This window comes from Vanessa tameamea, chromosome 24 (genome assembly GCF_037043105.1).
Source record: "Vanessa tameamea isolate UH-Manoa-2023 chromosome 24, ilVanTame1 primary haplotype, whole genome shotgun sequence".
NCBI classification, from domain to species: domain Eukaryota; kingdom Metazoa; phylum Arthropoda; class Insecta; order Lepidoptera; family Nymphalidae; genus Vanessa; species Vanessa tameamea.
In genome coordinates, this window is record NC_087332.1 from 4447178 (window position 1) to 4591356 (window position 144179).

Genomic DNA, 144179 nt, shown 5'->3' on the forward strand with positions numbered 1-144179 from the left:
TCCCTATCATTGTAATTCAACTGAAATTAACTTACTTACGTATATAAATAACTAATTTGCCGGTATTCCTCAGTAGAATCTACATTCCGAATCGATCTTAACATAAGGTCAGTAATGATAGATTCAAATTAAGACTATTATAAAAATGTCAATTTCCAGTATAGCACAGCATGTAGATTTCCTGCCTAGGTTTTCCATAATATAAAAATATCACATGTATCGTAATTATTACCCTGAAGTTTTGGTATTCGGTTTACGTCCAACGATTTTAAATAAACATGACGATTACAATAACTTGAAAGTGAAATAGCATCAAGTTTTTACACTAGTTAACACTTTATTTTACGTAATAAATTTAACTCTATAATCAAATATGTGATGATCAATTCAATCTAACTACATTAAAAATTCGAGATAGTCCAGTGTTAAGAAGAACCGTTTTTACCGAAGGTTGCAAGTCAGTCATTTCCGGTGGTGAAGAAAAAAGTCGTGGCGAAGCCTGCATGTGTTTCCACAAACCACAATGAACGCGTCGTGCCATAAACTCTAAACCATCTCCTCAAAAGGAAAAGAGACTTTAGCCGTGGATAATTTACAGCATGTTACTTTTTTTACTATACTTTACTACATCCCTGGATTAGAATTAAGCCGAATGTATGGTACACTCGGCTTAATTCCATTTCATCATCTCGACTTCTTAAATCATGTCTTAATTAAAATTAAATCTAATAACTATTTTTTGAACAAATGCAAAAACCATCAGCAAATTTCACGACAATACGATCAAACCGAGCGTGAGAAAGCAACAATAAAGTTCATCGCATTGGGACACCGTTCACCCCTTCTAATTTATATCTCTTTTGAACAAGATGTTATCCATTCATTGAGCGGACAGTCAAGTGCAGAATTCACTACTGCACCAACGCTTTGCAGATTATGGGAATCACGCCCGGTTGTCAATTTTAAAAGAACATATGTAGTAACAACAATTTCATATAAAATTAAACTTTATTTCACACAACACTAGGTTTAATTTTGTTCGTAGTTCGTATGGATTATTGCCATTTTTGAATTTATTTGCGCAATAGCGTAAGTGTTTGGTGAAAGGTGTCCTATTTTAAACTGTATTGCTTGGACGATATGGTTCAATTTAGGACGTTCTAAAGAATCAATATCAAGTCGGTTAACGCGCGTAATCTCTCGGGGTTACCGTGGCCCCAAGCTTTGTAGGGTTGGATTGTTAGTTTATGAAGGCGCACTTGTTTCTGGGGAATTACAAAAACAGTTATTGTATGGGAGGGGACTTTATGAGTTAATAAAACGTGAAAATTGGCAGTGTGTAATGTGGCACGCTTGAGATTCAATTGTCTAATGATATTTTTATTAATGGGATTGGCTTATGTTTGAAAAATTATCTATTGTGTCGCTTGTACTCCAAATTTAAATTTTAAAATGATTCGAAATATTATATAATATAACAAATTATTCCAATTGAGTAATAAGAAATAAATTGGAATAATTCGTTGATAAGTCGAGAGTTAAAAAAAGATCTAAAGTACCAGAAAACTTGTGAAAATTTACCATTTATTGTATTGGAAAACACTATACGTATAGCATCCTATTTCAGTGCATGGATTTATCCTTACTGTTTGCATTAGCTGAAATACCTGCCGTCATTTCCATTGTCACAATGAAACCATTTTAAGGCTATATTTTGATACCTTAATAAAGTTCAATAATAAGGAACATCAATTAAGGAACATTCTAGAAAGAAGCGACTTATTAATTTGGATTCTATGTATGGTAATTGAAAGTAAATTTTGTCTTGTGTCCACTGTGCATATTGTTTTTGCAATTATAATTCCGAAAACTACAGTGATAAAATCATAATCACCTTTCAAAATCGATTTAGTATAATCATGGGAGTATTCCTCACTCATAGTTCCGTGTGACGATTTTCAAATTATTATTTGTCTCTCGGGACTAAAGTTATGATGGGGCATATCATCAAACCAGAGATGCTGATCTCTCACTCTTCGCTTCCTATTTATTTTTACAATACAAACCGTCGTAGTACGAACATCCAAGGCTCATAATATAACGGTCTGTCTGTGTATATTCTCACGAATATTATATGTTATTTGAGACACAAGGATTATCTAGCGATTGGTGAGTTGGTAGTTATGGGGTCAAAAGCAAATGTTTTAAAAATATTGTATTACTGATTTTGTAAGATTACTTTAGATTATATGAAATTACTTGGTAGTAGGTATGGTAATGGTAGTGTTTAATTTGACAATCAATTCGTATGTGTAATACTTCTGTATTGAATAAAGGAATTTAAGTTCAAGTTTGAGTTTGGTTGTGTTTCAGTTCGAAGAGTAACCGAACCAATTTAATTTAAGGCACAAGGGACATAGCATGTTATACCCAAGGTTGGTGGCGCATTGGTGATGTCAGGGATGGTTCATATCATATATCAGTGTCAATGTCTTTGGAAGCAAACACTTCCATCAAATTACCACTCGTCAACCTATTTAAATAAAACATCAATTGTATACTTATAATAATTTACCATAAGAATTTTCTATGTAATATTTCTGAATATCAAAGTTTATTCAGACATGTTAGTAAGTCGCTTGACATAATACTCATTGTATATTAATAATAGAGCTTGAAACTAATAATTTAAAAATCAGTTAAACTCCAATACCGAGCGAAATCTGAATATAATAAAAAAATTCTCCTCAGTATCAAAATTATTTAAAACTCTTATAATTCACTAAAAACTGTGATCTCTCTATAACGCATAAGTATTGTAACTGACGGAAGAACATTAGATTGTATGTACAATATGTAAGTATATAATATTTGTTAGGTTTAAACAGGAATGTAAACGACATGAGCGGACCCGTCTCCCGCAGGTGTTGACGTCCTGAATATTTGAGCACAAGACGGTCAAGGGTCAGATCTAGCTGTCATCTGTCAAAGTCAATTTTAACTTAAAATTTACTCTTTATTTTTAGTTTTTTTTTTTTTTTATTCAAGTGGGGAACATAAAAGCATTATCGAGTAGGGGCGAAAATAATAGGGAGAGAGAATTTTTAACATTGAAAAGTTGACTCATTAAATATTAACGCTTTAGTTTTTTTTTTTATAGAGACGGGTAAAGGCAGTTAGAGTGACATTTTAATTATTATTGTCTGTTAATAAAATTAAAATTGGGTTTAACTTTTATTTATAGATTTTGTAATTGTTATCGTGGTATTAAAATAAAACACTATTTATTTCTCTTTTTTAAACATATTGTCTTTGGTACTTTGTCCTCCTGGCTTTTTCTATTCATATGCAATATATGTATTTAATTAGATTGACAAAAAAAAGACCCGCTTAGTTTCTGGTCATAAAATTATAACACAATTAATTATCCAGTTTTTTACGTAACCATAACGAGAAGGTACATATGCTATAGAAAGGTATATACAATTGATCCATATCCTTTAAGGCTGTTACTAATAAAATAATACATTGATGTTTGCCCGTAGAATAACTCGAATAAATCAGAGTGAATTTTGTGATCGCCGGAATGTAATTACAACTTTGATAATATGATCTCCATCTGACACATTTAAGAAAGAACAGCCACTTGCAAAGAAGAGTGCGCGAACGCAATTATACTTTTCATTTTCTTACACACTGTATAAACTCATATTGCGTTGCGATAGATATAAGATATTACTGGGAAGAATTCAATCGAGACCACCGGCTTTATGTGTCATCCAAAGCACAGAATTGTGTACTCAGCCCACTTCTAAAGTTCGAACTGAATACTGAGATATCTCGACAAATAAACTTGACAATTTTTCATTAGCCCCCCTGGGGTTTGAACTAAATGCCTCGGGTTCTCCATTCTTATAAAACTAGCCACTACACTTACGAACCTTTGCTATTATAAACGTTTGAATATTAATATTATTATTATTGAGATTTTCAAGAAATATACATTTAAGCATGCTGTAAATATAACTCAGATGCAGTGTTAGATGTTATTATATGTTCGCAATTCCTATTTGATACGACTGCGGTCCCGTAATGAGTCGCATGAACGCCGAGCTTCGTTTCAGATACCATAGACTTAGATATTTTTAGAAATGGGCATATTTTAACGGTATTGTTTTCGTATTATTTGTAAAACTGAAAAGTATTTTAAGTATCCTTTACACTTTTTATCAGCCAAAATATCAATCCAGTATCTAGGAATCTTCAGCCTAACGCTGGCCACTACAATAATGAGGCAGTTTAATAGCTAAATGTTATACAAACCACCTAGTAAAATTAAAGCCGTAGGATCGATACTGTTTCTTTGGGCTATGACAATAGCCCACTTCTATCACAAGTTTAATGCGAAACTTGGAACAGAAACAGGATAGAAATAAGATCATTTTACTAATCTTTCTATTTTGCTCTGAAATTTAATGGTTCTCTATATATTAAGAGGTCTATGTGAACCTCAAATTGCTCGCCAGCCGGGATTATATTTGATGCGGCGCTAATCAGTCTCACTTACTCGCTAATTGCTTTCCGCACCCTCTAATAAATAATACTTAAGTGTTTACTACGTAATATTACGCATTGTTGATTCTGTTTTTACAACTTATATAATGTCATTGGACTTATATAGAGCAAGAAGAGAGAATCAATCATTTTTCATTTACATATTTTCCAATAATTATTATTATTCATTTTCAACATCTAAAAGTCGTAACTACATAAAAGAACATTGTTACAAAGTTCTTTTAATTCTGTTATTTGTCTAATAAAAGTAGAAAACACGATTGGAGAAATAAGTTCATTTGGTCCACATCCACCAGGACCGCGTCATTTCCACCATCTGTACCACTAGGTATAACCTAATAGCCTTTATTCTATTTTTCTTTTATTTGTACCGATAAGGTATATTTATTTTTATTTAATTTAAAATATATACGCACATACAAACATAATCCATCTCTTTTTATCAACAATGCTTTCGTACTTTGACAAGAAATTCTGTCTCACTTTCTTAATTTGACAAATACTATTTAGTGACAAAAACATAAATGTCATTCATTGATTAAAATTTATTGGATTTCGTTTCGATTGAAAGTCGATTAACGAGTTCATTTTTAGAGAAGACTAAATTTTATGGAGATGACAGGAAAATGAAAGGGATTATTATCTTTGGATAATTTGTTGGTTTAAGATTTATAAACAATCGTTTAATTCAATATAATGCTATACTTTTTAATCTAATTAAATTAAGTAAATATTTTGGTACATGTATGACTGATATTTATTTATGAAAATCAAAATCAATATATTCTTTATTCAATTAGGCTTTTACAAGCACTTTTAAATCGTCATGCAACAAACTATTTAAAGTAAAGCTACCACCGGTTCCAAATGTAGATTCTACCGAGAAGAACCGGCAAGAAACTCAGTAGTTACTCTTTTTCAACATCCAAAAAATACAGTCAAGTTAGTTAAATTCAATTATATATAAACTTGACCATTGAAACATTAACCGTAGGATATTTTTACTGCCGGCTCTTGGACTATTTATTCTCATAAATATTGTTGTGCCATATTATTTTCTAACGTAAGGATTAATAAGGACTTAATCCTGGCCAAAAAGATAACTGATGATATAAGTTTTGTAACTAATACATTTAAATAAAGCGTTACCATACATGTATGTTTATCTATACATATATATAAATATTATAAATGCGAAAGTGACTCTTTCTTACGCTTTACGGCCATGCCACTGAATCTAATCTGATGAAATTATGTATGAAGCAAATTGAACCCCAAGGACATTGACTACTTTTGTGTGCCTAACACCAGACAATATAGCCGAGAGCGACTACTAGTACACCATATAACATAACGTAAGTCTTCCTCATAATTATAATTTAATGTTTTTGACTTTTTTTTTGGATAAATAAAAAAATGTATCATAGCGTGAGAGCCAACGCATTAATTTTGCTATGATCTAGTTGCTCTGACTGCCACCATGGCGTGACGGATAAATTGTTCACGAAAACGTTTCTGTCAACTTAGCCTCCTATTATAGTGAGATCATTGTGAACTGGTCGTATTGTATTTCAGGATTTTTATTATGAGGAAATATTAAATTGTATTTAACAATATTTCTCGCCCCGGTTTTTGCTAGTCTCAACCCCATTACTGATACAAGCTTTAATTGTTAGGGTTTAACTTGAGGACAATTATATTAAAAAAAAACGACCGTCACGGGATCCGCAGTAATGTGCAATATCGAAATCGATGAATATTAAAAGAATATACAATTGAGGAACTCCAATAAATGGAAACATAGAGTTTCGTTAGTAAAATAATTATATTTTTCTTATAATATATCTAATATATATAAGGAACATATATTACGTTATATGCACTGCGTACATAGAAAAGATTAGAGAGCGGTAGTGGGGAGGTGACATGACAAAATATATATATTTTTATAATTCAATCCAAGAAACCAATACACGGAATTCATACTATAATCCACTCACGCTACAGCGATTATTACAGAACGTCAGTCTTGGGTTCGATTCTCGTGCCCCTTAGACTCATTTGAGAACTAATTTGAAACAAATGTCACGCGATCGGTGACAGCAAAAAATATTTAAAAATATGTTTTGGTTTTTATTAATTTAATTATACGTCATAAAAAACGATTGCTCGATGTTACGTGTATAAGTGCACGTAATGTTATTAAAATAAACGGTTTTCCAGAACTTTCTTACTTAATCTATGAGAATATTAAGCTTGTAACATTTCAAATGTTTTATTTTCTGTAACTACATTTATTAAGTTAAGTTTTTTATAGACAACACTGTTTCTAATGAAATATATATTTCGCAAATATATCTTAAATAATAAGTAATTTAACCGTGTATCATTATCTGAAACTAATAAAAAATTTAACATTCTTAATTCAAAATCCAATTTAAAATGTACAAACTATTTTGAGTTTAAAAATAGAGCATTAATTTTAAAGTTGTATTCGAAAAACAAAAGATCCTAATGACAGCGCGGGAGTCACGTATTTTATAATCTATGCCATTACAGACCTCCTTGCACCGCAAGGATATTAAAATTATATTACAATGTAATTGAGATACTAAATTGTCGCTAAATCGACCGTTTTTGGACGGAAATAGGCTTTTTTTATCCCAAATCGATTTCGTTTAATGTAGTTTTGGGACAATTGTTTTCCTTGATTGCTCCGTTTTTGTATAATTTGAGGTTATAAGATAGGAAGTCAAAGCTATTGTATTTGACGACGTTGTAATTTTGAGATAATATTTGTTATGATCATAATTTGGAATGTAATAATGTAGCGCTCACAAGTATTATTAATATAGATTCAAATTCAAAGTAAAAGTAAAAAATATTAAAAATATATTAAAAATAAGAAATATAGATATTCTTAAATTCAAAGTAAAAGTAAAAACGTACATTTTTCAAGGATCAATACTGTTGATCGTTGGAGGAACTCCTCCTTCGTCTGGAATCAATACTAGTGTACAAACAGGTAACAAACAACTTAACATTTAATATTTCAACTCCATATAATACGAGGAAACAGTTATTATCTAGAAACGTTGCAAATTGCAAATAATATAAAAGCTTGTAACAGTTAAATCAGTATTACAATAACAATTTTAATTTAAAGTAAAATTGAAAATATTATAATATTAATCAGTGCACTCTCTTTTCCCTCATTCAAAGTTCAATGAAACTTCATGAGACGGCTTAAAGTGCTTCTCAATGAATACAATCGTTCTACTTTCGTTAATAATAGAATATCAGAAGTAGAAATTACTTTTATTTCGGTTGAAGAAGTAAGGAATTCTTACAATTACTATTGGTATAAAAATAATTCCAAAATACTTATCGTAGATATTGGAAGTCTTGTGCATGTCTATCTAGGTGTACCGTCTTCTGATTAACATTACATCGTGTAAGGAATGGCATAAATTTCTTATATATTTATATTGACATTTTAACGATTGCTTACGTCGACAATGCGCCACCAACCTTGTAAACTGAGATGTTATGTTGATGACTGAGCCAGTGTATTACACCTGTTGTTACAGTGGCTCAATCATCAACATCATTCATCCTTTAAAGCGATACACACCCTAAATTGCTGCTTGGTGGTACAATGTATGATGAGTGAGTACTTACCCAAACGGGTCTGCACACAGCCCTACCACCAATTTTATTTATATGTATATACCAAGTTTTCATTACTAAACCACTATTATCAAAAAAATAATGACAAATATTAATAGCGTAACGCTAATAAATTATTTAATGAATGATGTTATAAACAATTAAGGATCTACGGAAATTTACGTCCTTGTTTTGCAATTGAAAATTTCCAAATAAATTTACTTTGAGACATTATGTACCAATTATATTCAGTATTTGACCACTACCATTGACTTGACTACTACGATTTACTATTAAACGAAATTTTTACAAAATCGGGTGTAAATAATACGTAACTGTATAGAATACCTATAAAAAGCATACTTTTTTGCATAAAATATATCATTCTATGGTTTGGTCCTTCGAGCCGGATTTTAACCGGCGTCGTTTCTTTTTTTGAGTTTGAGCCATTTACACTTTGCTAAGTAGTTAATATTTTAGTAGTATCCTTTAGTATACCATTGAAGACCTAGTGGTCTACATAATAAGTAGCATGGTGGATAACGTAACGTGTACACTTTGGTTAATTCAACTATTATTTGAGTTACATGACTGTTTTCCATTTTAGTTTTAATTTTATAAAAAGTATATTCACTTAATTACTTTAATATGTAATGTAAATTTTTATAAAATCACTCTACCTCAATTCTCTTGGTCTTGTTCGTGGCGTTGGTGAATATTTCTATCATTTTAAGTTTCGAATTTATGTACTTTTTATTTACATTTTTATTTTCAGGCAGCATCAGTATTCCAAGCTACTCGTAAATGCGCAATAAAACAATATTATGGTATATATTTCGTTTATTTTATTAAAACATCTAGCAATCGGCCAGATCGATGAAAACTTGTCGATACAATTATTTACAATACATCTCGTAACAAGTTTTCTTACTACATTCTACTATATTAATACATCATTCACTATTTACATTTACTTACATAAAGTTACTAAATATAAAAGCGAGGAATTTATTCTTATATCTTTAATTATTTTATCATAATATGAATGTGTCATATTAAGCATTTTAAATACAAATTTCTTTTAACGCTAGTAATAACTGAGAACATGTACGGATACTTTTTCAATAGGTTTTCTTTTGTAAATTTAGTCTACTTAGATTCCAATGGAATAAAATAATCCGTATTAGTAAATATAACAAATCTGTGAAAGGGTTTAGCTTGATTTGTTTTTGTCCTTCTTTGTCGCAGCAACAGATCATCTCGATTTTTCGGAAGAGATAGTCTATAGACTGAAGAGCGACTTAGGTTATAACATTTATCTCGAAAAAATCATCATAATCTTTCAACAACACAGAAAAAATTACATTTAATTAATTTATTTATTAATTATATTTATTAAAAGAGTACCAAAAGTAACTTATTGTTAATTTAGAAAGATTTAATCAACAACATATATTATTTTATTCTTTTAAATTATATATAATATTGGTTTGAAATTTATTGCATCCGACATTTGCAGGCTACCAACGAAACGGAAACGTATCGAATGAACTTTTCTAATTGCCGGAAGTGTTCTGATAGTTTTGATAATGAAAGCCAATGGCGATGTCTTCTGGTTTCGTTGAAATAGCATGTGATATTTTGACAGTGACAATTTGATAGTTCAAATATTGTTCCAAAATTAAAATACTTTATTTTTATTTAAAATTCAACGCCTTGAGCATGCTGGCCAATATGCAAACTTATTCTGTTGATAAAACAATGGATGACTAAAAAAGAGTTGTTATCAATATAAAGATGTGTAGTTTACTAAAAGTATAAATATATTTTTGTATTTTTTATAACTTAGCTTAGTAAGTAACTTCACCAATTAGATAGGTTTTAAGTACTTTAAATATTAATTGATCATACAAATGAAAAATGTCTTCTACTTAAAGAAGTGGGAACTCCAAAATGTCTTGAATAATTCAATAAAAAAAAATTCTAAGCTTTTTAATATAAGTAATAAGGATTTTAAGTAGGTAAGAAATATTTAAAGAAAGCGATATCCTTAGAGTTGACTTAATTTAATTTTTATGAGTCGAAAATCAATTGAATATAAAAAAAGCATTTCGATTGTATTAAGTATATATCGATATTGAATCGATTTTAAGTATTTTCCATAAATGTTTTTCGAATTTACTTGAATGAAGTTTTAATTAAAAAATATATATATATAAAAATATTATATATAATGTAGGTATATTAGCAAGTTACTTTCATTTAACAAATTTTCTTTTAAAATATGGAATGTTCTGAGAGTAATTTTAAAGTAAATCTTAGTAGATTTTATGTGATCTATAAGACTAGATTTTACTATTAAATTGACGACCTGCTTTACATAAATTTATATGTATATATTTAAATAAGTCAAAGTTAATTCTTATTAATATAATATTTACATTTACATAACAGAATAACATAGTGCTTATTTATATGTAGGTAGCCTTAGTTTTTACGACAAATATACATATTTTATTTGTTACAAATGTTATGCTTCATTTTTTCTTTTTACTTTAAGTGCCATTTTTTAAATACGAAAGAAGAATTTCCGATTGTTATCTTCACATTTGAAAATAATTAACTTTAAAATTAATTTTGATGTCCTGTATTTCTTTTTTTAATTTACTATACTTTTTGAAGTAAAGTAATAAATCTTAATTTTTAACGTTTGTTTTATAACCTTAGTTTGATAAGTGTTTTTGTTTTATATGTTTGAAATGAACATAAAAATTGCTATAGCCGCGATATCGGGACGACTTCACAAAATGCTTACGACATCTTTCTTATTGTTAAGTCCAAATCTTCTTGTTTCAATAACTTACATACATAAAAAGCTGTTTTTTTTAATACATTGAGTTATATGCCACAGAATAAAAAGAACTAATGATTGTCATCTAAAACTCAATATCTTAATACTGAATTTTAATTGCAATAATTCTATACTATGTGCATTTTTTCTAGATGGTTTGAAAATGATTAAAGATGCGACACAAGCGCTTAATCTTGAACGTTTACAAAAATAAGCACTAGAAATGCTTCACTAAGTGTAGTAGGTACTTAGCTTAAGTATTATTTTAATTTACTTAAGTTTATTTATACTAAAAACTCAACAAATAGGAGAAGCCACAGGTGGAGGATGAGGAGGTGGAGCTGAACCCGGTGCATTCATAAACGATCCCTGGTTCCCTGCCCAAGGTTGAAGATTTTGTAAAGCGCTCAAAGCGGTGTTGGATTGCTGCTGTTGTGCTGCGTTAGCGGATGTTTGATAATGAAGCGCTGACAGCTGAGGAGCTCCGGGAGGCGGTTCTGGTATGTAGCCTTTGCTCAGCGCTTCCGCTTGAAGTGATAACATTAAGCGGTTTGCTGCTTGACGTTCAGCCTCTCGTTCTTCAGCTGTTTGTCGTCTGAAACAATTAATGTGAGTTGTTGAAATTCATCAAAATTTTGTTCTTAATAGGAGAGAAGACCAGCAGTTAGATATTCTGCAAAATTTTATTATTAAGTTTAATATTTTTTTTATAGTAATAATTAGTTTTAGAAACCTCGTTTATGTGCGTTTGAAACAAATCCTTACACTATCTAAAATAACAACATTTATTAATATGGGTAGTTTCTGAGATCACCGCGTTTAAACATACAAACTGTCTAGCTCTATATATGTATAGCATGTATGTATAAATAACTAAATAATAATCACACATATTAACAGAACAACAGAATCTATATTCGAACGCGTCAAAAACACGAACGAAATTGACATACGTTTGTAGAACGTATATAATTACTTGAATAATTCATTTTGACCAATCATCGTGAATAATTGAATCGGCCATTAGTGAACAAACCAATGGCGACTAATTACTTCTCATTGCGAAAACATAGACACAAGTATGTAATTGGACATAATTGAGTACATTAACATGACGGTATTTTTGACCAATGCACATACTCAGATATTGGATTAATGTACGAAATATGAGATTTTAATAATTTTACGTTTATTTAGAATAAGTTAAATCTTCTTTTTAAGAGAGGAGGCTTTTACCCAGCAGTGGGATGGACTGTTACTTTAAGTTTACGTATACATAGAGTAAATTTGTGAATAATATTTTACGTGACAATTAATAATGAGGGTAATAAATCAATGAATTCCCTTAAACATAAGTTAAAATGAAACGTTAAATTAAGTCCAAATTTCAAAAAAATAAATATAATAAAAAAATCTTATAACATAAATAATAATATTATTTAAAATACATTAGGAGCCTATAAATTTCCCACTGCTGGGCTAAGGCCTCCTCTCCTTTTTGAGGTGAAGGTTTGGAGCATATTCCACCACGCTGCTCCAATGCGGTTTGGTGGAATACACATGTGAGAGAATTTCATTTAAATTAGACACATGCAGGTTTCGTCACGATGTTTTCCTTCACCGCCGAGCATGAAATGAATTATAAACACAAATTAAGCACATGAAAATTGAATGGTGCCTGCCTACGCTTGAACCCGAAATCATCGGTTAAGATGCACGCGTTCTAACCACTGGGCCATCGCAGCCATTTAAAATACATAGAAAATATTTTGGATAAAAAAATGGACTGTGCGTAGCAATAATTCGTATAGGAATATGCTTTTTACTTATTAAATACGAATTAATACTTGCAGTCATTGTGCTAAAAAGTCTAGTTAAGTCTTATTTAAGTTGTTAGCATTTAATATGACAATTTATTGAGCTCTAACATGTTAATTAGGTTAATAAGAGGAAAGTATGATAAATGTAAAAGTATAAATTATATGACTCAATTAGAAACACAACAACGTTTATTTTGTGTATTTTAATCTTCAATGCACCTGGTAATCTCTTGGTAATCACTTGATTACCTCTGCAATAAAGACTCATAGCGTATTAACCGTTTATATCATCTGCGTTGCGAAGACATTGGCTCGTTTACTTTTCAAACAGGAACACAACAATAGGTGGTACCTACATGTGGTTTATGTAAAAGTGTAAAATAAAATTTTGCATCATGATGTTAACGTATTAAATTTAATGTAAAGCTACCACCGGTTCAGAAAGTAGATTCTACCGAGAAGAACCAGAAAGAAACTCAGTAGTTACTATTTTAATTACAACCATTACTTTAATTACAGAGTTTATATCAATAAAGTACAATTAAATTTATATAAAGCCTGGAAATCAAAAGATACCTATACACCACGCTCTTTTTTCATGAATATAATCTTGTATTGAGTAATATGCGTTATTTTTCTTTTTTTTTTGAATGATTGAAAGATTACATTTGAAACTATCCAAAATCTAAAAGAAAATGTCATTGATTCAATTTTTAGGAAGACCGGTAAGTTGACTACCTGATGGTTAGCGGTCACCACTGTCCATAGACATTGACGCTGTAAGAAAATATAACCATTCCTTACATCACACCAATTCGCCACCAACCGTGAAAGCTTGAAAGACGTTATGTACCTTGTGTTTGTAGTTACTCTGGCTCACTCACTCTTCTTTTTTTTTAAAAGAAAATAATACTAGCAAGGCCCCAAATTAATTAAGGAATTACTAATATTCTTATTTACCCCTCCTTTTAAGATTATCACTTGTGTTAGGAGTGGGACGACAATCATGGGGTACATGTCAGTCACCTCCTCGTGGTGTACCCTGGGCAACGGGGCCGGCTTGAGCTTGCTCGTCGGCCACGGCTAAGACTGGCGGGAGGGATGCCGCGGAGCCGCTCCTGGTACGTCCCTGATCGGCGTCAGGGCGGACCATGTGAGTGGCCTCGTTGGCTAGGAGGGAGTGGGAGGGCTCGCTACTCGAGCCTCCCAGGTGTTTTGCACCGGCGGTCAGCGGCGGAGCCTACCATCTTATCCGCAGCAGGGCGTCGGCTTCGTTGACGCCCAGCCTCCGGTGGCGGACTCGGGGGAGTTCGTCACATTCCCACGTGGAGAATGAGGGGGAAGGCGCGCACTAGGCGCGCTTTCCATGAATATTCAGCCGCCTTACGGCGGCTGCCGCTGGTGGGGTCGCGGTTGCATGCCCTTGGCGATCCCGTGGCCTCACCACTCGGCGGCATGGTGGAAACCCGAGGATGGTTTTAGTGGGTAGGACAGGGTATTAGCGTGCCCTGGCACGGGGTATTAGGCCCCGGTTGAGTCCCACATACCCGTCCCGGTCCCCCGACCGGGCGGCATGCGTAAATGCATTTCCTCCTCGTTAAACAAAAAAAAAACAAAAAAAAAAGGAGTGGGACGACAATAGCCCACGAGGTCAGGATCGAACCTGCGATTTTTTCCATTCCAAGTAATGTATCTCTAAAGTAATGTCTACGACAAATGTCATATCGACAAAAACTAATTTAATTAATTATCAACACTTAACTTAATTAATTTAGTAGACTAAATGCAAGCGATTAAACTTTGAGAGCCTTTAAAGCTCTACTCAGTAATAAATAATACATGAGTTTTAGAAGCGGTGCTACTCAATCCGATTAGCGTCAATTAGTCCGCTAAAGACAGGCTAGTGATAGCTGACGTGGTTTTCATTTAAACATGTCTGAAAATTTGTACTTCAAACATGTTATTACTAAGTGCTGAGAGAAAATTTAAAAGCGAATGCGAGCCGAGATGGCGCATTGTTAGCACGCGTGCTTCTTAACCGATGATTGCGGATTCAAATACAGGCAAGCACCACTGAATTTTCATGTGCTTAATTTGTGTTTATTATTCATCTCGTGCTCGGCGGTGCAGGAAAACATCGTAAGGAAACCTGCATGTGTCTAATTTCAAGGATATTCTGCCACATGTGTATCCACCAACCCGCATTGGAGCAGCGTTGGAATATGCTCTAAACCTTCCCATGAAAAAGGAGAGGAGGCCTTAGCCCAGCAGTGGGAAATTAATGTCTTTCTTATAAGTCGTTCATTTACGATAAGTGGTAACCACCCATATAATTATTAGAACTAAATTAATTATTATTATTATAACACCTAAGACGTTAAATTTTCATACCTATGGCGGTATATTTTGCTTACTTCTATACCTACTAACATTATCAAGCGTCACTGCAATAAATGAATTCAGTTCAATTGTCAATGGTACATGCAAACTGCAAATGGTATTACACAGTATTTAATTTATAGTTGTAACATTTTGGTCCCAAGACAAAAGCCTCTGGTATTAACTGTAAACTTATGGTCGTTTTCAACAAAGACATTTTGTCTGAATTATTAATTCGAAGGAGTTTTTATTGGTCGAGCCGGGATCTATATTGGATAGATTATAAATGCAAAGGTATTGGAATTGTAAATACATCGTAAAGTATTAATATATTATATCTAGTATTTGTCTACGTTGATATTAATAATTGAGAAGAATTTTCGAACCAATAAACATAAAACTTATACATTGAATATTTTATATGGAAGATTTAGGTAATCAATACATGATCAAGTAGAGCAACGTAAACTGATGGTTTTGCTTGTATATAATAAAATTGATACCATTTTTACGGATATAGATATTCTCTAATTGATAAATCAATATATAACAACTTAATACTCAATTTAACTTCAAATATAGTACATAACATCTCTAAATAGTACAAAAAAGGCGCTTCCCGCCGTCTGTACGCATAGATCTTTTAAAATACGCAACAGACTTTAATGCGATTTTCATCAATAAATGGAGTGATTCAAGAGGAAGGTTTATATATAAAATACAAGCCGGGAATTACAATTTTCCTAGCCGGAAAAAAATCAAGAAAAAATATTTTTCATTGTTCTTTAACTTAACAATTGTATTGTAAACCTTATATGAAGCACCGGCTTCATACGGGTACACCGTATTAAGCCGATCTTCTGCTCTAAAAGATACTTTACAAATATATGTTATATAAAATACAGTAAATATATTTTTTCTATCTATGTTGAGTTATTTATCGATGGTAAAGCTTTGTTAGTAATTTTACTGCCAAACATCATTAGTTACTTACTGGGTTCCCGTTTGCTTAAACGACGCTAACATTGGCTTATCCAGTATAATTACGGGATAAAACATCTTAAGTTTCATGTTTGATTCAATGACGTTGTATCGAAAATAAGTTGTATTTTATACTTATTTTTGTGCGAGTCTCGAAGTGTAAGATATCATTTACTATCAGACACTATTTGTAACATTTTAAGTACTGGCAAATGACTGTTCTACTTATGACAATGTTTGGAGCTTCAGAACACGATGCACTAATACGAGTTTTAGTGTCATGTGGTTTATTTTCACCCGAAACGTGCAGGTTTCCTTACGTTTCCCTTCACGGCTAACGAGATAAATTGTAAACACAAAAAGCACATGAATATGCAATGGGTTTCAATCCGCAATCTTCGGTTAATATTCATGTATTCTAATCACTGGGCCATTTCATTAAATTTGTGCATAACAATATACTTTTATAAAATTAAATTGATTCTTGGATAATAAATAATAACTAAAATTTTACTAAACAATAATTAAATAAACTGTCTGTTTGGCTAAAAGTAATCAAATTCGCCTACTTTATAATTTTATGTTCATCCAAATAAAGACATCATTTTAATGACTTTTAATGAAGTAATATTCACACAGCCTTGAATAGCCGTAATAGTCGACACCGCAAAACCTAAATTGCAGCCCAAACATGGATCGGTTGGGCAACTAATCGCTCAACAGTAATTTGTCTGTCGTCCTAAATGATATAAATTATTTTAGCTGGAAGAGACCTTGCTTTGACGACACGGTGTTACAAGTAACTAGCTGCTCCGTGCGTCTTCAATCGCGTTATATAGTAATGATGTATACTTAATAAGTTGTTCCACACAAGGGCTTTGGCAATTGAATTGGTAGTCGGATTTTTAAAAATAATCTCTTCAGCGTTCAACCCCGGATGCGCACGCGTACAATTTATTAAAAAAGAAAATGTTATGACATAAATATAATATACTCTATAACACTCAGGATTGATGTAGGTTTCTATCAGTGAAAACATTCTTAGAATTGGATAATTAGTTCGGGATATTGTCGCCTACAAAATACAAACAACAAAAAAATTATCCCTTTAAAATATTAATATAAAAAAATGACAAGTACAGAATACTTAACACATCTGATACTATTCATCTTATTACATATTTATACTGAAATGTTTGAAAAAATATATAAATCTGTTAAAAAAATAATTAAAAAGAAAAAAGATTGACCGTGTAGTCGTTGTCGCTTCTTTAAAAATCATTATCTTTGATATTTAAAGAGTGACTTATCTTGTGGCCTTTTCTTAAAAGGGGTGAATATGCTTTAGTCTAAGCGAGTCCTCGCTTAAAATATTAAAGCACAAATTGCAGTTTGAATTCAACCTACTATTATCTGAATATTAATAATGTAGTAAAATACTTAACTTACGTAAAACATTAAAACAATTTAATGCTAAAAACGATTTGAACTTTATTTTTGACAACTTCAATTTATAATGGGATAAGTATTCCTAGTGTTCGGCAATACATTCTCAATCCAAACATCATTCAAATCTTCATTCTAATGGCATCGCAATATACTACAATGCAATTATAACGTATATTCATATCAACATTTTTAATAAAATATTATATAGATGATAAAGCGTGGGGTTGGGTTTCGTTGATTTCCACGCAGAATAAATAATTATATCATTGTATTTAATTCACATACCGATGAAGAATATAATTATTGAATCAACGTAACTACTGCCGTGCCGGTTCTTCTCGATGGAACCGATGTTAACTTTTCTAATGTAATATTATTAAATGATTCACAAGTCACAAGATATTGATTGAGTTATTTTCATTTTGATTATAATGAATTTAAATTTCTTATTGTATTGAATGTTGGGTACTTTAATTATTACACTAGAGAACTAGTAATACGTTCTAAGTCATATCGAGAGATACCCTTATCTTTGTTAAGCGCCTACATTAGTAATTTGAAAAGGTCCATACATATAATACCTTGTATCTTACTAATTAAGATAGTACGTCTTACTGAGTGGTCCCCGCAATTCATTTGCATGATTACATACACTTATTTCACGACCTTATTTATAATGAAATAGAGTTTAAAATAAAATGAAATTTTGTTTCTAATTTCGTATTCATATTATGATACAAAGTAAAAGGTGTTTTATTTAAACGGTTTAAGGTTGATAATTCCTCGGTTGCTGGAGTATGTATTATAAATAAAGCTTTTAGGCTTGCAAAGATATCGCACGTTTTGACCTAAAGAGACTCAATTAAATCGGAACCCTTTTATCGTAATCGGAGTTATAAGGCCTCTGTCGGTTAACTTCTTGGAGTCAGATTAAGGTGTTCAATTTTAATGATCATTAAACGTATATTTAAAGTATTTTAAAATGCATCTTAACAAAATATCAAAAATTATTCGCGATTTACGTAATTAAATTTTAAAGCTTCAATTAAAAGCTAAAACGGTACCGTGATTATAATGTCAATTTATTGAATTTTATTTTTAAATATCTGAAATGTTTTAATTAATGACGATAAAATGTTTAGTATTGTAAAAAAATTTTTATGATTCTATTTTTAATATATAAACATGATTATAAAACGTTCATTTAAATTTATTTAAAGATATTTCTAATTGTAGACAGGCAGACGTTGACACTTTTCTTGATTAGCTTCAATTATAAATTAATTATAATATTTATATTCTATCATATAGGTAACTAATTATTTTTCTTCTTTTTATATTAATTTGTTAAATATAGGTAAGTAGTACCAACCCAGTAACCGATAAGTAAAAAACTAGTAAGTAAAATTATTTACAACTTAGAAACTTGTTAAACAAATTTACTTATCATTTTGTTGGCAGTTCTTTTTTATATATGTATATATATATAATTGTATTTAACTAACATAATGTATCCCAAATGTTGGAAAAGAGTAATCTTTAAGTTTCTTGGCGATTCTTCTCGGTAGAATCTACATTCCAAGCCGGTTGTAGCATTACTTAATATAGTTTTGTACAATGACGTTTCAAAATTACTTGTAAAAATCTACTAAAATAAAGTATATTTTGATTTATAAAGATTGTAGTCCGACTAGCAGAGTGGACACCAATGTCTATAGATGTTGGTACCGTAAGAAATTTTACCGTAAGAATTATGTTAAGTCCCTTATGCCTGTAGTTGCACTGGCTCACTCATCCAAACCGGCAATAACAATACTCTAAGCATTGTTCTGTTAGAATAAAATAAATATATTCTTGTCGTATTATCTTCATAGGTATATTATTATTAAGATAATATTCCAATGCTGATTGACCTTTTGAAGTTTATTCCACCTGCTGAAAATCGTCTGTCCTGCATTGAGGTCAGACGATTTTTGTTAATGTCAAGATTTAATTTAACTATTTAATTTCCAGAATAATAAATATAATGAAACAATATGTATAATTATATCGGTAAGTATCATAGATAATTTCGATATACGAAATATAGTATATATAAATATAAATTAGTAGCCTAGACTATTTCGAAGTATACAGTATATATTTTCAGGCGTCGGATGGAGGGAGTCGCTTTAACAAGTTGAGACGTGGCTAATTAAAATGGGCGGCGTTTGTGTAATGAATTATTGAGCTAAGCCTATTATCGAAGGAACTTTATTACGGTGGTTAATGGAGTAGGGATGGGCTGGCTTTGTTAAATTTAAGATATTACATTTTTGACGTATATTTGAACGAGCGACAGACTTCAACTGTATACAGTATAATAATAGTGATATGAATTGTGGCTTCATTTGTTTTTCTTTGTATTATCTAGTTTGTAATTTGAATTAGACTTTTATTATTATTTTATATTCAATCCGTTTCGTTTCATTTTATTTTTTGTGTTTATTATTTTTCATGTTTAATCATTTTTTTTCTATATTTTCATTAGTAGGTACATTATGTATAATTTTTGTAAAAAATATTTTTTTGGCAAAAAATATGTAATTTTTTTTTTATGTTACCGGGGGCGAACAATCGAGCAGGAGGCTCACCTGATGGAAAGTGATTACCACCGCCCAGGGACATCTGCAACACCAGGGGGGTTTCAGGTGCGTTGCCGGCCTTTAAAGAATAAGTACGCTCTTTTCTTGAAGGTTCCCAAGTCGTATCGGTTCGGAAAAACCGCCGGCGAAAGCTGGTTCCAGAGAGTGTTTGTGCGAGGCAGAAAATGCCCAAAAAATCGCGCTGTTGTGGATTTTCGGACATCTAGGTGGTGCGGGTCGAATTTAGAATTTTGACGAGATGTCCGAAGGTGAAATTCAGCTGCGGGGATTAATCCAAACAATTCCTCGGAACATTCCCGTGGAAAAATTCGGTAGAAGATCCAACATCTCTACGAAGAGCCAAAGGATCGAGCAGATCAGAAAGGGCTTAATTGTCGATAATTCGAGCCGCTCTACGTTGGATACGGTCAAATGGAAGGAGCTGGTACTGGGGAGCACCCGCCCAGAGGTGAGAGCAGTACTCCATGTGAAGCCGAATTTGCTCCTTGTATAGTCTTAGGCGATGGGCCGACGTGAAATACTGTCTTGCCTTGCTAAGCACACCGAGCTTTTTTGATGCCAATTTGGCTTTGCCTTCCAATTGACCGCGGAACTGAACGAGGCTCGAAATATCAACGCCAAGTATCCCGATACTAGCTGTTGCGGCTAACGGAATGTTCTCAAATCGTGAAGATACGACGAATGGTGTTTTTTAGCAGTTAACGTGCAAACTTGCGTCTTTTTGGGGTTGAAGTGGTAGGCCGGCTAAACCTAGTGGTTTAGCCGGCCCCAGTTCGAGACTTTGTTTAACGAAGACTCGATTTCAGACACAAGTTTGTTCCGGTTTTCTTGGACGTTTTCCCGAGAAATACTAGCACGGCCGGTGTATGAGGTATCTACGGTACTGTCGTCTGCATAGCAGTGAATGTTCCTGATTTGGAACAAGTCATTGATATGCAGAAGAACCTATAATACCTAGGTTTTATCTATACTTCTAAACTAATATTACAAGAGGTACAGTTCACTGATAGAAAGAACATTATTCCTGAGTGCTATAAGGTATAGGTAAATATATTTATATGATATCATTTTATTTATTAATTATTTGCACCGTGTGAAGCCGGGTTGGGTCGCTAGTTTGTTATATTTAAATACCTATTTCGTTACGTGCCTACTAACGTGTTAACTATATAATTAACAAAAAATATTTTACAATAAACAAGTCTGCTCATTTAAACTCATTTTGTTTAAGTTTACTCGTGCAAATCCGATATGATATACATCAATAGACAATTTAAATACAATTGGTTAATGTTACAAAAGTTTGTTGTTTCCAAAATATTAATTATGACCAAAAACGTAAACTTTATCGATATTTCATCCCCACTCAGAGTTTCCGCATCCCTGTAATTAGATAAGAGGCAGAATGAAACTTCGTTTAAATAAGCCAAACGCGCCCCGAGCCGGCTGGCAATTAGTAATATCTGTCTAATTATTTTATTACATGTCAAGGATTTTTCGAGGTTTCTAGAACGGTTATCAATTAGACCACAATTTGTTTGTGAATAGTGTTTACACATCAATAAATTGTGTGAAAGACGATATGGTTAGAAATAATGTTACTTGTGAGATGACGTCCGACAGAGAAGTATGGAAGAAGAAGACATGCTGCGACGACACCAAGTAAAATTCTGCTAAGGGCAAGAGTATCTTGATGATGATGATGGTATGTCAGTGTAATTATTGATAACTAAAACCAGTACATATACCTATACATTTATTTTTATATTTTTAAGATAAAAATACTTTACAAAAGTACTAGGCAACCTAAATACCATTTCTAGTTAATCTATATCAAGGATCGTTTTATTTCGACGGTGCGGTACGGTTAATTCAAACAAAATTATGTTAGCTAATTAAGAACTGCTTTATTAATTACTTCGCTCTCTCCCGACGATTTTATCTATTTTTTTATTTCTTTAATTTCGTTAGAGTCGACTGATTTGCCTGATATTTTTCATAATTATTTTTTTACATTTAAGAAAATTATTTTATTATATTGTTAGAATGCTTCACGCTTACTTGTGCAACGCTTACTTGTGCAAATCTGACAAGTTTTGCACAGTTATAAACGCATTAATTTTAACGCGATTGAAATAAAATGGTAATAGTTGATTTGCGTACACAACTCGACAATTGTTTAAGTGCAAGCTCTATGTAGATTTGAGCTAGATTGTTCTAGATCAGCTTTCTTTTATTTACAGCGTAATACATAACAACTATGCTGTTATATAAGACCACAAACTGTTCTAATAAATCGTACGTGTACACAAATGTATAAACATTTAAATCTATCTTCTAATATACATTTATTATTTTTCATAAGTCATAAGATTTTCAACTGTTTTTATTAATAAAATAAAGCAATAAAGACCTTTTTGATGTCAATTATTATTACTGGTATATATTTTGAACGAATGCGGATTGGTGGATGTATTTTTTAGAAGTAGAATCTAATAAACAGTAAAAATGAATCAGAGAAACGTTTTAAAACTGACTGCTATCGTAAAAAGTTCATACATATTAAATGAATCATGAACATGAATTTATTATTACGGCCAAACTTGGACGTTCTTCTATAGGTCTCTAAAATTCACGGTGGAAATTAACCTTATACATTCAATGATTTCGTTTATTATACATATAATGCTACTTATATTCAAAATGTGAGGGTTTATGTTTGTTTTTAATTACGTAAAAACGGCTCGAACGACTTGGATGAAATTTGAATAACGTATAACAATAGATAGCCAGTGAACCATTTTTTTTTCTCACCGGAAAAACGCATTACACGTTTCCACGTGAAGCGCACGGACACCTAGTGCGCCCTAGTAGGTACACCTGAAGACCCACTAAGAAAACAGGTACTCACTCCGTCACCCTTTACCCTTTACCCTTCGGCTGGTGTTACCGTGACGTAGCCAGTGAACCAATCAGGAACCCAAATATGCGAGTGAAACCATGGACGGAAGCTAGTCAGTATAATATAAAAATATTAGTATATCTGTTTGAAGTTAATGGACTTTTAACACTATTTAACCGTAATATCTGCACATGTTTATTCAACGTTGCTATAATTCGCCACTAGGTGACGCTACGTCAACATATTTACCATTCAACCAATCGCCATCATTCTCAAAACAGGACAACGTGCCGGGTTATAAATAAAACTGACATTATATTTGATCGTGTAACATTTGTTTAAATACACAGTAATCTTATTCGTTTCTAATAACTTTAATGTTAAATATATTTTTTTAATTGTACCAATTATATCCGAGTTTATTTATTACAGTTTTTACATACAGATAATATACCTACAACAATTACGACCCTCATGTGTTACCTTCACACGAACGATACAAACGACGTGCAATAAAAATTAACGTGAACGCAACTTACATCCCTCCCTGCATCAACGTCAATCACTAAAAGGATTTGTTTCGTAATTCAGAAGGAGACAGCCTACAAGTAACAATTATCCAAAAGACATCTGAAAGAACAGACTAACCAAACGTCTGAACTCTCATTTTACTACAAACAATATTGCATCTTATTTTAAACGAAATACGATGTATGTTTACTCGAATATATAACCAGTATTGCCGAAATAAGCTACAATATATTCTCGATAGGAACATGGACCAAGGTGTATTGTTAATAGAGGTTATTTTGGTATAATCGTGTGACCCCTAATTCGAGTTTAATATTCACTTACGAAGGCAAAGAATTACAAGAAGAAATGAAGCAGGGATAGTGAGTAAATAAATAAAGACCCTCCTTACATTACGTGTTAGATGGTGGTTCCTCGCAATTCGATTTGTTAGTGTTTCCGTGTAATATGGATTGGCTTTAAGATGTGTAAATTGATCGTGTATGCTCTAACACAAAAAAAAAAAAAATAGTTGAATTCGATAATTAAATATAGAATACATAGTTCTACCTCGGTTACTTAGAAATATATTTATGTTTTGTCGAAATATCTTGATTTTAATAACTATTAAAAATATATATAATATTAGAAGTTTTAAATAGAGCAAAATGTGTATAGTGGTTTTAATTTCCGATCTGGTAGTAGATTTAAAGCGATCCATAAGTAAGTAGATAAATAAAGATTTTTGATCTGACTGTATTTGTAGAAAGATCAATGATTGAATTGCGCATCTATTATTGATATAAGTTATTCTGTGTTAAAAAAGTATGATTAATTATTAAGAAAAGTACATTAAAAAACATTTACTTAACCACCTAGAAGACACATACTCCGACCGCAATAATTACCTTTACTTTGCTTTTAACAATGCAGTATAAAATACCATCGCCCATGTAGTCACGGATACACAATACAAGAATTACTATGATACTAAAAGTCGTACTTGAGTATGACTTTTTATTATTCCTAAAAACCTTTGTAAATAATATATGACATATTTATGACGAATGACGGTTAAACTTCTCCTTGGATATAAATAAAATCGCAGCCAATATAAAAAAAAAAAAAATTGAAAGCTGTTTCTGTAAAAATATAAATAATAAGAAAATCATAGTATGCAGTCAACATACTCGTTTTATATTTACATATAAAAACATACACATTTATGTAGACCGAAAACATGAAAATTAATTAAAAAATGACTTTTACAGATTAAAAATGAAAAGCTTGGAGTTTAAATAGATAATGTTCACTATAATAAGCAGGATTGTTTAAAAAAAAACCGTAGATCATTTTGCATATTTACCGAGAAATAAACTTCACGATAATAAAAGTATATATAAATATTGTGTACAATATAATAGAGATGATAAATAAGCTTAGAGTTAGTTTTCCTTGAGATTCATACGTTACGTACTTAAACTTAATCGTATACAATTATTTGATGTATGTTTTTTAAGGTATGTTTGTTAAAAAAGAGTAACTACTAAATTTTCAGCCGGAATTTCTAAAATATACATTCCGATCACTAGCAGTTTGAAATAAAATATATTATATAACACTACAAAATTCCTTGTTAGCGCACATTCGTATAAAGTACGTATCTGATTTAATTTCGTTCATATATAAATACGTATGAATTAAATAACTAAAAATATACTATATTAAAACGCATACAAATAACTAAACCAAGTATCACGTACACACATAAAATAACCTCAAGTGTCTACAATAAAAATGGGTACAATGTAAAAACGTGCATTCTTTTCCGCTTTTAAATAATTGATCATCCAAACTGCCGAGTTGTGTTCCTCATGAAATATTAAAGCCCCAACATCGTCGTGTTACCGCCGGCTCGATGCGATAGGTATAAATATGGGCAAACGTTTGCGTAACAAGGATTTTACTTTTTGTTTCTATATACTATCGGCGACCCTTTTAAAATGGCGGACTACTAAATACGTAATGTCAAAAACCGAATACAAACATCGATTGTTTTCACTGGTTTAATATAAATGTGAGGTAGCATAGCTGGACGAAGATGGCATAGCCTCATGGGATATTTATAACCGAATCCATAACGATGTGGATTGGTTTTATCCGACAATATGCAAGACACCTAACGATTTCTCCGCCGTCGAGCACGAGATAAATAATTATAAAAATAAATTAACCACATGAATAATATGAACTATAATATTATCTTTTATATAAATATTTTACAGACACACGTTTACGGCAAATGCTTTTAAACTATTATTAGATACTAGCACTTCTTGCATTTCTATGCAACATTCAATTAACTCATAGACACTAAAAGAAAAATAACAATCAAACAATGGCTCAAACACGTCCGTGTCGTAACTATAGTTATATTTTAAAATGATTTCGTTTTTACTACGTAGCAGTATTTGACAGAAATAAATCGTAACTAATGTTTGATATTCGATATTGATATTAAAATGTTTATCAATTTGTATTACAAATTCATATTAAGGTTCTTATTTTAAATGTATTCTCATATTTTTTAACAAACCTGCCGCTTTACATTATTATTATAAATATCATATCATAAATATCAAAACATGAATATGGGCTTAACGTATAGCTACGTACTTATTTTTTTTGTTATAAAACATAATTAATATAATTGTAGATAATTGTAGATAGAGAGATATTGTCAAACCTGATTTTCAGTAAGAACGTTGGTTATCTCGATAAATAAATCAATCCTTATTTTAAAATCTAAAGATATTCTAACCGACCATATTTGCATTAACAAAATGATTATGGATTCAAGTAATACTTATGTACCGGTTTCTTATCTGTATATTAGATATGTCATAAATCTTCTTTACTTCTGAGATGAAATCCATGTAAATCTGTACGTTTCTTTATCGATATCACATTAATAAAAAATCATGAACAATGAGTTTTATTAAGCAAAAAAAAAATGTATTCTCAAAGGCTCCTCAGTTACAAGTAAGTTTTGAATTGGTATTTAAATTTGGAATATAACTTTTCGCTTAAAAGAGCCAGTAAGCTTCTATATATTTCGTTAAACGATCAAAAACAATTCCATTTTTAAATATATAATCTTCACTGAAAACTTATCAGATATTCAACACTTTATCACATATAATATATATACGTATTGATCTATAAACAATTAATTATCTGTTATTAATATTGAAATATGACTAGATATAAATGTAAATATCTATAAATGCGTTTTTAAATAATCAAATAGATATCCTTAATCACAAAACATAAAACTGTAAAGATGAATAGTTGGCTGAAAGGCTTGGTCAAATAAATATATATAATTCCTAGGATATACTTCTTCTATGTGTTTTCATACATTACAAGAGAAATATTATAATTATCGTCTATGTTTATGTTTTTAATTTTAATTTCTTATTAATATGAAAAATACGATTTCTCAAGAACGTATTCGTGACATCCATCATCCATCTTATTAAGATTATAAGGTTTAAAAAAGCAGTAAAAATAAATGCAAAAACATAGAATATTCCAGAAACAAAAGAACAAAGTATAATTATAATTAACTATTTTAATAATATATTATAACATAATTCTGTCTAACTTAAACCAACCAAATAATAAGATTTTGCCTCAATCACCACATCATGAATACAAATTCCAAACTTCAATCGTCAAAGCACCATAGATAAAATAAACTCGTTTGTCATAGATTAACTAGCATTTCATTTGCGTTATGCTTATCTATATACGATGACGTTTAGAATAAATAATGTCTAAATAAGACAATGATCGAATATTGTCCCGAGTTATAAAACACTTCACTTTAAAACAGGTAGCTGTCATAACGATATTGATTAATCGATTTCAGCTTCCCTTTTCTCGGGCTCGGAATCGAGTTAAAAAAAATACAGATTTCGATTCTGAGGATATTCGAGTTAAAATGTCATTGTGATATTGTTCTGTTTAATTTGAGTACAGCTCTCGTTTCATTTTAATAAATATACATTATAATGTTTTTTTTAGTTGATTTACTCCTATTATTGGAATCTAAACATTAGAAAGTCACATCAAATAAAAAAAATATTTCATATGTTATGAAAACCTTACTTGATATATATAATATGTATTATATAATCATTATTTTATGTGTTATAAAATTTTATTTAGTCTCATTTTAATATGCGAGCCGAGGTCTTCTGTATTAAAGGTACACGCTTTGCTATAATTTAACGTAATTTGCACTAAACAATTAAGTATGTTTATATTATTGATGATCATGAAACAAATAAGTACATTATGTCTTATTTTTTCATTACGTGCAAAAATAAGAAGTTATGTACTTCTTTTAATTAAAATCTAGTCTATACTATACTAGAAGTATATTAATATTTTTATATCTATTATTATACAATGCTTAATAAACAAAAAAAATAATTTACCTCTAAAGCAATATTAAAATATTTTTTTTTGGAAAAAATTAAAAACACTTTTGCAGCAACAGTTAGTTTAACTCAAAAAAAAATTAAATGCATTCCATTTTTGATAGTTAAAAATCCAAACAAAAAAATCCACTCAACTTTAACGACACAACAAAACAACAGGTACTTAATAAATAACAACAAAACAACAACAGATAAGCAACCATTAACACCGCTGCTTAATACGAAGAGACGTCTGATAAACCGACCGAATATAATAGATATTTTTTAGTGAGTAACACATCTCGAGTCCCGACGTTGCTTTTATTCGATATCTAGAAAGAGATAGCAGAACTTTATTCGGTGCGAAATATTATAAGACTCGTAATTAAACTTAAACTTAATAGTATTATAAATACAAATAATAAGAAGGGATTATAAAAAAACTTGCAGTTTAGATTGTGCTGTGTAATAAGTAGGTACGTAGTATTTATATGTACTTAGGGTAGGTTTAGGTAGGTACAGTCATCACTTAATTTTTATGTGCATTTTGTGTTTAAAATGCATCCTATGAAGGAACACATCGTGAGGAAACCTGCATGTGTCTTATTTAAATGAAATTCTGCCAATATCTATCCATTGCATTGGTAGCGGGGGTTGAATTCGTTACAAATCTTCAATTCAAAAGGAGAGAAAGCTTTAATCCATCAGTGGAATATTTACAGACTGTTACTGTTCATACTTATATAATAAATTGCCTTAATAATTATATTTGTATAATAATCTCAAGAAATATCTATCGTATCGATTTAAATTCCATTTGCAATATACAGAAACTTGAAAGAGTAAGGTTATATATCGTATAACTTAACGCAAGGACACTAAGCAGTTCAGTAAACTTAAACGTCCACCAATCCGGCAAACTATATGAAACCAAATTAAAAGCGAATGAACTGCCGGTCATCGCTCACATAATAATATAACTAGCAACCCGACCCGGCTTCGCACGTGTATGTAATCATGAAACATTTTAAATATCACAAAATCATATGTAATGTATATGTCTTTTGTTTTTTTTTATAGGTAGACCGCTACCTAGGCATTTTCGTTGTAAGAAATATTAACAATTTCTCACATCACCAATGCGCCAACCTACAGCCAACCTTGGGAACTAACATGTTATGTCGCTTTTGCCTGTAGTTACACTGGCACATTCACCTTTTAAACCAGAACTGAACAGTACTAAATATTACTGTTTGGCGACAACATTTTTGGATTAATGGATTACACCTAAACCTTCCTTACTCACTCTCTCCATCGGTGGAAACGTATGAAAACTGTTTGGTAGTTTATAAAGTTTATCGGGTTCAGAAAGGCAGACAGATAGACTTTGTGTTATAATATGAAGACATGATTATAATTAGATATACTACAATTGTATTGTAGTAATTACTTATTATACTGAAATAAATTTTTCACACTTTATATGTTGGTAGCTGGTTAAAAACTCTTAAGGATAAAACAGTTTTATTAAAGTTTAAGATTTTGTAATAAGTTAAAATCAAGGTCTGTCAAAGTGATTACAATGATAGTTGACTGGTGTTAAACACATTAGACTATTTAGGACTTTATAAGAAATTACTTCGAACAGTACAAGTAATAATACTGTATATAATCCCTAGCGCAAAACAATTTTTATCGTATTCATATAAACAAATAGCATTACAAAAATCTTCCTAATTATTCAACCAATAAATATAACTATTTAAAAATAATCAATGAAATACATTCTATACAATAACCCTTCCCTGCAGAGGCGGGTAAGAATAAAACGAAAGTTCCTATCGTGGGTTATATGAGTTTTTTCTCGACGGTGGCATGGCGCCGTATTATCGGTTTCTTATCAGCTCCGTACACAAACACCGCTTGTCCATTAGACGATTATCAGAACGCCACCACGATTCGAACCAGACCAGCATTGTCTCACAGTGATTCGGAATTTTGTATATTTGGTTATTTGAATATTATTACTGTGTTAAGTAGCTATCAGTTTTGGCTTCGCACGAACGATGAATTTATTTGGTTTATGTTTTCAATTAATTTTATTAATAATATACAAATGTATATATTATTACATAATTAAACGTAGATATTTTAATAATGTATGAGTTAATAATAATTTGAATACGTTTTATTTTTGTAACGTGCAGCACGCAAAGTTGGATTTAGAGATCTGTGCCTGGGACAATGAAATAGTAGAGACCCCAGCCCCCTTATTACTATTATACAAATTAATTTGAACAATTTCTGACGGTCGGCTTTTCATTTTTTTTTTCGTTTCCATGGTAACTTTCGAAATTGTATTTAATGAACATCAAATATATCGCATACTATTTTTGTTATTATTTTTATCAACACGTATATTACATCAAAATTATCAATTTTCGCCGCCGATTTATTTTAGAATCTGTCGTTTAGGCCACTCTTATAGAGGCCCTAGGACTGCAGCCCCAGATTCCCAAAATCCGGCCCTGGTCGTTCGTCACATAGTAAAGATTATGTTGTTAGTAATTTTTATATTATTATTTATTTTGCTAATATGACGAAGTTGATTAACGTCTTATTGTAAGCTTGACAGTTTCATGATGACGGTACACGCACACATACGCTCATACATAAACTAATTGCGCCCACGCCCCGTTCGCGTTGACATTTGACTGAGAGATTTGATGATGTTAACCTACACCACCGAAATCTAAATAGGCTTATGTAGTTAGGTTTGACTGTATATATAAAAGAAGTATCTTGTTATCGTAATTTAATTTATTTAATAATTTAAGTAATGATTATTTTAGTGAAGTTGTAAGTGTCAAGTAAAGATTATAATTTTAATTACTTTCACACGATGCTATGTGCAAAAGATATATATATATATATATTTATATATATATAAATATATATATATATATATATATATATATATATATATATATATATGGTGTCAGGCTTATAGGATTACCTATCAGGATAGACTCAATGTATATAAATGTTGTACATTTCGTTGTCTTCACAATAATAACAGAAAAAAATAACATAATTTTAATGTTAACATGATGTAAACAACTTGTTATAAACACGATCTATATTAATATAACTGTAATTATTTTAATTTAAAATCACAATGTTATTCGTGTCAGTATATTATGTAATTTATTATAAGTGTAATTAATTTGCAAATAGATAGGTGTGTTTATAATTTAGTTTAACTATGTAACTTAACTAAAATATAACGGTATTAAATAATGCTAGACATATTTACGACACAAAATATTGTGTAAAAATATATTTCGTCATCGTAGGGCGTCAACGTAAAATTAAGTAATATTTATAATCTGTTATCTATAAAATATGATTGCATTTTATATAGCATACAAAATGATAGAGTTGCGGAGCTTTTTACCTTTGATGCGAAAATGCAAGTTTCTTACCTTTGATAAGAAAATGAAAAAAATTAAAATGAAAAAAAAAAAGAAACTCTTCGCATTACTTTTTAATTGTTATTATTTAATTAATCTCATAATTTTGTTGTCGTTTCGGCTATGTTTTTTTACCGACAGTTACGCTGCTATGTCAAAATACGTCAAACAATGTCTTTCAACAGTATTATTATCCAAAGAACATCAACCAATAAACTGCGAATATACTTAATATTTTCGATATTAATATTTTAATGTATAAAAATGACATTTTTTACTTGAAACATTTGGATTTGTACGTGGAATAATATTCGTATTTCGAATATAATCTAATATATAGAATAAATATATATTTTTTATGTAATTATTAAACGGACGGGCATACGGGCCATCTCAAAGTAAGTAGTCAGTACCTCAAAGTGACATCAGCGTTGTGAGAAATATTAACCATTCCTAACATCATCGATGTGCTTCTAATCTAGGGAGGTGCACTTATACCGACTTCAAACCGAAAACAACAATATGCATTGTTGTTTCCGGTTTGGGTTGAAGTTGAAGGGTGAAAATACAAGCAAGTAAAATTGCAACAAAAAAAAACACACAATATTTTTTTGTTTTATATACAGTAAATGTCCTATCAACAAACTTTTATATTTCCATTCCCAAGTATATTTGTTATTTACATATCTGCTTACTCTCAATAAGTAAAATCACCACGGCCATGATATCGTGTTTCAATTGTTTTTCCTCTTAACGAAATTGAATAGGAATTGTTTCCATTGCACGATAAGAATAAATCGTTCTTTTATATTTTTATAACTTCACTTATTTTATCCGTATGGGTTTTCATGTTTTTATTTCTCAATTAATATTTAATTATATAAATCTAAGAAATTTATGAAATGAAATACCTTTCCCTACATGAATAATATCATAAATTTCTCATGCAGTGCCAATGTCTATGGTTTATGGCTTACTACAAAGTGGTCTTCTAATATAAATAATTTAAAAAAAAATTATCGACAATGTTCACTTACTCTGAATATCAAATAAAAATATTATGTGCATATGTGCAAATTATAATAAAAACATATGAACGCAAGCACTTTGCACTCAATATTATTACTTATTTATTTATTGTTATTGTTATGAAAGACAAATAGTTATCGTAAAATAAAGAATAAAAATATTAAAAAGACACAATAAACCATAAAAACAAAACGTTTTTATCGTGGAAATGAGTAATAGTACAATGGAAACAGTGAAGTGAGTGCAGTCACAAGGGACGACATAGCTTCTTGTTTTTGCATTGATCTGTCGAATTAACTTTACATTGTCTCTGAATTTGTCAAATATAGGATCAAGGACTATCAAGTTCAGCCTGATCTTTCAAACTGACTTTCCTATGTCACGCTGTTTCTGAATCTAGAATTTTACTATTTCCACTTTTAAGTATAAGACGATTTCACTTTATAGAACGTCGGGATTATATAATTTTTTTTTCGTATGAAAATATGAAAAATTAATGAAAATTAAAGAGATAAAATACATCTTTGCACTTTATTTCATATTATATTGTATTCGAATATTATTTCTTTTTTTTTCAGAAGGAAAGTGTTAAAATGTGCTAGAATTTAGAATTTGCTACGACAATAAGGCTTTAGAGATTAGGGTCTACACTAAAACGTAGGCAGCGTTAGGCCGTATATAGTCGAGCGTTAGTATTAAAAAAAAAACTATCTATAATAAAAAAAACTTTGAACGTACCTCCATTTCGTTCTTCTATTCTGAAACCATGTTTTGACTTGCGCGTCCGTCATTTTTAAAGTTTTAGCGAGTGACGCTCGTTCGGCGGACGCTAAGTACTTTTGTTTGTGGAAACGTTTTTCTAGTTCTGCTATCTGCATTCTTGTAAAGGACGTCCTCGGCTTCTTGCGTTTAGGCGGCGTTCGGTTTTGGTAGGGATGTCCGATCCGCCTCGTGATTGGGAATGAAGCTGGAAATAAAATGTTGCTATTTACTATCTATATTTCCCGTTTTTTAAACATATAAAAACACCATATTTGTAACATTGATTAACAGAATAGGTAAAAAACAGAATTTCCATCAGCTTGATTGAGACGTTAGAATTATAATTGATTGTCAATTAACAATTATTCAAAATTGCGAATTTGATTTTCATAATTTAACATTTATCTCCCAACTAAAATCCAATTCAACATTTATGAATGTCTAAATGTCAAAATGAAGTTCACTTATAAGTAGGATTATTAAGTAATTTGAAGATAACATTACTTAGACGTTTTATAATTTTAAAAACAAATTATAGTGTTACCCGAAAAAAAATTGTCAAAATACATTTTTTATTCGGTACTTAAGATAAATTCGAACAATAAAAAAAAAATAATGCAAAAACCTGAAACGCTTGTCATTACAACATTTAAAGACTTTTCGATGAACGTTATTTAATTATTTATTTGTACATAAAAAACACACTATCATATGTTTTTTCGATATTCAATTCATATTTCGATAAGCAAATTTGATGACTGACATTTAAGGAAATTAGTAAGAATAAATATTATTCAAATCCGGTGTAGCGATTTATCAGAAAATAGCATCTGAAATATACCAGAAATTACTCAGTCTTACTCGTACATTTAAATCTTATCTTTGTAATTGAAATCACGACTTAATCGAGTTGAATAATGTTCGACGATTACAGAGTGCCATGAATAAATAAAAAACTCATTAAAGTCCGCATCAAGTATGAATCGCTACGATTGGTATTGTAATACGTACACTGTAATCAACATTTTTCATCCTTAATAAATGTTAAATTACATAGGCGTTCGTGGAAACTTAACTTGGAGATCAAACCGCAAGAAATCTCGTAATAGCCAAAAAGGTTCTTTAAAAAAGAAGTCGTAATTGTTAGCAATCGTTTTAAACTGCCAGTTACAATTCTCTTTTCGAAATTACTCCCAAGATGGCGGGAGGTGATTACGTTTTTAAAATTCGAAACTCAATAAATTACATTCGTTCAAGCAGCGCGCTCTGATTGGTCCAGCGGTCGGTAATGATCGGTGTTTTCCGTAATAGATCGATTTGCATTAAATGGCCCGTATGATGAGATCATGTCGATACTAACTAGTATTGCATTCAATGCCAATGGTGCTTTATAATATGATCCTCCACAATCAAACCTCATCGGCAATGCGGTCGTTAAAATTCATTTAATTTTTAACCTTTGTTGAACAACAAAGGCCTTAGTTGTTTATTTGCAATTATTTTATAGTAAGCGAAAATAGATTCAAATAGTTTTTATATTTTTTGTTTTTATAAAGGGGCTCGGTTTTTTAAACGGCCAAATTATATTGTATCTTTTGATATTTATATTTATAAGCTATACTTATTTGTGCTAAATATATATTTTTTTAATTAATTTCGAATAAAGAAATAAAAAAATATACATACAAAATTAATATTGTTATCATAAAGATCTAATTTATAGATCATAAAAAAACAATAATATAAAAGTATTTCATCAAATACCAATTAACAAACAACTATTTGAATTTCGTGCCCGTATTTCATTTTAATCTTTTAAACAGAAAGAAGTTAAACGACTTGTTTTAATTGGTCGAGCCAGTGTAATGGCGGCCTTACGTGACCAGGAATTATGTTTCAAATAATTGTGTGTATAACTTTACATTCGATATTTTTTTTTTTTTTGTAAAACATGCTTCATTTGTACCGAAACGACCGTGAATTAAAAGTTTTTAAATAATAATATGAATCATGTTATTATATTATGTATAATTACGTACGTAGTAATAATGTATTTAAAATTCACAAATTTATAGACACTTCAATGTATGTTTAAAAATGTATTGTCTATAGAAATTTATTTAGAAACAGATCAAACAAACACCTTAGTAAATAGTTGTAGTTAGCATTAAAATTATAGACCCATACATATTTTTAAATATTATAAGTTAGGTATGTAGCAACCTCATTTCAACCTTTTGGAAGTCGAACGAAGAGTCAATTTACAGTATCAGCATTTCGTATTCAAAGATACGTCATTAACTGTGGAAGTAGTCCACATTAAAGTTGCTTTGACGTGTATTGAAGTGAACTATGCTGGAAGTATCTTTGCAGGATAATGAGTTTATTGGCTCAGAAATCGTCAGAATGCAGAATTAGCAAACTGAAGTGACAATGAGGTGCTTCGGACCGATGACCGTTGTACAAGACGAGACCAACAACCGACCAACGCAGCGAGGGTGATCTTCAGCCATGTGAAACGATGCCGGGAAACGACTTTATGCAGATATTGCGGAGATTCAAGTACTTTGCCGTATTTTAAGAGGTCTGTGTCTAGTGTAGTCGTACCTACTAAATGTTTATAAAACAAAAATAAGTCAATAAGTACTAGAGCATGTTTAACAATTAATAATGATATGCTGTTAAATTACTTTTTGAGGTATATAAATATCTATAATATATATTTTATTAATAAAAAATTGCACCAAAATTTTTAAATATCTATTATCGTTTACAATCCCACAGATTATATAAAACCATATAATGTATACGTAACAAATACCTACGTCACGGCATCAGTGAGGAGGGTGGTATAACAAGATTTGGTGGGTCTAATCTGGTTAGGGTATGATTCATGCGTGCCCACATAGTATGGCTTGCGTTACTTGTGTACGGGATGTTATATATTCTTTTTTTAAACAATTCTATAAAAATAAAACGCATTCGTCTCTGACGGCTGCGTTCGCAATTAACTCTATCTTGTACATCTAAAATTATATAATTAATGCATTGTTTGTTATACGTCATAGGCAAGACGATGTTGAAAATATTTTTTTGTACGTTATCTTATACTGTTCATGAAATTGCGTAGGTACTGGATTGTGTAAATCGGTGAATGTTATGGCAACATCTACTATTTTTTTTAAATAATAAATTCCGTTCTTTTCTAAGAAAAAATAATATCGAAATGATTAGATCCATCAAAATTTATAATACAAGATAAGCATTGATTCATTAATAATAGTATACTATGGATTATAATATATAAAAATAATTTTTCATCATTTATATCAAAATTTAATCAATTCCTAAAGGATTTTTTTACGCAGTTTCTCATTCGTACGCCTTATCTTTTTTATATTTCAAAGCCAATTAACATGAAAATGAAAACAAAAATATGAAGAGGGTTACTTTAAATGTAATAACACTAAGTTAAACGTGAAGAAAAATTAACAAACAAATTAACATTGAAGGGTTTAACCGTTTCGGGGTAACCCTTTATGATATTATCCCTTTGGGCTGAATCCCTTTCACCCTTGCTTTAAGTTGAAGCCTGAACGAATTCGAAATATCATATTTATAAAAAAATTGTCTTTTCGGTGTTTTTTTTATAATTTAATTTAATTTATACTTTACATTTATATACTAGATAAATAGTTCAAGATTAAATATTTTTATTAATATTATGTTTTAAAAAACAATAATAAAGATACTATAAAAACAAAGCACAGATAATATAATTACAACGCACTTCAATGTATCTGTTTAATTTTTCAGTAGCTCATCTCGGGCGCGATTTAAAAAATTATTCATCGTAAAGCGTCGACTCAAATTTCGCGGCACTAGCATTCCATATTTCAAATTTAAAAGCGGGAAATTCTCACTCATATTTATTCGCCACCCTACGGGGAGGCGTAGGAAGACGAATGCTTGACGTCTAATTGGACTTAGACGTCGCTGGGGATTAGAGGTAGTCGTTCCATCACTCCAATAGTCTTATTTGTCCACGCCTGCTCACTTGAGCCCACTGTGCCGTATGATTTAACACCTCGTCGTTACTCATAAGTTTGAATTATAAATTATTTACGGTGTAATATATTTTTCTTGTTGTATTTTTCGAAAAGGTTTAATGGTTTAGAATCGTTTTCGATGTCGATTTGACGCTAATTACTACAATATAACAATCAATCGTTTCACACAACATTAAAACGCGTTTAGTATTAACGTATTTGTAGTCGATAAAAATATTTTATCATACCTTTTATACGTTACATCTGAATTGCCTTTATTGCTCGTAAATACTGAATCACCGATTCGAAATCAAAAATACGGTAGCGCGACGCAACATTTTTCAATTACGTCGGACAGTGGTCCGGAGTGAAAAAATGAACGGACAAAAAACTCATACATATTGCACACAACAACCGATACCAATCCCCGCTAGTTACGTTACCAAACGTATCCGAATCGAGTGTACAGTGAAACTCATGGAAAATTCAGTGGTTGAAAGCGGGTTGCAATCGGAATACAAGTTCGGTTGCATTTAGGAACAATGTTGCATTCATTCGTTTGAACAAAGGCAATCTTTATGATGTTTTCCTTTTAGTGCTACATTTCTCTTGTACATTTAGTGCACTTCTTTCATATGTACTTTTAACTATTTCGACTTCTCCGTATACGGTTTTAAAACGTAGTGCAGTTTACGGTGCACTTAAAGATAGCGAGTTCTTTTAAAATTATGCTCTTTCTGTATTCTGTGACTTATTGTGTAGCATTGTGGGCAATAAATAAGGAAAACATAAAACGAAAAAAAACACATACATTTCGAGGAAATTATATTTTATTGGTACGAGGCAGTGCTAGGCATGCTTAGATTAAAATTGCAACTTAGAAATAAACAAGTTAAGCAATGGTTATTTGTAATAAAATTTGAAATTCATGTAGTTTCTTATTACGTTTAAATTTACGTATATTTCCATGAGACTAATTTAAGTAAATAACTCTGTTTTTTATAACGTCCATACATAAACGCATGTGTTGTTATTTTTTATTAACACACATTTGTGCATTTATGTTTATCTGAAATGGTATTAAGTTTTTATTAGTTCTTTACGTTTGATTTGTTAAGTGTGCAATAAAGAAAATACACGTAGAAGGTATTTGCATAAAATATTTTACAGCTTAAAACCTTTTTGATGTGAAACCTTTATTGGTGTGCCTTGGAGTTAAGACCTACTCGTATGCCGCGACGGCAAACGGTACGACGCTCACTATTCTTCTTGTGTAAGTTGCGCGTATACTATATAATATCGTATAATTATAATTAAAAAATATATTTTTCTTTTATTTCTTTTAATATAATTTATTTTAATAACAAATTTCAAATGCATCGTAGTTTCGTACGACGTTTACCTTCCACCGGGCGTTCCGTGATAGCTACTTTTTTAAATTAACGTTTCAAATATAACTCTGTCGTTTCCTTGTAAAATAACAGGTTTTAGTTTTGTTAAGATATTTCATAGCAACTTGCGGCTAATTATAGCCATCGTGTATTCACATGCATTAGCCGCTATTACCCGCACGCTTGTTTTGGTCATTAAAATTTTGTCCAAGCGTTGTCATCGCGACCACTGGGATTATGTCATAACCTAATTGACCATAATAAGTCGGATTCTCTTTTATGTAAATTAAACTTAAATACATGTAATAAACCTTTGTTAAGATTTAAATGGTATTTTTGTGGAATTGTTTTTTAAATTACACTGGCGTTGAAATTATAATTTAGGCCTTTGGTATTTCTGTGGTCATATTTAGTTTGGTATTTTATGGTGTATTCATAGTAACAAGGAGTTCTATATCTAAAATATGTTTTGTAATTTTATAATGTCACGTTTTCTAATCATTTAATCATAAGTTGTTTAATAACATCGATGGTGTTATTAAGTGATCGTTTTTCATGACCTTTGTTTTACTTCAAAGTTGATAACAATATTAAAATAAAAATAAATTCACCTTTATTCAAATAGACATTTGTACTTTAAACTAGTGATATAAATAAAAATTATATCACAAAAAACATGCTTTTATGATTTCTGTTCTTTTGTTCAACTCTTAATTTTTTCAAGAGAGTATTATAAAATATAATATTACGTGACATTTCTACATATTTGACGTGATATATGATGATGATATGTTACAAGTAACACGCCTTAAATCTTAACTTAATTATAAACTATCCCTCACACCATTAACCTTCTGCCTGTAATCTCACCCTTCAAACCTCTACACAACTATGTTGACACACATGAATATTGTTGGCAGAATATTATATTCCATGTGCGCTAATTATTATTTTCCTTTTTTTATTATATAGGTTAGCGACCAGCGCCCAAAGACATTGGCGTTGTAAGAAATTTTACCGATTCCTTACATCGCCAATGCGCCACCAATCTTGGAAGCTAAGCTCTCTAGTACCTGTTATTACTAAGTTTTTTTAATTAACGGAAGAATATCTGATGAGCGGCTCATACCTATCCAGATGGGCCTGTATAAAGTCGCCAAATAATTTCATATCTAATTGATTATATATTTTTTATCCTACATTAGTTAAGCTAAGCTCATGTATTATATACATAGATTACATCTCATCCCATCACGTTTTTCACATAATAGAATAAATTTAAAACGGACGTAATTGCGAAGCGCCTTATTCTTCTCCGAAGCACGCTGGACCTTCTCGAATAAGTTTTGATATACAATATATTACTTTATTATTTTCTTCTTAAATATTACAAAAGAGATATCTCCTCATTGCTTATAAAGCACAGATGTGTCTCGTATAATATTATAAATGCGAAAGTAACTCTGTCTGATACCTCTTCATGCTTAAACCGCTGAACCAATTTAGATGAAACTTGGTTAGGAGATAGTTTGTGTCGGGAAAGGATATTTTGAATTAACCCCCCTAAATTGGGCGTGTCGTTTTGTATGCTATAGTTAAAGTTTTATGAATCTCGTGCAGGTAAAGCCGCAGGTTCAGCTTGTTGTGTATTAAAGCGTTTAATAAACAAATATAGTAAATACATGTATTTATATCTCTTTATTCATAATAATATTCCGATCTTTTACGTGTCACACGTTCCCCTGAATGATCTAATCTCTCTGTATGCTATAAATAGCAATATAATATTTTATGTATGTCCGCGTCTTCCGTCGGTAGCTTTCTCGTATATTAACACATTTGAAATATGGCGGTTTTTATGACCTATCACGTTATGGATTGCCGATAAAATACATCAAAATTCAGGTGATATCTTACTAGATAAATATTACACATGGTTCGGATCGATAATGCAGACATTTTATCTATTCGTATAAACTAGACGTCTTTCTAAGACTTGTATACAAAGCAGTTGCAGCAGTTTTGTCTCCTTCTTTCGAATGTCAAATTACTGATGATAGAAAGAGTAAGGAATAGAATGACAATAATTATCTTAATATTATAATGTTTAAAATATAAAAATAAAGTGTTAGAGAGAAAGTCTTGATATTATTGCAGCGTTCGATAATCAAATTAATTTATTATAGTTGTAATGTGTTTATATCATTATATATTTGTGTTTTGTAAATAATTAACGCCATATGAATATTCATTTCATATACGTAATAGAATTTGGCAATAATTGTCAGAGATTAGTTATCAAAAACGAGCTTGTACAAGTTCTACCACCAATTAAATTAAAGTATTGGGATATAGTTTACCTTAAAATCCTCACAATGTATATATTATATGCCTCTACATACATACAATATGTAGAGTTGACTACAAATTACGATTCCAGACGAGTAAAGTCACAGTCTAATTTTAAGTTAAAATAAGTTTTAAAAAAGGAACGTACGTCGTTACTTATATAAGTTATTAGTTTTCAGTTGATGTAAGTTTATTCTTATTTTAGAGTTTAGCCTGCTATCTAAAGTATGTAATAAATTGTTGATTTCAATGAAACCTCCTTAGCGTTCATCAATTTCCTTTTGAATGATTCGTATGTATATATAACATTAGATATTCCTAAATTAAAAATGTAAAACAACTAGCGACTCGTCCCGGCTTCGCACGGGTGCAATTAATTAATAAAAAAATGTTTTGATATAAATATAATTTATACTTTAAAGCACTCAGAAATAGTGTAGCTTCGTAACAATTTTTTTTTTTTTAATTAGATCATTAGTTCCGGAGATTAACTCCTACATACAAACTAATTTTATCTCTTTACAATATTAGTAGGTAAGTATTACTAAATTATATCAATTAAAAAATACAATACCTATGTTTTTCTTCGTGCATTTTATTCAAAATATACATACATCTCAATAATATTCTATGACATAAGCATGTTCTTATAGTAAACTAAGCTTCCATGAAAAAATATTTATAATACATGAGGGTTTTATACAGAGTCGGTGTGGATATCATCACATATCGGGGCGCGTCAAATTTTCATAACACCCCTCGGGAAATTCCGAGAAGGGTGTGCCAATGTTTTAGTGTATCGATGATTTTGCGGCATACGTTAAAAGGAACCAAAGAGGTTATGGTGTTTTAAGATATCATAAATAAAACCTTATCGCTAGAATTATTTCATTTAATAAGGCGGTAATGTCCACAAAGAAGGTACCAACATTAATGAAAACTAAAAGTGATTTTGGTTTATTATTTTATATTAAGGTAGATAGGATTATAATTTAAATTTTGAATGGTAATTTTTGTGTCAGAAAAATTGCCTTCTTTGTCTTTAACACAACGATAGTAAAAAAAAGAATTGAGAATGTGATTCAAGGGATTCCGTCAGACGGTTTTCGATATGTCACGAGTGATATAGGTTCTACTGCTGTAATGCGATTCTGAAAGAATTCACTTAGTATCTCACTCGTGAAATATTGACAACCGACAGTGATACGCCATTTTGATACGTGTATCATTTAAATTTTATAATTATTATAGTCAGTGTTGCATATCAAAATCTGACATTTCAAGCTCGTGTTATGCGGTGAGTTTCGAATTTCTTGTTACAGAATATCCCTACTGATCTAGATTCAATTCGCGACTGATAAAGGCCCACGAACTAACACTAACCCACGACCCATCTGGCTGCTGGACGTTCGATAATCCGGCGATACTACTTATTAAATAAAATATTGAGCTGTCTTCTGGCTCACAATACACGTGATATTTAAATTGTCATTTGTTTTGTGTTATATCGTTTTTCCCTTGCCTATATTAGCATTTTGTCACCAGCAGTGTAACTACAGACACAAATGTCATTTCAGTTCCCAAGATAAGTGGCCGAGTGACTTTTTTTTAAGTAACAGTTAGGCGGTCATAGTATGTGGTCACCATTGGCTTGGCACTGTAAGAAATAATAACGCTTCCTTACATTACACCAATATTCCACCATCCTTGGGAGCTAAGATGTTATATCCCTTGTCTCCGCAGTTACACTGGCGCACTCACACTTCAATCGGGAACATAACACTACAAAGTATTACTGTTTGGCGGTAAAATATCTGATGAATGTGTGGTACATACCCAGTCTTGCATGAAGCCCTACCACCAAGTAGCGAAGATTGCGAGAGTCTATCAGCGGAGGCACTTATCATCAGGTGGCCCATTTCTTAGTCTGCTTTTTAAATAAATAAAAGAGTAGAACGCTAATCGCCGCAAATATATGTAATAACAAAGCCATCTTCACGTCAATTAGGTTTATTTATAAATGACTTTACTGAAATAACAATATAATAAATACGAGCCCTAAGTTCCCACAAATGATATTAGCAACATCATTTAAAATGGCGCATTTATTGGTTCAAATAGCGGTAAGTAATAAAGCTGTGTGTTTTAAAAGGTCAATTATACGTCAAAATTCATCACGTCATTAAGTGATTGGTCGGCGGACTTCACAAGTAGTGAATACAAATCGGTTCGACTGTTTATTTATTAATTTATATTATAGAGCCGAGATGGCCCAGTGGTTAGAACGCGTGCATCTTCACCGATGATTTCGGGTTCAAACCCAGCCAAGCACCACTGAATTTTCATGTGCTTAATTTGTGCTTATTATTCATCTCAAGCTCGGCGGTGAAGGAAAACATCGTGAGGAAAACTGCATGTGTGTAATTTCAACGAAATTCTGCCACATGTGTATTCCATCAACCGGCATTGGAGCAGCGTGGTGGAATATGCTGCAAACCTTCTCCTCAAAGGGAGAGGAGGCCTTAGCCCAGCAGTGGGAAATTAACAGGCTGTTAATGAAAAATAAAAAATTATAAAGGCTAAATAGACGTTGACTTTTGTTATTAAACGAACACAAATAAAAGTAATACCTAGATATGTGTTTATGATTTTAAAAAAAATGTTACCATTTTTTAATGACATTAATATCTGAAAAATATAAAACAACTACTGATTTTTAAAGAAACGGCTTAAACCATGAGTTACAACAAACAGCATAAAAATATTTTATCTAATAAAAAATATACAAGCGTTTATACTTATATGCAATGAATTCAAGTGACTTATTGAACAGTATATACAACGTGTATTATATGCAAATATATATGAACATTTAAAAACCAACACAAATCAAACTAAGATCAAGCGCGAATTCGAAATTTAAAAAGACAACACAGAATGAGGTTGTATAATGTCGTTGCCACAGATTACATACTCGTATTTGTTATCTGTTGCCAAGACTTTAAATCTGTTATTCGTTGTATTACAAGTCTATAAAATGATCTTGTAATTATTTACATACGTCCTACATGATTGTTTGTTAGGGTTGCCAAAAGTCCGCTTTTATTAATTCTAATATAATCAACACATCCTAAACCAAAAAAGAGATTTTTACGATTTTGAAAGATTTTCAATGGCTGTTTTTCAAACCGTGCATCCGTTTTAATTATTTTTCAAATAAAGGCCCTGCCTCTGTAAAGGTCTGAGTGTACAAGATTAATAAAAAAATCTAACTTTCGATAAAATTATTGTATATATTATAGTATATGTAATATATTAATTAGTATAAAGTAGCTGTTACATATAAACTTTTCAATATACTATTTATTTATTAGCAAATAATATATTTTCCAATATGGCGTCTATCGTCCACCAATTTCCGTCGTAATATAACACTAACACAAAATGTAATCAAAATGTCAGTATCATTAATTCTAGCAAAGATGGTAAAATTTACTAGACGAAATTAAATTAAATATATTATAAATAATTTATTTTTTTGATTTTGATAAATTAATAGTAAAGCTGAAATTATTGTGCTGATAAATAAGTAAAGGTTTTATTAATACTACTCAAGACCTTGAGCTTGCATTTCGGACAGTTGCGAATTGTCACTCAACGCGGAAACAATATCAGCTTTCGCCTTCCGTGTAAATTCATCTGCCGTCGGTGGCTGATTCTTCAAAATATTTATATTAATAGAAAAGATAAATGATACTTAACGCTCGTATATAAATATCAAGACATGCACTTATACATTTATATCACGAAACGTTTTTAAATTTACTCGGTTTAATGAATATCTTATAGAATTTTTAGTTTAATTAAACCGCAGCTGCATGTATGAGTATCACGTGACCAAAACTCTCCTGTCAAAGCAAATTATACGGAACTTATTCTACTTAAATTTAAATAAATGTTAACATAATTTAGAATATTTAACATAGTGTTATACAATTTCTTCCAAATATGCAATAGAATACGCAATCTCATGGAAGTGTTATAATATATATCCATTTATTTTTATATGTTGGAATGACATTAAATAATGTTGTTTTTAGCAAAATGAGTTTCTTTGTGTTTTCTTTGTGTTTTGAATCTGAATTAAGTGGACTAAATCGAAGCTGATCTCCAAACCCTTAAAATATTTATAGGCATGTTCCCTTTAAAGCACAAATATAATATGTCACATTGTAAAGAAAAACATGAAAAATTCACTAGTGATCGTCTAAACTCGCGATCATTTATTAAAGATCCACGTATTTTATATATTTTATAAAGGAGTGTCACACGAAACCGGTGTGAAACTCTTCACCAGTACGACTCGTAATGAACGCTTTTACCATCCATAATCCAGTCCCGGATATTCCATCGACAAACATCAACACTTCCACTTCCACTTTTTTATGACTTCCGGTTTGAACGGTCAGTCAGTAGGTGTAATTATAGGCATAAGAACATAGCATAAGATAATGGGATCTATGGTTTGATTTTGACAGAGTAAAAAGTATTTTATGCAAAAGTGACTCTATTTGTCGCTTGGTCAATACCCTCGAACCTAAACGATTTAAAAAAAAACGAACGTTTGTCATATTTGCCTCCAAAAATGTCTTTCTAGTTAAGGAATATTCCATATTCAAAGGTCGACATTATGAATAATATAATCTCAACACAACAGGTCAACATAGTAACAATCTTTTACGATTGATTTAATTTAGATAACATCTTGATCGTAGCGATACTAATGTAAATTTGACTCCGATAATATGTTTACAAGGCGATGGTGAAATTGATAACGGTGACAGTAATTTGAGTCTCAACTGTAAAGATATTTAATTTAATAAATTAATTTAAACAATAATGTCTAGTTTATTAGTTAAATCCTTATAATCTTTTTATAGATAAAAAATATAAAAATCTTATATAATAATAGCGTAAGCCGATTTTGTTCCAGTGGTTATGGGGATTTAGCCGCATATAAAAAATCGGTTATGGTCTCATTTTGAAGAGTTCCAGTTGTAGATGTGCAGAAAATTAAATTGTTATGATTTAACAAATAAGAAAAAAATGAGTTCACAATTAAATGAAATTAAAATAAAAGGTTTTATATTTTCCTAAAAAAAACATTTAAATAAAGGCGAAGTTTCGCGGGAGACCACAGACAGTCACGCGAGAGAGAGGAGAAATTAAAATATTCTTTATAATGATGATGGAATAGTTCCTTCATTAGTGTTTATTTTAAGAGATTATTTAGAAGTAAAGCCGGTTTGTCATTTCGAGTCTACGGAAATAAGCGGTACAACGTTATAATTAATCTTTTATGGATGTTATAATATATTACTTCTTTACGGTAGAGTTTATTTATTAATCTTTGTCCTCTAAAAGTGATAATCTATATTCTTAGAAATTATTTTTATAACTTTATCAAACATATGTAGTCAACATACTAATATTAGTATGTGTTATATTAAGAAAGAGAATTAACGAAATTTTCAATTTTTTTTTCAAATAGATTTTTATCTGTCTGATTTTCACTGTACAGTACAATTGTTTTTTTTTTTTTAATGATAATTGTACGTATCTACTTTTTATTATCTATCCCAATTGTGTTTCTTGGTTACGATGGTTTTGTAACTATTTCAATTCTGGTACAGTTCTAAATAACTAAATTTTAAATATACTACTATATATAAAAATAATATAATACAAATTCTTTAATTTTCTCAATCGTGTGCAATGATATTTATCTCGGACTGTCTGGTAACGTAAGCATTAAGTAAAACTGTGGTTCCTAATGGCCGTTAGGGCGGAAATGACCGCTCATTACGAGAAACATGGCCGATTACACTCTCTATTGATCGCGAAACGATCACGACCGACTTGAGAAAAATTGGTATCGATAGGGAAATAAGATTAAACAAGAAAATACTTGCTCAATAACATGGATCGAGCTACTGACGATTTAAAAAGACGAGTTGTTTACAAGATATCAGACGTCTTAATATTAAATCAATTAAAACAGTATTTGTGTATTTTAGGAATAATTACGGAACATTAACGATTAATTAATAAAAGTTTTATATTTAAATAAAAATTGAAATTTTAATAAGCTTATTTCAAACCGCTTTAGCGTAAGATTAAGTACGGTCATACTCGTACTAACGCATGTGGTCGCAGGATATATCATCATATTGATGAAAGTGTTCCTACTTGTGTTGGAGCACACACTTGTGCACTATCATATAATGTATTGCACAGTTCGATTCAAAAATCGATTGGGATGTCATCAGTTTAACTTAAGAATGATATAATCGGACAAAGCTTGAATGTGCAATATTTTTTTAATTTTATCTCAGCACATAGATTTGGGCGTCGTAAGAATTTTCTAACCAATCTTTAGATTGCCAATAGACAATCCATGAGGAATAAGATGTTATGTCCCTTGTGCCTGTAGTTACACTTGCGGATGATATTTGTATTGTAACATAATTTGTAGCTGGCGTACGTATATATATTTTAAATCAAAATTAATGATTTCCAACATTGAAACGTTATCTATCTATAATAATATTATTAATGAGAAAGTAACTCTGTATGAATTATATGAAAGTGAGTTCTCATCTCATGTATTGATGTAGTAGATGTAGTTTCGATTCGAAGAGTAAGTGACCCAGTGTAATTACATGCACAAGGGATATTATATCTTATATCTCACGCATAGTGAGTCTTCCTGTAGTGCCAGTATCTAAACGAAGCAGACCACTTATCATAAGAGGCCGAATTGGTAGAATTAAAAAAAAAATAGACCACATTAGTCAACGCTCAATTAGTTGATTGCTAAATATTTAATTATTAATTAAATTAATTGCAGATATATACCTAATTTTGACAAATTATAATATGACCGATTTTATTACCGGTTAAATATTTTTCTATATTGATTGATTGAATTGATGATGCTTTAGAAACTTTATGACTGTGACGTTGGTCTCGTGCTAGGCTTATGATAAGGCTGCCCATGGTCTGGGGTACATGATAATGGATGATGGGTAAAAAAGATATTTTCAGTAGAACTTCGAGGTTATAAAATTGGCAGTGTTCCACTCTCCTGCCTCATAAAGCAAGTTAAGCTGTTGGTCCTACACATGATCTCTCTACAGTCGGATCGTTTTTCCTTGTTTTTTCACGCTCACGCTGTGCAATTTTTTCTGTCCAAATAGCTAATCTTTCAGACCAGTCATCGTAGCTGCAATTATTAGGAGATTATTATGCTCTAAATCGGAATCGGAAAAAGTTACTTATTGATTTTTCTTACAAATTTTCGGAAATTGATTTTTTTTTCAAAAGATAAATTACAAACAAATTATTGACTTTCAGCTTAACGACAGTAAGTGACAACGCTGACCGCTAACTAGCGAACTGTCCCACTCAGATACGCTCCAAATGATTTGGCTTATCTCATGATTTAGCGTTGCTTTCTACTTTAAATAAAAAATAAGTTTAGTAACGACAACTCCTGACCTCACCTTGTTACATATTTTAAACATTATCTTCAGAATGCAATTCGATTTTCAAATTAGACTCTAACTACATATACATTCCATAAATTATCAATAAATTAAAAAATAATAATGATTCACGCGTTAAACTATAGTCACAGAACAAACAAAAAACAAACAAAGTACTTCTATTACTCAGTACAAAAATCAGTATATGAGTGTACAAAAATGTCATCTCAGCAGTTTATTAATAGATGTAACTATTCTGATAAATTTAAGCAAATTAAGGTAGGTGGACCATGGAAAGCCAACTAACGAATAAGTACTTTTTATTCGTTTATTAACTGGATAAATGAAGGAACTAAATTATTAAGTAATACTTTGTTTTATTGTGTACCATATCAATCACTTTTTTTTAACCTAGCTTTAATCACTTTTTATTAAAATTAAATTTTATTAAGCTCTCCCAAATGGCCTTGCAAGGAACACGGATCCAAACAAGGCCAATATTATACATCAGTCGTTTAACTTAAAAATAGAATTTTAAAAATTGATATATCTGCTTTTACTAAAATTACATCATAAGCTCTTTCATTTAAGCGAAACATTAAATGCTCAATATGTTTTTATCATCTATAAAAAACTCAACAAACTTGAACACCATCCTATAACTAAGAATATATTAATGGAAATTATTTAAAAATAGTATTAATGAGTATTATTTTGACATCAAATAACTTGCTAACGCGTTTTATAATAAAATTTAAAACTTTTTTTTTTACCTAAAATGGCCTTCTTATGGGTCCGTTCTTTATAAGGCCAAAATGTTCCTAAGAAGGCCAAACTAACAATTATTAACAATTTCTTATTTTAAGAAGTGAGGTTCTTCAAAATGGTGTTTGACCATGGGCATATTCATTTTTTGAGCTCTAGCTGGATTCATTAGCTGGGGTTTTCTTTTTGAAATAGATGGGTTTCGAGCCAAAAACATATCGAGCAATTTGCGTCCACCCATTCTTGTTAACATCTTGAAAGAGTTCTTGATTTTAAACCTCTCACAAAATAAAAAGGCATGTTTCCTGATTTTAGGCGTAAGCGGTACACCCAGTTTTGCAAAATGGTTGATTCGCTGTGATAAATCCTCTTCTAACTGTTTCATCAAAATAATTTTGAAAAAAAGTCTATTCAAAATGACTTAAAAAGATTAATAAACCTGATAAATAAAAATATTATAAATATAAAACATTGTTTTAACTGTAACGGTACGTATTTATAACTAAAACATAACTGTTCATATGTTATACGGTTTGTAGAAGTTCCTTGTAGGGCCCAAGTACCCTAGCAAGACCAACCGTCAAATTTTTGATTGGCCTTATAAGGAACCAACGGCTTTCCAAGACACTACCAATACTTTAACTTAAATCAATGCAAAACTATTTATTTTTTCTGAAATACCATATATATATCCTCATATGATAATTTACAGTAACAAATATGAGATAATAATACGTCATTAAACTAAAAACCTTTGTTTTTCTGTGCGCGCGATTAACAATTGTAACGTCGACGTCAAAGTCTACGAAGCATGAGGTCGCACAGCCACAATAGCGGCGCATGCGACTTGCCGCTGCATCTGTGGCCTTGATTTTGATGCATCTTAGTGTATAGCAGAAGTAATCTTTCTTTACATGTCAATAACTACGAATATTCAATAGTTGGCCTTCAAAGGAGCGTGGCCTTCCATGGTCCACCCACCTTACAGTAAACGATAATAATTTAAAGATTTATCTATTTTATATATCCTCTATTTAATTATTTCTGCATTTCCTAATTTAATACTATTCAAAATTTTATTGGCATTTTATATACAATCAAAAAATGTTACGACTTTTTAAGTAAAATTAATTATAGATCAATTTATACAGTGTATAAATTTAAACAAAGTCATAATAGTTTGAATTATAGACATATATATGTCATCCGTTCCATTAAGTTCTAATGGACTATTTCCATTTGATAGACATCTATAAATATCCAAATTTAAAGTCAACTGCTCTTATTTTTATATATTGAGGTTTTTTTTTATAACTTTTGATGCAGGTACCAGCAGTTTTGCTAACATGCAACTATAATTAAACAGAAAAAATATTGTAATACAATATTTTTATTTCTGTTTAATTGTAGTTGCATAAGTAGGTACTTATCAAACGTGACACAATTAAAAGAAATATTTAAATCAAGTTTACATAGAAACTTCGCACTCAAATTTGATTCTTTCGCGTAAATTATTACATTTAAAAATTAAAATAAGTGCCGTCATAATGACATTTAAGATGGCGTCAAAGTAATACTTTGATATCACGTAATATGTATGCGCATATAAAATTTTCCTTTCCAGAATTCAATTTTATTTACGAGACTTTTCTAAAAAAAAGAAATATAGACATTATAATAAAAAAACAAGTTTTGAATTTACTCCTAAAAATTCAAAATAAATTGGAATTTGATATCTCTTTGTCTTATCTTAATGTAATCTGTATTAATTTAAATAAGGAAATATGATGTATCAATATATTTTTAGTGATAATTCTTAATATAACTTATAATGTATTAGTATTTTATTGCCTTTAAATAATCCACGTAATTTAATGTTTTATCAAATGAATACTACTTAAAATAATAAAAGTTCAATATAAATATTCTTATACTAATTCTGTCTGGTCAAATAAAAAAATAAAATCCTTATAAGTCGCTTCCAATACAAAGAAACGGGCAATTTAAAAAAAAAAACGAGCTGTCAAATTATTGGCGCTAAAATGACAAAGGTGTTTTTTTGTCACGACATCAATATTTCCGACGCACGCACGCTACCTATTGTCTCAATTATAGAGTGGACGTCCGCACTTCCTCAGAACCGGGGTGGTCGCAAAAAATACCCAATTCCGCTTTACACGCGTTCCGATTTGATCGGTTTTAATCTTTTTTCGCAGAAAAGTTTCGATAGTTGTTTTGTTTTTATCTTCTTAAACTTCAAGGTAATCATATAAGGAACGATCAGGCATTTGTAGAATAATGCCAAAGATGAATGTTATATAGAAAATTGTCATTATTTACAGGGTGCATATAATTGCACTAAATTATATTTCAAATCCGGTAAACTATGACATAAAAATGTATAAAGGCATAGACACATTTATGTTAAAGTATTTTTACATCAGTAATTAAAAGAATTCAAATTTATCTCAACGCAGTTAATCACCCCATTTTAGTCAGTGGGTTATTCGAAGTTGAAAAGGTTTTTTTTAGACACAAATCCGAAATCGGCGCGACAAATTACAGTAGACGAGGCGCCGTGACCGGAAAAAGCACCCAAAAAAAGTAGCCCTAGATGTGTCACTACACCATAATTGCTGGATATCGCTTTTATGTGGACGACACAGATTGCATAAAATGCGGACAGATAAGGATGTTTGTTTTTTATCCGCTGAGTAAAGATACGATTTACATACTACTTAAAAATATTTATGGCTTCGAGATAAATTTTTGATACGTTAGAAGTTTTTCATTCGTTACCAATACCTAAGTCAACTCGTCTGTAAAATTCCTTTTAAAAATGTCTTAAACGTGACAATTGAGATCGATAGTTACATTAGTATTCGAAATTAATAACTAGATTTTTCGAGTGTCTTGTTAGCATAAAAACATTTGTATCTTTTAAAAAGAAAGACATTAACATCAATTAACCCCAGAGAAGATGGCGAATATTAATGTTCTAAGATAATATCACGCATTAGGTCTGATTTAAATGCGTGTTCTGTGAATGTGTGCGTCATAAAAAGTTGCATACAAATAAAGTATAAATTTTGTCGAAAAAAAATCATAAAAAATATAGCACAGAATCGCAAAATGTACTAAATAAAATAGACTTATAATATTATTAAGAATATTATACTTTGTATAAATTGTATATATTTTTAGAGATATCACTCACCATTTAATCTGTCTTTTACAACTTGATGTGCAAATGCAGCAGCAGCAGCTTGCCTCATTGGGTCTAGGGCTACGCCCCATGCACCCAACGCACCCAGAGCCCTATGTGCCGGCACTCTTACAACCCCCGGATTACTCGGAAAGCCATAACCTCCTCCTAAGCCTAGCCCCGGTCTTAGCAATAGACTACCGTTTGGGTAAAGACCTGGGTTATGAGAAAAACTTAAAGGCAACCCAGTTTCTTTAGCATCGTCTTTAGCACTTTCTGACTCTGTGTCCTGATCACTTCTATCGTCACTCTCCCCGGAATTCCGACGTTTGTCTATATCTTCAAATTGTTTACCTAATAACCGAGATATACTGAAAGGTAAGTTCACTCTCTGCTGAGTATCTGTCATATGGTCATTAGGAGAATCCCTATATCGTTCATTAAAACTATGTTCGGAATCACGGTCTTCAGAAGCAATGCTTCTGTCATATTGACCTGATAGTCTACTATCAGAGTCCACATTGATCTCTTCCTGATCGTCATCCGAATGCACAGACGACATTTTGTTATAAAGTCCTCAAAACACTGACACTCTAAGTTCACCGTAAATAAACCGACATTTTAAAATTCGAACACTTTATAAATTTTGTTTCAGTAAAATTCTATGTTCAAAAAGTTCCCGCGTTAACCGACCGCGCGCGACCGAATCAAAACACGATATCAGCAAAAACGAGCCAATCAGCTGCCCCACCTCTTCAAACGTGATAGTTTGACCGCACAAACGCCTCAACTATGCCCGTTGAGTGGAACAGTTTCCGACAAAAGCTTAATACGATTTCCAAACATAAAAACTCGTTTGGACTCACTAACTTTAACAGAATGGCTCGCCCCGTCTCTTTCCTTAACCGTCCCGCTTCAACGCTTCCCCCATCACGTACACATTTGCTTAAAATTGGCCTTTCTGTCTATTGTTAAAAGGTTCAAAGTGAAACAATAAATGCATATAGTTACAACATTTTCTTCTAATTCAAAACGACGTAAGCACATGAAGGATCTTTCGCGAAAGTGAGATGACTGCACGCGCTAGGTTACTTTGACCTAAGTTAAAAAAAGACAACTATATTTATATCAAGAGGCGTGTCCTGTGATATTGTAACGCGCTGTTTAAATCCAGTTATGGCCTGAGAAATGGTGTACATATTAAGGAGGGCAATGTTAGGAACTATTTTTGAATCTTTTAAGACAGTTAAATTATTTACGTTCGGCCGACCGAGCTCCTCCATAGACAATGCACTTTATAATAAAATAGATCCCTGGTTTCGTGTTATGGTCATAGATAAGTAGAAATAATGTATTGCTGAAGATAGCTTGTTTATGGTATTGGTTTGGACAGCTGGAGTGGTAAAGGGTGTATTATTGATTGAATGATAAACTAAGAACGGTATTCTTATTTATAGCTTTTAGTATAATTGTTGAGCGAATTCGAATTTATAATGTCATATTTTGTCGATGAATGTATCGACATTTACGTCAAAATAAAGCCGTTGTTATTAAAAAAAATTTAAATATATTAAATTTGTTTAAGTGGAATACACCTTAATTGATAGAACATTTGAAGTTGTCTTTTTGTCTATTTTATTGATAACGATAAGGCTCCGTTTACATGTACTTAATTATACTTTTTCGATATCTCTAAATCGAGTTACTAGTTTTTTCCTTGTTACGTAAATTACATTTCAATATTGGGTATTAATAATTTAGTAAAGAACTACAACAGAAGAAGATATTATTTATTGTAATTAAAACCAAAACAACCTAAACTAAAATAATGACATGATATTTAATAATAATCATAACAATGGCGCAAAATAATTATTACAATAGCTGATTAATAATTTTATGCGAAAAAGTGACATTATTAAATACTCAGTTGCAATTTATATAAGGAAGAATAAAAAAAAAAAAAAAACAATGAAAGTTAAATTGATTAATTAGTATGTCGACGATTACTTTTTTCTTTAAAAAAAATAGGTACTACATAATTTAGCATCATTATATCAGTCGGAAGACGTCTATTGTTAGACAGAGGCCTTCCCCAAGGATTTCCACGATGACCGGTCTTGCGCTAACAGCAAAAATAATTTGAGAAAAACGGTAAATAATTAATATATTTAATTGATTTTTGTTATTATATTTTAAATATATTTAAATTATTATTGTTAAATATCTACTTAACGCGGTACTCTATAGGTATTGTATATACATATATTGTTTTTCGAATGAAAACTGAATTCTAAGTAATTGTGGTTTTCAGTTGAATGGGTAGCTTATTTTTTTAATTTATCTGTCTTTTTTTCTGATTATATTTGTAGTAGAAAATTAATTGCGAAACGACTTGTTTCGCGTATTCACATAATTCAGCAGAGTGAAGTAAGAAGCTTTAAACGTTCTCTACATTAAATATTATTTTCATTCAATATTATTTTAAATGAGTACAATGCTTAAATTACATATTCCATGCCATTTTATAATAAATTTTAAATATTATGTACTAAAAACAGCTCTTCATTTATAATACAACATTACGTAGTTCCTATAACAACATCGCCGGCATACAAAACGACATTCTGTCACATAAACCATAACAATACTGATTATTTCAAATCTCGACCAATGATTTATCATGTTATTTCAAGGTCAAAAAGATAAATATTTTTACTCCTCCTGCCATTGAAATCGACTATGCATAAAACGGTCGCAGCACAAAACTAAACAAACGATTATAAATATAAAGTAAATACATTTATAAACCAGATTGAGCAAGAAAATTTGGTCTTCGTCGAGATCTAAATCTTCTTAACTTCCTTACGAACGTATGACCAAAAAGCATGTTGAACTCATTACATACGTACACTCGATGAGGCTGAAATAATTGCATTAATGCAAGAATATATGTATGCATATGTACTTATGTATAACTTAAGTACATAATTTACAACGTATTATATAACAATATAGATTAAATTGTTAAAAGATACCTATTAAGACAGTAGGTACTCATAAATGTATATGAAATACTTTCAAAATTCTTAACTTACAATCGTTATTATAAGTATTTGATATACATATTATACATTCAACAGTTCCCGTTTCTGGCAGAATTGGTAGTGTTGTGGCATTTTCCACAAAACATGCGGACTTGCTGAGTCGGAGACTTTTAACGAACATGGCATGCTTCGTGTTTACTGTTTGTATTTATATAAATTATGTTGCATATTTGTTTATTGCGATTGAATAATTTTATCTATCTCTATCGTAATTTACAAAAATGCCCAAAGCGTGCAATTAACTTTGCAGGAAAAACATATGTGTTTTGTTTCTTTCGTTGAAAGTTAAACACAAGTACGTGTTACGTAGAAGATACGTGTCAAAAATTAATCGATGTAAGTCCTTTTTTTATTGATATCTCAAAAGCTTCCATATTTACTAACTGAACTTAAAATCTTCAACCCCAAAACAGCAGTATTTAGTATTGTTGTGTTAGTTACAAGAGTTAGTTAGTGTAGGCGTTGAAGCGTCTTAGTTCCCAAGGTTGGTGACGCATTGGTGCAAGGGTTGGTTAATACATCTTACAGAGCCAATGTTTATCATAAGGCCCATGACAAACATTTTTCAGTTTTTAATTATGTTTCTAATATCTATATAGAAAAACACGCACACATTCTTATATAACGTGTAACCAAAGATTAGTTCTATTTAAAGTACACCTGGGTGCGTTTAGTCAATCAATTTCTGATTGAATGCACTTGGAGACAATATTTAAATGTAGTTTTTGAAAGTGAAACTATTGTTTGGGCAGACATGTTTTGAACTTCGAGATCAAGTTCAAGTGTTACGTTCTAATTTGCAACATTTGAGTAAAAAGTTTTCAACACCTAAGTAATTTATTTGGGTCACGTGTGCTGAGAATCACAAATTATTTAAATTATTTTTCGCCTCTTTTATTACAGACAAGAAAGATGAATTGAAATTTAGTTAAAAGATTGTGTATAAAAAAAAGAGATGGCCATTATTTATGATAATCTAGGATTTCAATTGAAATTTTAAGGACAGGATTTTCACAGGACAACATTACAAATTCTAGTATTAAAACGTTAAAAACACTATAAACGAATGTGTTAATATCAAAATGTTTTTTTAATAGGACTTCCGACTTATAAATGACATTGTGATAAATGGTGAACAAAAGTCCAAAGTATTGGCACTGCCAGACGTTTAAGCCACTCCTTACATTGACAATGCGCCGTCAACCGTGAGACCTAAGGTTCTATAACCCTTGTAGGTATAAAATTACTCTTACTGATTGCATTATTCAGAGTATTTTATGTATTTATCAATGGATTACGTTATCTACATATCTATGAACAAAGAAACAGAGCATAGCTGGAAGACATTTTATAATATACCAAAGCCATCAATCATTCATGAAAGCTATAATATAGTATACTAGCTATTGGCCGCGACTTCGTTCGCGTATACAATCTGAACCCCATAGGAGACCCATCACTAATCACACTTCTATAGTTAATTCCACCTCCGCTTTACCTTTCGTCTGAATCGATTCAGCGGTTAAGAGGTCCAATTCGGTGGCGTGCACTCAATAAAGAATAAAATACACAGCCTACCCAGGCGATATGCTAATATTGTTTATGTCAATATCAAAATTTACACAATGTCTTGATATTATAGCCTATGCTATTCTGATATATAAGCTACATTATTGTAAAGTTTCAGTGAAATCCATTCAGGAGCTTTTACATGAAAAATTAAATTCGCTTTATCATAAACTATCTTATATGGTTCTTTGAATTGTTATTGACTTAATTCATGTAAGTACTGAAATGTTAATATCGTAACTGGATAGGAGGAGAAGCTTAAGCACCATAATGATACTTTCGGAAAATGAGTTTTAACGTAAAAATATAAAACCTTATTTAGCAAAAATACCACAATGGCGCTTTAGCCTTTTTATATTGACGATGTAGAATACAAAATTAAATAGTAAAATAAATAATATAATCTCATAGTAAATACACTTTTCGTATCTGCTTTTACGATATCCGTAAAACCTCGAGAAATCGCATATGTGAGATTATTGGAACATACACTAACTGTGTATAGATGAAAATATAATACAAAATATTCTATGAAAAGACCCCTGACACACAAATATGCTGTAAAAACGGAGCGGTTACCGAATCGAATAAATATTTTTACACGTATGACCTTCAGAAAATAAGCCCAGCCGCAGTCACCGAGTAGGTATTTTAGCGCTTACGAGAAATCACTTTATAATTTTATGTAATCTAAAATGTTTTGTGCAGGTGTAAATATATCTTTTATCAATAAATTAAATGTATCTTAAGCCATTTTGCAATTTCGTTCGTCGTGATTATTTACATTTTATGATCATTTTCGCTGTTGTTTTCATCTTTTAAGACGTATGATTTTGATTACCTATATTAGTTATTATTTTAAGTGTTTAGTGACAACTTAATGGTGTAAATATCTAAATGAGTAAATCTATTACTTAAAAATCTTTCTAGTATTCATTTTATAATATTTGACTTTTTAATTAAACTTTTTTATGTTATACTTACATTGATTAAATTTAATATTTTATATTAGTGTCTTTGTTGGAAAGTCATACAATATGTTATATGAATAATACTACTAAGTCTGATATACGTACTTCAATGTTAAAAATCATACAAAACAACTGGAATTATTGATATCTCAGTTCGCAGCGGTAATACATATTTAGATTAATTATTATAATTATTTATTCTGTACTAATATTACAAATGCGAAAATAACTCTGTCTGGTAATTTTTCACGGTAAAACTACTGAACTGAATTTGATGAAATTTGTATGAATCAAGCTTGAACCCCAAGGAAGGACATAGGCTATTATTAATAATGACAGGCTAGAAGCCGCCAACTAATTACATCTTATATATAAAAATAAGTGTCATTTTTCGTTGTCACTTTATAACTCAAGAATGGGCTCATCTATCCAAACCAAATTTTCAGGGTTTGTTCGGACTATTTTGTAGATGGTTTATGTGAAGTTTGCACAAAATCGGTCGAGTGGTTCTTCATTTATCACATTTTTTGTAACAAATGATTTCAATAAATGGCGGGTCATTTTAGAGGTGGCAAACGAGCAAGAGGCTCACCTGATGGAAAGTGACTACTACCGCACATGGACATCTGCAACACCGGGGGGCTTGCAGGTGCGTTGCCGGCCTTTCAGGAAGGAGTACGCTCTTCTCTTGAAGGTTCCCAAGTCGTGTCGGTTCGGAAAAACCGCCGGCGAAAGCTGGTTCCACAGAGTGGTTGTGCGAGGCAGAAAATGTCTTAAAAATGAGTTCACCAGTTTCAATAGGTAATACATCTTAATTCAATTTATTATTTCCAAATAACCCATGGCATAGCATTAAATACTGGCATGTAACATAATTTCTTATTTTAAAAATGATTGAGCTGTCATTAGAAATAATACAAAAATCAGTTAGAACATCGATTCATTTCTTAAAAAAATATATTACTTAATTGCTAGCTATTTAAAAACTAAAATCATATAAATATTTATTTACGTTTGTCGATTTAAAAGTAGCGTGTACTTTCAATTTTTAAATTTTACTCAGATTTTTAGTGCGCTGTCGGTGTTTCATGCAGTGAGCAGGCTTCATTTGAATTAAATTGTCAAACGCATTTACACAAATGGTAAGTTTTGAACTGTTGAAGTGATTACATGTATGTGTGTTTCTTAATTTGAAAAAAACATATTGCTGTGTATTTTATTATTTTGTAATGGATTATTTTATTGACATTTTTTTATACATTGACAACGAATGCAGTTATATAGGTACAGGGTGAAATTTTGTTGGTTGTTTTCCCGCAAAGAATTGATTTAGTAGTCAATACCTACTTTTACCTTTTGTATTTTTATTTTTACGCGAAACAGAATCGATATCTTGCGGGAAAATAACCACCAATATTTCATCCCGTATATTTCCAGACACACGTGTATAAATACTGATACACCACTATTAATGTAGCAATTTGTTTTCACTTTCATTTTTTCTTTTGTATATGAAGGATGAAGGATCAATGCCACGAGCCAGACGAGCAAATATAGGTCGGCGAACGCGTAATACAAATTATGTGACATCACAAAGACGATCACAGATTGCTGATGAACGCACACAAGCTAGCAATTAAGTAAATATATTTTTTTAAGAAATTAATCGATGTTCTAACTCATTTTTGTATTATATCACTTTATACGTAGCGAAGCACGTACCGGGCCGCTAGTACTTAATATATTTAGATTAATTATTAATGTAAAACATTAAGTCATTATTATATACTTAGAATAATATAGAATACTGGCTTGATAAAATGGTGGAAAAGACTAACTAGTTTCTTGCCGGTTCGTCTCGGTAGAATTTACTTCGATACTTTTCGAAGCGGTGGTAGCTTTCAATTTAATTCAACATTGTAACATGGCGATTCAAAAGTGATTTTATGAGCCTACTTGAATAAAAAATATTTTGTTTTTTGTGTTATATGCTTTAGGTATAAAGAATCAAGTGAGTACGGTCTTTATTTTTTTTAACATTTCTTCCAGAATCTTCGAATATTTCATTAGATATTTTTGATTCGAATAACGATATTCTCGTGTGACGTAACACAAAATATGTACTTTAAATATATTATTGTTATTGCTTTAAGCGTTATGAAAACTTTAAATTGATATTGTATCTGTCTAATTGTAATTAAAACATTGTTTTTATTTTCAAATGCCAATGTAAACGAACGAAACGAAAATTTTCATTTTAATTAAGATTTGTATAGCGACATCTAGTAGCTAGTAGTAAAAAGTAATTACTAGCGCCATCTAGTTATGAAAGCTAGTACTGCGTATTGCGAACTGAATCGCTGTGACTTCGGTATTTCTCAGATATTTTATATATTATAATAAAGAAACATACTTTGTATTATGATGGGAAGAGTCTTTGAATAAATAAGTAGAAAAACCTAGATTCCTTGATTTGTAACACATTTTTGATGTCAGATGTTTAAAAAATATTTTTTTTTGTATTGTATTTTTTCCTGGCTTCTCACGATTATATACTTCTAATAAAGGTTTTGACATTGCTATATGTGTGTAATTCCTTAAATTAAAAAAGTCGTATAATAAGAGAGACTAATAATAAATAAATAAATCATAAATATTTTTTATTATGCTGACGCTATTTACAACATAAAAAAACAATAAAGTAATATTATTAGAATGAAGTAAAAGTAGGTAAACTGAATCTAATATAGGTACTTTATAATTCAATACACTAATTAAAGGGGGAAAGATCAGAATTAAAAAAAAATCATAGCCTAAAAACAGTCTCCGGACGATGCCGCTTCGATTGGTCGTAGTCTCGTGCCGTTAATACAAAGTTCAATAGTTTTCACGTGATTGACTCACAAATAAATACATATATATTCTATTCCATCGGGAAAGACTATCGTAACCTATAGACGCGAAAATATGTCAAACAGATCGTAATATTGTAATTGTAAGAGTAGGATAAGCATAAACCACCCATTCGTCCCCGATGTACAAGTCCCCATCCTTGTTTGGCTGATCTCTAAACCCTCACCATAATAAATACTGATAGTATCTCTTACTATATAACACGTTATGTTAAATGTTATGTTTTTGTGGTATTAAGTATTATGGTTGAGTACGATAAATATATATATTTCCTATATTATTAAATTGATAAAATATATGCAAATTTACCGCTTATATAATTATTATATGCAACAGCTGACATGGTTTCGAACACGAGCAATGAAATGTATCCAAGTATGAAATTGATTGCATTCGACTTTTCTTCGTTACTAAACTACAGCAACTTTATATTTTTCCATAAATCTAAGATATAATGAAACTTTTCATTATTATTGTAATTTGTTTTTTATTTAAAAAAGGTAAAGTAACACGTAATTTTCGTATTTATTTGATGTTTATGGAACCGATTTTGTCGTGGAACAAAATGGTCTGATCCATATCGGCCAATTTGTAAGCTATTCTTAACGGAGAACTAAAAATGCACTTGCTATAGTGCACAAACCGGTGCAAATACACAACTTCTTTCTCTTGTGGTCCCGTAGGATCGCAGCGGCCGTAAAAACTCAGGTGCAAGATCGTTCGTTTTATCCTACGGGAAGAAAGAAGAAGTTTTTCCAATCAGGGGGACATCTACGACCTGTTACTGTAAATATTGTTTTCTATTTGCAGTGTATTTAAAAAACGTTGAAAAAACTACGTTTTTGCTAAATCAGACGCGAAGAATATTACGCGGACAAGAAGTGACAGATACGCGGCCGTACATGGTATGAGTTCCTAATTGAATTACTGGACAGAGTCTTAAGTGTTATAGTGTTTAAGTGCAAGTACTTATATCAACAACGCTTAGAGTAAGATACGATCGATTTTGATTTCCACGTTTCTATATAAAACATTTAAGTAAAACGTAACGAGTCTCTTCTAAAGATCATGTGTATATCTTTTAATTTTTACAGACTTGATAAGGTAACTTGATAAGTCACCTCTGCTTACAGATTTTGGCATTTCACTTAATTGTTATTATTAGCCTCCCATCATTATCATTTAAATATATATATTTAAAAATACGTGTGCGTCTCGGGACGCCCGAGAAGTGATAACTTAAACTGTCCGAAATACGAATAGCGCTGTGGGTTAGAGTGAGAGAGGAAGGGAAGCCAGACAGACTGGCGCCGTAACGCGTTACGTAACGAAGCGGTTTACCCTCCCATAAGAAGCTATCTCTTCAAAAGGCAGGCATACAGATGAACCACATAGACAATGGTATGTAGTCAACAACGTCAATAGATATAGTCGCTGTTACATCTTTTACATACTGTGAGAATGCACCACCCTAATAAGATTAATATGTTTCTTGTGCCATAGTTAAACTAGCTTACACACCCACCAAACGGATCATAAGAATACTGAGTAATTTTATATGATAGTAGCATATGTGATGTATGGGTGGTATCTAGAAGGGTTTGCACCCACCACCAAGTGAATTATGAAACCTTTTTTAATATTATGATTAATTGAAACTTAACCTCGAAATAAAAAAGTCATAGTACTATTAAATATATGTTTCAAACATTTCTACTACTACGAGTTGTTTGAATGTAAATATATAATTAAAATGTATAATGAAGTGGACGAATGGTTATAATTTTATCAAGTGTATATCTATTATAAGTCCAAAAATATTAATTCTATATATTTTTCCCCAAGGTCTATCTTCGCCCTGCGTCCGGCGCTGACCCGAAGCTGAAGGACTCGAACTGGCTGTGCGGCGGTGTGATCATCCACTCGCAGTTCATTCTAACATCCGCGGCTTGTATTGAAGACGCTCAACACTTCGTCGTCGTTTCAGGAACGCATAGGTATTGATCAATTATGCTGAAGAGTTCGTTTTTATGAGCGATCTCATACCATAAAACAGAGATCCGATTTAAAAAAAAAAAATTGCGTAAGATAGCCCATTAATTCAAAAACCTTGTGCTATAACGTGAGTGAAGCTACGAAGCAGTTAGTCATAACTAATATAATAAATGAAAAAATGAGTTTGCTTATAAGCGTGTTTGTCATGAAATTTTGTCAGGGATACAAGAAAAGACGTAGGATGTCTAAAATTTTGTCTCCTTCACACGCTACTGAAGCCGTTGGCGAACCAGTTATATAAAACTGTGAATTTTTTTTTTTCATATACTCAAACTGCAATTCTAATTGGTAATCAATGGTATTCCTATTATAATAACTTAACTGAATAAATGAAGCTGTTATGTAACGACACACAGGTGGCTCCCGCCGGGAGATGAGGATGAATGCATTGTAAATGGAGCAAAGAAAGCAGTTTGGAAATGTGTGCCAAAAAGTGAGTGGTAGCAGAACAATAATTTTATAGATTTCATACTTAAATAAAAACAGTGAAGATGTAATTTTTCGGTGAATTGTTATGCGTACGCCCGCATACAAAACATTTTTCCTTCAAAACGTTTTATGTAGACCCTTATTCTACCCGTACAAAGCCGAGACGGATAGCTGGTACCTTATGAGAATGGTACATTCTCAATTCAATTTTGACTTGTGTTACCTATTAGGCTAAATTAAAAAAAGATTAACATTCAAAAGTCGCTCGTTGAATCGAAGCATAAATAAATTCTACTTATTGCCTAATCTCCAAGTTAAATGAAATATTCATAAAATTAAAATCAAAATGTTTATTATTCAAGTAGGCTAATAAAAGCACTTTTGAATCATGTTACAATGTCGAAGCTAAAAGGTTCGGAAAGTTTTGTAGATACAATACAATACAAGTATTTTGGTTTTTCATGACTTAATTATATTTAAACAATAAGATAGCCATTCGCAATAGGGTAATGACAATTATTGAAAGGAATTTGTTACGTTTACGTCTTGACTACTCAAACGATCACCGTGAAATTTTGCATACACACTGTCGCGATACAAAAAAAGACACAGGCGTATCATGCCTTCGACGAGCAAATGCACCACCCCCCATAGACGTGGCGTTGTAATAAATATTAACCATTCCTTACATTACCAATGCGCCACCAACCTTGGGAACTAAGATGTTACGTCCCTTGTGCCTGTAGTTACACTGGCTCACTCACCCTTCATACCGGAACACAACAATACCGAGTACTGCTGTTTGGCGGTAGAATATCTGATGAGTGGGTGGTACCTACCCAGACGGGCTTGCACAAAGCCCTACCACCAAGTGAAAGTCGAAGCGGGTTAAAATATAATAACTATAATTACAGATTACGTATTCGACGGTAATGAATTTGATAATATACGTTGGATGGTAAACGACATTGCCGTGGTTAAAGTTGAAGATGATTTTAACTTTGAAAGACGTATTCGCGGCTGTGACTTTACACCTAAACAAATCGCTTATAACAATAAGTCTGCAGAATTGGAATCGCCTGGAACTGTTGCTTCTATCGCTGGATGGGGATCAGTCGATAGCTTTAGCTATGTAAGTTTTAAAATAGTATCTTCAGAAGACGGTTCGTTTCTTGTCTTCACCTACTAACCTTACATAGGCAATGCGCTTCTTTGAAACTTTGAGAACTAAGAGCTCGTATCACCACGTTCCAAGTACCACGTACCACTGCTGGTAGGATGATGGATGATGATGATGATGATGAGGATGTAAGAGCCGAGATGGCCTAGTGGTTAGAACGCGTGCATCTTAATCGATGATTTCGGGTTCAAACCCAGGTAGGCTGAATTTTCATGTGCTTAATTTGTGTTTATAATTCATCTCTTGCTCGGCGGTGCAGGAAAACATCGTGAGGAAACCTGCATGTGTGTAATTTCGACGATATTCTGACACATGTGTATTCCACCAACCCGCGTTGGAGCAGCGTGGTGGAATATGCTCCAAACCTTCTCCTCAAAGGGAGAGGAGGACTTAGCCCAGCAGTGGGAAATTTACAGGCTGCTAATGTAATGGACGATACTGACCCAGGCGAGCCCCGAATTTAATTCAGGATAAACATTCTTAAATTATTATTACTATGAGACATTCGTTCATTCAATCATATATACTTCGCATAACATTCAAAATTTATCGTTTTATAAGCTTTTTTTAACATCACTTCACCTAGTATGAGTAGTCTAAATTTATAATCATACCAAGACTAGGTACAATAATAGAATATTTTTATTTCAGATGTTCGATAATTCGAACAAGAATTCTCCCAATCTGATTGAAACGGATGTTTTATTAATATCAAAGGCGAAATGTAAGAAACGCTGGGCGGAACGATACCATTACATTATCGACGAGAACATGGTGTGTGCTAAAGATGGTGTGGACATTGAAGCGATGAGTGACTTATGTAAGGTTAGGAAAATATTTGTTCCTAAAAATATACAAAATATACAATCATACATACGCACTATGAATAATAAAAACTATATGTGCTCGGGACTTAAACTAATCTAATTTGAACTATTCGATATTGTAATTGTTTAACTTAAGAAAAGCTTAAGTTGTTACTTAAATTTTATGTATATTAATGATAATTTAAGGAAAGGTTATTAGTAATAAAATATTTCATTGATTATACAATATATTTCCTGCCTACCGCAGCCGTATGCGTAAGAGAATGGGAACTAGACAGACAGGCGCCGTAACGCGTTACGTAACGAAGCGGTAACCCAGCCAAAAGAAGCTTTCACTTCAAAAAGTTAATAGAAATTAAAAATGTATAGATACACATTGTTTATGTATAAACACAGGTACACTTTCAAATGTGACGGTTATCGGCACATACACGGTAGTCCAGATACAGGACTAACAGTTTTAAGCTAAATTGAAAGATTTATTAGTGTAAATATATAACTCTTAATTGTAGCGCCAAGCCACCTTTCAGAAGTATTGCTTACCACTTGCTAATGTTATCGCACGTCTCAATTCTTTTGCATTCTTATTTTAGTACGGATAAAAATTTCCAATCATTCCAATATATTTTAATTTTAGTTTGCTATAGGTTGCCCAAAAAGTGACTGAACCAGTAATTTTCTTTCTCATATAAAAAACAACTACAACATTACCAGTTAACTATCCAATTTATGAGAGAATATTCGTTTTGCTTTCAGCTATAAGCCCATCTTCTTAAAATCATATCAAAAAAATTTCAGATATCCCGTATTAGCGAAAAATTAAAAATTGTTAAAAATTATTAATATATTTTTTTAAACAAAATATCTAAGGTATAATATATTTTATTACAAAGGAACAAGAAATCAGTTGCAAAGAACTGACGTACTCCGATGAAACTGAAGATCAATTTGCAGGGAGACGATTTATTTTGGAACCAGAATCATTACAAGTTCACGGCGCTAGTCATTTCAACCATTTGAGACGATCGAAACTAGCTTCTGGAGGGTTTTGTGAGGTCATCATCATTTTCATAATACTAGCATTGGCTTTCTATTGTATAAGTTTCGACTATCATTATAAATTAGAAAATCTCGTTGGATAACACACGATACTTTAGTCTTCCGAGAGGACCAGCTAAATTCTTGAGATCATATTCAATTTATGAAGTGGACTTCATTTTTCTATTATACCTTCGTTCTATGCATAGAACGTGATAAAACATTTGTGTTAACCATATGCCAGGACGGGACGTGAAGGAAAAGAACACACTATTTATAAAGGTAACAAAATATAAAGTGAAAAAGTCCACAGATCCAGTCATCTTAGCGACTTCATTATAGTAAATCAATTCCTTTAGGACGTAATGTCAATAGAATTCTATCACGTAAAAGGAAGGGTCGTGATCACAGTTCAGATTTAATCAAACTTTCCTTATCTCAATTTTAGAACGACCACGGTGGACCTCTTGTGGTCGGTGTTGGAAGAAGTGCCACTGTTATTGGTGTGATATCGGCTTGTATGACCGCTAATTTCACACAAAAATGCTATGGACCTTTTCTTTACACTAGTGTCTGGAGTAACCGACATGTTATTGCTTGTGCTATTGATAAATCTCTTGGGTAAAGTTACATTTTGTTTATATATAAAATATAAAAAAAATATAAATTGTGACGAATATTTTTAAAATAATTGGTGTTCCACAAGGTTTTGACTTCGGTCACAATGCTTTTAGTTAATTAGGAAAACTTATAACACATAAGACCAATTTTAGGACTATAAATTAATGCATCAATTATTAAAAATTAAATTTAATTACAGAGCAACTTGCAGAAGATTATTAAAAACAACGAAAACGCGTTTGGTTGAAACGAAATTGGATTGGACGAATCATCATGATAGGTTTATTCTATTTTATTTTCATATATGATTGTTAGGCGGACGGGAGAATGGACCACTTAAAGGTAAGTGGTCAGTACGGCCGATAGACATTGGCGCTGAAATAATTTTAAACATCGCCATTGCACCAACCTTGGGAACTAAGATATTATGTCCCTTATTCCTGTTACAAGGGTGACCCCCTTTAAACCATAACAAAATAATACTAAGCAATATTTAGTTTAGTTTTGGCAATGAGATTTATTATTAATATAATTATAAATAAAAATATAGAATACATATAATATATTATCAAATAATCTTCAAAAAAAGGAGGTTCGTTAGGAATTACTTTTAGTTTTTCTTCTAAATGAGATGAGATGTGCCAAGAGGGACAGATAACTCTAATATCACGTAGTAATATATGTACATTTTTAAACATTTCTAGATCAAATATTGGAAAATCGCCTTCGGACAGTAGTAAACATATATCAAGAGCAAAACCTGGAGCGGAAAAGAAGCGAACGAGACAAATGAAACATAAATAATGTTAATAAATACACATATTTGCTTCAATATAATCAGTTTTATTTGATTGCTTTATAGCTTCTAAAGCTTATATTTAAACTTAATATGAATAAATAAATATCAACTCCTTAATTTTTTTAAAAGATAGGTACCACAGTTTTTATAGTTTTTTTTAAAAATATTTTTCTATTGCTTTTTCTATTTCTCTGACATTCTAAGTATTGTAGATATTAACAGCAACGTTGAATGATGAAAATAATGATTGATATATGTGTCCAACCATCAAAAAATTTAGTTAGGATTTATTTATTTTTTATCGTACGTGCAACGTCAGTATGACGTGACCAGCATGTTTAATATCGAAAATATGTTCCTAACGTAAACGACTAGACTTACATTTTGAATATAATTATGTCTGATAGCGAGTTGACGCCTAACCCCTCGTTATATATATAATATGATAAGCTGTAAATAACTCGCAGTATATAAATTAAATTCACTGCCTTTTTCAATTGCACTGTACACTAAGAACATATTTGCTGTAGTTGCCTCGTACGTGATAAGCTTAAGTTTACTGTCAAATTATCTGTCTATCTACTTCTTATAAAACAGTATCGTGATTGATAGTGTGTGTATTTTTAGTAGAATATTATAGATATTTGCACTGACGAAGGCACGCCTACACTCTTATTTTATAATATCGTTTGGTGGACAGACTGCCCATAGACATTAGCGCTGTAAAATAATAACTATTCCTTACATCGCCAATGCGCCTATGCGCCTTGAGCCTGAAGTTACACTGGCTCGCTCGCACTCGCACAACAGCTCTGTGCACACAAACAACGCACGCAAGCCCCCCGGTGTTGCAGATGTCCATGGGCGGTGGTAGTCACTTTCCATCAGGCCTCCAGCTCGTTTGCTACCTATGACATAAAAAAAACACATTCTATTGATTGACATATGACTACAGACAAAATAATATAACAAGAGTGAATGATGATAGAATCAATAGATACAAGAATATTAGTGGTTCATCGTTTATGTGACTTTTGTGTTGTCGAGTAATTTGATTCTTATCAGAACATGACGTCGAAATAAAAAATATGCTTTAAATTATTTTTCTTCAAGTCGATTGCTATATAGTAAAATATTTGAAATTTATAAAAGCAATTAAATCTTCAATGTACCATGAAGTCGTAAAGTAGATGTTTTCTATTGCACAGTATTTGTTAAGGAAACATGAAGTTATATAATCGCTATGGACTCACCTTTTGTACATTTTTATTCGGACAATCTTTCTTTGTTCTAGGTACGTTCTCAATATATATATTTTTTAATTAACTTGAAACAAATATTTTATTGTAGATATCTACTAACATTTTTTCTTAATATTAAGAAGAATTCAAGTTCGTCTAACTTAGAATTAATCATTTTAATTAAGTACTAAATGATTTAATATAAATAGGCAATCGGACCAGCTCATGTAATGAGTGAGCCAGTGTAACTACAGGCACAAGGGACGTAACATCTTAATTCCCAAGGTTGGTGGCGCATTGATGATGTAAGGAATGGTTAATATTTCTTACAACGCCATTGGCTATGGGCGGTGGTGATCACTTACCATCAGGTGGCCCATTTGCTCGTCCACCTACCGATATCATGAAAAAAATAAAAAATGTAGGTGTTTAAAATTACTCTTAGGTTCATTTCGTCATGGGACAGATTCCTTGCCCCGATACGCCACTAAACATAGAACCTATAATTACACTGGCTTACGCACTTTTTAACTTGGCACACATCAATAAAAAGTTTTCCTTTTTGGCAGTAAAAACGATAACACACAAAAAAACTCAACAATATAACAGTAATACTTTTGCAATATAACCTGGCAAATCTAGTTGCTAGCTTGTACAACTGTCGCTTGCTTCATATTTTCCTGGGTTCAAATCCAGTGTCTGTGTCAATTAAATGATGTTGAAGTTTAAATTGAGCTGCGAAATTGGTTAACAATGTCGTTTGTCGGAAAGCACGTGAAAGCATTGATTTTTAACTTAAGCTCCAGTAGTGTTTGCCGTTCCTTTAAATTATTTGATCGAGGTAACAAGAGCACCTATACTCTGCAAATACTTCATAATAATTTATTTTATAATCGCGTGTATTTAGTTGTTAGATCAATAAGTGTAGCGACGACAGTACCAACGAAGATTAACCAAATTCTTCAAAGAGCAAACATAAGTGACATTAATTCAATCATAAATGGATCCAGAAGAATCTTAAATGGAGAAGAATCAGGGGCCACTAGACCGTATATGGTAATTATTATAAAATTATATATCAATACTCTCATAAGAAAATGATATGTAATAAATGCATTTTCTCCTGTGACAAGATATTGCACCGACTGGATTTGACCCAATTTGTCGCGAATTCTATCCATTGGGCCATTTCGGCTCATCTCATTAAATTAAATCATAATGATTATTAAATTAAATATTATTATTATAACTTAGATATATACTTAGATACAGATTAGATACAGTAAATACTGTAACAGCCTGTAAATTTTCCACTGCTGGGCTAAGACCTCCTCTCCCTTTGAGGAGACGTTTTGGGGCATATTTGATCACGCTGCTCCCATACGGGTTGGTGGATACACATGTGGCAAAATTTCGTTGAATGTAGACATATTAATAGTAGACATATTCCTAACGACGTTTTTCCTTCACCGCCGAGCACGAGATGAATTATAAACACAAATTTAGCTCATGAAAATTCAGTGGTGTTTCCCTAGGATTGAACCCGCAATCATCGGTTAATATGCACGCGTTCTAACCACTGGGCAATCTCGGCGCTCGGATAATTTAGTTAAATAGAAATATTGAAGCACATAAATTAGAAGAAGAAACACAACATTCACCGCAGAACACGAGCGTGAAATTTCAGAATGTCATATGCGACATTGACAATAATATTTATATTTTATATGTTATAACTATAAGATACACGTAGTATTCTGTAACCACTTTACTACATTACTGTCTAAATCATTATTGCAATTATAAGAAAATATCCTTGACATTTCTATTTTAAAACGTCTATTATTACTGATCAAAATCAAAAATAGGACTTTATGATCTTAAAATTATTAAAACCGTCATAGTCTTCAGTGCGATTCTGTAAGTCAATCTACTTACGGTATATGCCATTACGATACGTGTATCCAAATTTTTTTATAATTTAGTCAATGTCATAATCAATATATCATTCTGACAGTTCACGCTCGTTTTCTGCGATGAGATTCGAGATTCTTGTTACAGAATACCCCACATATAACATCACGACAAAAAAATGATAACTATTTTTAACTATGAATCTTGTATTTCCTTTATAAATGAATTAAATAATAATTATTAATTTTTTTAGGTATATTTGAAACTTCCATCGAGCAATTTAAAGTATCAAAATTATCGGCACTGGCTCTGCGGCGGTGTGATCATCCACGAAGAGTACATTCTCACATCAGCCGCCTGTATTGAAGATGCGAAACATTTCTACGTCGTGTCCGGCACATATAGGTACTAGCTGTTAAAATGAAAAGGGGAAATGGGGAAAGATCAACGGAATCCAAAACGGATGATTTCGCACCAATTGTCATGCCGATACGTTAAGTTGTTTTCACGTGAAAACAGAATAACTTTATTCCGTGAATACATTTAACTAACTTACGCGGCTTAAATGAGGATCTATATAAAACGTTTATATAGTAATATGTACATAGAAATCTTTTGGGTCACAGTCATCAAGATTTTTTCCGACATAGTTCAACATTTATTAACATATTTTCGACAATTCCATCCATTGGACAAAACCGTAAGAAAATCCTTGTAGTAGTTTTCGTATCGCGTTCAGGCGGACAGACACGGTGAGGGACCTTATTTTATAGTATGTAGTGATGTAATTTATTCGAGTATACTCTATTTGTATATGAACCGATTTTGATGATTATATCATATTGGGTTCCATATATGTAGATCTGAAGTTTATTACGTTCTAATTTAATTTCACTGCTATTGAACATTGCTCAAATTTTATTTGGTAAAAACCGGCATTTTTTTTAAACAAGACTTTTGTTATGTTAAGTATTAAACTTACTTAATACGTTTCAGACATAACCAAGAAGACGATCGTCTTAACAACGCTTGTATAAAAAACGGAGCAAAGAAAGCAATTTGGAAATGTATTCCGAGAAGTAAGTGCAGTAGATTACTATTCAAAATTTTGTAACCACGTGGTTACAAAATTTGGCGTCACGGTGGCGATGAAGCAGAGCTGGCTCACTCACCTTTCAACCCAGAAAAAAGCAATACAAAGTATTACTGTTTGCCGATGATGTAACTGTCGAATTTTTGGTACCTATTCTGCTACCTGCGCTTTAAAATTTTAAAGTAAATTAGCTTGTAAATATCCCATTATTGGGTTGTCTCCTTTTGAGGGATAATATTAGAAGTTTACACCGCCACAACCCGATTGGTTCCTCAAGAAATAGATATAGTCAAGACGGTTCATGACAACTCTTGTGAACAGCTTATACATAAATGTATGTTTATTTGCTGTTGGATACATTTATGACTGGATGGTGACAGTTTTCTTAGCGATGCTTACCATAACTGTCGACCGCGAGATGTATTATAAACACAAAATATGCAAACGAACATTCTCTGGTACTTGCCCATATTGTCATATATTTATTCATACTTTTAGGTTTTCTTTAATAGTTTTCATTTATAATTTTTTAAATATTGCCTACTGTATGTGAATCTTATTATATTGTACGTATGTTTCATTTTATTATTGTTGATTATTTTCAAATTAACATTATACCGCCATGGCGGATGTTTTATAAATGGTGTACCTACCCACATTGTAAAGTACGATAAGCAATAAACAAATGCTCTGGCCAAATCTCTCCTTCTCTATCGATAACAAAAAAAACAACAAGTGAAAATAGAAATGAAACAAAATAACTTACAGATTACGTATTCGATGGTCACGAGAATGACAACATCAGATGGATGAACAACGATATAGCTATCGTCAAAGTTGAGGATGAATTTGATTTCACGAGACGAATACGAGGATGCGACTTTATACCAAAACCTATTTGTTATAATAACCAAAGCAGTAGATATGAAAACCCTGGCACCACGGCCATAATCGCTGGATGGGGTTCAACTGAGAAATATAATGATGTATGAATTTATTTATTTTAACACTAATTTACGCCCAAAACTCTTATTGGCTTTTATTTGAATTGTCTAATAGTCATTTGTAGTTTTCAGTTGTGAGCTTTTTTTCAGAAAATGATCCCATTTACATGAATAATGCCATTTTATTTTAAATGAAGAAGTAGTAACCTCTGTTATTTGGCAATTAATTTATTTATTTTTAAAAGACTGCATATTATGTTACGAAGTCCTCCGCCACGTCTGTTTGTCTATCTGAACAATAAACTCAAACAAAACTACTAAAATATGGTCACCACTAATGGATAGAGATTTATGAGGAAGTTTTAAATACATAATTCAACATAACGTATAATTTTCTTGAAATATGACGATGGTTGGTGAAAATGTCGGATATTATCATGCCATAAGTGGTCCTCTTTGGTCTAGTGGCTTGATATAATGTGATAGATCTCGAGGATGGGCCGATAAAAAGTCAAGGTATTTCCATCGAAAAATTCTTAGTAACAGCTCGGAGTCTGAAAGTTGGGAAATGTGTACACTCCCGTGCATCGTAAAGACCCTGGGCCAAAACTCTTTCCGGCCGTGTCGAATTCGCCATCTCATCGGATCATCGGAGATTGAGATTATCTATGTGTGCGCACACACACGTGAACTATATTATGTTCTGCGTTGGCTGGGCTCCCTTGAAATCGGCTGCCATGACTAAAATCGGTCAGGACGACATCACCATATCATACTGTTTCACATCCGTTAAAATTTTACTTAATTTCATCAGTGGGTCAATCGTCGTAGTCAATCAACAACTCAACAACTCTTGGAAACAAATGTGGTATTGATTTCGAAGAGGCGTTGCAAACAACGTTGGGGTTCTCGTTATCACAATATTATCGACAACTATATGATATGTTCCAAGGACATGTATGCGAAACTAAGTGACGTATGCAATGTAAGAATAATTGGTTTAATTATTTTTTTCTAACGCTTGTTTTTTTTTTATTTGAAATATGTCGACTAGCAAATGGACCACATGATGATAGATGGTCTACACTGCTTATAGACATTGGCACTATAAGAAATATTACCCACCCCTTACAGCGCCATTGCGCCACCAATCTTCAAACCAAAACTCAAGAATCCGTAATGTTGCAGCTTGGTGGTAGAATATATGATGCGCGGAAGTAAATATTTAGCTATTCCACCTTATTCCAGCTGTTATACCATAATATTTATTTATTTTATTAAAAGTCAAAACCAAAATGTTCTTAATTCGAGTAATCATAAAAGTATACTTGAATCGTAGATTGTTCCGAGAAAAGTCGTAAAGAAACTCAATAATTACTCTTTTTCACCATTCCAATTATATGATTTATATATAAACAGCTTGGTATAGATTGTTCACACTCTAAAGTCATTTTAGGAAAAATACGTCGAATGCACAGATATAATGTACTCGGAAGAAGATGAAGGGACACGACGAGTACTTGATCCTGAAAAATTAGTTCTACATTCAGCCTACCACAATGAATCTGGGAGTATGCGAAAATCTGGCAGTGGTGGCTTCTGTGAGGTTAATGAATTTTATATTCTAATTAAGTGAAATGAAACAGTAGATCCGAGATCGCAGCTTCAGCAGCTTCTTATATTTCTGCAATGCACCTCCAGCCTTGGGAATTGAGATGTTCTTCAAACCGGAACACAACAATAGAAAGTATTGCTACTGTTCGGCACTATATCTGATGAGTAGTTAAAAAATCGTTGCTTCTTCTGTCAAATGTCAAAACAATTATGGCAAAAATAGATAATAATGTTTAACTGAACTTACTTATACTTATTTTTTCATTTAGAATGACCATGGGGGTCCTTTAATTTATGAGGACGGTTCAAACGCTCTTGTTATCGGGATTATATCAGCTTGTCTCGTCAAGGAGCGCACGAACAAGTGCTATGGGCCGTTCCTCTACACGAGTGTCTATAAGAATAGAGTTCTCATCAATTGTGCCATTTACAAAGATGTCGGGTATGATTTCTTCATTTACATCTAATATATAAATTATTATCGACTATACTTGTTACAATTTTTTTTTAGTTTAGTTTATTCAGTTTTCTGCTTCGTTTTCTTGTTAATTATATGTACTTCTAGCGATTAAAGTGCAATTCGCATTTTAAATTTCATGCAATTGAACATATAATAATTCCAATATATATATATAAAAAATATATGTTTCATTAGTAATTACAATGAGGCTACGGACGCAAAATTGTACGAAAAATACTCAAAGTCAAGTCAAAGTCAAAGTCAAAAATCTTTATTCAATATAGAAGTGTTTACACTTGCTTATTGATTGTCAAAAATCTACCACCGGTTCAGCGGGATATAAATATATTTTTTTTTTTTTTTTTATCATTAATGAGATGCTCTTTTCATAATGCCTAGCTGACAAAACGAATATACATAAAACTTAAACTAGAAGTGAAACATGTACGTGTTTATAAGTAGCTGATTTTCGCAGTTCTCGCTTTAAAATTAAATCATTCAAATAATAAACGTGAATGTAAATGTCCTTGTAATTGATACAATAAAATCAAGAATTGCAGTAATTAAGCTAAAACATTTAGTTTATTTCAGGAACGATTGTTCAAAATTGTTTCGATCCGGTAACTCATACAGAGAAGAACATATGAACTGGTCAGATCATCCAGACGGGTACGTAGTTAATATTAAAATAACAAAACTGATAGATTAGCAGCCTTTACTTTCTTATTTAATGTTTATCACATTTCCTGAATTCTTTGATATTCTGAGACAGGATTCATTAATAGATGGATCTTTGCCGTTGATCTTATTTACTGGACCGTACTAGTGAAAATAGACCGAGCAGCCTCTGCGCTTACGCCTACAATAGCCGTTTGTGGAGAAAAGTGTCACAAGTCTGTTAAACACAACGTCTCATCCCAAACTGATGTATTGGTTGCATCTCAGATTGCAATCAAGTGCATCAGTCCAAATCAGCGTAGTGAAAATAAATATAAAATATAGAATCAAGCATATAATATTTAAGATGTTTAATGAACTTTTTTAGTTTTCTATTAGAACATCAGGACAAGCCGATTTCAAAGACTGATAATTTAATGGTAATTTTGTTGATAAACATTTAGGCCAGCTTTGCACGAAGAAGCCAAAATGAGAAGAATAGAAGAAAATTCAAGAACTGAAATTGTAGAAACAATGACGCATGGAAACAGTACTCTGAGAACATTTCACGATCATGCTGAAATGAGATTAGAAAATACAAATATAACTAAGAAATAAATTGACTCAATCAATTTTTCTGTCTTTTTTCTTTCTAATGTAACCTACTCAATATAACCATATACGCACCCTATGCTAACAAATAATTTATAATTATGTTTGCGAGTGACAACCTTATAGCTAATACATTACTCGTAATTAAATGTATTTTTATAAATCCTACGTTATGAACGCGCAATGAAAATTTAATTTATTCGTTGCACCGAAAACAAGCAACTAATTGTCTTCGAGGATGCGTACAATACACTGCACAATGCAACTGTATTATTGGAAAGTACCTATGTGTGTGTTCTAAAATAAATTCCCACGCTTACAAACTACGCTCTTAAGTGGTATAACGGAAAAAAAAACTCATAACAAAGAATGTAAAGAAAAATATCAAAAATAAAATCTTAGATTTCATACCTTGAAAATGAAAATCATTTAATAAAATATGAAATTGTATTTATACGTCTTTCAATAAGAAAATACTATTTAGTAATTTGGCCTAAAGTGATATCACCATCTATAATATTTTTTTTATCGCCGTATATCTTGAGATAGTAATCTTGTGTATCCAAAGCTTTTTAAGATGAATTATTAAATAAAATTAAATTAGGTATGTCATTTAAACCTATACTTTCAAATCAAATACGAGAAATAATATTTAAAATTCAATTTATTATCAAAATTGTGACGTATTAGTTTGATACTCATCCCATAACTGATATAAAACCATGTAACACCCTAAATGTATTAAGCTCATTATGTAATTTTCTTAAAACAATAGTGTTTTGTATTATACATCCCATTTTAAAACATAGTTAAGAAACTTACTCGAGTCTGATGGGATGCTGTTATGTGTATCCAGGAAAACATAATTTAATGTGTGGTGTAATATATTCCTCCCCCTTGAGAGGAGATTCAGCCTTAGTCCAGCACTGGAATAGGCCCGTCTAAATAAAAGAGGGCAGATGGGCAAAGTAACCGAGTGCCACGTGTAGAGGGGTGCTTCGCGGGTAAATAAGTCTGAAACCATCGATGAGATGCCTAGAAGATCTCTTAAACAATATTTTGGGGGAGTGTCGATCGCCAGAACACTGCTTGCACCCGGGTGCTTGTAGTGCTTAAGAAAGGGACTGGACCCGCTCGTTGTTCCCTACACTTTAAAGTCTACCTTCTCCATTCTATGGAGAAGTAATTAAGATAATTTAATATTAGCTGACGCTGACATTTCTTCATTTCATTCATTAAAATTCTTGATCGATTACTTGAGCCACTAAAATCAGTGAAATTCAAGTGCAAAGCGTGTAATTGAAAATCACTTTTGTTTTCCTTTTCCATTGAATATTCTCGAAGAAAATGAAGGCTTTTTGCTTTATTATCGTTTTTATTTATTTTATACTAAGTAAGTGTAAGTTTACATATGAAAGTAAAATTAATTGATATGAATATTTAAAATTTATGTAATGACCTGAACAATCAAATTGACTAGACATCCTTTGTTAGTAATCTTACCTTGAGAGATAATACATGTTTTATAGTGAAAAGTTTCACAATTAGTCAAGGCATGTTTGTTAAATCATTAGCAAAATAAGTCATGGCTAATACTTCAAATAATCTAGTCTAATGGAAAATACCCTTTTTAATATTATTTTTTACAGATGTTCATGCTATTGATGTTGCAACTCATATACCCCGAGAAGTGGAAAAAGTTCTAAACGAAACTCGAAGGATTATAAACGGCCAAGAAGTGAGAGAAGGCAGATCTTACATGGTAAGATTATTTTAGAAAAAAAAAACTACTAAAACATACAATGTATACAACGCCTTTAACGGTATTAATAGAGGAGTAAACTGTTCATTAACTCTAAACATTTCCTCAGGTGTACCTGAAATTACCACGCAGCAATAAGAAAACGCCTAATTATCGTTCATGGTTATGTGGAGGAGTCATAGTCCACGAAGAGTACATAATCACATCAGCAGCTTGTATTGAAGACGCTGAACACTTCTATGTTGTGTCTGGAACGTATAAGTAAGTACAAGTTATGTGCAGATTTTATGGTCTGTATTTACATATTGTATATACGATTATTACTGTATATTTTTACCACACTACAAAATATCAGGGATTAATGAAAGGGCTAATGAAATCCATGTGAGTAGAAATAATTTCTGAGACGTCATTTGTCATGAAAAAATCCACATCAACACCAGGCTAATCACAGCTACATTTATCTTGAAGGACGCCTAATTTATAAAACATTTGTTAATGTGATATACAAAGATTTGAATAAAAGAAAACTAGATAATATTGTTCAATGTTAAGCTAAAAACGCCAAGCTTGTTTTGATATTCATTAATTGAATTGCTTCATAGGTACTCTGACGAAGACGATAGATATAACAATCCTTGCATCAAAAATGGCGCAAAGAAAGCAATATGGAAGTGTGTTCCAAAGAGTAAGTATGTTTGTACAGGTTTAAATAGCTCTTACATCATCGATTTTTATTTTCGAAAAGAGGCGAAGATGTTCCGATGAAAGCCGTTATAAAATAATACCTAACCTTAGAATGAACCTTGATAACCCACTGCAAGAATGGATTGAACACAAGAGAATATAATCTACATGACATTCACAGATTATGTATTTGATGGTCACGAAAACGACAATATCAGATGGATGAACAACGATATCGCTGTTGTTAAAATAGAAGACGGCTTCGACTTCAACCGTCGGATTAGAGGATGCGACTTTATACCGAAACCAATTTCCTATAATAACCAAAGTCAAACTTTAGAAAATCCCGGCAGCGTCGTCACTATCGCTGGTTGGGGTACCACATCCAGATACAACGATGTAAGTTTAATAACCGCATACGTTTAAGGTTTCCGTAATAACTAATTTCTATGAGAAACAGGACAAAAATGTCAAATCTCGTTCAGTCCGATCCTGTATCTAGATTTGTAATAATGACTTCCGTGCAATTATAGTATTTAATATAAGAATAAGATTTGTATGCATGTTATCGCGATAAATTGTTTTAGTGGGTGAGCAGGCGAAAAGATAACCAGCAGAATCTTCTAGAAGCGAACGTAGAAATTATACCAAAGAGTAGATGCAAACGTCGCTGGGGCTCGAGATATCACAACATCATCGACAACTATATGATATGCACTAAGGATATAGGACAGACTATGTCTGAGATTTGTAACGTATGCTTAAAACTAATTAATGTTTACTATTTGTTATTCATTACTTGTTATTTGAATTATTAAACTACGAGTTGATTTTCAAGTATGACTGTCTCTTTTACTAATATATAAAGTCATTATTGAACTTGTTGTATACAATAACCATTTCATTCATTGGTCTAGATAAGATAGTAATGATTATTATCAAATTACAACATTATGGTTCCTTCGATTCTGTTATGCATTCTTAAAATAATTAATATTCTTTTTAGTCCCATAGATAAGACAGAGATGACATTATTGTATAAGTGTCATCGTTAAAATCTTTTAGTTCGAAAATCGGTGTGGAATTATTTTTTTTGGTTTACCCGGTGATTTATCTAATTACAGGAGAAATATGTTGATTGTCAAGACATTAGTTATTCTGATGAAGAAGACGCGAGACGAGACATCAAAATAGTCAAATCAGAAAAAGTACCGACTAATCTTGTTATGCACTCAGCTTATAATGAGTCCAGACGATACAATTCTCAAGCTGATGGAGGATTTTGTGAGGTATGATATTATACAAATATTAAAAAATGCATTTAAAAACAAATCATCGTATAAGATAAAATATCGTCAGTGAAAGGAAGAACAACTGCAGCGCCAAAATTTACGGTTTTTAAAAATGAGTTTGTCATTGACGATATGATTTAACAATGCTGAAATTTAATATTCGAACGGGCTTTTTTCAAAGTCATTAATTTATATGTCTCATAGTAAACAAAACACGCATATAATTAAAAGATATAGAAATATAAAAACTTATAAGCATTTTGGATTCGATTTTAAAACTTGCTAAGTTAAAAAGTATCCAAATACTTTTTTAGTTATTATTTTATTTATAATTTTATTTTGCTTTAAAAATTCATGTCATTTTCTAAATAAATACAAACATTTAAAATACTTATTTTCAGAATGATCATGGTGGCCCGCTCGTGTACGGTAACGGAATGAACTCCATCATTATTGGTATTATATCTGCCTGCCTCGTCAAAGAACGCACAAACAAATGCTATGGACCTTTCCTCTACACCAGCGTGTACAAAAACCGACAATTTATCTCTTGTGCTATTTATAAAGACGTGGAGTAAGTGTATTTGACAATCTTCCGACTCGCCCTTAAATTTATTATTATATATAGGTATAGGTACTTATCTGATTCTATTAAATATAAATGCAATCTAAGTATTTAGCAGGAGCGATCTCAGCTTTATATGAGAAAGTTCAATGAAAGTCATCTATTCTTATTTACCTGTTAATTTTATTTGAAACATCTGTGGTTATTAAAACAAACTCTTCTTCTCTTCTTTTTCTTAAATTGTTTATTTTGAGAAGATTTTCAATTTTACCTCTTAGATTTTGAGGTTTTTATGACCCCAATACCAATACAATTTTTAATCATTTGAAACAATATTTCAGACCAAAATGCAGACGACAATTTAGATCAGGGATCACTCACGTGGAAAAAATACTGTCGTGGAAAAATCATCCTGATGGGTAAAATAATAAACTGCATTTTTTGAATGCAATTTAATAATAATTTTGCCAAATAAAAAACATATTTATAGCAACAACAAAAAAAAATCCAGCCAGCCACAAAGCATTTGTGATTAGTCAAATCTAGTACTTTTTTCTTAATATATAAATACACGGGTATTTTTTTAAGATACTTTTGGAATAAATCAAAAAACTAAAATTAAATAATTTCCAAAATGAAATCTATTAACCCTCGCAAAAATGCAATATTCCTCTTTGATTTGTATTACACATACAAACGTGCAAATTTTGATTCATATCGATCTCCTAAATGGAAACGGGAAACATTAAGAAGAAACAATATAGAATTCACGTTCATCAATTAAATGTATTTTCCTTAACAGATCAGCTAAAAATGAAATAGATGCAACATCACCAGCGCAAGTACTTCAAAGAGCACATGAAGATACAAATGTTGATACAGACAAAGTATTTTCCGAAAGGGGTTATATTCAGCGAGCTGAAAAGACTTTGATAAATAATTCAAACATCAGTGATGCTGTAAAATATGTATAAATGTTTATAATCTTTCAAATAAATAATTTTTAATGCTGTTGATTTTGTTTTTACGTTATCACGATGAAAGTAAAAATTAGTAAACGATAAAATGCCCAAATGCTGGACTAAGGCGTCCTCGCGCTTTGGAGAGAATGTGTCTCCCAAGTGTATCCACCAACCAATGTGTAGTTTCGGTAAACTGGCATCGATAACTCACGATACATTATTACTTGTTTGTTAGCGTTAGGATTTTTGCTCGTGCAATTGTACAATTATTTAAGTGGTAATAAGATTAGAACTGTAATTTTCGATATACTTGAACAAATTAGCACGCGAATTATACCCATAGAAATAGTTTTTAGTAAAAAAAGAAATTTACTTTAATATATACATAATGTTCTAAGGAAATAACGATACCAAATCTATTTAATTGAGTTTAAAACCTAAACAAGAAATTAAAAGACATAAGACATCTATTGAAAAATAACATTCGTAATTGAAATGAAATCAATAATTCCATATCAATTCTATTTACAACCGGATGTTAATTTATTGAAATCAATGAAGCAAAACGTCTTTTCATATTAACCATTATATTCGTTCAGACTTAATTATAATTTACTATTGTATACATTTTTGGGGTTGCTGAAATGACGACTGGACTTTTCCTTGGCACTATTTTTATAGTTCTAGGTAAAAAAAATGTTATATTTATAGACATGTTAAATCTATAAAAATGTTTAATCTATAATATATGCATATTCAGGTATAGGTATTGCAACAAATCATACCCATGAATTGAAGGAAACATCTCCAAATCCTGAAAAAGTTAACAAAACTATAGAAGAAGAAAATGAAATCGCAGACGAAGGATGGGAGTACGAGAATCAGACTGTTATTGACTCACGAAGGATATTATACAGTAAAAGGGTTGGGATAGGCAAAAGACCTTATATGGTAAGATGAAAAAGAAGCTACGGAATCATTAAGTCTTTAAAATATTTAACCAATAAATACAGTTATTTGACATCTAACAATTTTGGATATAGTTGAAATAAAATTCACCATTTTGTTGATTTATAATAGAATATTTTATTAGGTATATCTTCAATTAACAAAAGAATCGGCTAAAGCACACAAATATCGCGGTTGGCTTTGTGGTGGAGTCATACTTGATCCTTTCTACGTCCTAACATCTGCCGCTTGCGTGGAAGATGCAGATAAGTTTTACATAGTATCCGGCACAACGAAATTCGTGGATAGTTTTGACTACAAAACTGACGACTGCGTTTGTAGGCACCGACGCAAAGTAGTTTGGAAATGTATACCTAAAAGTAAGTACATATAAACTAAAATGAATTTAAGTTTTTAAGGATCATTTGATGAAATATTAATTAAAAATATTTTAACATATTTGTAAAATTGGAAATACAAGGTTTTTTTATAAAATTCTGTAATTATTTTTTAGACTACAAATTTGATTTCCAAGATAGCATAAAATGGTCTTCCAACGACATAGCCATTGTAAAAGTAAACAAACCGTTTAAACTTGGCGTATTAGAAAAAGGATGCGAATTTGCTGCCGATCTCGTTTGTTACAACAACGTTAGTAGAGAACTTGAAAAAGCTGGAACTAAAGGGTATATCGCTGGATGGGGAAGCGGCAGTAACTTCAGAGAGGTAACGAGGCAAAATTTCAAAGTCGTTTTTTATCAAGTATTTAGACATTATTTTGTGAAACGAAGCTGATTCATTTATTTCATCAGGGTGTATATCGTCGCCAAAAAGTACATATACCAGAAAATGCTAAATCTTTACAAGAAGCAAAAGTTTGTATAATGGATAACGAACAATGTGCTAAGAAGTGGGCTCAGCGATTCAGAAACATCATAACTACATACATGATATGCACCAAGGACGTCATGAAACGGCTTAGTGAAATATGTGATGTAAGGAGTATTATTAAGATATCATTCATATTCCAAAATGTATTCATATCAGCAGTTAAGAAACTTAGAATACAAACTCTTAATATAGCCAGGACGTAGCAATCTTTCTAATTATTTTATCTTTATAGAAAAGATACGCAAATTGCACAGATGTGGAGAGTCGTCGATTAGATCAAGAAAATGATGACCAATCTCAGTTTCGTCTTGATTTAGGAAGACACCTTCGCGATCCTGACGATTACACCGCGCGACGATCTACTAAGCAAGGCGGTTTTTGTGAGGTATCTAATGTCAAGGAAAATATCTATATTCATATAAACGGTTTATTAAACGAACGAATAGAGAACATGTTCTCGTGAAATACAATATATTGTATTAAATGTGTAACAAAATACTAGTCATTTCAACATCCTGATCATCTTTTCCGAAGTCTCTAATACATGGTTTTGTTTGTATGTGTGTGAATTTAAAATTAAGTCTAGAGCAAGAACCATTTCACACAGACTATATTTCTCTCAAACAAATGTTTATATATTTTTGGTACAGCACTTATTCTAAGGTCTACCGTCAAACTGCAATTTGCAACAGTTATGACCATATTAACGGAAATAACGATACTTACTTTTTCTCACATACCACTATGGCAGCTAATTTACCCGTCTGACTATTTCAAACTAAATTCTTCTTATAGAATGATCACGGTGGGCCTCTCATAGTCAAGTATCAAGGAAAGGAGCGGGTTGTCGGGGTCATATCTGCGTGTAAAATCGATCCGAAGAGTCACAGCTGTCACGGACCATTCCTCTATACTAGCGTCTTTAAGAATCGACAATTCTTATCTTGTGCTATCAATAAGGACGTTGAGTGAGTTTTATTGGGTATCATATGCGGTGTTATTATTTTCACTTGATGTTTATAGTTCATTCGTTTCAAAAACAAAATTTAAAAGCTATTTCCGGTAATATAGTAAAATTGAGACATTCCATCTCATTGAAGTCAATAACTCTTAGCGTTTCGACATGATTACTCTTAATGGCAGGAAAAATATTTTATATAACAGTTTTTTTATATTACCTTACATTAAGAATAGCTCATTTCTACAGAATATAATAAAAATTGTCGCATTTTTATATTTCGTTTCTATAATTTTTATGGAGTTTGATTTTGTATTTTTTTTATATTTATTGACACTTAAATAGAAATAATTGTACTAACCATTAGAAATACAAAAATAAACAAATTTGTTTTTACAGAGAAAACTGTAGAAGAGTGTTCCGTACTGGTATAACACACGAAGAATGGTCTGTCGAATGGAATAAAGAAGACGAGTAATATAAATTATAATATTATTATTTTATACATCCTAAAATCCCTATGAATGCTTATTTTGGTCGCATTCAATACGTTCATTATTTAACACGCTCAATTATCCGATTGAAGGATCAATTCACTGGTTTATATTATTTTGTCGTACAGATTCATTTAACATTTGATTTTTTTTTGCAGTGACATTAACGATCGAGACGATGATAGGTAATTTAAAATAAATATTAATTATAAACCTTTTTTTTTTTTAATTAAGATTTACTGTAATTACTTGATTACTTTTTACAGTGACGAAGAACATCAAGATATTTTAAGGGCAGTGTAAGTGAAGAATAAATTAATTGCAATTTCGTTAATAATTAAGAAGCTTAATACATATAATTTAGCTTATATAAAAGTAGTCAGAAATTTATATAAAAATAATTAAGTTAATGAACTTGTTCGTAAAATAAATCAACGGATACGATTTTTGTTTTCAATTGATTTATATAGGAAGAAAGGCGAAGACAAACAAGATAGCTCGAACAGCGACAGCAAAGAAGCTATAAATACAGGCAAAATACTTAAAGTAGAATATAAAGCAAAAGCAAATGTAAAAACCAAAAGACATGTAAAAGATACTGAAAAGAAAGACAAAAAACCATATAAAAAACATAGTCTAAGAGTACGCGACGAAGTTTTCTACGAATCCAGTCGTGATGAAAACGTCAATGAACCGGATGATGAATAAAATTATGCAACAATAAATAATATTTCATCCTATACGAATGTTCTTATTTTAATAACACCTAGAAAAAAGGAATCCATTTTACACGCCACAAGTCATTATACCTTATACAGTTTGAGCGTAACTCATATAGGAGGTATGGGTGATACATAATTGCAAGATGTAATAGGACGTGTTAGGAAATTACAATAATAATAACAAATTCAGAGGGTACTTTGCATATTTCTATTACTTCTAAGTGTTTTTTTTTATTATTTTGTAAAAGAGGAAATGTTATATATGATTAACTTTAACATCATATATATATTTTTAAATATTGCTAATAAAAGTGGAAGCAAAGCAACTCGAATGAAGCTTTTTCATGTATATACACGCTCTAAAAATGCAACATGTTAAAGCAGCTACTGACTATGTGTTAATTGTAACTGATCAGCTGTGAGTGTAGGTGAACAATAATAGCAACCCGTAGCAGATGATAGCATGCGACAGCCATCTGTCCCAGCCTTTGACTTGTGACCAGTATGAGTGTCCATAGCCATCCATCTAAATGCGAATCGACATTGGTGGATGTAATTCAGGCCCAAGTCTGTCGTTCATAAAATAACATTTAAATTTAGCTATAATACTTTAAAACTAGTAGTAATGGGCAGAATGTGGTTTAAGCCGAATACGAAGTTCGGTCAAACATTCGGTAAAAATAAAAAAATCGTCTGAAGTTCGAGAGAACTTCGGCTTAATTTCGCCGTGTTTTCTCGATAGTGACATGTCGTGACTTGTTTACACACTTATTTCAATTATTGCTAGATGTACCCTGTCTGCAATTAATTTAATTTTTGTTACATTCTATTTGATGTTTATTTGATCAAGCCAAGGTTTTTATTTTAAGACTGATTATTATTTAAGAACAAATTAATTTAGTCTAAGCACACACGAGTTATTACATGTCCCTAATCAAAATAAATGATCATGATTAGATAAAAGACTTACATTCATTTAATTGTTAATACATATTTTTTTAAAGATTTTAGTCAAGATAGTGCAATTAGATAATACGGCATTTAAATGTTATTTCAGCCGAACGCTTAAGTTCGACTCTAGTCGCCGAAATTCGGTTAAGCCGAATGTAAAACGAATTTCGGGCCATAACTAATAAAAACACGAAAATAGATCAAAGGTATATTTATACTTGAATTTATCACAATTATTCACAACGACTCGATAATGAAATCAAGTTTAAGGCATGCGATAAACCCCTTGTCATTTAAACAGTTGCCTCCTTCGTTTTTGGATATGTTCATCGTGACCTGATATCGGCCAGCTGTTGCACTGTTAATCGGCAAATCTTTCGTGTTCACCACAAAATCTTTGATGGCGAATGTATCCTGAAGACATTACAAAACTACTTACTTTCCAACTCATTTTGAATTTAAAAAACAAAACATCAATTTATTTTATATCGTTGTAAATTTTACACATTTCTTCAGGAAGTGAATGTTTACACTATTCGAGTCTCGACGTTATAGATTTATTAAATTCATATTTTAAATTTATATCTACTTACATCATACAATACTTCGCTTTGGACTATAATAGGACAGTATGTTAAGTTTTATTTAAAGCTCTTACACTTATTCTGTAGGAACACGCTCAAAATGTCAGAAAGTGATATACGATATTAACTCTAGTAATAATTTCAACATTTTAAAGGTCACGCATCAAATCAGCGTACCTATAATTGTAATCCGGATTTCGACGAAATGAGTAGGTTCTTACAGAAAAGCACAGCTGTGCAATATAGGTTCATCACTTACCGGTGAAAATGGACATTGATCGGGAAAACCAAAATATTTCAGATAATCGGCATAAGGACTGTCTTCATCTCCCAATTCCTTACACAAGTCACATATTTCGTGTGAAGCAAACATTTCAAAACTACCCCCAATATCCTTTTCTATTAAAACTTCTACCTGTAAAGTAATTTTTAAAAAGAGTAACAGCTTTATGGTGGTCTGAGGTTTTCTTTTCTTATGAAAAGAAAGTGAGGAGTTAATTCTACCACATTGCTGCAATCTTTATAAGAATAATTCTAATACTTCGGATTTACGGTCGCTCGCCTTAGTTCGCCCATGTTCCTGGGCTAACAAGAGCATAGCGATGCAATGGCTATAGACTAACCGGCTTGCCGATCGCATCCGTTGTCGAAGAGTAGAACGAAGGATATATTATTCATAATTATACAAAGGATATATTCATGTCAAATGGTAGTAAAAAAATTAATCAAATGTAAGTCCCTACATATCAGAGTGCACTTCGTTATTGATAGTCAGCGGCGAAACCTATTTTGGGATCACAGCTTTCTATTATCCATTGCAACGTCCCCTGGATCTATAGTTTTGGCTAGACCCCTATGCAGTTTTTCTTCTTTCTCCAAAAATAATTAATTATATTGATATAAAAGTTTTGCTTTTAAAAGGTAATGATATTAAGATATTAGTTATGTTTTTCAATATTATATTATTTACTTGGTTAAGCCTTTCAATAGTTTAGAGTGAAGGAATTGATACATTTTCTTTTGTTTGATCAATCTGGCTTCCACTATCACTTTTAATTCGAAAACGAAACGAGATTAGACTTATAACTGTCGTGTATATTGAATTTATTCATTTTTACCATTCAATAATATGTTTACCATAGTTGCAGGTTCAATTCCCTTTATAAACTTTATAAACCCTGTCAAATAAGCTGTTGTTTCGTTGTATCGCTTCACTTCGGTTTCTGACGTATCCACGAAGGCATTGCTCTCTTCGTCTGGACAAACGTAAATCGGCGAATCAAAATTTAAAATGTACCCGTCATCTGGAATCTATAAAGTAAATACTTAGGTATTATGTCCAGCTATTTGGAATATGCAATATAAGTTAGTCCAAATAGATACTCGTATTAATTTAAGCTTATTTCAAGTTACCTACTTATAGGTAAAGCTGAAGAGTTTGTTTATTGAACAGGCAAGTCTGATCCACTAGTCCGGCTTGAAATAATATTTTTGTTTTTGTTAGCCCATTTCTTGAGAAACTTTGCGAAAACTTTTTGAGAAATTCAAAGGTGAGATGCAGTAACGTTTAACACGAGTAAAAATTTACAAATAACAATCTAGGTAGGTTTATAGAAAATAATAACATAATTGTATTTAACTAAGTAACATATTGTGGCTCAACGTTGGAATAGAGTAACTTCTGAATTTCCTGCCGGTTCTTCTCGGTAGAATATATGTCCTTTCCGAACCAGAGGTAGCTTTACTTTTAATAAAGTTCTGCATAGAAAATGACGATTCAAAAGTGCTTGTAAAGCCCTACTTTACTCAGACAGACTTACTGCAGACTACTAAAATTAAATTATAAATAAGTATATTGTGTTATTATAATGGGCTTAAAATTTTTAAGTTTTACACATAATCGAACTCTTCGTTCTGGAGATAATTTACTTTTATAAGTACCTCCTAATTCGACTTCATACTTTACTAATTCACTTATCGTACTGGCTGTTCGTCTGTGGAACTCTCTTCGCGCGCATATTTCGCGAGAATCAAATTCAATTTTATATATAATTTGTATCTAATTATATACATACATATGTGTGTGCATGTTTTTATGTATCATGTATTTAATTGTAATGTATTTATATATTAGGCTTGTCTCTGCTATGTACACCCCTACCTATTTCTATCTCCGTTTCTTTCCTCTACCCTAAGGTTGCCTGAAAGAGATCGCTGTCTTAGCGATAAGGCCGCCTCTTGTGTATCTTTCTTAAACGTGACTAATGTATGTGTTTATTGGTGTACAATAAAGAGTATTTTAATTTGATTTTTGAATAGGTTGTTGTTGTTACAAGTTCTTTCTTGGTTCGCCCCAATATATTTAGGGTCTCGACTTTAAAAATGTAATGTTGGAATTTTTGAAACTTTGTTTTATTGTAATTACCTCGTACTGGTAATAAATACGTGTCAACCAGAACAATGGAAGTGGTTTTTTGAATAGTGAGTATACTAGGTCTAATCCCACAATAATTCAATTATCCTATGTACATTTAAAATATGTTATGTATCTGTATCGGTGACCCAGACACATGTGTTGCATCATGAAAAACAAACATACAAACAAACTTATTATTATTACCTATTTAAATATTACATAATTTTATTGTTTAAATTACACTTACCCCTCCATCTGCAAGTACATAATTATACAGCCCTAATAACAATACTGTAACGAATACCATCTTGAAATGGATAAATGAATCAGGTTGAAAAAATATTCTATAATATAAGCAAAATATCGTGTTCCATCTGATAGAAAAGCTACGTAATTATACTTAAATAGTGATAAATATCAAAATTATTACGTTACACTACACTTGTTAAATATTAATAATGTATAATGAATGGCGGTTTATCACGCAATCAAATTTAAAAATGCTATTTTTATAGTTCCGTAATAAAAAAACTCTTGACAACAGTTACTGTCATTTGTTTCATCCAGGAAGAATTACTTAAGCATCCAATTAGTTTAACATTAGACGGCGCAAACGCAGCCGAGACAGAAGTTTGTTAAATATACCACACATGCGGTAGCATAGCACTTATGAACTGGTGAACTGCACACATAGGTAAATCTAGTGTAATTTCAGTAGTTCGGGATGGCAAAATAAAATTATGTTTTACAATGATGTTCCAATCTCTCTATATTTCTTCACAATCGTCAAATTGTTTTCCTTATGACAGCTCAATCATTTTCAAAATAAGAAATAGTGTTACATGCCAGTATTAAATGTTATTCCATATAAAATAATATTAATTAAAGTTGTACAAATTATTGATCAATTAATTACAATAATAATCGTATATATTTATAATATGTAATAATAATGTGATATAATTAATGATATAATGCAATGACATAACACCATATTGGGGGCTAAGGCTAGTCGCTAACACTAGTTAACCAGTTCATAAGAGGTTATAAATATAAATTTATTCAAATAGTCACCACCACCCCATAGACATTGTAATGTAAATGCACCGACAACCATAGGATGCTATGCTCATTGTGCCTAAACATTGGCCCACATAAACTTCAGAGGCGAGAAATTGATAAGGCAATGGCATCTTTCATCGAAGGATATTCGTACTTTAATTTCCTTATATATATTTTTAAGTACTTTGTGAACCTGCCTCGTATAGTTTTTTCTAAATATTAAAATACATTTTTGACACAAGACAAGTACCTAAAATAACTTCCCGTTAATTCGATCCTTATTTTCAGAAAGGTTAAGGTAAATAGGACTGGGCGTAATTATAGACTGTTTATAGATATTACATTTTTGTTTCGATACTATATTTTAAAACTTCTTTTTTTTTCTCCTTAATTTTTTTATAGATTTTAGTTTTTTTTTTAAATATATATCTAAAAATAATACAAGATCAACACATTCAGATAGGAATTACAGTTGACACAATTTCAAATACATTCTAACATACTTTAAGACAATGGTAAGACACCTTATAATTTATATAACTTTGCCCAAACAAAGTATACACTTCATACAATATAATAGATTTATAAACACCATATACTTTAGACATATCAATAAAACACCGATTCTCTAGAAAAATAGAATATAATTTGACTTTCAACTATCTGTTTTACATCACAACATTCAGTTTCAAATATCAAGATTAATTAACATCTCTATAACTTCAAAAAGGTCAACGAAAAAAAGAAAAAAACAAAGTGTTAAATAAATTTATTAAAAAAAAAATACAAAACAAAAAAAAATCATGCCCGCTACTCAACGTTATAGAATTACAAAAAAAAAGTTACACAGCAGTGTTAACAAGTAAGCCATAGATATTATGCTTAGTGACGACATAATTTGAAAACTTAATAAAGCAATGTGTGCGTTTTGTCGCGTTTTCAATGCGCCTTTTAAAAGATATAACATATTTTTAAATATTTAAATAGAAAACGTTTTTAATAAATCAGCAGAGATATGTAAATATGTTTATTTGCATTTAAAATATTCTACGATGAAAACAAAGGAAAACACCAAATTGACAGTCTACTTCTAAATGAGAAAAATGCATTTTGTTTTTCGTATACGAAGCTACAAACTACTCTGTCAGACAGTAACGAAAATTTTCGAAAAATACATCAATACAAATCCCAAATTCCTATACAAAATATGTTTTTTTTTTTCAATCTAAGAGACCATAGGACTTGCGAAGTTCATTTTCGCGTAAATAATTTAAATATATTATTATGACGTATATATTAACTCTGAGTCATAAATAACTCGTTACCTAATACTGAAAAAAGTAAAGTTTAGTTAAAAAATATTTATACCAACCTTTCACATCGATATGTAAGTTACATCAAATCACATCACTAAAATGTAAGAGAAATATATATACTTTAAACTCTATTAAAAATATCGCGTTTACAAGTTGGCACAAATATACAAGACTAAAACGGGAGTCCGAACGTATGAAAACTTTCAAAATAAATATTCTTAAAACTAATCAAATCCTTTTTAAACTAATTTAATAAAACTCGTTCGGAGTCCCGTTTACGAAAGCACCTTAATATTTTTTTTAATAAAATCTTCAATGAATCTACTCTATACTAAAATATAGCATCTTTTACAATTATGGAAGAATGCTTAAAGTATTTGCATTGAAAACGAAGAGTCGTAAACATATTTATATATTATCTAACATTAAGACTAGAGAAACAACTAAAACATTCATAAAGATATATTTTCGTATTCTTTGTAAATATAGCTCACTCTCTCTAACCAATGTGTCGTGCCACGCGAATGAGAAAAACAAAAAACATCGAAGCGTATGAACGTTGAGGTTTGATGAAGGATTTCGATACAACACTAAAAAATCATCTTTAATAACAATTATAATCAATAGAAACTTCAAGAAAACCTAACGGAAATATGTATGTAATTTAAAACCATGTCACAATGAAGCACTCTGATTAATTGTTTATGTATATAACTATATATTTTAGTAGATGCTCGACAAATCTTGAGATACTCAATATTTATACATAAATATATAATATATATATTATTATTTTCATAAAAAGCATCGTTTCTTTATAACTTGGTTAGAAATGGTCCTACATTACATACCCATTCATCCGACTTCGCTTATAGCTACACAAACGTCGCAAAGCGGCACGACACAAACAAAAATCACCCTTAAAGCTAAAACAATCAGTATCGGAATGCGACAGGAGCCCCGTCCGATGTGCAAATAAAGCGAGCAACGTTCGTATGCGTGTTTAGAAATCATTATAATGCTGGGACTCCGCGTCGATCGCTTCGGCTCGCAGGAGTTAATGTACCTGAAATGTATTCGTTACGTCATGAAATCTTATACAAAGGGCATCGCCTGCAGATGCGCCAGCGCCGCGGCTCACCTCGGGCGCGGCGGGCGCGGCGGGCGCGGCGGGCGGCGCGGGCGCGTGGCGCGGCGGCGCGGGCTCCACGCACAGCAGGCGCGGCTTGTCGTCGCGCGGCTCGTCGGGCGCGCCGCCGGACCCGCCGACGGACATCTGCGCCAGGGCCGCCAGCACGCTCTCCATGTTCGCCGCCGGGACGCTGTCGCCCTCGCCCTGTGGACGGCGACGAGTGTCATACCACCGGAAACGCGGCCAGTCTCATTTCTTATTTTAATATTATTTACGAACAGATATCGTACGAGTGGTCTCGAATACCTTTTGTGGTCCTGGCTTGAAGAAATGTAAATAGCAGAAACCTCGGAAACCCTGTAACAAAATTAAGTATTTTTAGTACTGTTTCATTTTATAAACGCTATTAAAAAGAAAAGATAAAATTGTCAAAAGAAAATAATTTACCTTCCAGATCATGACCTGTGGTTTAACGCCACGTTCGGACAAGGCCTGCTTCAAATCGCGCACCCGAGTGTTGGGACTGATATTCGATATCTGAAAAATAATAATATGTATGATAAGAAATAAGAATATTAACATAATATAAAATTAAACTGTGATAAAACAATTTGACTCATTTATTAGTACGTGTTTGCATTTTACACGCACAGATCAATTTAAAGCGCTATTACTTTACCTTTTTGAGGATGTAATTCATTCAACATGTCAATAAATTTGTAATTAAGTTGGGTCGTACCTTGACAGAGAAGTCGATCACAGGCTTCGGACGTCTCGGACGCCTCGGTTTGTCATCTTTACCCTCCTTTCCTTCCTTTCCGTCTTTGCTGATGGACTTGTTGCTGTTGCGACGACGTTGGGAACGACGGGGTTTGAATAATTTGCCTTCTTCGCCCTCTGTGGTATTGCCCTGGGAATCGAGTTTAAATAAAATATAACAATGACGGGACAATAGACGTCCGTATTATTGGTTAGCAACATTTACTTAAGCCTTTGCATAAAACTGTTATTACAGAGATCCACACAACATAATTGACTAACGCTCTAAATTAAATATGGTCTTTCCTTCTCCTATGGAGCCGTCGGGAAGAGATCAAACTTAAGACTACATGCCAATACTTTAATATTTTAGGAGTATTATGATGAAAAGAAACGGGAAGGGGGCCGCAGCTCCGCACCTCTCCCTCGCTGTGGCTCTTGTGCGAGCGCGTGCGGCGCCGCGTGCGCCTCCGCGCGGCGCCCGCGCGCTCCTCCACGTCCGTGTCCTCCTCCTTCAGCGTGCACGCGCGACCCGCGCTGAAACGCAACACTTCAGTTAGAGCGATGCTGCGGCTGCGGCTGCGGTTACCCATTTTTTTGGGTCGGTGCTGTTATATATCTCTTAAAGTACTCGCTCTCTGTAGCCTCCGACGTGAGTGTGAAAAAAGCTAGCAGTACTCACAGCATTTCGATGTCCCTCAGCTGTCCGAGCACGGGCATGAGTTGTATGCGGCGGTTCGATAGGAGATGCCACAGGATGCCTACTGGCCTCTGGCTCATGCGCTGAGTTTCGATCACCTGAAAATTTACATAATGACAGTTAATTCCTTTGGCCAATAAAATATCTATACACATATACGAAATAAAAACAAATATAAACTTGTAATTGTGTTAAGATCGCTGTATTTTCATACTAACATATGTATATATGTAATATGTATGCAGGTCTAGGTTTATGTATTTGTGCGTGTAACATATTGGTTACTAATTTTTACCTGAGTTGGTGTGATGATAAGATCTACGGGGACATCGTGAGGCCCGAAAAGTTCAGCTGGTAGAGTATCGAATACCTAAAATAAATTTAGCAAATATTTATAATACTCATATTAAGATTAAGACCGGTGGTAGCTTCATTTAATATAGTTTGTTAAAAGACGATTCAAAAGTGCTTGTATAAGCCTACTTGAATAAAGTATATTTTGATTTTGATTTTTCAAAACGATATATGTTAAAATATAAAAACGCTTAGTAATATATTATTTAATATATATTATTCTTATATTATATTCTAAAATTGAAATAAAAGTCAAATGAAAAGAAAGAATTATCTAATCTGACTACCTGACAGTCATGTACGGTAGTCGCAACCAGGGTGTTCGGCTTGATTGCTTTCATGTGCATCATGAGACCAAACTCCAAGTCGCCATAACCTGTCAAATAAATGATTGAAAAATTCTCTCAATCTTTGTAAACATAATTAAACTCTTATTGTTTTACGCTCAATTATGAAGAGGTAAAAAGTATGTTAAGTAATACTAAAAGGAGTAGGTATGTCTAGTGTATCTTCGTATATATATTTTAATATTATACATTTAATTTATTATTATTTCTTACCTTTGCCTTTACCGATACGATAACCCTCCTTCGATACAGCGACCGACCCCATCACTACGAGATCTAAAGAGACGGAATCTTCGATACCTGTAAGCACAGTTGACATAATTTAACGATTCCTTATTATATGCTATAAATTCTAACTGAACATACGGTTCTTATGATACAACGACCCCCCCCCCCACAAATTATGATTTTCTGACAGTTTGAACACCAATGCTTGCGTCTGAAGCACTCGTCAACAATTTATTTTTATGAAGAATATAATCATTTAGGGGGAGACAACACACAATGGACGAAACATGAAATAAATAGTATAGATCCATTATCAAACCAAACAAAATATATAAAACATAACTATTTTATTACTATTAAGTCAACCTACTCAATGGCTGTCCAAAAGTCTCCATTCCATTCCGAGAGACTGCCTTTCTGATCGCCGCCGGCCTGGTCTCTCCTTCGGGCAACACCAAGCGGTTGAGGAAACCATTCTGCAAACGCGGCACCGGGACATACAAGGTCTTGTGTTTTTCTAAGCAAATAACCCTGAAACATAGAATACAACTTGTTAGAAATATCCAGTAACATATTTTTACCTTAAAAACAACACAACTTAAATCTTAATCCTTAATGAATTTCTAGCCAGGGTCAATCGGGATGATGAAATTATTCTAACAAACTTTGGATGTATGGTATACATCCAAATCTGCTAGAGTATTTAAGTTGAAACAAAGATATGTACATACACACATTGAAGAACCTTGAAAATATTACGTATAAAAATCCCTCAAGTATTGTATTGAACCAGTAGATACACAGTGGTTTTAAGTACTAGATTATATATTTAAAATTAATTAATATAAATAATTAATTAGTAATATCTTGAGAGGTTATTAAGATATTGATCAAAGTATAACAAAATACGAATTACACAATATTTAGCCACTAATTTCAATAATGGCGTAAAATCAATGCAAACATACTTTTATCTCTCTCAACTAACTAAAGTAGGACAGAAAACATAACACGTGTCAATTTTTCATACCTATTCGTCATTACAAAATAATATTGAAGTTTTAAATCTGTGAAATGTAATCAATTACTCTCTAGCCGAGATGGCCCAGTTGTTAGAACACATGAATCTTAATCGAATCACTGAGTAAACATGTGCTTAATTTGTGTTACAATTGATATCTTGCTAGTGAGGGAAAACGTCGTAAGGAAACCTACATGTGTTATGTGAAATACTGTGGAATTTATATGTACCAACACATAATGGAACATTTTGGTGGAACAAGCCTTCTAGTCAGGACATTCATGTCGAATTTCACGTCTCGGGTCCACTAAACCCTTTTCTAGCTACTTGAAATACATTTATTCTACTAGAGCGCAATTTTATTTATAATTCCGATGTGGTTTACCATATTACGAAGATATGCCATCACCCTATTTAAAATAATATATATATTAGAGAAATATTTGCCTCCAGCAATTTCATTAACATTTTATTTTGTTAAACTTTATATTCCAGTTTTTGGTCTGCCTAGGGACCCCTAGGCAGTTGCCTACTGTCTAATGGATAATCTGACCCTGCTTCTTCTCTAGAGTGTCCAATGGTACAGTTACAGGCAGCTACATTACTCTTTTAATTTATGTTCTAATTTTATATATTTTATTTAAAGTGTTTCAACAATGACTGAGGCGTTCTTCGTGTATTTGAACAACTAATATCAATTAAACAAAGAGCCACTTCTGGGTGAAGATAAGAAACTATAAATATATATTTATTTATATTTCTTCAAATAATTTTACAACATATATCAATATTTAATACATTTCAACAGTTTTTTAGGCTAATTGAATATTGAACAAATGCAACGTTGACAAAAGTGGTTTGAAAACGACTTTTAATATGTGTGTTTTGTGTTGTTTTAGTAGTTTGTTCGCAGGACCTCGTAATAAGCCTTTTACGCACTATAGCAACGAAGCACATACATATTTAAAAGATGTTTCTGATGCCGCCGAATATTCTATACACTTCTGAAGATTTACAAACCAATACGACAGTGTTTTTATACCTACAACATTGTTTAATTATCTATACAGACTATAATATCTTCTGCTATTTCTTACAAAATATATAACGTACAATTGTACTATATAGCCTATAAGTTGCATATCAATAGTATTGATAGTTTTAACATACATGTGAAAAAACGAACAAAAGTTAACATTTTATAACATTAATATCCGATTCGTCCGATCATCCTAGAGATCTATAAGATATATTATGTAGGTATGTAAATATAAAATGATATAAGCAAGTATGATTGCATTCAAGGGTGGGTGTTAGAGAACGCTAAATAAGTTTAAAAGGCCGAGCGAGAAAGTCGCATTAATTATAGCTTTTAGAAGACCTGCCATTTAACATTTTAGGCGACATTTCGTAAACCGACTGAGCGATATTGTTTGGATAGGTGAATTATCATTTAAACAATAGTCATCCAAATTAAAGATCATTCTACCCAGTTAAGTAAATATATTTCATCGATGTATCGACGTAAGAATAGAAAATAATTACTTAAATGACACTAACTTTACTTCAATAAGCGAATAAACTTTTCTTCATAATTTTCTATTCATGTTTTTTTTTATTTACAAAAAGAATGACTATATTAAAAAATATATATATATAAATGGAGAGGATGTTTTCTACCAATACCCGATTATTAGATTTATATATATTTTTTAATACAATCATTGAAGATCAATGAACAATGTTCATGTTCGTCGTTATCTTCAAAGATTCTGAAGTGGAGTCCATCACCAAAATCAGATAGACAAGCACACAATTCGATCGGCAATACAAACAATTAGAACTGTTTAATCTAAAATATTAGAAATGCGAAAGTAACTCCGTCTGATACGCTTTCACTAAATCACTGAACCGAATTTGATTAAATGTAGTTTTGCAGTCACCTTGATCCCCAAGGAGACCATTTTTGCTACCTAAAACTAATACCCCCCCCCCCAACCAGTGCGAAACAAAAGATTAAATATGGTCTAAATTTAATTTAGTGCATATTGCATTAATTAAATAGTTACAAATACATAAATACAAGTCGAGCAGGTCAAAGGGATGTCTAGAACTAAATATGTATCCTACCAACACATCATATTAGATTTCAATGCCTCTATGACAAGTTGAGAGTATTCGTCCTTACGTTTTCTTCCTGCAGCCTCGAGGTCGAAAGCATTGTGTCAAAGCAAACATTTGTTATCTAATGTTTGGTGATATATTAAATAATGTGAACACGAGGTCTCCGGGTTATCTATTTGATTACTAGGTCATAATACATGCACCTTCAACAAAGTCTCTTATTTACTTCATTATATATTTAAATATATTTTCGACTTTATATACTTCTAATTATAATATGTTTTGGAATTAAACTCTTTAAAACAAATGTGCCGTTAAATTGTTGAACGAAGGTGAATTTTATTGTATTTAAATAAAGGAAGTAAAGGGGAAAATTATACACAGAACAGTTAAATAATGACTTTTATGTAAACGGATTTTTCTAGACTTTTCCTCCCGGATGTTTCAAAGTCAATCATTAAGTAATAAAAAAAACCATATTAGTATTCTATATATTTGTATGTTCTAGTATACAGTTCTCATATATGGTTTATAGACATTTATAAGCATATTTTTTAATTTTAGGTACCCATGCAATGTACCCATATCAATTGCAGTATCCAGATACCAAGGTTTTCCTATGTCACAATGACCAAGTTATAGGTATGAGCAACAAAGACTATCTTCTAATATATCTAACCTATATATATATCCGTTTTTATAATAAAATTCCGCAGACATTTTTAACTTTGCCGTTTCATAAATTCAAATCGTTTGTAAAAAATACATTGGTAAAGAAGGCATATTATTCGATACAAGATTGTATAGATGATAAAAAAATGTGGAGTTAATGCTTGTTGACTTCCAGGCAGGATATATTACAAACGCATATAAATGTATTTGACTAACATGACTGTATTTTTAGATGTTGAAAAAGAGTAAATACTGAGTTTCTTGCCGGTTCTTCTCGGTAGAATCTACAGAACTAGTAATAAATAGCTTTACTTAATATAGTTTGTTAAATAACGATTCAAAAGTGCTCGTTAAAGCCTACTTGAATAAGGTATATTTTGATCTGATCTATATATCTGTCTTCCTTTTCTAATATTGTTCAAATTCAGTTAAAGTTTTAATTCATACGAACATATTATATTTAACGTATACATCGTGTAATAAGTTCATATAGCATGTACATTGTACAATTCTCGTTATATAAGTTAGCCAGTTGTAAAAGGCAGGATATAAAATAAATTACCCAAGATATTGGTTGGGTTTTGCGTAACCGTCATTATAACTATCGCAAACCGTTACATTGACTGTATATAACGGTGTTAAATTATTTATACTTCTATTATTGATAAGAGAAATCAAAGAGTTTTTAAATTTTAGTTAAGTAATTAACAAATACCTATTTATTTAAAGTATTTATTATCTCAAAAGCATAAACGTGGTCGATTTTAATAAGGTATGTATTTACAGAGATATATAGTAGAATACATATTTGAGAAAAGCATACATGAATGCTTTGAGCATATTTTATTCTACTCTTATATACACTTTACTTGATGCTCTGTGCAAGTCGCCTGGGTAGGTACTACTCACTCATCAAATATTCTACCGCCAAGCAGCAATACTTTATATTGTTCTGTATAAGCACAGGGAGATCTTAGTTCCCAGGGCTGGTGGCGCATTGGTTGAGTATGTTACCATTTACCATAAGGTAGCATTATAAGATAGCATTTGCCCGTCTTACCGATATCAAAAAATATATTCAATGGTGTAAAAAACACTAAGCAATAGCTAGCAAAATAAAAAAAAGAAAATCGGTTGACAAACAGAAGAGGAAAGTTACTGGACTGTTTTGTCTTTATCTATTTATACATAAGCTGTTTTGTTTTTACCTATTTATATATAGATACCTACTTCACACTAAAGTGTCGAACGTCGCTTTAAACTCGGGCTTCGACCAAGAATCAAATGTTGCCGATGTTTGACTGGCGGGATAATTATTTTCTAAGGCATTAATTTCTTATTAAACATTTTCATATAAAAAAAAAATGGACTATTTTTTCCATATAAAAATAGATTTGTTTGTTCACTGTCTCGTTTCAAATTATTCGCGTCATAAAAAAAATCTGTAGACTAATAGACGTGGATCAAAATAGACAGAACACGCCAATCTTAACCAGACTAAGGGTTACAATCACACGTGTTTTCAACGACTAGATCATTGTGACTGAACAAGTTCCAATCCTACCCTTCTTAAAGTATCTTTTTTTCGATGTCTATGTAACTTTACAAGTAATTTATATTGTCTACATACGTCTGATTGCGATATACTTGTAAAATTTGACAACTGTTTTATCGGTTTGTTTCTGGCAGGGTACAATAGATCCAATCCATCCAATCTTTTCGTCCCATAGGTGTTTGGAAGAGTCATCGTTCGAATAATGGCAAAAGCAAAGCATTAACGGCCGCGGGAATCCGCAAGCAGAAGCATTCACAAAATGCAATCACAAAGTGTAAAGTTAAATTCTTCGTAGACCCAAATAAAAGGGATAACTGAATTATCATAAAATACTTGTACCTATGTGTTTTTATTTCAAATGTATTTATTTTAAATGAAGCTATTTTCATCATAGTAAATAGATCGACGCTAAACGATACACACCATCGAGACAGAAATAATCCGTCTAAATCCAGGGTCATCGTACTTTTTATCGTGACACACATAAGAAGCACAGCTGACTAACCACATTAACGAAAAATTCTCACAAAACTATTAATACCACTTTAATAACTTTAATAATTTTCTGATATTGGAGACACAATAAGCTATTCAAGGGATTAAGTATTTTATCGTAAATAATAAATATACGTACTGGATAATTACTTTTTTTATTTAAGTATGGCTACACTGGAACAATATACAATTTTTATATTGAAGAACGAACATCAACAGATAATTTTTTTCAGGCTGGTACAATTGCAATGCATTTTATTATACATATAAAAGTTCCTCTAGAATTATTATATTTATTTGTGAAAACCGCATACAGACGGCGGGAGACGACTTTCTTTTATACTATTTATCTATCTATAAAAAGTATACATATGACAACATGCAAAGACAGTATCTTTTCTCCGTTAGTCAACCGCTTATGTTTTTTTTTGATGTTTTCATTAAACGAATACCAATAAAATATCAGAAACATGCAAATCCACATTTTATTTCTCTAATATTCAATAAAAATCATCGAATTAAAAATCTAATCGAATAATAATTCGATGAGTCGTAAAATTTCTATTAACTGACATTTAAAATCGTATTAAAATTTAACAAACTTTCATAAATTCCAATTAATATATGTAAATATATCCTATTGTGAAAATGTGTATCTGACGGAAGGAGGGATATTAGTTTTTTCTATAGTTTCCTTATTACGTGTTCCTTAAAACGGAAAAGTTTAACAAAATATATTGGATTGTGTGATGTTTTGATATTCAAACACAATCAACTTCCATTTAACGACGGTATTCGCCTTTCTGTAATCATTAAGCAATTGTGCGTGGGATGAAATTTGTCATTTGTACTTAAAATGTGTCATTCACACACACACATATACATATATATATAAATAAACACATGCGTCTTTCTATAAGATAGCAGTGAATACTAACCTGACAGGCTCCTGGGGTTTATCAGGGTTGACCTTGATAATGTTCGCGTTTTTGAAAACGTCCAACTCGGCAAGCTTCGCAGCTGCCTCGGCGGCGCCTTTGAAATTGGGTATACGGTTGTACACGGGCCGAGGGAACATCGCCAGGCCGTTGGTCTCCAAGTGACGCCATATCTTGAGCCGGAACGACTGCTTTGTGATTTCCTCCGGCAGTGTCGGCGCTGTAAATAGGAATATAATGGACAGATAATAATGATTATGTCCTCCAGACCGATAACGGTCACGGTGGCCGTTCTCAATGAGACTGCAACTGCGCTGGAGGCATTATAGAGCTCAAGTGTGTGGGCAAACGGGAGTGCACTCACTATTCTACACCACTTACTCTCATAAACCAATGGTATGACAACTCCGAAACGACCGGAAACATTTCAGGAGCAGAGCCATTAGTTTTTCTCATTTACAATGCACGGGAATGTTAACAGAGCCATCGTCCAAATTCAGTGATGCTACTGAGAATTTATTTACAGAAAAACTCGAGTAGGTACTTGTAAGACCCAGGATTTGTACCCTGAAAATCGGGCTGCGCAGTCGTAGGACCCACTGATCTAACAATACAGTTATATATAGATATACTAGTAGTAATAATATACGTTACTGTCCTCCTAGTAAATTTTTATCGAAATATAAACGAGTAATAAAATAGATAATACATATTTAATATTGAAATATGAAGACAATTGACATACCATAAGAATTCAAAAAAAAAAAAAAAAATTTTTAGTCTGAATAAATCAATCAATACTGGCAAGCAATTCTAAATCGTCCTTAAATAAATTCGTTACAAGTGCCACGCCTCATATACGTAATTGGAAATACATATATAGTTGAAAAAAATTAATTAAATAAGATTTCAAAACCGCATTGGTCAGACTTAACTAATGAACTGTTTAAATTCTGTTTTCATATAAAATAAAATACCGGTATACAAATTTAATTTGTAAAGAAATTTAGTTATGATAATAATTTTTAGTAAGGTAAAGTATTTATTAAAACGATAAGTGCTTCATAGTTTCTGTTAGGTTATTTATTTAAATTAGTAATAGTAATTTGGAATGAAGTATTTTTGTAGCGATAAAGTGATAGCGAATAAAGTGGATGTCCAGAATATGCAACTTCCTATTAAGATAATAATTGTGACTGAATGATACAAATTTAAAGTAACGATTGCGCAATTATTAAAATGATTATTAATATTTCATAAAATTATACATATACTATTTTTTATTTTGTAAGAGATGACCTGGTAGTTGATCAAGACAAGACGTCAACTTGAATACGATCAAGACCGGGCAATAACACTGACTTTTCACCTGCATAATTCATATATATAGCCTGTAATTTCCCGCTGCTGGGCTAAGGCCTACTCTCCCTCTGAGGAGAAGGTTAGGAGCATGTTCCACCACGCAGCTCCAATGCGGGTTGGTGGATTCACATGTGGCAGAATTTCATTGAAATTAGGCACACGCAGGTTTCCTTGCGATGTTTTCGAGATTAATTATAAATAAAAATTAAGCACACGAAAATTCAGTGAAGCTTGCCTGGGTTTGAAGCCGCAATCATCGGTTAAGATGTACGCGTTCTAATCATTGGGCCCTCGGCTCTTGGTAATTCGTCACCGATCTTTCTTATAAGTCAAGGACGATTCCCAGCAGCGTTATATTTACAGGCGGTTTAAGTGAATATTAATTATATTTTATGTATATATTTATATATTTATAAAGAAAACATCGAAATATATTTTATTAAAGTTAACATATGTGGGTCGATTGTTTCAACTTCGCGCACTTCACCCAAGGTCATACACATCACGGTGTAACTTTACACTTGTATACATAATTGTATTGTATAAAACTGGTATTCTCACTATTTACATTCTATGTACGTACATTTTTTGTTAATAATTATAATTATTATTAACAATAGTTTTTTGAGGGTAGACTTAAATATTGATCTCTTTAAAGCAAATTAATGTATCATGAATTAGTTTCATTACTTTATTATAATTATACTAACTTATTTGTTTTATTTCATTAAAAAATTGTTATATCATTATTAAAATTCACTATTCATAGAATTTTCTAGAACTATGATATATAATTTGGAAAAATATTATTTTTAAATCAGAGAGATGTCCGAATACTTCTGAAAAGTCTTTAAAACAAACAAACATGTGAAAAACTTTTTCTGCCAAGTGATACTGTTGTATTCCTCGACCCAAACCTAATAGCTATACAATGATACTAAGGTCTTACCAAATAAGAATACTTAAATACCTTTTAGATATTTAGAATACCTTATACAAGATGTTTAATGTAATTGCTAATATTAAATTGAAAGAAAAATATGCATTTGAATTAATGCTTCTGCCTTTTATATCTTTTATTTGTTCTATCTATAGATAATATCATTTTTAAATAAAGATCATATTTTGACAAGTTTATCCAGATAACATAACAACTATTAAGAGTCCAGAAAAGACCAGTCCAGCATATTTTACAGTACACCAAACAATTTTTTAAAGAAAATATACGAATAATGCCAAATACACAATCATTAAATACACTAATAAAACCAATATAATTCTTGAATTACAATAACAAAGATTGAATATGTATGAACAATGCATAATGTTCCACAATGTTAAGTTAAATTAGTAATTACCTATTTCCCAATGTTTATATTTCAAAATAAGAATGTAAATATAATCCACATACATGACACTAATAATACCGTACTTGTAATTTAAAAAGAAAATTAAAAGATAATTTACAATAATCAGTGAAAATTTTTCTTTGAATTATGTTTATTAAAATAAAAAGATAGGGATAATTTGATACATATTTATTTATCAGATATCAGAGTATGCTTTTTTTGTTAATTAAATTTGATAATTGAATATTATTATCTTTCAAGATCAATATGATATGCAACTCAAAGTTGTGTGGTGGAGTACACTCCACGCCTGATTCCCAATTTTTTTTTTAATTTTTATTAAGTAATTTGGTGCATGTGGTGTTTAATCATACTCCCTTGTTAGTTTTGTAGAAAAAGCTTTATAAAAAGCTGTAGATTCTGAGATTCAAATCCAAATGCAGTGTACAGAGTATGGGGTCAAGGTTGCTGCTAAGAAGTTCTTACTAGCAGCCTCTAGGAATTTGACAATGAGTACAGTTGCATGTATAAGTAAGCATATGCCATGGCGAGCTTCATCCATGTATCCAGTAGGAAGTAAGAAGAAAAATATGTTTAAAAAGAAACATATGTTTTGCGTACTATAATATCTGTCACAGATCATCTTTGAGATTAGCTACTGTAGCCAAAATTTGATCAACATTGTTACTTTGTACTAATATTTTTTTTTAACTACCTTCATACAAATAACAAATTCAAATATTAATTTTAAGCATTTTATATATTGATATTTATATGGTATACATTTTATTTTAAATATAACCGAAACAATATCTTGTAATACCATTTTAATCATTTTATCTATCAGATCATACAAGCCACCAATTAAATATATATTATCAACAGGAGGTAGTTTCGAATATTTGTTTAATTAGTCTCATAGATCATATTTTTTGTCTATACAATTAAGCGAAAGAAATACAAGTTAGTCGAACATAAATTAACAGGTTAATAAATCAGAAACATTTTTACAATAGGTGGGCAGCACACAGGAATGTGAGTCATATTTCACACTCCAATTAAGCTACAAACAGTACCAATAATTACAAGCGAAGAAACCACCCAAATAGTGGTAAATCAAAGCACGAAACAAACGCAAGTGAAATTACAATTATACAGCGTAATTATAATTATTAAACTACAACAATTTTGATCTGCATATTGCACGCGATTTCAACAAAAAATATATATGTGGGTATTAACAAATACATGCGTGAAGTAGAAATCTACGTGTTTTTACATATATTGTAGCAATTTACTAATCTTTTTTACATGTACCTAATGGAAAAATAAAACTGATTCAAACTGTTGTTGTATTATTTACGACAACAAATAATAAACTCACCTGTTTCTGCGGCTGCCGGTGTTTCTTCTCCGTTCTGCATTTTAGTTAGTTTCGCAATCGGGAGGAAATTTTCAGATGACTGTCGATCTACACGAATATCATCAATTTTTTTGCAAAATAATATCCTTTAAACCCGACAGGACCGTCACACACAAAAATAGAACGCGAATAAAAAACAAATGCAACCAACTTCGTAACGCATAACGCAATGATGCAAACATTATAATAGTACGTTAACACCGTTCCTTTATACGCTTATTGGACAAATTACAATGCAAAGATTTTTAAAAATAAAATGATGTATATATATTTTTATTATTATTACGTTATAAATATATATTTGAATTATCTTGTATGATGTTATTTTCTAATAGAAATTATTGAGTCAATTGAAAGTAGTACTACTAATTTGCTTTTGATAAAAGGCATAAAATAAGAGTATTTTTTATTTAGCTGGAATACAAAATTCAGAATCTATTTTATTAAAGCTGAATATACCTACATTAAGTAAGGGAATGGAATTGGTGGCTCATACGACGTACTTAAATTGACCGATAGTACAGTTAGCAAGATAAATCTCAAAAATTTAGACGGGATTTATACAATTTTAATGATTGTATTGTGAATAAAAATTAGGACTGGTATGTGCAATAAAACTCCTTGTTAAAACAAAATTCAACGTTATGCTTATTATAACGAAATCATCAAAGGAATGTAGGGGGCGCAGACAGATCCACTGATATTGTTTTATATTACAAAATTGTGTAAATAAATACGCAAGCTATGTGTCAGTAAAAGAACAAGAAAATTTCACCAAAAAAAGTATATAACTTTTTCATGCATTGCAGATGAACACATCAAAGTTAAAACAACATTTTTATTTGATTGTACTATATTTATTCACGATAGTACTATATTATATATAAATAAAGGGTAAACTATTTACAAATCCCAGTTTATATGAACCAAAAACAATGTTTATATTTTTTAAGTATAAATAAATAAAAAACTGATAAATAAAAATTAATACATTTAATTAATAATACTTTATAACTTAAGTAGATAACAAAACAAGTAAATCTCAATCAATTTATATAAAGAATAACATAGTAAATAATTTATCGAATAGTTTGAGACATGTGCAAAGGAGTCAACATAAGTTCAAAAGCCGCGTCTTTTAAATTTGCTCCTCGTAAATTTGCTTCATGTAGATCACTACCCGAAAGGTCACAACACTGAAAAAAAAACTTTGTTTAGACATTTTATTCGTATTTATTTTATATAAAGACCGTAAATTAACACCCACGTTAGATCAGCGTGCTGGAATAAAGCCTTTTTCTCAAACAGATTGAAGGTCATAGCTGTAGCGTAATATTACGAAATATCTTAACAACGCTTGTTTTCGTATACATTCTATGTATTCACTTACCGTTTGTCTGATTGACTTGAAAACTGTGTACAGATTAAGTGGCATGAAGTTTATGCAATAAAACAATGAATATACAATAGGTCACCACCTATAAGCGAGTCATAAAGAATAGTGTACAAAAAAATATTAATGATATGTTTCAGAAAAATCTGCAAATAAGCTATTATTTATGTATACTAATTTACCTCTAAGTCTGCACCAGCTAATACAGCGGCTCTGAGATCACAGTTTTGAAGATTGGCATTTTTTAATGTTGCCACACGCAAATTAACACCCGCCATATTGCTCCCATCTAAATTTGCACCTTGATAAAGAAAAATATGTAAACATTATGGATCTTAAATAGTATATTTTAATCACTTAATTTAAAAATATTTATAAAAATCGAAACCTTTTAAATTAACTCCTTCCATCACTGCTCTTGATCCTACTGGATCTTCCATGTTACAACCTTTTAAAATAGCACCTGAAAATATACGCACTTATTAATTTATTACATTTAAAAACTATTATATTTTAAATAATTCCTCATGAAATCATAATTAACGTTTTTATATGGTATGTCGTTCAGATTATAAAAAAAAACCAAGACTGATAGAGAGCTCAGAACATATTGTATAAAAATTCACAGTAGTGTGTGTAGTAATTAGCAATTTGTTAATACATCAGTAATTCACATCGTTCTGATGTATTAACAAAAACAATTGGGAATTTGCATTCACTTATGATTTAATATTTTGATTTCATAGTAATAATTTTGTGGTTGGACTATTTTGTTATGCATGCAGGTTGTTTTATTATAATTTATATTTTTTTCTATGAATTTTGTTACATAGCACATGTACCGAATCTAACTTTACCTTCCATATTGGCACACAATGCTTTTACACCTAGCAATTGAGCCCCCTCGAGATTTGCATGTGACAAATCTGCTCTTTCTAAACAGCAGTGGGATAGGTTTGCCCCACTTAAATTACATCTTGAAAGGCAGGCATACTGTAACGAAATGAATAATCATTAAGGTATTACTCAAAGATATTAGAATGATATGAAATAGCAGTTATCAGGATCAGGAGTAGTAACTCTAAAAATCGGCACAAGCATGGGCACCAATACGAGATTTGAATTTTGAGATAAAAATAAGAACTGCAATGATTAGATTTTTTTTTCTAGATGTAAAGAGATATATTTAGATTTACAAAATTGGGACATTGAAAGCTTGAATTAATTATTTACAGACATCATATCTTTAGAATTGATTGTAGGAGATTATTAAATAATTATTTTTATTTCCTTGGAGTAATAGTCCAAGAAATCTTCATTAAAAGTATAACATTATTCATCTTATTGCCTCCACTGGTGATAGAAGAGCTGATTAATTTTTCTGCCCAAAGGATCAGAATTGCAATTCAACGGAGATATGCAACAGGCATTCTTACTATCAATCTACACAGTAAAGATTACTATGGAAAATATTTTTTTTTTTTTTATATAAAATTAATAATTCTATTCGAATATGTATATTAAAAGTTTCATAATTATGAACAGATAAATATGAATACCTTAAAATTGATATGTCTCAAGTCTAATCTATTTAGATCTGCACCAGCTAAATTGACACCTTGAAACCTGAGCTCTGATGTAGTTGGTGTCATAATTACAAGTCGGATTACATCCATTCTTGTAAGAGACTGGTTGTTGCCGGAATGACACATGGATTCTTCAATCAAGTGGTTTAATTGTGGTATCATAGAGTCTAGACCTGAAATTTTGTTAGATCAACATTATTGTTCATATAAATTAAAATCTTTTATTAGCTTTATACTAATAGTTATGATTTCATTTAAGGGTGCTTCAGTTATGTTTGTATTTGTCACTGTTTAGTGATCAGGTCAATCAAAGATCAGGCTCACTATTAGTGTACAGCCCATGCATAGCTGCAGCATACTGCACAAAATAGTATTTAAGATAGATATTATTCTGACGGGTATCTAACATAGAGGACCTAAATCACTTCATAAGTACTGAAATAATTAAGCATTTATTATTAACAAAAATTAAATGGATAATGTTGTCAGATTATTATTATTAAAATAATTCCAGCAAAAAGATAATTTAAGTTTATTAATATGTTGTAAGCATTCAAACTATTATAAATAAAATAATTTAATATTTTCTTTACCATAAAATACAGCTTCTTCTAATACACCCTTAGGATTGACATTTCTATTTAATATGACTTCTCCATGTCTTAAATAGTTTAATATAGGTTCGAAATACTCTGGACTTCTATCAATAAGGTATGCTCCAGTCTCATCAGTGGCGCTCGGATTCATTAAGTACATGTTATTATTGTCTGCGAACATTCGAGCTAGCATTGACAGTGGTTCCTTTGCCAGAAGTGTAGCACGAGAGGTTACGAAGTGTTTTCCACCAACATTCAGTTTAATCCAGTCTGAAACTTCTCTGTCTTTATCATCTGATACTGACATTTTCTCAATAGATTGATTAATTTTATCACAGTCTGTTAACGTTTTATCACACTCTGAAGATAAATACACTTTCTCATTGTCTCTTATAACCCTCACGTCATTAATTTCACAACCATTTGCGGTGTATAGCTTGAGGTTTTGCTCCGGTACATGGAACTGTGAAGATATTTCTTTTTTGAAGTCTTTAATCGTGTCTTCCACGGCCATAAGTTTTCCATCTTCTTCGGATTTATTTTTATAGACGTATGCACGTTTCATAATTATTTACAAACTTTCTTAGAATCAAGGTGTTTTATATTGTTTATTCAAATTTACAATAACATATACATTTATCGATACCTAAACAATCATTGAATATAAAGGTACACTGAGTTAGAAGGAAAACGTCAATGTCAAATCATTGTCAGTCTGTAATCAGTGACTCAGTGTACCAACTACCAACTACCAAACATTTTCATTATTTGCAACAAAAAAGAATGACGTCATATTAGGTTAAAATATGAAATGTGTTTTGCTAATAAAACATTTCCTAACTTTATTGTTTATTTGTTTTAATTATTTTCTTTAGGTATTTATTTCTGTTTTTTTTTCTAATTTAGTAAATCCAATTCGCGTGGGAAGTATTGTACAAGTGGAAATAGGGAGCGCAATATTCAATCTATACTTCTACTATACTACGCAACATTAGGAATATGAAGTAACTCAGTCTGTCTATCTGTTATGTTTTCGTGGCTAAACCAACTAATAAATTAATTTTGATAACATTTCATACTAAGCACTTGGCTTGGACAAAGGCTACTATTTTTTAATCACCCTTAAAGGGTACGTTATTTCTACGATTTTTAAGATAAAAATATATTAATGAGTAAGTAGGCTATTGAAAAAAATTACAAATTACTATTCTAAGTAGTATGGGATGAATATAGTAGGCCACATATGGTGTTGTCATTTTAGTTAGAACTTTCAGTACTAATAACAAGCAGCGATATCCATTTTATTTAAATATGTATATTATAGGGGTTAAAATTGGGGGATGAAACTTAATAAATTACGTTATCCTAATTTTTGAAGATGTGATGTAATATGTAAATTCATTTATTTAGTTAAGTGTCTTATTTAGATATTATGTTAATGATTTTAAAGGTTTTGTCAACTTCTTAGTTATTTTTTTTAAATAGGGGTGCAATTTTAATTTAGTATGGAGGTTTTTTCGTTAATTCAGTATAAATAAAAAAATCCACATCACTGGAAACCATTTTAAGGTTCGCCAATTTTTTTTATCTACTATAGTAAAACTTATTTTCTTACAATTTAATGCACCTAAATATTACTTTAAATAAACATAATATTTTAGTCATATCGTCAAAAGCAAGTATTTTAGTAAATTAATAATTAAAAAAAATAACACAAAATCTAGTACCTACTTGTGCAGTAGTAATATTAATGGATGCCTTATGTAGCTCAATTAGTTATCTAAAAAATAATATAAAGGCTTTGTACAAACCTAGATAGCCTAACCTTTATATTATTTTATTATTATCCATTTACCCAGATGGGTAGGTAACTCCCACTGATAATATATATAACTATTAAACCACAATACTTAGTATTGTCGTGTTCCGGTTTGAAGAGTGAGTGGCCAGTGTAATAGAGGCATAAGGGAAATAAACTTTTGTGTCCAAGTTTGGTGGCGCATTGATAATAGAGTAATGATTAAAGTTTCTTTAAGTACCAATATATATGGGCAGAGCCGGCAGTGAATTAAAACAGCGATTGAAATTCATTGCAATCGAAGTTCCGAAATAGGCAATAGCCCCACATAACAGTATTGGTGAAAGACACAAGTTAAATATTGACAGAGAAAATTATGTTTGTCAGGATGGGTAATAAATGTCGTTAACCCATTTGAGTCCACATTAATGTCTGTTAAGATAAATGTACACTTTAAAATACGATAGGAAGATATAGAATTTTGAAATATTTATAAGCGCAAAGGATGATCATTTTTATAATCATTGGACATTATAATTTCAAAATTGAAAATGTTTGCACTTTAGCACGTTTCTTACGTCACGTCTACAGTTAAAATGGCATAAAAAAGGTATAACGCTGAACAGCACTGTAGCCTATTTCAATCGAAGAATGAATGAAGATAAACAAACCTTAGATTTACGTATTGCTTTAAATTTTCTAATTTCTCATGTATACTTTTTTTGACTCTTCAAGTATTGTTGCCGATTTGACGTTGACCTGTATAATTTCTAAAATAAAAGATTTTGCTAACATTAATATACTTGCTATCCTTTTGGAATCCCACTTACGTGAAAAAGATAGCTTTATTTTAGTCCTGTCTTATTCGTTCAGTTTAGAGATTGTGTATATATATCGGAATTATCACCTTTGGCTGTAAGAAATTGGAGTAGACGTATTATTGCATCGTAAAGATGTTAATCTGCATTTAGATCGATAAATTACAGATGGCCGTCATAAAATCTGTCTCCTCTGATGTTTCTGTAAACGTTAGTTTACGTCGCTGACATAATTTAAATGGTCTTCTTGTAATATGTATTAATTAAGGCAGAAACAAACTAAACGTTAAACGAACATTGATATTAAAATATAAATCACTTTCAGCAGTACTAAATAATAAATCAAATCAAATATATTCAATTAAACTTCAAATTGAAGCGTTTTTGCATCGTCAATATTAAAACACAATCACCGTTTCGGAAAGTAGCCTCCAGCGAGAAGAAATGGCAAGAAACTTTTCAAATAAACACATTTACAGTGCTGTTATTCACACTTTAGTGTTCAATCAGTCCGGTGATGGAAACCGAGCTTAAATCAAAGCGTTTTTTTTTCTAAAAAGTAGGTATTCTTTTAATGAATAATAAGATCTATTAATTAATTTAGTCTTAATAAACTTATTAAATGGTAATTTGATTATATTATTCTGTATCTTATATATGTATATGTATGCGTATACCATTGCCCTAAAAAGTTGTCTGTGCCGTATGATAACGGAATGTAGGGGTTACAAGTTTATTTTTATTTATTGTATTAATAGTATGTATATCATAATGTGGATGAATAACATTATATTATCACAAATATATCGTACAGCGACCGTTAATATATATAGGCCTTAATTGTATACCTACAAATAAAACATGTAATAATAGTTACTAATAATTTTCATTTTATAAGATAATATTCGAATTACTCTAAGTAAAATCTAGGAGCTATTTACAAAAACGACTTATATATAAAAAGGTTATAGTCCTCTTTACTATTTAAGGCAGCATCTTCGGTGATATTATTATGTCAAATAAAACAGCTCCTTGTGTCTTCAGGTCCGACGGGCTTGAAGCTTAATAACTAAATGATGCTAATGAATTGCACCGAATCTGTTAATCGTCATGAATATTCACGAATTAATCCAAATTTAAAATTTCGTCTATAAATATCTATAGCTCTGGAATCTGAGTGTAAAATAATTGGGGCTTAAAATGAAATCTTTATTTTATACTGTAATGATTATTAGTACATAAAATTTGTTCATCTGAAGTTACTTCTAATAATTAACAGCTACGGTAAGATAATAAAAGGAATCTGTATAGCTATTCTGTAAGAAGAAACTCCAAACGACTTTGCGACTGCGACTTTGTCTACAATAATTATAAAATTTATAGAATACAAGTATCGTATTGGTATCAATAAAGCTTGTTGTGCTCAGTAAGGCAAGACGGTACTGCACGTCGGCCCATCGCCTAACACTATATGGTGCGAAATCGGCCTCACATGGAGTATTGCTTTCAATTCTGGGTGGGTTACAGTACCAGCTTCTTACATTTGACCATATTCAACGCAGAACGGCTCAAATTATTGACGATCAAGCCCTTCAGACCTGTTTGATCCTTTGACTATGCGTAGAGATGTTGGATCAATCTGCATCTTTAACCACTTTTTCAGAAAATTCTGGGAATTATTTGGATTAATCCCGGGTGCTGATTTTCATCTTCGTCAAAATACCAAGTTTCACCCGCGTCACCTAGACGTCCGAAAATCTGCAACAGCACGATTTTTAAGGCATTTTTTGCCTCGCACAACCACACTTTGAAAACATCTGGATCTGGGTACGACCTGGGAACCTTCAAGAAAAGAGCGTACATATTTCTTAAAGGTCGGCACCGCACCTGCAAGCCCCTCAATGGTAGTCACTTTCCAGCCGGTGAGCCTCATGCTCGATTGCCACCTATATCATGAAAAAAAATATTATAATAATAATATCAAATAACCGTATATCAGTTGTCAGCATTTCACGAGGGAGATGCTAAGTGAATTCTTACAGAATCGCTTTGCGGCAGTGCTATTCTGTAAAATCTATTTTTGTACCACATACTTCACTCGTGAATTATTAACAACCGACTTAAGGGGAAACGCTCATACAACTAACTATCATATATGTCAATATATGATACAATATATGGTGGTCATATAACATATATGGTGCCCATATGCGATTTTTTGTGCAGGTTTGTGACTCTATATTTTATAATATATTTTATAATTATTGGTGCATGTGTTAGTAATTGTGTAACTTCTGAACAACTTCATCAATGGGAGTCATAATTACAAAATATTTGTTTTGTTGAGATGATAGTTGGTTGATTGATTGAGACATTTTCTAAGCATATTTATACACTAAGTTGAGTATAGTTACAATGTTTTACATATATGCCAAATATTTAAAAAATAAAAATGGATGATCCTTGATATATAAACAAAGGTAATGCTATGTGATATGTTAATTTTGTATTGATTGCCAAAATACAAAAATTGTCAAATTTAGTTAAGTTTTTTACTATTAATCGTTTCGTCGTTTGTTGATATTCCATAATTTTCATTACTGACATTTCAGTTCAAAAATTCATATGACTTTAAATATTAAACTCAACGAGGGCAAGATATCGATGCTAGAGAAACAGTAGTTTCTTTTTTTATATCTATTAATTGTACACTAATGTGGACATTTTGAAAAAATCTAAATGTAGTCTATTTTGAAAAAGCAAATTTGTTTTGTACCAACGCAACTTATCATTGACACCTGAGTGACACCTTATCATCATAATCCTCAGGTGGCCCGTAGGCCAGTTTGTGTACCTATTTTCAAATTCATATACGACAGCCTTCATAATAGTTTATTTGACGTTCTTAATAGTCCCCACTTCCTTAAAAGGGCTACAACAGACATTTTAGGAACATCGTTTCGGAAATCGTTCGGGTTCTTTGTATTGAATAGTAATAGCTGTTTGGTTTGAGTTTTGTTTGAAAAAAAAAGATTATGATTCAATAATAATACCTACATTATAATTGAAATGATACCAAATACGAATAAGAAATTATGTGGTTTTAATTATCGTAATATCAATCAATTATACAATGCAAGATGATAGTCCGTAATGGCAACATTTTTTTAATTTTATTTATTTAAATGAATTTGAAAGTAGAACATACATTTTTCAAAACTCCAGGAAAAATAAGAGTGTTAAATTCAACTTACGACTAGTGTTATGTAGATTTAATAAAAGAAGGAAGTGAAATACATTTGTTATTCTCACATCTGACCTGTTTACAGGTAAACAATTGGTTAAACTGCCAAATTTAAAAGTACCTAAGACTTCCAAGAAAACAACTTTTCAGTCATATAAATATTATGTTTAAATGTAAGTGCTTTTAATTTGTCAACATAGTTAAATGAATAAAATTTGATCAAGTAACATTAGTGTGTATTTTTTTTTTAATACATCCATCTTTTATTTGTAAGTTGTCTGCCTCGTTGATCGTGTTAGGCTGCAAGATCAAGATTTTGGATTCAATCAGGGTAGGACCAATAAAAAGCAATTGAGGCTTTTGTTAGGAAGTTCGCAGTATCAGTTCGTAGTTTCGAAGTTGGCATCGTTTACATTCTCGAAGTGCTCATAAAGTCGATTTTCGTGCACCTGAACTTTTTCTAGTTGTGTCTCATCGGATTACTAGAGTGCCTACACTTTTTTATCGCTGAGTGAAAGAAAATTATTAAACGTAAAATATTTTACTTTCATCTTACATAAAAGTATTTTGGCGTCATTGATTTAAAAGGTTATGTGCAATTAAAGGTACTTCCTTGTCTTTACTAATAAAATTAGTTAAATGTTGATCCATCAATAGTTTTCTTCCAACACTTCTCTAACATTAATCGTGTTATCTTACAGATCGCGCACAAGGGCTTGAACAATCTTTCAACAGATATACAAATTTAAACGCAGTTTTACGAAATAAGCTTACACTTCGTTTCAGAAATTAGAACGTATTATGGATTGAAATCTTTTTACTATATTTAATATTCTTTTCTTATTTGCGGCAACATAAAAATAATATAAAATGTACCCAGTATCCTAGTATTAGTATCATTGGTGATTGTTATTTTTTTTTCCAAATTTGAATATATGTTTTTGTGCATTCGAAATGGTTAATCTTGATACTTTGAAACCCATATCATCAAACCTCATTTCAGTACCGATATCTAATTTGATTCGAAACATAAAATAGCTTTAATATCGAAGGTTGATAAATATAACTATTCATATTTCCCCTTACCTATATCCGAGAAACAGTTGACTCATAGCATTATAAGCGCCAGAGTTTGATACATTACCAGAATTTGTGGTATTTTGATGGGATGACGACACTAAATACGAGAAATGTCTCCGAATGATCACACAGTCATCTCGGTATATTTTCACGGCCCAATTGCCTTTGAAATAAATATGAAAGAAGACGTATGTCAAAGTATAATCAAGAGCACAAGTGGTTGAAATTGGTCAATGTAGAGTCAGCATAATAATAATATATTTTTTATGTTTTATAGTTTTATTAATCTCGGTATGTTTGTCAGTACTGATGTACGTTGATTTTTATATTTTTATTTCAAGCCCTTTTTCCCACGTGCAATTATTGGAAGTTGTAATTTGAATACATTTGAGGTTGTAAGCCATTTATAAATTTTCCTCAGTTTTATTCATATATGACTAGTATCAACATGAAGTTCGTTTTAATATTAAATTTCCAAATCTTAAAACACAAGCTTCATTATAAAGTAAAAAAAAATACATTAAATTTACTAGTAAAGTTAAATCCTAATATTGATTTATATTATTAATAATAATTGTCTATTTGATTTTAATTTGTATAATAGCATTTTATGTTACAATAAAAAATATATATATTTTCTTTGAGACTGTGCGTGACGTATAAATAAATATAGCTTTTGGTTAGCGAATACGAACACACGCGGAAAAATCTTGATACCGAGAAGAGCTTTACTTACATACATTTTTTGTTAATTATATGTTAATAAGTAATACTGAAATGTAACAGATAGATAGTTGATGACACATGGAAAGCTTGCTAAACCCGATTTTATTTATAATCACAGTGTCCAGCCACCTCGAGCAGTCGCGGACGTCTACGGAGAACATATTTATATTCGTGTCTAACGTAAAAAATATATTGTTGTGATTGTGAAATCTGGAACGGTTGCAATTCAAGCGCCGGCGCCAAAGCTCATTGTCCCCAGACAATCTTATACGTTTTATCTATTAAAAATGGATACTTTAGACGTGCCACCGAGTCGTCCGCCTCCACCACCTCCGAAAAAACTAGAAAAACCGAAGATAACCCTTCAAATACCGACACCCATTCAGGCCCGAGGACCTAATACGCCGTCATCTATATACTGGGGTCCGACGAATACGAAATACATTGGAAAGATCCCTCCGACCCCGGCCTCACACATATCTGATCCGCATGGAAATCTCTATAACCCTTTTTTGCACATGTACTCAAATAAGGCTTCGGACTTTATGTTCAAACAGTTTGAAGGTTTTAAGGATTTTACGATGAACACAGCGAAGAGTGGGTTAAGTGCTGGTGAAAAAAGTGCCTTCTGGTTTTACAATAAGTTGAAATTGTGGTCTAAGAAATGGTTTACGCATTTCTTTTTGACTTTGTGTTTGGTGTTATACAGTATCATGGGTGCAGCTATTTTCATGGCGTTGGAAGGTAAGTCTGCGAAAGTTTTGGGCGAATAAGATATTGGGTAAATTTGAAGTAAAATACAATTTCATTACAATACACCAATTTTAAGGAATTAATGTTTTGTTTTACGTTTCTACATCTTGTTTATCTGTCTAAATTAGTTTCTTCTTCTTGGGTTTTCTGAAACAAATCTCTCCATTGCATATCTTTTATATTAAGAACGTATAATAAAGTTAATAATACATAATTCAAAATAAAAAAAATATAAATAAAAGCCAAAAAATATATTTTATCCTAAAATACCTATTTATTTCAGGATTTTCTGTTAAAGGGAAATTATTATTGTCGTTACCATATTTACTAAAACTATTGTCCCAATAACTGTATTATTTTGTTCAAATAATTAATGTAATTGGGACAAGGTACATGGAGGCATAAATTATCATAGATACTGGTTAATCTTGAGAGCTTTTTACTGTGACATTTTATCAACAACAATGCATTATAAAGCACTTGAACACGTCAATATTACGACGTGAGTACTAAAGTACATTTCAATCTCGTATATTTAAAACGTTCCCAATTTATGCATTCAATCTGAGGTCTTTACTTATATTTTCTCCGAAATAATATGGTCTATGCCACCGAGAAAAAAGAGCAAAAAGTTCAATACGTCTATTTGATATCTGGTGAGCGCAGAGCTGACAGTTTTTCCTCGGTATAATAAAAAGAAGCTCTATCTATAACGCCAGTCCTCGCAGTATGCCTCGAGATGAATTATTGAAAGGGAGCTGGGCGAAATAAAGTCAAATTAAAATCCTGTCATTCACAGGATGTTACCGCTACTTTAAATCTGCAGTTAGTTTTACCCACTGCTGGGCCAAAATTTAGTCCATTACGCCGTTACTATAACATACTGTACGTTGCAACCAGCGAGAAGAAACGGCAATAAACTCGCAAACGAAAAAAGAATAAAATTAAACCAATAAAACGATTTAGATAAAACTAAAACAGAACTTTGGCAAAATATTATAATATTAGTTTTTTTTAATTGTATAAGAATGCCACGTTTTTTTTTTTTCGTTACATTATTATTATTTTTGTATCAATAATTTCGAATATCTGTCTTATAATTTTTACGTTGATTCTCATGAGTCATTCGTTCTTTCCGAGATTAAAATTATGACATTTTATTACGTATCTGTGGTAGGTATACAATCCTGTCTCTAATTTTTGCTGTAAAAAATATTATTTCCTGTCTTCAGATTTGTAATTTTATTGACTCTTTACTTTGTAGTTATATATCATTAATTTTCGGGAAATAAAGTCAAGAGAAAATTTTTTCTTTCATTATGCTTTATTAATAGTTGTTTTTTCTATTTGAGTTGGGGTGTCGTTTAAGAAATTTATGTAATTGTAATGTTCACATGTAAGTTCGATTTATCAATTAGATAAAATAAATATTATATTTAAATCAAAGCTCGCTGTGCAGACACACCGTCTTCACCGCGCGTCCATTTTATATATCCTCTTTTCCCGCGCTTTCGCGATGTGTGTCACTCGAGATGACAGATGCATAAATACACAGATAATATATATATTTATATAAAATATAAATCTAATACTAATTAATATGTTATTATAGATATGTGTACACATACAGTAATAATTTTGATAATTCTACATTTTAAAGTTTTAAAGAACCTTAAAAGTATTATAAAGAGGTATAATTTGTTTGTAAGTGGTAATCTATGAAACTAACGGCCAATTCTAAAACAAAAATCACTGGTAGAAAGCTTCATTATTTCTGAGTGCTAAAGGGAATGGATTAAATTTATATCATATCATTTTTGTTATTCATAAATTGCACCCGTGCGAAACCGGGTCGGACCACGACCTAAAAGCAAATCAGGTAAATAATACAAAAATGAAGTTTAAAAATAAATAAATATATTTGTATTTAATTAATAAATTATAATCAAACACTATAGACATTATTTGTATGCCTTTTAAAAATTATTATACCGGCAGATAAATAGGCATAGACAAAGCACACGATCGAATTTTGTATGGGAAATTGCTTTTATCAATATTGTTACTAATTTTAATAACATATTTACTCCAAGGTTCTGATGAGATACGCACAATGCCAATTTAATAAATTCAATAATTATAGCGTTTTCTTGCACATTTTTTTTTACTGCTAGTCAATTTAGGGTAATGTGTTTCAAATATTTCACAGTTCGTGAAGAAAAATAACTCAACCAAAACATTGGTACTTAAAACGACTTCATTAATGGTATCTTTTATTTAGTTTATATTTTCAAATGGGTGGCTTTTTCAGAATATAATAAAATAGCTTTTTTATTATTGCCACAAACGACTATCCGACATAAATTAGGTGAGTCGATGGAAAATCGCTCTTATTCCTATGACAATAAGGTTTCGAAAGAGATATTATAGTTGCAACGGTATAAAATTTTAGAAGAGCCAGCGTAGGTTAAAGGAAACGGAATGAACGAGTAAACAGACACTTTTTTGATACGCCCGGGGATGACAATGGTGGTTTTACGTTTATGGGACCGTTTCGCTGTCAACCGTCATTTGCGGAATTGTTCGACTTATACAAAAGAGTAAATAAACGTCATTGTTATTTACGTGAATCGTAAAGAGGTAATGAAACTTTTAAATACTCGCGTTCTAAAAAAATTTTATAGTATTTTCAGAGTGATAATTTTTTCAATTATATTCTTATTTGTGACACAAAACGGATCGTAATAATTCGAAATTATTTTGTGATATCTTTAACGTTTAATCTTTTCACCAAATAACATTGGCTGGTTGACGATACACCGACAAAGAGGAAGCGACATAACCTAAACTAGGACATTTTTTTTTTCTTTTTTTTATCGCTGGAATAGCGCCCTACTCGTTTCCTTTACATGAATTAGGGGGTATGTAGGATTTGCCGCTATCCAGGAATATAATAAATCAATAATTAGTATATTTGAATGTGAAAAAAAACCCAAGACAACCAAAATCCTATCCGACTTATGTTTATTCCTGTGTTGCTGATAACTTGTATGCAAAATTACATTATGATCAGTTGAGTTAAGACGAGAAAGCGTCACTGACCCACTAACGCCTTTAAAATCAGTAAGGATTGACGGGAGCAAAAGTCTTTCTTTAGTCGTAAATCAATCAAAGGCCATCGATATTGTTGATTTACAATAAACATTGGAAATTGTTGACGGAGTGTATATGAATATTAACATTATTTTTATTACTTTTCTAGATAATTCTTGAATAACTGCCAAGAGCAAATCTTCTTAATACTTCATTGGAAAAAATAAGCGAAAAGCACTAGGATCACTGTTTTTTAACGACGAACGAATTCATTAAACAAATGATGGTGAAATAAAGTGGCTATTTTAATTCGGTTAGGTAATAGTTAGTTAGTTATTAGTAGTGTTGCATATCGATAGTCCACTATCGATAGACAATCGATAGTCTATCGCTAGTATTGTCACTTATCATTACTAATTATAGCTGCCTATGAGCAATACTATTGATAGTATTGCAAAAACCATTACTTTTTACCTAAACTATCGATACTATCGATAGTATCGATAGTTTTGTGCTATCGATAGCCAGCTATTTTTCGATAGTATTACTTTCTCAAGATAAATGATTTAGTAGACCAGGAAACGATGCTATATAGTATGAATCAAAACGATACTATAAATAGTACTATCGATATCCTGAATAGTTTTCGAGATCAACTATCGATAGTCCAACTATCGATAGTTTTGCAACACAAGTTAAAAGTATATACAACCATAAAACTGTACAATTAATGTTTTCAAATTTAAACCATGTTTCTTAGATGGTAGCCAATTATTAAAACCATTGGGGACTGAACCGCTTTCTTAAAGAGATTGCATTTTTATTTAAATAATATTTCTTCCAACATAAAAAATAACGAGCATTTTATCATATTGTTTAAAAAAAAGTCCGAAGATCCAATTGAGATGGAAGGTTTTTTTTTAGATTTTACTCTGAAAAAAGTAGCCTCAGCATTGCAATATGCTTTTAGAATATTTAAAAAATAGAAACGCCACCAGAATACTATTTAAAGATGAAAAGTAAATAACAAAAGGTAATACTTCTTAAGCATAAATAAATAAAAGCCCATTAAGGAGAAGTGTGAAAGGCGTTTTATTTATGTAGTCATTACAAGGGTTCGGCGAACTCCACTTTGCTGGTTTCACGTAAAATTTAATTTCTTTTCGTACGATGCGTAAAGAAAATACTAATTCGAAATTTGTAATTGTATCATTGTGATAATAAGTAATATAGTTTAATTTAAAAGTTACTATCGATGTGGTACTATTTACCCTTTAATATCATCCGTCACTTCGTCAGAGGATAGATCTCATAAATTCGTAAGCATGGTCTTTGGTTTGTCGTTATTTAACGCTGCAACGAAGCAATAAATTATGGTAACTTTTTGCATTAAGATAACACGATGAGTGACAGACTGACTTTCCCTGTGTTATGTAATATATGTGTTACTGTAAAAGCTCGAACTAAGGTAAATCTTAAGATTTTCCAGTAAAACCTAAGATTTACCGATTATGAATGGTCCATAAAACTTTGGAATTCGAGCTTTTACCATCATTCACTTGGTAAATCTTAGGATTTACATGTTAGGTTAGGTTAGGTTGGAATGGTAAAAGTCTGAAAAAGTCGTCCCTTTATAATAAATACTTACATTTACCAACTCATGTCTGTAAATCTTAGGTTTTACTGGAAAATCTTAAGGTTTACCTTAGTTCGAGCTTTTACAGTAACATATATATAGTTTAGATTTTTAATAAAATGTAGATTGATTATCTTATTTACTTGGTAGTATGGCTTTGTGCAAGCCCGTCTAATAGGTACCACCTACTCATCATATATTCTACCGCCAAACAACAGTACTCAAATGTGTTTCAGTTTGAATGGTGAATGAGTCAGTGTAACTACAGGCACAAGGGACATAACACCTTAGTTTCCAATATTATAGGCGGTGATGGCATTTGTTCATTTGTTTACAATTATCATAAAAAAAAATATATATATACCCTCTATGTAATGGGGAAAAACTGTTAATGTGCCCGTTAAGAATAGTTATTTTGCCTGGCTATTGAGAAATCGCATTATATCATAAGGATCATCATACATCATCATCAAACATAATATTTTCTGATAATTTAATCAGAAAATATTATATTTTCAATACATCCTGCATTTAAGGGATAAAATTTTTTGGGGGTAAAATTCAAATTGAAAACGACAAATCAATAGGCGTAATATGCACAAATATAATTTTCTATGACACTATGACATGAAAACAATGTTGACTTTATTTAAGAAGCCAAAGGTTATAGTCATAAACTATAATGATAATGATAAGCCCTTAAGCCATTCCACTCACCTGGTAAATTAACTCATTTTCCAAAAGCTTTTACTAGACTCTTGACGCCGGTCGCTTTGGTATAATACCTACCTTGTTTTTAAATTAATTTATAAATATTGTTTAAGAATGCGACCTTGAAGGCAGCATTTTGTCGTTAATTTTATATATACTCTGTGCCAATATTATAAAGAGGTAAAATTTGTTTGTTTTTATGTAATGTAGGACGTAATCTTCGGAACTAACGATTATTGCTCGAGATTACATACATTATGCTATACATTATATTTATATCAAATTAAAATATACTTTATTCAAGTAGGTTCTTGCGAACACTTTTGAATCGACATTTTACATGATTAAATTAGTTTTAAAGCTACCACCTGTTAAGAATGTAGATTCTACCGAGAAGAACAAGCAAGAAACTCCGATAAGCAAGCAAGCAAGAAGCTACTTTTCCGATAATCAGTTATAGAACTATGTCATTTTTATATACAAAGATTATTTATAAAAATCTTTACTATTTGTAAAGGTTGCAAAAAATACGATCTGCGAAGCGACAGCGTAAATAGTGAACTTTTGTTTGAGAAATAGGCAAATAGGTAGGTCTTGATACTTGAAAACACACATTTTGAATTATAAAAGACCAGCATACTGCAATAGCTTTATAAATATTATATTAATACGTGCTATTGAGCTGTATAATTGAAGTTTTGTTTTTTAATATTTCAAGTGAGCCTTTAAATAAAATACCGGAGCTTTGTACTTTAAATGCGTTTGATTCAATGCATAATCAACACTTTTATTATACTTCGATTTATAAATTATAGAATACAATTTTTTTAAATTTAAAAGTATATGAGGTTTTTTATTAATGCATAGACATCAATAATGACAAACATCTAAGATTTACAACAAAGCGGTCTCCTAGACAGCTTTAAAGGCTTGAAATAAATTCAATAGAAATTGAAATATACAATAATATAATTTTATTGTAGTGGAAATACACCTGATAAGGTTCTCCTAACCTAATCAATGACCACTAACTAAAAAGTGACCACTTACCATCAAAGCTTCGATATTGTTGCTCTATGATTCGAAGGAGTTGCTATTATATTCGAAGGATAAAGAAAACATTAAATAAGATTTATTTCAACAAAATGAAAGATTCAATTTCATTACGTCCACGGGTACGACGTCGCCAGAAATATTTTTTACAGTCTCAATAACTAAACCCGCCTAAAGATTATGATTGTGTAACCATGTGACGCAAAGGGTGTCGCCTCGCATGGGCGTTTTCACGCGAAATTCCAAAGTGCTTATATAAACACCTACGGTCGTGTGTACTTATTAAGATTAGTTTAGAAGCGCTTGCCTTAGGAGTTATATGTAATTACAGTGCAAATAACTATCTACCTACCTACGTTTTTTTTGCACGAAGTTCTTTTACGCAGCTTATGGTAGAGTGAACTGACAGATATCGTCACCTAAGGAAAAAGCGTAAAATTCCAGGCGACTTTTCCTTCTCTCTCTCTCTCTCTCTCTCTCTCTCTTTCTCTCTGTCTCTTTCTCTTGTATACGGTTTCATATAATATTCTTTTAACTTATTTTTGGTTATTGTCGCAATTAACACGGATTTTTTTATAATAATAACGTCCTCTGGGTTTTTTAAACGTTATGTTATATCCTCAACTACGTGCCGTCCGTGCTGTTCTTATATCTCATTTATGTAATATTATGTGTTTTTGGATGTTTTACAAACAGTTTCAGCCTTGACATCTTAATCCTGGCGAGATTTAAAAAAAATCTAATAAAATGATTCGAAAGGAGATTAAAATAATCTCCTACATATACAGACAGTAATGAAACCATTTTACGTTGTTTTTATTCAAAATCGAAAATTGTGAAAAAGAGATTTAAACTCAACAAGTCTTCTTAACCGTCAAGCGCTACCGTACTCTTAAAACGGCTATAAAACGTTCAGAGACTCGAATACACTCACTAGCCACTAGGCACCCCTCCTCTTCCTCTTTCTTATAGGTCTTTCTTTTATTAAATCGCCAATGCACCACCAACCTTGGGAGCTAAGATGTTATGTCTCTAGTGCCTGTAGTTGCATTGACTTCAAACCGGAACACAACAATACTAAGCTTTTGATTTAACGACATGAAAAAAAAAAGAGTTATTTATATTTTACAGACGACAGATGTCAATGTCAGTTCGTCTGTAAAACTTAGTGCTATTTTTAAAACATTTTTTTTTTAAATAATATAGTATATTTCTGTAACGATTTCGACATTATATCATTTGGAATATTGTCAAATTTTCCGAATTGGTAATGGATAACCTATAAATAATGTTTTGGCCGTGAGTAAATAATGCTGTCTACTTCTTTCGAATGGCAAATCAGCTATGACAGAAAGAGAGAAATCATCATGTTTATTTATATATTTTTTTTATGGCATTAGAGCCTAAAGTTAAATGGTCGCCACAGGACCTAAAATAATTGGCGCTGTATGAAATTTTAATCATTTCTTATATTAACCAATACGTCACCAACTTTGAGAACTGAGATGCTATCTCCTTAGTGTTTGTAGTTAAATTGGCTTCCGAACCATTCAAACCGGGACACAACAATAGATATTACCGCTGGTATAACTGATGAATGGGGGAATGGATTTTTTATCGCCAAGTAGAGTTTATAAGTAACGCCATATGATTTACTAATTTACATTTGAAGGATCATAGAACTATTGGTATATGTAACTTTAAAGAGATAATTACTGTAATGCGTCTAAGCCAATTCGGAAACCGGTACCGGATCTCTTGGCGCGACAAACAAACGGTCGGGCGCCAAAATATGTTGTATGGAATGAGAATATCTATTTCAAGGATCTATATACGATTACGATCTTATAAATATTTTAATCTAAAATATCTATGGAAAAATATGAATTGTTATCGTAATGTTCCTGTACCAATTTTAAAGTACGATTTTAAGTAAATGTGCAAAATACAATAATATGTGTTTATTTGAGTTATTTATATATTCATCTCATCTTAGTCGGTTAAGGAGTCTTGGATATATCGGATGAACATATATAAATTGCTTGTTCTAATAAATGCTAATATTATGGGAAAAATATAACATTTAATAAATAAAACATTTAAACATTTATCAAACAGTTAAACATTTACCATCTAGATGTGAATGTAGCTTAAATTACAACACACATAACAAACACTTAAACAGTCTATATTGTTTAAAAAAAAACATCAAAAGATTGTTTTGACAGATTATAAAATATTTTTGTAACCTCCAAAGTTGCTGTTATAAATATATTCTTATACTTCCAATATTAAAATAATTCAGAGTGTATGATTCACCAGTTGAGAAATTTAAAAATAAGTATAACGTTATTTTTATATAAGATACAAAATGTACGAGTTCATTAATTTAGCTGTCTTTTGCTCGGCGTGGGCTTAAATTATATTGAAAACAATATCAATTCTCAATAACTACATATTTATCGTAAAAACTTCACTTAAATAATTTAAATTAAGAACAAATGAGTCTTTTTTTTTTTAAATTCTGACTCGACGAGCGATCATCTTGATAGTGATGCAATTTCCTTCATCCTTGGTTCGATATTATGACGGTAGTTCGGAAGTGAGTTAATACTGAGCCGAGATGAAACGTCAGTGATGGGTTCGATCCTAAGCAAGCGCCACTGAATATTTATCTGATTTATTGGTGTTTACAGTTAGTTTCGTTTTTTTTTATTATTTTAAAATAGGTAAGATGGGCAAATGGGCTACCTGATGATAAGTGGTTAGACCTGCCCATAGACATTGGCACTGAATTTTAATCATTCCTTAACATTTCTAATACGCCACAAACCTTGAGAACTGAGTTGTTGTCTGAATCTTCAAATCGGAGCACAAAAATCCTAAATAACAAGTAGAACACACGACGAATGGATTTTATCTACCCAGAGGCTTGCACAAAGCCCAACTGTGTGAAATAAAACTATGTGACGTGTCTGATAATATGGCACGCACTGCGGCTGCGCGTGGTGGAATAAACTCTGAATCCAAATAAGTATAAGTTGTTACTTTATTTCTTTTAAATACTTGCGCCTTTTCTTGTATTAATGGCATAATTTCGAGAAAAAGTTGTTCGGTTTTTACAAACAAAATTACATTACATGGTCAATTATTTATTGAGGATTAACTGTCAATATTTAAATAAATTACATAAAGAAACATCAATGCCCGTAGATTGAACGAATGGCCTTCTGAAGGACAAAGATCTTAGTGATCAGTTGAATTACTCCTAAATGGAATGCCTAAGGAATGCTTTGAAAGGAAATAAAATGTACTTTTTTTGCGGCCTATTTTGTAAAGCTGTCTACTCCCTAATCCCTGAAAGATTGAGCTGAACCATTGTACTATCCCTATATATACATTTGACGGCGACTGCGATAGATCAGCGGCACGTCCGTCATCGGTAGGAGCTTCTGGTACAAGGTTTATGGGTTAGGTCTCAGGCAATTCATCACAAAGATACAGTAAGATAATTCTTGTATTTTACGTACTCATTAATCACAAATTATAAAGTAGGTATATTATAACTATCAGAGTTGCGTGAACCAACGGTCCCGTTGGTAGGTCAGAACTGTATCGCTTTCTGTAATGAAATTGAGCTTCCGACTCACCGTTCTCCAAAAATGTGACAGTTGTCCCTTCAAACGATTCCGATCACGTGACTCATTACGTCACTGCGTTGACACCCCACCGTTACAACAAAATCAACCGAGTCACTAAATATTCCTAATCGACTCTATATATATATGTATTTATTATTTAATAAAATGAAATTTTCTTTAATGTTATATATAGATTAATCATACAACAGATTCGAGTTTAAAGAAGTTTTTTTCTAGACTGCGATAATATCTGTTAGAAATACATTTTAAGGATGTATCAATGTAATGTATATTTATGTACATTATATATTCCTTAATTACTTGTTTTTAATGTTGTACTGTTGTTGTGTGTTGTTGTAAATAATCTGAATCGCCATTTAAATCTTTATATCATCTATGGTTACTTAAAGTTTGTAACATAAATAATATTAGTAATATACATAAAACGTACATACAAATTATTCTTTATGTTATAATGCTTAATACTCTACTATAATTTAAATATTTATTATAATAATATCTACTATAAACGACGCTAAAAAGGCTATTTTGATAATCAATCAAATATTTCATACAAAATTTAAAAGAAAATCCCGAATCATTTCCGAACTATTAAGTACATAATATTAATTATATTATTATTATGAACGTCAAGAAACATTTGTTACACGTTAAAGCTTATTCTTTGACAAATTATCAACAGCGATAAAACCAAAAGCAAAGATTAATGCACAAGTTTTAAAACCTTTTCGTAGTTCCGAAGACGTAACTAAATGTCAACACGAGTTAAACGGGTGACTGGTTATTTTTGAATGTACCACATTTGTGAACGTCTCTATCAAAAATAGACAACGAATTCCAGACATACCGTGTAGTTTCTAGCATATTATCGTCATAAAAAATTACACCGCAGCGATACAGAGGCGATGTTATATACCGTTGTTAGTAATGGGCGGGTAAAATATTGTTAAGTTTTTTTTTTATGGAACTGACTTAACTGAGTAAGACAAAAGTCCCAATACTACATAAGAAAAAAAATATGTTATAGAGATCTAAAGCTAAGAAGGTGGGATTGAATAGGAGGAGTTTAGGAGTGGGAAATGGGTAATTTATTCCTGTCTGTTATTTTGATTTTAATGGATGAACTTGTATTTATTTTGGTATGCATACGTGGACGACACGTAGCTGTTGAGAAATTGCAACATCCGGTATATTAAAGTAACAACCCATAAATATATCACTCATCTCTTTGGGGTTCTTCCCACGCTGCTCAAGTATGGGATAGCAATAATATCCACCGACTCCTGGTTTTGATGAGATAATAATACATAAATTTCTAACGATTGTATTTACAATGCATATATGATTGAACGGCCTGGAGTCGATCGTTTCATTCCCAAGGTACTGTAAGGTATTGTATTTCACCGATGCCCGAAAACGAACACAACTGTGTGTAAAATTTCAATTTATGGGCGTTTGTACAAGATTTTACTAGACGTTATACTGAAGTTTTGATGTTGGCAGTGTTTACACATTTATCGGAAATCTGGAAAAGCCGTTGTTTTTGCATCTGAATTTTCTTCGGTCGTGTTGACATTGCATAATGCACGTGTGTATAACATACGACAGAAGGTCATTATCAAATATGATTTTTATTAATAGATTAACTGTAAACAAACAATACTGACACAATACACGAAACATTCCAGGTTGAGCATAAAAAGAATCTCGACATATGTGATGTATTAGTTATTTCACAGTGTTGTGTTTGTTCTAAGTTCATGGGAGCGACTTGCACTGTGTCGTATTTTTATAATTATTATATTATTTTGGCGTCTACTATAAATAAGTGAATTCTGTAAACATTAATGAATATAATTATGTCGATAAAGAGTGAGATGTATTATAATTTTTACATAATAGTAATATTTGAGCTTGGAATTTATTGTTAAATGTAATTATTTTATCGTTCCATTGCAACACTGTAACAAATGCCTACTAGGTACCCGTTTCCGGTTCGCAAGAATAGAATAAGACAATAAAAATAATGTTTATATTTAAGGAAAAACACATAAAAAATCTTATCTCGGTTGAATGGTTTAGGAATGTCTGTCCAATGTGCAACTATCACGAGAACTGAAAATTTCCTGTTGTGGATATTATAAAATTTTGATACTAGTTAGAACAATTGAGCATGGAATGTAGCTTTTTTATATCTTTTTGTCCGTCTGATAGTAAATGATAACTACAGCTCATAGACATTCGTACTGTAAGAAATATTAATAATTTTTCATATCACTAATGCGCCACAAATCATGGGAATTAAGATATTATGTCCCTTGTACCTGTAGTTACACTGGCTCACTCACCTTTCAAATCGGAACACACCAATACTTAATATTGCTGTTTGGCGATAGAATACATGATCAGTGGCCGATACATACCCATACGGGCTTGAACAAAGCCCTACTACGAAGTAAAATCTGACGTTGAATAACTTCAAAACAAGAATATATATTTCTTCCATTAAGTCGTAAACCTATTACTCCCATTCCTTCTTACATGTTTTGATTTACATCTGACACACATTTATAATTTAAATACAACACAACACAAGGGAAAATAACATCTTTTATTCATTTTATTACACGAAAGTTTAAGGACAAATTCGCACGCAGGTGAAAATAAAAAAAAAAATCGTTCCATTTTCTATTTTTTATTATACCAATATGTACATGGATTTATAAGTTCGTTCGTTCAAACATTTTGATTTTATGCTTCAAACGAATATTATAAAAAGAATCGAAATCGAAGTTTTGTTCAAAAAAGCAAATTGATTTCGAAAATATCTAAATATATATTTATCTATAGTATATTCCAATTGAAGAAGGAATAAAGATAAACAACGCTTAGATTTACGTATTCCATGCGATTTGATAAAAGATTAGCTATATTATGAATTACAAAAAAAACTTGATTAATATATCGTTATTTATAAAACAACACAATTTCATTCTATTTACCTTAATTTTACGTCCAAACGTCCGATAATAGCTTCGTCGACGTTCAAAGCGTTTTTTTTTCGAAAATCCATAATGAATATCATAGATTACTCAAGCTCTCGACTAATATCCTGTTAATCCGATGTCAAATGTTGTTTATTTGGCTTTTGTTCTCTTGGTTGAAATAGAGTATGTGAAATTTGTGTTTAAATTAATCATCACTTTCCAGTGAGTTTAATAATTCATTCAAAAGTTAGTTTTATCTAGGTTATTACCTAGTTAGTTAATTTTTTTTTTTTCGCCTGTTCATTTTGCTGCCGGCTTGTATAATGATTCACTATACAATAAATCAGCTGGACTATATTCTCAAGATGTTTTGCATTATCGACGCAATAGATATATCGTTGAAATGAATTTTAAATAAGTTTTAGACTGCGCTTTAAATTTGTTTAATTTGTTACAATGTTTAAATTTAATATATTTTTACTTGGTGGTAGGGTTTTGTGCAAGCCTTGTGTAGTTTGGATTGCTACCACCCACTCATCAGGTATACTGCCATCAACCACAGTTTGAAGTCTGAGGGAGCCTGTTAACTAGAAGCAATATTTACGTAACTTTAAGTACAAGGTTGATGATGCATTGGCAATGTAAGGAATGTACCTAAGCATTGGTGACCACTTAACATCAGGTGATCCATTTACCGTTCCACCTGCCAATAACATTGAAAAAAGTTTGACACAATCATTAGTATACCACCAGCTTTATTACACTTCTTCAACCACAAATCTTTGATTATATTCCAGAAGCAGTCCCATACATCAATTTAATTATATTTAAGTACTGAATCTTGGTATTATGAATATCATATTTAAAAATATATAGCGATGTTTGAATGAAGTGATAAATAATATAATGTTAACTAATTTCGTTTGACTAATAGTCTGTGTATGTGTCGCGTTATTTTCGGTGATGACGGTAAATTGTTTACTGAGAAACATTAGCTTTTGGAAGATCTGTGATAGTGATATGGATATATAAAATTACGATATTATTTAGATAACGTTCGAAATTTAATAATTTTAAATTTCGAACGAATTTGATGTTTGTTAATACATTATATTGAAGGGCAATATTTAGTATAATTTCCAGGTTGAATTGGAATTTTAAAATCGTTTTTCTTTTTTTGTTTTATATCTGGCCCGTATATAAAATAAGTACTTGGAATTTGTAGTGTTCTTTTTTTGTTTTTAATTAATCTCGTGATAGGCGTCAAAGGAATGCTCTGTGAGAATGCATATTCATTATTATCTTACACTGGGTGATGTTATTGATACCGGAGGAGCCTTTCAATATCAAATTTGAATGGCTCCAATCGACCTATCTCTTCAAAATAATTATACAATTACACATAAAATATTTTTGTGAACATTTATTTACGCAATACCATGTTTTAACAGCAAAAAAAATTGAACAGACCTATAAATTTTCTATACTAGTTGAAGTCGTGACCAAAAAAAAAAATTCACAAAAGTTGCTCATGCCAAATACATGTGTGTGTAGAAAATAACCTTGTACGCGTATACAGTACGGCAGTCCATGCGAGTTTCGACACGTACACGCTTTATTTGAAAAAACAATCAATTTAATTCTTTCAGTTTATTTTACTTTCAATGTAAGTTTGTTATTAATTACATAACATAACATAACATAAACAGCCTGTAAATTTCCCACTGCTGGGCTAAGGCCTCCTCTCCCTTTGAGGAGAAGGTATGGAGCATATTCCACCACGCTGCTCCAATGCGGGTTGGTGGAATACACATGTGGCAGAATTTCGTTGAAATTAGACACATGCAGGTTTCCTCACGATGTTTTCCTTCACCGCCGAGCACGAGATGAATTATAAACACAAATTAAGCACATGAAAATTCAGTGGTGCCTGCCTGGGTTTGAACCCGAAATCATCGGTTAAGATGCACGCGTTCTAACCACTGGGCCATCTCGGCTCTCACTGTCTCGCTGTTATTAATTAGTTTCGGTAAAATCTTTGCGATGTTTTATATCTAATACTATGGTGATGGTATTGTTGGTTTGTGATGTAATTTTGAAAACGATTTTTTGTTAAAACATATTTACATTTATGTATACAAACTTTTTGGTTGCTCGAATGTTACCTACATATATATACCTACTTTGTATACCAATATTATAAATGTACAAGGAGGTATGTCTACTACCTATTCACCATTAAGACACTGAACCGATTTAGATGAGATTTAGTGTGATGGTTTGAGTTCCGGGAAAGGTTGTAGGCAAATTTTATTAATCTCGCACGGATAAATCCACAGCTTCAGCTAGTCTTCTTTCTATAGAAAACTAACTGACTAACGGAGTGCCTATGTTCGCAATTTTTTCGGAGTCGAAAGAATTACAGAATGTGTTCATTAATTAATTTCTAAAAAAAAAAAGATGTACTAAATTTGCAGACTCCAAATTTTTCTTCTCACGGCTTATTAATCTCTTTTTGATTAAAAAGCTTAGTTAGTTAGTTTTAGGTTTTTAAGAAATCTATTTTTAAGCCACGCGTTTCGAAATGAACGAAGTTGAATTTAAAATTTTGTCTATTACTAGCTTCTGCCCGCGGCTTCGTCCGCGTAGATTTCGGATTTGTGACAGGATTGCGTATCTCAAACGGAAATCAAAATAACCTAAAAGATACAAAATATATATTTTTTATATAAATAGAAGTAACAAGATGATTTTTTTAAACTTTGCGATAATTATAAAAACATTATAACACTATACAGGTCATGGATGTGATGTAAATAGTTATATTATGACTTGATTTTTGATTTTGTAAACTTATTTACCGATAATTTTTTTCTATACATATAATTAAGGAGTAAATCGACCGAATCTGTAGGTGTACATTGAATATTTTTTTGAAAATTCAAAGCTTATTATATTTTTATATGTTTAATAGCGGTCGCCCGCGGCTCCGCCTGCGTGGATATCGGTTACCGCTGCAAAAAGCCTACCCAGGAAAGACACGGTTAGCAAAATGATTCCCAGGTCAATTCACAGACACCGACACTAACATCGACGACGCAGTCATTATCCGCAGGCTGCATAGATGAGCCGAGATGACTAGCTTCTCTGTACACAACGTTTGATGTTAAATTATTTTCAGGTAACAAAATATACTGATGGTCGGGAGCCCCGGCTCGTGATAGGGCAGTTGCCCATGCGTAAAACATTATTTTCGTAAATCAATTCCTACTAATTTGAATGTTTGGCCCTGGGATATTTTTATCGTTAATGCGAAAGAAATGTTTACTGGAAATTGGAGCCTTTTGAAGGGTATAGGCAAATCAGTAGGAATCATGGGTATTCTTGGTATATGAGCTAATTCACCAGCTGCAGGGCCGGTGATAATAATTTCCGCTGCTATTAAATTATCTTTTAGCTCCTTTATAAGAAGTCTCGTGCCATTACACACATTACACATGTTGTGGGGGCTTAAATTTCTGAGAAGCATTATCGGCGTGCCAACTTTTAACGACAGTTCATGAGGTGGAAGTCCAGCGGGGTTAAGAGAATTTAAAAATTCCTGGGGTTAGTGCACTCTGTCCTCGATGTTAGTGACGGTGTCTATGGATTTATAGCACTTAACTTCACGCGGTACTTTCTGCATAATTAAATTGTTTATTTCGTTGACTGTTTCATTCCTGGGAGAAATTATTTTGATAAGGATTAATAGCATTAGTAAAATAAATGCATTTAAATGTAGTCCAAAAAAAATTAAAGATTTTTAAACAAAAAAATGGTTGTTGTGCCTCACACGACACAGATAGGTATAATGTGTCGCGGATTTTTTTGTAGATATTTATAAGATCTACAATTAATTTGAACATTTTATGGTTCTATCTTTTATAGTTTAGGCAGCGTACGCAAAATAAGTAACTTTTTTGGTTGATTTTTTACACCTTGAATCCGAAAAACCCAAATATATAGTATAGATATTATATGTATGTGCTTACAAGGATGTATCGTCGCGAGTGTTTATCATCTATCCTATGGAAAAAATGTATTGAACTAATTTAATTGTCTTGTATGCCATTTTATTATTTATATTTAGTTTATACAAAGCGGCGCCGACGTCATCACATCAAATGAAACGACGATTAATACAGGCTGATAAATTATCAAAAAAACAAATAGACGAATAATAAAAAAGTGAACTTTTCATACGGAAATTAAAACAAAGTATGTTTTACTTTGTTTTAATTCCGTTAAAATTAATTAAATCAAATTTCCGTGTTTTCCATTGAAATCCAGTGAAATCCAGTGAAATCAATTGCAAAATGAGTTCAATAACCTGTAAAAACGACAACACCGCGCGCCAATACGAGCGATGGACGTACCCGCTCTCCCGCTCTCCGCTCAGCCCCTTTGACTTTACTTTACTTTAGGTTTACCGGCATTACTTTAGGTTAATAATTTTGTGAATGAATAGTTCGAAACGGCAATGTTTAACCTATTTTGGCCGGATCATATTGAACCGCTAGTATTTATGTAACAATATCTCCGATAATTTTATAGGATTTTGTGAAGTAAGCGAAGAGATATCTCAGCATTGAGACATTTACTGTCTATTAATCTAATATAATTTTTATGTGTAGTTAACATCAAGTCTAACTTCCTGTTGCAATGTAATTATAATACAAAAACAGCGAAATGAAACCTTCTTACTAATGTTATACATTTAAAAAAATCTAGACAGTTGTCGAGAATTCGCTTAAAATATAAATCACTTTATCATCCGTCTTAACTGTCAAACTATTTCATTAAAATGTATTATTCTGTTTTGTCCAAGAATTAAAAGAAAAATTTAAAAAAAAAAAGAAGAAAAATATGATGTAACAAGATACATACGTATACGATTTAAAAAAAAAAAAACTAACGATGCCAAGTAAGTCCATCGTCTATTTTCGTTTATGATGTCTTCTATTTCGATTTTGGCCACTTCGGCTATTATTAAGAGGAACTAGCCAAATACTCGGAACATCTCATAGTGCACAGATATGTGCGCAAGTTGACACTCTATTACCTCACTTTCATAATCTGATGGGACGACAAAACCGATACGAATGGAAAGAGACCAAACACAGACCAACGGGTTTACGTGCTTTCAGAGCAAGGGCGTGTAAGTTCTAGCAATTTCTAGACTCTCTGCTGCCATTCAAACATTCTAAATTGAAAGAAAAAAAAAAAAAAAAATTAATGGCCCAACTCGACGTTTGATCCCAGGAGCTCATGATTTGCGGCCAATAACAAGTATAGGTTTAAGCTAAACGTATTCTAGACAAGATGCGTATTTAAATTCAAGTATATGTAAAATTTAATTATGATTGAAGAAGATTTAGTTGAGATGAACAGATACCTATAGAATGATAATTAATACAATTTTCAACGCAAGCTTCGCTATATAATTCGTATTATGATGAGGATTATAATAATAATAAAATAAAGTTTCCGTAACACAAGAGGACATAAACAAAAGGTGTTATAAGCTGAGGACACACACATGCACAATCCCGCTGTCTTCGCTTTTGATTATGAGTTCACTTTTGTTGCTTCAATTTAATGTTCCATGCGCTACATTTTTATTTATTTTTTATAATTTGAGATTTCAAGTAATTCCGTAAATACATAATTCACTTGGAAGTGAAACTGTTCGGTTTAAAATTATATTTGAATGTTAGTCATTCATTCGAACGTTTGTAAATATAAAAATAAATCACAAAGTTTATTTTCATCTATTTTTATCGATGGGGCTATATTATGATTCAGTTAATAAAACGATAGTCCAAATCTAAACACAAGCACTACTGATTTTCACGTATTTAATTTGTGTATACTAAATCTTGTGTTCCATGGCGAAGAATATTGTGAGGAAACCATTATGTAGTGGATAATTTAGGCACTTCTTCCAGTCTAGAATAAGCTCCCATGAGGTTGCTGAGAAAAAGTGTAGTGTATTTGATGTCAATGATATAACGAAATTATATCATAATAACTTTTATAACACATAATTTTTTATTTCGCGAATTAAAAAGTTCTCAACAGGAAGCCAAGAAAAGTATATCTCTATATCCAACTGCTTTAGAACGTAATCTATCTCGACAGTTATATTAATAATATCCTCATGGTTTTTCATTCGTGGTCCCGTAACGTCAGGCTGCTGGGCCGATATGAAAATTTTAACCTGAATCCACCATAGTGTTCCAATGTAAGTTGTTAAATATACGTATTTCATTCTGATGCAATGCACATTTCAACGGGACTTGATCCTTCTGACTTTTTTAAATCTTCGTTCTATTCATTGAGCTATCTCGATTTTTACCATAAACATTACTGTGTGATAAATAATCATATATAACTCACCACTTAACACGATTGTGAAATATCATAAAGTGATTTGCAATATTGACTATACGTTTATATGATTAAAAGACATATGTATGTATCAAAATATACCTACAGTGTAAGTCGGTTTTCTACATTTTTCAAGTGAGATACGAAGTTAGTTGTTATTTATTTTTTATATCGGCTAGTAAGCTAAAAATCACTCGCAACAAAACATAAAGAAAAAAACTTGATTCATTAAAATAATGTGATTAATTACGAGTACAGACACCATATTATAACTAAATATTAATAAGAACAAAATGAAAAACAAGAAAAACAGAAAATTATTAAAGTTAAAACAAAATTAAATTGTTAAAACAATATTTTTTTATATTATATTATTTTTATAATTATATTATTTTTATAGTTAGAGGGTAAATACCCTCTATCTATAAAAATAAAAATATTGTGTGGACTAGCTGTATGTATATCTCCTTAATGATCAAGGAAAAACATTTTACAGTATTCAATATATTATTCCAGCGTACGTAGAACAAGACCCATGTTCCGGAAAACGGGCGAAAAAAGTTTTCTCGTTTCGAGAATTGTTTGTCATCGGAGCGACTTATTTGTGTTTCTGTGTGTTCCGCACTTTACCCCTACTGTGCTACCTTTGTCTGGGACTCTCGTACATTGCTTGTCAAAGCATGTGCTGTTTCGTGTTCTGTTCTTGAATTTGATGAAATGAGGTTTGAATAAAGTAATACATATTATATCTGTTTCATTTCTAATTTTTATATTGATAGCTTTCCTAGAGAAATCGAATCGAAAATGAAAATAATTTAATTGTATTTAATTAACAATGTTCTTTAATTGTGAGTAAAGGGTAACTACTGAGTAATTTTTCGGTAGACTCTACAGATTTACATTAGGTTAGTTACCGCATCTTCATTGGATAGTATGAACACCGAGCGTGTCATCTTTTTTATACCTACGACGACGTCACCCCAGCCATTCTTGAACATAAACTTGAACATTAATTGTGTAGCGATACTTGTTAAAATATATTCTGCAAAAACAGAATCGATCGTTGCAAAGGAGTGATTCGATTCACAGATCTCACGTCGTTTTCTCTTTTAATATTACAATTCAAGTGTGCTTAAAATGCTTATGCTTAATGTGCTTACTTGATTAAAGTATATTTTGATTTGATTTCATTGATTTAAAATTTCAAATGCATTAGTTATTTTTCTTAACATTATGAGGTTTCATGAAATTAAATTCATGTTAATTATCATTATAATTGATAATTTTATTATAATATCCTTGTAGTTTATAGTAGAGTAGAAGAACTGTGATTAATCTGAATTCCTACATATCGTAAGATCCGACTAAAGGACATTATTGTGTTAAGCGCGATGCCAACAGAATTTAGCGCTTTAAGAATCAGTGTGGTGGCGGAAATAACAAACGAGCAGCAAAATATTCATCAGCGAAGTCAAGCATGAGGAACAGCCTGCCAAAGTCTTCTTGCTGTGTTATAATAAACTTGATTGTATTGAGCACAATTTAGATATGATAATGAATGATGGTATGATAATGTAGATGATAGTTAGTTGTCGGCCTTGTTGGTCTGAAGCCGTGTATTAAACTTAGGGTCAGGTCAATAAAAAATATTGAATGTTTATTTCTAGAAATTGATAGAAGCAATCTGAAGTTTGGGATTTGGAATTGTTTGGATAGTCTTGTGGAACTCTTACCGATTGCGTCAGATTTATCGTCGCATCGGACAATGAAATAAGAGAATAGATTGCATTTGTGTTTGTACAAATCATTGTAGAGGAATATATGCACTGTGGTGTTCGTTAGTACTTTTAAGAACGGCTGCTGTCACCGAAATCGGTCAGGAGAACAACGTCGTTATAAGTTATATTGGGAATAGGTTTATATGACTTATTATTAATAAAGAACTTAATTGAAAATAGAGATTTATAAGCGCAAATGATTGTTTTAATGAATTAATTAAGCTGTATATTTATGATTTCGCGGTAAAACTCCAATTGCAAGTATTCGTTTTATTATTATTTAATTGTCAATTTAATTTCTCATTCAGTACCGTTTACACACGTCTGAAACCCTACACACTATAATTCCAAGATTTAACTGCCGGTTAGTTATGACCACTAAAGTTAGCAACGTCGTAAAGTACTCGTTAATACCTCATAAATTATTTATTGACACACTGTATGAAAAATTATACGCAAGTTGTTAAAATGTTATATTAGATTGTATATTTATTGTTCACGGATGTTCTAAATATAATTTTGACGCGGAAGCAGTCTCTGATTTGTAACTTCCTCCATCCATTGTTATTTTCTTTTAAAAATTTATGACGATGGAACGAATTATATGGATTTATTAAATACTATAAAACAAAGTCACCTTGTGTTTTCGTTAACTTATTCAAAACCACTCAACGGATTTTGATGCAGTTTTCTCTTATAGAAAGAGCTATAAACGGGGACTGGTTGTATATATTTTGTTTGTTCAGTAGGTTATAAATTATTTGTACAAAATTGTTGTTTTCGTACGGATAAATGACTAACGCTGGCTAAATCTGTCCGAAACCTGAAATGTAAAAATTCTAAGCCTTAAAAAAGCCTTCACAATTGCAATAGCATGCTTCTATCTTCTCAGCCATAATAACAACCATAATAAAAGCTTCAACTCTTACAGATTAAAAAAATATATAGGTTTATGTGAATAATTTTTTTCCAATTTTTTATAAATCCTTGTTCGGATAAATACGTTATATGTTACGCGGGCATTTAATAAAGATTGAATTAGCTTTTTCAGTATATCATTTAGAAGATACCAACTGTTTTCAAATAGCGTGCAAAAAATAAAAAAACGTTTGCTGCGAAACGGACGGTCGGATATCTGTCTGTAATAATAAAATTTTGGTCTTAGCAGTTTAAATTACCTTAATTTGAATTTATAAGCCGGAATTTATGACATACTTATAAACGTTACGAAATAAATAATATTTTCTTGTTTAGCGGACTTCTCATATTCTTTTTTATATTTTTTTTATTAGTAAATTGAACTCGTAACAAGCCGAGGCGGTTCGCTAGTAAAAATAAGCAAATAGTGTTTCTTTAAATGTTCAATGAAGTCTGAAAATTAGCAACAGTACTAGCTTTTTCAGTGTTGATTAATTTGTTATTCAAATGTCTAGCGTATTGAAGATTATAAATACATGGCGTCGGAAGCGTGTTTACTCAATTTTATTTTCATTTAAATGCATATTGGGGAAAAATAAGTATTTATTATTCATGACCAGTTCATTTTAAGACAGTTTATGTACAGATTTTTAATTATATATCAACACAAAATATACAAAACTAAAGATAATGTCGCTATTAGTGATTTATTTTCGATAAAACAATTACTTTTTTATAACTATTAAAATTTTCAGAATTTATAAGCTGAATAAATGTTTTTTTTTTTTACAAATGAATGTTTCCTTTTCCAAATAGATTAAAAATAGATTTGTAAATGTATTTGAATGAAATTAACTAATTTAAAATAAATTCAACGTCTCATTGTGACGTTTCGGACCGAAATATTTTTTCAGGCAAAAATTCACTTCAATTATATTAAATACAAGCGATATTTTCGTTATGGGTTGCCTTTTTATTATCCCAATGAATCCGTGGCTTTATAAAAATTTAATAACGTAATCAAATGTTCCGATGTGTGTATTTTGACTGTCAACCGAGTGTTTGAAATACAATTGCGGAGTTCATTTGAGGATTGTACAAATATTTACTCAGTCCCATATGTTTGATTGTGAAACGAATTGGTAGAGTATTTGAATATTATTGTTATAATATGAGGAGTCTTTAGTGTATGTTTTAATAGTAGATTATATTATTATTACAATGAAACAAAATTGAATTTAAATTGAATTGAAATTACAAGCGTTTTTGTCACAATTAAATATTTAACAATAAATATATGATTAAATACATAGTAGTAGTAGTAACAGGCTGTAAATTTCCCAGTGCTGGGCTCCACCACAATTCCACCACGCGGCTCTAAAAATAAATTAAGCACGTGAGAATTCAGTGGTTGCCAGGGTTTGAACCCCTAACAATCGGTTAATATGTACGCTCTCTAACCGCGGCCATCTCGGCTCTAATACATAGTAGATATTTATTTCGACTTAAACATACTATTGAATAATAATAAAATGTATATATAATAATTATTTACTACCATACCATTAGGCTTACGTTCAGCGTTTAAATTTGTAATTAAATAGAATCACGCTCAAAGGAAAATAGACTTTATTTAATAAAAATAACCATCGAACCCAGATAAAATCGGCAAAGATAATTTACACACCAACGTAACGGCGTAACGCACACGCAAAATAATTGTAATTCATGACATTTTCTTTTTTGAAGTCTGTCAAAAACATACGCCAAAATACTCCCGTAACATTTTTCTCTAAGTGACATCTGTTTCTCCAGAGACATATTGTCCGCTCGTTTGGTATACACTAAGTGTAATACAAGAATACACCAAAACCTTAGCCTTAATTTGTATTCCTTTGTATTTTTCGTGTTTGAATATTTTCATTATCATGCTACATCTACGTTTCAGGATTATTATTATTATTATTTCATCGATATAAGGATTTCATAAACAATATAAATGTTTGTTCGCAAATAAGCCGACAATTCCGGACGGACATTCGGAATGTGTCCTTGGATCTCGTAAGGGGTGTTATTTGTTTTCTTGGGAATCTGCATTCCTTGGTTAGCCATTTAGCCATTTAGCTTACCAGATCATCTTCTATAATTTTTTTTGTAATAGGCAGGCGGTCGGACAAACGGTTCACCTGATGGTAAGTAGTGACTGTCACCCATTACTTACATCACACGAATACACCACCAACTTTGGAAGCTAAGATTTTATGTTCTTTGTACTAGTACCCTCACTCACCCTTCAAACCGGAACACGGAGTTTTTATATACTACTGCTTGGGGGTAGAATAACAAATTATAAGGAACATTTTCACGATGTATCGTCCATTTTATATATTTTGTTCCGATACGAGTCATGATCATATCTTTTTTTTGGTTTCGAATGTAGCTCAGTACTAAATAAATTTCATTAAAATGAAGTGTGTCGAACAATGTTCTTGCGGTCGGATTGGGTTAGTGCAGTGTGCTCGCAGAATTATAGTAGAAAAAAAACACAGCAAAATCGAAAATGCGGTTGGCGTAGTCGTGCACATGACTATGGTGAACGCGTTGATATACCAGAACTTGGTCAGATCGTGACTAATGATGTAGTTTTTAAGTTTCACAGCATTTAGGATCCTCATCATGCTTAAAATTTTGAGGCATCGCGTTTTACACAAGTAGATAATATAATTAGCAAATCTGTAGTTAATATTAACACTAGATTCTTTTTTTTTTTCAAATGTTCAGTTGTAACGACTGATAAGGTGCAGGTTATTTGTCATTGTTTATAGAGATATTCACTCACCACAATTGTATTATATATAGCAGCCGATGAAAAAGTTTAATAAAACCAAAACCTGAGTCACCAGTAATTCGGTTAATCTTTTGACAGTTAACAACAATATTTGCGGGCTTAGTTTGTCATCATCACTT

At 31.5% G+C, this 144179-nt stretch overlaps 8 protein-coding genes and 1 long non-coding RNA gene across 9 annotated transcripts; 5 read left to right on the forward strand and 4 right to left on the reverse strand.

The window, feature by feature from the left end:
• Positions 1-11251: 11251 nt before the first annotated feature.
• LOC113402715 (T-cell leukemia homeobox protein 2-like) lies at positions 11252-53493 on the reverse strand. Its single transcript, XM_026643024.2, has 3 exons — positions 52851-53493; positions 33509-33737; positions 11252-11690 (listed from the first exon to the last, which is right to left on the reverse strand). The coding sequence occupies exons 1-3, from the start codon at positions 53398-53400 to the stop codon at positions 11393-11395; spliced, it is 1077 nt and encodes a 358-aa protein (XP_026498809.1). The 5' UTR covers positions 53401-53493; the 3' UTR covers positions 11252-11392.
• An 8359-nt stretch (positions 53494-61852) lies between these two features.
• Positions 61853-68352, forward strand: LOC113402723 (uncharacterized). The gene is made up of 10 exons (XM_064218726.1): positions 61853-61898; positions 62209-62303; positions 63244-63395; positions 63810-63886; positions 64797-65014; positions 65714-65887; positions 66783-66944; positions 67376-67548; positions 67748-67828; positions 68253-68352. The coding sequence occupies exons 1-10, from the start codon at positions 61853-61855 to the stop codon at positions 68350-68352; spliced, it is 1278 nt and encodes a 425-aa protein (XP_064074796.1).
• A 1164-nt stretch (positions 68353-69516) lies between these two features.
• On the forward strand, positions 69517-76888 carry LOC113402722 (uncharacterized). Its single transcript, XM_064218787.1, has 10 exons — positions 69517-69641; positions 70496-70644; positions 71756-71907; positions 72499-72581; positions 73364-73581; positions 74354-74524; positions 74996-75145; positions 75423-75595; positions 76205-76282; positions 76735-76888. The coding sequence occupies exons 1-10, from the start codon at positions 69572-69574 to the stop codon at positions 76886-76888; spliced, it is 1398 nt and encodes a 465-aa protein (XP_064074857.1). The 5' UTR covers positions 69517-69571.
• Positions 76889-78161: 1273 nt separating this feature from the next.
• LOC113402721 (uncharacterized) lies at positions 78162-82201 on the forward strand. Its single transcript, XM_026643029.2, has 10 exons — positions 78162-78275; positions 78532-78644; positions 78754-78905; positions 79250-79332; positions 79513-79730; positions 79919-80086; positions 80456-80620; positions 81025-81197; positions 81530-81607; positions 81991-82201. Exons 1-10 carry the CDS (start codon positions 78230-78232, stop codon positions 82160-82162), a joined length of 1368 nt encoding a protein of 455 aa, XP_026498814.2. The 5' UTR covers positions 78162-78229; the 3' UTR covers positions 82163-82201.
• A 495-nt stretch (positions 82202-82696) lies between these two features.
• On the forward strand, positions 82697-86181 carry LOC113402720 (uncharacterized). The gene is made up of 11 exons (XM_064218782.1): positions 82697-82837; positions 82911-83101; positions 83244-83478; positions 83613-83824; positions 83911-84093; positions 84222-84374; positions 84785-84957; positions 85347-85421; positions 85600-85626; positions 85708-85740; positions 85912-86181. The coding sequence occupies exons 1-11, from the start codon at positions 82795-82797 to the stop codon at positions 86147-86149; spliced, it is 1563 nt and encodes a 520-aa protein (XP_064074852.1). The 5' UTR covers positions 82697-82794; the 3' UTR covers positions 86150-86181.
• A 1145-nt stretch (positions 86182-87326) lies between these two features.
• Positions 87327-90584, reverse strand: LOC113402740 (uncharacterized). The gene is made up of 4 exons (XM_026643050.2): positions 90362-90584; positions 88836-89009; positions 87958-88113; positions 87327-87528 (listed from the first exon to the last, which is right to left on the reverse strand). Exons 1-4 carry the CDS (start codon positions 90419-90421, stop codon positions 87352-87354), a joined length of 567 nt encoding a protein of 188 aa, XP_026498835.2. The 5' UTR covers positions 90422-90584; the 3' UTR covers positions 87327-87351.
• Positions 90585-91930: 1346 nt separating this feature from the next.
• Lost (lost) lies at positions 91931-107115 on the reverse strand. Its single transcript, XM_026643048.2, has 13 exons — positions 106913-107115; positions 102818-103037; positions 96383-96543; positions 95998-96084; positions 95725-95813; positions 95379-95453; positions 95066-95181; positions 94803-94920; positions 94364-94534; positions 94072-94161; positions 93931-93981; positions 93634-93828; positions 91931-93558 (listed from the first exon to the last, which is right to left on the reverse strand). The coding sequence occupies exons 1-13, from the start codon at positions 106950-106952 to the stop codon at positions 93550-93552; spliced, it is 1422 nt and encodes a 473-aa protein (XP_026498833.1). The 5' UTR covers positions 106953-107115; the 3' UTR covers positions 91931-93549.
• Positions 107116-107925: 810 nt separating this feature from the next.
• On the reverse strand, positions 107926-111220 carry LOC113402739 (BTB/POZ domain-containing protein KCTD9). The gene is made up of 6 exons (XM_026643049.2): positions 110524-111220; positions 109904-110103; positions 109202-109337; positions 108733-108807; positions 108527-108645; positions 107926-108147 (listed from the first exon to the last, which is right to left on the reverse strand). The coding sequence occupies exons 1-6, from the start codon at positions 111089-111091 to the stop codon at positions 108031-108033; spliced, it is 1215 nt and encodes a 404-aa protein (XP_026498834.1). The 5' UTR covers positions 111092-111220; the 3' UTR covers positions 107926-108030.
• Positions 111221-136917: 25697 nt separating this feature from the next.
• On the forward strand, positions 136918-139260 carry LOC135194108 (uncharacterized). The gene is made up of 2 exons (XR_010309653.1): positions 136918-137050; positions 139033-139260. It is a non-coding gene; the product is annotated as an uncharacterized LOC135194108 (long non-coding RNA).
• Positions 139261-144179: the final 4919 nt, after the last annotated feature.

Coding starts and splice junctions, on each gene's coding strand:
- LOC113402740 (XM_026643050.2), bottom strand. CDS start 90,421: ATGGTATTCGTTACAGTATTGTTATTAGGGCTGTATAATTATGTACTT. Junction 88,114..88,835: donor GAATTGAACCTGCAACTATG/GTAAACATATTA, acceptor ATTACTTTACAG/GTAGAAGTTTTAATAGAAAA. Junction 87,529..87,957: donor ATCAATGTCCATTTTCACCG/GTAAGTGATGAA, acceptor TAATGTCTTCAG/GATACATTCGCCATCAAAGA.
- Lost (XM_026643048.2), bottom strand. CDS start 106,952: ATGCAGAACGGAGAAGAAACACCGGCAGCCGCAGAAACAG. Junction 94,921..95,065: donor CTGAGGGACATCGAAATGCT/GTGAGTACTGCT, acceptor GTTGCGTTTCAG/CGCGGGTCGCGCGTGCACGC. Junction 94,535..94,802: donor AGAGCCACAGCGAGGGAGAG/GTGCGGAGCTGC, acceptor CTCGATTCCCAG/GGCAATACCACAGAGGGCGA.
- LOC113402721 (XM_026643029.2), top strand. CDS start 78,230: ATGAAGGCTTTTTGCTTTATTATCGTTTTTATTTATTTTATACTAA. Junction 79,731..79,918: donor CCACATCCAGATACAACGAT/GTAAGTTTAATA, acceptor AAATTGTTTTAG/TGGGTGAGCAGGCGAAAAGA. Junction 80,087..80,455: donor CTATGTCTGAGATTTGTAAC/GTATGCTTAAAA, acceptor ATCTAATTACAG/GAGAAATATGTTGATTGTCA.
- LOC113402723 (XM_064218726.1), top strand. CDS start 61,853: ATGAAACTTTTCATTATTATTGTAATTTGTTTTTTATTTAAAAAAG. Junction 61,899..62,208: donor TTGTTTTTTATTTAAAAAAG/GTAAAGTAACAC, acceptor TTCTATTTGCAG/TGTATTTAAAAAACGTTGAA. Junction 67,549..67,747: donor GCTATTGATAAATCTCTTGG/GTAAAGTTACAT, acceptor ATTTAATTACAG/AGCAACTTGCAGAAGATTAT.
- LOC113402739 (XM_026643049.2), bottom strand. CDS start 111,091: ATGAAACGTGCATACGTCTATAAAAATAAATCCGAAGAAGATGGAAAA. Junction 110,104..110,523: donor AGAAGAAGCTGTATTTTATG/GTAAAGAAAATA, acceptor ACAAAATTTCAG/GTCTAGACTCTATGATACCA. Junction 108,808..109,201: donor ATTGTGTGCCAATATGGAAG/GTAAAGTTAGAT, acceptor GTATATTTTCAG/GTGCTATTTTAAAAGGTTGT.
- LOC113402720 (XM_064218782.1), top strand. CDS start 82,795: ATGACGACTGGACTTTTCCTTGGCACTATTTTTATAGTTCTAG. Junction 83,102..83,243: donor TAGGCAAAAGACCTTATATG/GTAAGATGAAAA, acceptor ATATTTTATTAG/GTATATCTTCAATTAACAAA. Junction 84,375..84,784: donor AGCAAGGCGGTTTTTGTGAG/GTATCTAATGTC, acceptor TTCTTCTTATAG/AATGATCACGGTGGGCCTCT.
- LOC113402722 (XM_064218787.1), top strand. CDS start 69,572: ATGAAGTTATATAATCGCTATGGACTCACCTTTTGTACATTTTTATTC. Junction 70,645..71,755: donor GGGCCACTAGACCGTATATG/GTAATTATTATA, acceptor TAATTTTTTTAG/GTATATTTGAAACTTCCATC. Junction 71,908..72,498: donor GTCGTGTCCGGCACATATAG/GTACTAGCTGTT, acceptor AATACGTTTCAG/ACATAACCAAGAAGACGATC.
- LOC113402715 (XM_026643024.2), bottom strand. CDS start 53,400: ATGTCGTCTGTGCATTCGGATGACGATCAGGAAGAGATCAATGTGGAC. Junction 33,738..52,850: donor TGTAAAAGACAGATTAAATG/GTGAGTGATATC, acceptor TTTTATTTCCAG/CTTCATTCCCAATCACGAGG. Junction 11,691..33,508: donor AATAGAAGAACGAAATGGAG/GTACGTTCAAAG, acceptor TAATTGTTTCAG/ACGACAAACAGCTGAAGAAC.